Source organism: Ceratotherium simum, chromosome 11, assembly GCF_057802395.1.
Source record: "Ceratotherium simum simum isolate JZ-2026a chromosome 11, ASM5780239v1, whole genome shotgun sequence".
NCBI lineage: Eukaryota > Metazoa > Chordata > Mammalia > Perissodactyla > Rhinocerotidae > Ceratotherium > Ceratotherium simum.
In genome coordinates this window covers 35039763-35183941 of record NC_141910.1, presented here as the reverse complement: position 1 = coordinate 35183941, position 144179 = coordinate 35039763, and the positions used below count along the sequence as shown (strand labels likewise).

The 144179-nt window shown below is 38.1% G+C and overlaps 1 protein-coding gene across 3 annotated transcripts; it reads left to right on the top strand.

Moving 5' to 3' along the window:
• The first annotated feature begins 82278 nt into the window (after window positions 1-82278).
• FOXN2 (forkhead box N2) lies at window positions 82279-138706 on the top strand. Of its 3 annotated transcripts, none has more exons than XM_087436805.1 (6): window positions 82279-82350; window positions 111905-112455; window positions 123192-123295; window positions 126165-126229; window positions 132803-132871; window positions 133904-138706. In XM_087436805.1, the coding sequence occupies exons 2-6, from the start codon at window positions 111919-111921 to the stop codon at window positions 134425-134427; spliced, it is 1299 nt and encodes a 432-aa protein (XP_087292931.1). In that variant the 5' UTR covers window positions 82279-82350; window positions 111905-111918; the 3' UTR covers window positions 134428-138706. The 3 variants fall into 3 exon arrangements, with proteins under 3 accessions (XP_087292931.1, XP_004436724.1, XP_014647787.1); XM_004436667.3 differs by lacking the exon at window positions 82279-82350 and adding an exon at window positions 82532-82684; XM_014792301.2 differs by lacking the exon at window positions 82279-82350 and adding an exon at window positions 82877-82976.
• Window positions 138707-144179: the final 5473 nt, after the last annotated feature.

Sequence of the window (144179 nt, the reverse complement as noted above, 5' to 3'; positions counted from 1 at the left end):
CTGCACTTCCTGCTTCAAGGCCTCTATTCAGAGGGTTAAAGGGCCTCTGCTCTTCACTCAGAATCAAGCCTGATCTTTCCTGGGCACCCTCCTGCAGCTAGGCTCAATTTCCTCTGGCCAGTTCTTGCTCAGTCCGTACTTCTTCCCATCCTGCCTCTGAGGTGAAGGGGCCTAGATGCTTTGTGACCTCTCTGGCCATGCTGTTTGGACAAGGGCGGGATACTTAGTCCAAAAGCAGCCAATTCATGCGCTAGACCATACCTGTAAGGTATCCCAGTGGGGAAACTTTTGACCAAAGGAATTGTCTGAGTCAGTTTGGGTTGCTATAATAGAGTGCCACAGACAGAGTGGCTTGTAACCAACAGAATTTATTTCTCACAGCTCTGGAAGCTGGAAGTCCGAGATCAGGATGCCAGCATGTTCGAATTCTGGTGAGAGCTTGCTTCCTGGTTCGTAGATGGCCTTTTTCTCACTGTGCCCTCACATGGTGGAAGAGGCAAGGGAGCTCTCTAGGGTCTTTCTAGTTTATTGACTTCTTTTTTTTTGCTGAGGAAGATTGGCCCTGAGCTAACACCTGTGTCAATCTTCCTCTACTTTGTATGTAGGATGCCACCACAGTATGGCTTGATGAGTGGTGTATAGGTCCTTGCCCAGGATCAGAACCCACAAACGCCAGGCCACCAAAGTGGAGTGTGCAAACTTAACCACTACACCACTGGCCTGGCCCCTCTAGATTCTTTCTTATAAGGGCACTAATCCTATTCATGAGGGCTCCACCCTCATGACCTGATAACTTTCCAAAGGCCCCACCTCCTAATACTATCATATTGGAGGTTAGGATTTCAACACATAAATTTTGGAAGGAGACAAACAATCAGTCTATAGTGGGGATTATATTGTGCAATCAGATTGACAGGTCATATAGTGGAGACTATCACTTCCAGGAGCCTTCCCTCAGCAGGAGAGCTATAGATGGAGTAGTTTCTCTTAGAAGGGGACTATGGGTGGGGCAAGTATCATGACTGAGCCCTTGAGTACACTGCTCCAATCTCTAGCTGCCTATTACAGCATGTAGCATGAGCATTATCATATTTCCATCAGTTCCCCTTGCTCCCTAGTTCCATGGGAACAATGTGGATTGGCCCAAATGGATATTTGCATAAGCTGTGGGTTGTGTTACAGTGGAGGGACTCAAATCTTTTATAATGGGTAGTAACATGCCTGCTCTTTACTTTGGAGGGAGACATCATCTTTATCATACCGGACAGTAAAAAGTATGTGTCACTTTTTATCTGGGAGGAGGCATTATATCTTCCAGGCTATTTGTTATACAAACATCCTTGAAAAGATATATTGAATGAAGGAGAGTATGTACCTCACCCACAAGATGTGCAGAAATTCGAGATACTCATGGGGAGTTGTCTAGAAAAATGCCCCTGTCCATTCATGTTCTGGCATTGGCATGTTTATTCCTCGGGTGAGAGGAACTTTACTTTTCCAATCCTAATCCCTGTCCCAAGCTCTAATCAAAAATTTTCTGCTCCAATTGAACATTCCCTCCAGACATCTTCAATAGTGGAAGTCAAAATGTCTAAAACTATATCTTCCTTCCCTAACTACCCAGTTTATTACTACCATTTTCTTTACTCACCAGTTCAAACCCTATGAGTCATTTTTTACTTCCATCTTCTTCATCACTCATAACCAATCAATCACAAAGTTGTATCAGTTCTTTCTTTGAAATATCTCATTCTCACCTTCTTTTCTTCCTGGCTATTTACACTTCCATTAGCTTAATTCAGAATTTTATTTCATTCTTAGACTGCTCAAGAAATGTCCTAATTCATTCTCTAGATTCCTACTTCTCCTCCTTGACACCTCTTAATCTTCTTAAGGCAGAGTTTTGATTGTACCACACTCTTATTAAAAAATATTCAGCAGTTTCCCATGGCCTCTTCAATAGAACGGTCTAAACTTCTTTCCCAAACACTCATGGCCCACCCAATCTGGCCATGTCTTATCTCCAACCACTCAGTCCTGGCTGTGTAGGCACTGCTTCTGTTCTCCACCTGCCAAGCCCATACTTGCCTAGTCCACCTCCCTACCATTCCCCACCATGCAGAGTTCTGAATCCTATGCCTTTGCAAACCCATATCATCATTCAGAGCCTGGGAGTTCTTCTTTTACTGGTCCAGTCCACACTAATTTCCCTGGTCCAATTACATTTGTTTTAAAATTTAGCCCTATATTCTCCTATCTGGCTACTTAATTGTTTTATGTCTTACATGCCCATCTGAGTTTTAAGTTCCTGAAGGACAAGAACTATCATATGTATTCCTTTTATACCGCTCAGTGTCTACTTAGCACTGACTTGAGCAAACTGTAGAAACTCGACTCTCCCACTTGCTAGCCATGTGACTGGGCAGGTAACATTTTTACCTCAGTTTCCTCATTTAAAAAATGAGATAGAAATAGTGCCTGGTGGGCCGGCCCCGTGGTTTAGCGGTTAAGTGCGCGCGCACCGCTGCTGGCCGCCCGGGTTCAGATCCCGGGCGCACACCGACGCACCGCTTCTCTGGCCATGCTGAGGCCGAGTCCCACATACAGCAACTAGAAGGCTGTGCAACTATGACATACAACTATCTACTGGGGCTTTGGGGGGAAAAAATAAATTAAAAAAAAAAAAAAAGAAATAGTGCCTGGATCACAGGGCTGTTGGGATAATTAAATTAGATAATATGGGAAAGTATTAGCAAATTATCTGGCATATAGGAAGAGCTCAATCAATATTGACTATTATTATTGATCTTATAGTGATGAATGAATAAATACATAAATGAGCAAACGAATGAATGAATGAATGAATGAATGAAATACATAGTCCTCTTTCTTGGGGCACTCCAGCCTAATGAGGGATGACCAGATAACCTTGAAAAACATTCATGATTCAGACCAGTGACCCACAGGAGAAGTCAGATAAAAGATGGGGAGTAGCACCTTCCAAAGGGCCTAACTTAATCCTTTAAAAGATAGATTCTTCAGACGTAAGAGAGAACCTGATAATAGAGAATAACCAAGAAAGGAAGACGTCAGGAGGTGTTTGCTTGTCTCCTTTCTGCTTCCAAGTTTCTATCCGCCTCTTGGGTAAGCTTAAGGCTCTTGAAACACAGGTAAGGGTGCTAGAGAAGCAACAGTGTAGCAATTGGTCAGAGATGGAGCTTGTTCCCTAGCTGGGGGTTGGCAGTTTCCCAGAGGCAACACAGACTGCCCTTCTGCCAGGGCAGCTCTGCCTGCCTAGATGTCTCTACAGGCAAGCTTGTTATGAGCTAGTTCTATGGAAAGTCGTCACTGGTCATCAGAGCCACAACGCTTCTTGAGGTTTGTTGTAAGAAGCAAACACTCACTAACTGGCTGGGCAAAAAGGCAAAGGCACTCTCTCTTAAAGAGTACAGCATCCTCAATCCTCTTCTATTAGCAAATTACTATGATTGTCATTTTAGCGCCTTTCTATATGTCAAGTACTGTGCTACCTGACAAATAATCTGCAAAATAATCTGGTGAAGTAAGTATTACAATATCCACTTTAAAGAAAAGGAAATTTAGGAGCACCAAGATTAAGTAAGTGTCTTTGTTCATACAGCTAATAAATGATGGAGCCAAGATTCAAACCCAAGCATGCCTGCCTCCAAAAGTCTTTTCCCTTGAGACTAGGATATAATAGACTCCAAACAAGCCGGGCCTTGGATTCCCACTCAAGTGTCCTTTCAGCTACACTCCACTAACTTCCTTTTACCATTTATCAGCTATTAACACAACTGCACAAGTGAGATTATCAAACGCTTTTTGAGAGTGGGTTTTCACAGGCTGGAGGGGGAAAGCGAAGGGGGGACATTGAGCCCCTCAGTAGGGGCGAGGGAAGAAACCAGCTGTGTGCAGCTGAAGGCAAATGAAAACAAATTTACTTGTTAGCTGACGGCTAGCTCTCGGTGTAGCAACAAAAATTTTTTTACGTCTACTGCCAGACAGAACTTCTGTTACAGCTCTTTATGTCACCAGTAGGAAAATACGGGCTCCTCCTAGAGCACTTGATTTTGAATCTGTCACTACACTTTTTAAAAATAACGTTAATAGATATGATAAAATGGAATCCCAGCCACAGTCACTTTGCTGTCTGTAAGAAAATATTGGCTCTGGAAAAGGGATGGCCTGGTAGGAAACCAAAGACATAGAAATCTGTTTTGAAAATCGTGCTCCTGGCCTGAAACAGATGCCACATTGAGGAAGGTTGGCTGAGGCCAAGGTTTCCAAGGGCAGGAAGCGGGGAACGCTGCGTAGTTTGTGTTTGTGCAGCCTCAGTGGAGCAGGGCAGTCAGGGAGGGTGTATTTTGGTTTCTATTACCTCTTCTAAGGGAAAAAGCAGCCCGGGCTAGTGTCTCCTGCGTGGAAGTAGTAGTTTGCGTTAACCAGGGCAGACTGCAGACCCTCCATGAAATTGTGGAGATGTTTCTCGAGGCCCCATTCCAGTTTCCCTTCCTAAAGGCCTCTCTCTCCCCTGAGTGTCCCAAATCCTACTACTCCTGACCACCTGTCACCAGCTTGGTTAACGTAGCTTCTGTGTACAGTAAAGTGGTCTGGCTCCACGGCAGGTCCAATAAATTTGACGACTCAATCGTCTCTTATTTCCTTTGTCTCCATTCCCATTTGACCTAATTAAATAGTTAATTAGGCAACTAATTTTTATTTTTTTATTTTTATTTACTTATTTATTTATTTATTTTTTGTGTGAGGAGATCAGCCCTGTGCTAACATCTGCCAATCCTCCTCTTTTTTTGCTGAGGAAGATTGGCCCTGGGCTAACATCTGTGCCCATCTTCCTCCACTTTATATGGGACGCCGCCACAGAATGGCTTGCCAAGCGGTGCGTTGGTGCGCGCCCGGGATCTGAACCGGCGAACCCCAGGCCACTGCAGCAGAGTGCGCGCACTTAACCGCTTGCGCCACTGGGCCGGCCCCTAGGTAACTGTTTTTAAATTATGTTTTAAAATTAAATTGATCAGTTAAGTGGGTTCTGATTAATACAGATATTATTTCTACCTTACATTTTGATAAAGTGCTGTTGTTTCTCCCAAAATGATATGTCGAAGTCCTAACCCCTGATAACTGCGAATGTGACCTTATTTGGAAACAGGGTCTTTGCAGAGGTAATCAAGTTAAGATGAGATCATTCTAGGTTAGAGTGGACCCCAAAACCAGTGACTGGTGTCCTTAAAAGAAGGCTGTGAAGAGACACAGACACATACAGAGGGAAGGTGGTCGTGTCAAGATGGAGACAGAGACTGGAGTGAGGCCGCTGTAAGCCAAGGAATGCAGGGACCGCGGACAACCATTAGAAGCTAGGAAGAGGCAAGGACGGATTTTACCCTGGAGGCTTCAGAGGAGCATGGTCCTACCAACATCTTGATTTTGGACTTCTAGCCTCCAGAACTGTGAGAGAATAAATTTCTGTTTTTTAAAGCCACCCAGTTTGTGGTACTTTCTTATAGCAGTCTTAGGAACCTGATACGAGTTCTTTCATATGCATTAATCTTTTTTTTTTTTTTTTCTGGTTTTGCTACCTATTGCATCCCCAGCACTTATTAAAGTTCTTGGCAGCATAACGGGAGCTCAATTAACACGTGTTGAACATATGTGTGAACAGATTATGTACGTGTACAATCTGTTTATGTGAAAGTATATTTCAGTAAACATATATATGTATATATATGTATATATATGTTTACTATTGCAAGGGGTCCATGAATCTATAAATCCATGCATGTGGACTGAATAAATGAATAAATAAATGTACTTCTTATATTAAGAGCCATACAAATAAACAAAACTAACAACTGACAAAAATTCCTACTGAAAAAGTCAAAATGAAGTTACTTTTGTTAATAGAAAATATGAAGATTTTCAAAAGGAGTGAGGTCTGTCATCTCTTCTCCATGTTTTCTCTGAAATTGTCAAAACTGATCAGTGATGCTAGTAATGTATTATAGCCACTGCCACCGCCAAATCCTCAACTCTAGATTCTGGTCTATGTAATAGCCAATATTATTGACTTGGAAAGTAGAGCCAAGAAGGATATGACCCATTATCTGTATATATCTTTTGCTGCTGTCAAGATGTAGGAGTTGCCTCATATTTGTGAAACAGGTGAACTCAGCTTGAATTATGAAATATTCATTCTTTCCAAATGCCGTTCTCTGTAGCCTCCCTTTCCTCATTGTTAAAATAAACTCCTAATCCTACTCTGCACAAGGTTGGTCCTGTACTAGCCCCTAAGACAGTGTTTCTCAAAGTGCACTCCATGGATCACCTGCATTAGAACTACCTTACAGAGCTGGTATAATTAAAATAGCGTGGTATTGGTGCATGAAGGGACAGATGTAGTAGTGTCAAAGAAAAGAAAGTTCAGAGTTAAACCCAATCCATATGGAAATGAAGAATGTGATAATAAGAGGTAATTCAAGTAATGGGCAATGATGAAGTAAGGAATAGCTTATTCAATAAATGATATTGGGGATACTGCATAGCCATCTGGAAAAAAAAAGTTGCAACCAAACTCTACATCTTATTCTAGAATAAATTCTACATGGATTGCAGATTTAAATAATTTTTAAAAATCTATAAAGGTACCAGAAGGAACTACGGAATAATTTTTCATAATCTCAGAGTGGGGAAGGCCTTTCTAAGTATAACATAAAACCCAGAAGATGCTAAGTAAAATATTAAATTCAATAACAGTTAAACATTTATAAAAAGCTATCCTGCTGAAGCCACCAAAAGGGAAGTCAAAAGATAAATGACAAACTGGGAAAAAAATTTGCAACTCATATCACAGCCAAAGGCTTAATTTCCCTAGTATGTAAAGAGTTCCTACAAACCAGTAAAATAAAGATCAAAAGATCCAGTAGGAAATGGTCAATGAACAGACTTCACAAAAAGAAAATACAAATGACTCTTAAACTTATTAAAATATGCTTATCCTCCTCTTTCATGGTAAAATAATTGTAAATTTAAACATCAATGAGATACTATTTTCATTTATCATATTGGCAAAGTTAAAAAGTTTGAGGGCTGGCCCTGTAGCTGAGTGGTTAAAGTTCTGTGCCCTTCACTTTGGCAGCCCAGGTTCGTGGGTTTGGATCCCAGGCATGGACCTACTCCACTCGTCAAGCCATGCTGTGGTGGTGACCCACATACAAAGTGGAGGAAGACTGGCATAGATGTTAGCTCAGGCCTAATCTTCCTCAAGTTAAAAAAAAAGAGGAAGATTGGCAAGGGATGTTAGCTCAGGGTGAATATTCCTCAGCAAAAAAAAAAAAAGTTTGAGGGGCCAGCCCAGTGGCGTAGTGGTTAATGGCCTGGTATTTGCAGGTTTGGATCCCAGGTGCTGAGCAATACACCGCTCATCAAGCCATGCTGTGGCGGTGTTCCATATACAAAATAGAGGAAGCCTGGCACAGATGTTAGCTCAGAGACAATATTCCTCAAGCAAAAAGAGGAAAACTGGCAACAGATGTTAGCTCAAGGCCAATCTTCCTCACCAAAAAAAAAAAAAAAGTTTGATAATACACTTTGTTGGCTAAAGTTTGTGAAAAAATGGTACTCATGCTGCACGAATATAAATTGATATAACTTCTGTGAAGGGCAATTTGGCGATATCTACCAAAATCACTTACCATTTGGCCTAGTAATTCCACTTCTAAGAACTTATCCAGATATAATTGCATATGTGTGAAATGACATATGTCCATGGTACTTGTTGCTACGTTGTTTACAGCTGGGAGAGATTAGAAACAACCTGCATGTCCATCAGCAGCACATTGTTAAATGAATTATGGTATATTCCCACAATAGAATACTATGTAGTCATCAAAAAGAATGAGGAAACTTTACACACTGGTATGGCAAAGAAACATTGTTAAGTGAAAAAACAAAACAAAATAAGGTTCAGAACAGTATGTATGGTATGCTACCGTTTGAATGAAAGGGAAAATACATATGTAGTTTTTGCTTAATATGCATAAAATATTTCTGGAAAGATATACAAGAAAAATTGCAGATTGGTGGACTGTTATCCCTACCCCAGACCTACTGAGGCAGAATCCGTGCAGGCATTGGTTCCTTTTTTTTTTTTTTTTTTTTTTAAGATTTTATTTTATTTATTTTTCCCCCCAAAGCCCCAGTAGATAGCTGTGTGTCATAGTTGCACATCCTTCTAGTTGCTGTATGTGGGACGCGGCCTCAGCATGGCCGGAGAAGCAGCGCGTCGGTGCGAGCCCGGGATCCGAACCCGGGTCGCCAGCAGTGGAGCGCGCTCACTTAACCACCAAGCCACGGGGCCGGCCCGTGCAGGCATTGGTTCTGAAGCTTACTAAAGTTTGATCACCACTGACCTTACGGAGCAAAAATTTGAAAAGCACTTTGAGATTTGCTGTCCCAGTTCCAAAACGTAGAATTTTGCCCTGTTTCTCAAATCCAGTCTAATCTTTCCCAGTTCCTTAGCCCTATTAACTAGCTCCCTATCCCTATGGCTTCACCTCTGTCTCAGTAAACTACTTAGTTCCATCATGTCCAACCTCTTCTTCCAGGTTTGTAGGGGTCCTGGACCCCTGACTGCGGTCAGCGTATCTGGAACCAGGATCGACCTATGCACAAAGCTTCCTTACTCTTGCTATGGACACTCTGGGAAGAGAGAAAAACTCAGTGGTCAGTTCAAAGGAGTAAGCAGAGAGCAAACCAGAGCCTAGGTCTGGGCTGATAACAGAGCGCAGAGATGGTAGGGGAACAGGCTGAGAGGAGGAAGGACTACAGATGTCCCCTGAGGTGACAGAACTGCAGAAGCCTTTTAAGAAGAGCCAATAACCAAGCATCTGGTTGGAAAAAGGTAGGGAACAAGTTCAGACCCCTGTTCTTCCAGAACCAAAGCTCTGCCTTCTCTTTCCAAGCACCATTGCCATCACCAACACCCACTCCTGAACTGAATCATGTGGCTGGGCCTCTGCTACCCAATTCCAGACTTCCCTGGGCTGCCTGCCCACCTGCCTAAATTTCTGAATGGCTTCTGTTCCCACCAGTCATGAAGTACGTGCCTGTACCTCCAATCTCTCAGGATACATTTTCAGGACTGAACTTGCTCCTAGAACCTGCAGCTGTGTCTATTCTCCGGTGACTCTTTCCCACATTGCTCTGATCTGGTTCCCAGATCCCTGCTCCCCAGGTCAGCAAAGTTATCACAGAGGGAACCAAGCCCCATGGGACCTCATAACCCACTTGTTGGTTGAAATTCACATCATAAGTTAGATGGGAGCTCTGCCTGGAATGACTTGGTCTGTGAACACAACTGCAACCTGCAACGACATAAAAAAGGAACAATCTTATCAACACAGATTTAATTCAGGGTGATGGACATCAATGGAGCAAAGATTTGGCTAGTATCAGGCTGGTACAAGTACAGGCCCTTAGTTAGATGTCAGAAAAATAGGAGGGCAGGGAGGTTAATGGCTAGCAGGGGTTAGGACCGATCAAGCATATGTCAGGTCAGGCAATCAGTCCTGTGATATATAAATCTGATTCTGAGGCAAGGTCTGCCCCAGACTACTCTTTGCCAAGGCAGGTTTGGTATGGGAGCGTGCTCAAAACTTCTCACTCAGGTAAGCAATCATAGGTGGCCAAGGAGAGGGCAAGAGGTGGCAGAAGGTTCTAGACCTTATAATAGATGTATATGCAGCTTAGTGTGGTAGAGAGAGCACTGGACTAGGTACTGGTAGACCTGAGTATAGCTCCTAAATACTCTCTATGCCCCTTGCTCCAGTGACCTCCACCCTGATCCCAAATCTTGCCCAATGAGGCCTCCTTTCTTTCAATTCAGCATCCCTGATTCCAGGGACTTGTTCTACACCTATTCTCCACCTGACTCTGATGGCCCCTTGATACTTGGCCCCTTTAGGTCTGTTTTATAATGGAGCATTCCCAGCAATAGTGACAAGCCATCACCATTACCAATCTTGGTAACACTTTGATCCCTGAGAGTGATAGCATTGTGTCCTTATCAGCTGAGACCCCTGTATATGAAGCATTTAACTTCCAAAGGAAATCTTAGCACATGTTGGACCTACAGAAACTTCTAGCTAAGAAGAGTGAACCAGTTCTCTATATATGAAATGTCCTGGTCATATTAGTATAAAGAGATATCTTTATCCAAAGTTTTTTGGTTTTGTTTTTGCTTTTTTTTAGTGAAGTAGAAACAAATTTAAAAGAGGAAGAAACATCACACTGCCCTTTGAGGGCTTATTTGTCTCCAGTTTCGAAGGTCCTCTGTCTTCCCACATTCAATCTATGGACTGAGAACTGTGTTCCACTTTTTCCAGGGAAGTGGCCCCTGCCCACAGTTGTCCCCAAAATGTCAACAGTGCAAGTAAATGCTAGCAAAGTTACTGTATTCTGCTTTAGGTAAAATTTTGCCCACTCTTTTCTCTCCTTTCCCCCGGCTACAAGTCAGCAGTTAGCATAAGAAAAAAAGAGTTTAGAATTTCCTAAACATTTGATACAATTAAAAGTCTCCTCAAGACTCATTTCCTGTTGAAATGTTGAGATTTTTCTACCACAATGTGTTAAGTCATCTCCCTACTGACCAGTCAGCCTAAAAAGTAACTTTCATGATTTCACTCCCTGTTTCAAACATCTTTTAAGAGTATCTCATGTTCTGCAAGGTGAAGTCAAGCTCCCCACCCTGGCATTCAAAGCCCTCCATCAGGCCTTAGCTCCTCCCAGTCGTAAAGGAATTCTTCACTTAAGCCAGAAAGATCTGCTCACTGCCCCTATTAACTATGTTACGTATTCCTGATACCTCATCTCCGCTCCTGCCATTTCTCCTTCCTTTCCCCTTATCCGACATTTACAGCATTTTAAATATCTAGCTCAAGTCCTTCCTCCTTCATAATGGAAGATCGCCTAGCCCAGTGAGTTCTCTCTCCTTGTTACACTTAATGGAACCTATTTACTCTCTGTTTCCCTCATTTGGCATGTTGTCTTACAACAGGCCTTGTATTTTTAACTTGTTTTTCTGTTCTACTCAGGTACATATTTGCCTTTTCATGTTTGATGTTTGACTTTGAGGGCAAGGATCATATCTACCATTGGATCAGCACACAATGGACTTGCAATAAATATTTACTAATTTTAACCGATTGACAGTTAAAAGATGAAACACTTTGCTTTCACCTTTTCCCGTAACCTTCCCTACTTGATTTTTATCATGAACCATTCTAGTTCCAAAAGGCCAGCATTTTTACTTCTGGTGGGAACTTCTCTGGAATTTCAGGTTTTAGCATTGGAAGGGAACTCTCCAAGAGACAAGAAAGCTCTTCAGGTAGCAGGATGGCTACCTCCATGACTTGCACCTTTCTTTTGTTGAGGATTCTCCTCCTCATGAGCATGCTGCTGCCTCTTAAGCACCCTGACTCAAGGTGAACAAACAAAAAAGATCTTCTCTTGGGTCACCTTAGCACAAAATGGACAGGCTTTATTAATTACTAAGGGATGCCAAAAGGAAAGCAAACGCAACTAAAAAATATTAAAAAGACTTACACATTATAGATTTTGAAACATTCCAACGTGAGCTCAATCCCAAGGTGCTCAAGACCTGTCCTGCTCCATAGGCACCTACAACGTCTACACTCTATGCACAAATAAAAACAGTAAAACTTTTAGGCATAAGTACTTGCATTCTTGTCTCCTATTCCTCAAATTGTCTCAAGCTGAAGCATGACATTGTACAACCCACCACTCACTTTTTGGCTATGTGTCCCATATTCTCTCTTTGCCCAATGTGCTCATCTGTGAAATGAGGGTGACAATAGTACCTATCTCATAAAGTTGATGTGAGGCTTGAATGAGCTAATCTAGGTAAAGGAATTAGCAAATGGAAAGCACTCAGTAAATACTACTGATTATTATTTCACAGCAAGACTGACAGACGGGGAGAGAGAAAGAGAGAGGGGGCAAGGACTGGGGGGAGAGAGAGAGATTTCAATTTCAACCCCACTACCCAAACCACCCAGCTAGGGCCCCTCCGTCTCCTCTTTCTGGTTTTCTCTTTGAAAGACACGCCTCTCAGGCACAATAACTATCCTGAAGAGCACAGCTTCACTCTTCCCGTCCCCAGGAACAATTACATCTTCATATAGTGCAATAATTGTTAACGCTCAACCTAGTAACAGAAGAGTCCATTCTTTATGGTTCTTTTCTACCAGCCCAATAGTCTCAATATTTTTCTTGATGTGATATAATCATGCTCATTCTCCCCGCCCACAACTATTCCACTCCTCTGTCCTTAACTCAAGATGCAAGATCACAAGCCTCTCTTTGCCTTCTTCCTGAAGTGCCTGCAATAGTCACAAAATTGTTCAAACAGGTTATATATCTGACCTTGATAAAATCCTTTTTCCTCTCTGGGCCTCCATTTCCTCATTTGTAGGTAAGTGAGTCTGACCAGATAATCTCTAAGGTCCCTTCCAATTCTAACTTTCTTTGCTATCAAAATAGGGAGACATTAGGCTGAAAAGATAGACTGGAGACTTACTGTGGAGAGCTTTGAATGCTGGATTATGGGTGCACTTAATCTCATAGACAATAGGCAGCCACAGAAGGAAGGCGAATAGGGAAATTATGTGATTGGAATTTATTAACAATGATATCCAGGAAGTATAGGGAGTACTGGGGAGAATTAATGAAGCTTGAACAGGAGAGATGGGTAAAACCATGGCAAGGCAAGAATTTTCCCGGTTTGGCAATCAATCGGATATAGGGAACAAGGAAGGACCGAGAAGTCAAAGATGCTGGTGATCGAGATTTTACTAACAGATATAGGGAGGTAGAGAGGAGCCTGGTTTTGAGGGTAAGTAACATAATGAATTATGTTTTGGATGTAGTCTACAACTTAACAATTCCACACCTAGGCATAGACCCCAAAGAAACTTTTGGACTTGTATAACAAGATACATGTGGAAGAATATTCACTGAAACATTGTTCACATAACAATAACCCAGAAATAATTCAAATGCCCATGAACAGGAAAGTAGATAAATTGTGGTACATTCACACCACAGAATATTATACAGTAGCCAAAACAGATGAACTATAATGACACATTACAATATGGATGAATAATAGCAATATAATATAAATAAAAAAGTAAGTCCCTTACATACAGCCTGGTATCCTATTTATAAGTTTAAAACAATCAACATAAAGAATATATGTATTCTATTAATATATATATATTACATATATAATCCTTTTAAGGAACACATATTGATAAAATAACACAATATAAAAAGAAATCAAAGGAATGATGAACATAGAATTCAGGACACTGGTTACCTTGGATGTGGGGAGGCACTGGGTTGCAATGAAGGAGCCATATAGTGAGATATAGATTATTGTCAAGGAACTAGTTTTCATGTTAGATTTTCAGGTGTTTATTACATTACTTAAAAATAACTAATCAAATAAACAAATACATAAATAGAAGAACAAGATTTATTAAACATAAATGATTGCTCTAAAAATAGATCTCAAAGAATATTCGGGGGTTTTAAAAAAATACAACAGAAGAAGATGAAAGCAGATTGGTAGAGAAAGAATTAAAAGAGAAAATAAAAACATCTCAGAAATAAATACTACATTAGAAACAGCCAAAAATAGGGGAAAAGTATGATAAAAGCCTGTTAAGACATGAAGGATAGTCTAGAGAGAAAGACAGAATAAAAGAACAAAAATATAAAAATGATATAGAAAAGGTATACAGAGGATATTCAACTCTTGAAAAATAGAGATGTGCTAGAAATAATATTTAAAGATATAATTGAAGAAATGTTTCCTGAAATAAAGACTTTAATATGCAGATCAAAAAGACATACCATATATTTGGAAAAAATGATATAGAAAGATGAACCCAAGACATATCCTGCAGAAACTACTGAGCTTCAAGGATAGAGAACTAATCATCTAAGAATCCAAGCAGAGAAAGCAGGTTATGTACAAGGAGGAAAGAACTAGGTTGACTTCAGATATCTCCAAAGTGATATTCAAATGCTTAGAGATAGTGGCGCATGACTACATGGTTTTGAGAGCATGAAAACATGACCCCAAACTCTATTCCAGGACTGGCAGGCACAGGCTGCTGGTTATTTCTTCATATCCATATTCCTCTTCTTAACACAAAGAACTCAGATTTTGAGCTAGAAAATTGCCATCAGCTAAATGACTGTATATCCCATAGCCATGTAATTAAATTTTGTCTAGTGCAATATAAGTAGAAATGTTGTGTGCCACTTCAGAGAAGTCTCCTTAAAGGTGGGAAGCCTATCCTTCTTGACTCCCTCCTTCATCCTGCTCCCTGAAATATGGATATGATGGCTGCTCTCAAACAGCCTTCACGAACCATGAGGACAAGGACCATTCTCTAAGAAATGGTTGAGCAGTGAGCTGGAAAGACTGCAGGTCCCTGATGAGTTCACGGAGCCACCATGTCAGCTCTGGACTTCTATTATGAGAGAGCAATAAACTCCTAGCTTCTTAAAATCTCTTATGTGTATGTGTGTTGGGGGAAAAAGATTCTATATATTCAGCCCAGCTTAGCTGTAAATGATTATGCCAGGCAGCTGTCCCTCAGATATAAAGAAAAGGAACAGGCCTTCTCAAGCTTGGGAATAAAATTAGATGAAACTCAGCCAACAAAAATCCAATCAAAACAATATAGGAATAGGGAATGTGGAAGCCGTTGTAAAAGGATTAATGAAGAAATTTTAATTCACTTAAATACAAAACTAAGATTAAATAACTGTGGGAATTATGGTTATGGAACAGAACATAAACAATAACACAAAAATCAAGAGTATGAAAGAATAAATGTGCTAATTTTCTCATCTTGCATCACATGGGATCCATCAATATAGTCTAAAATGAAATTTAAAAAACAACTTTTACATAATGATTCGAACCTCTTAGTGTTTTTCATAACTTTTCAAAAAAAAATTTAGGAACAAATAACTTTCATAGTGAAGAAACATTTAACTAAATTTCAGCGATTCTAACAGTTTCACTTCAATTTCCTTTACCTCTGTTAAATGAAAATATAAAGTTATTATTTTTTGTTATTATTTTTGTTTTAAAATAGCATGCAGAGTATGATTCTCATTTTTGTCTACAAATCTCTTTCTCACTCTACCTATACTTGTCTGTCAGTCTATATCTTAGATGCACATAGAACGTCTTGAAAGATCTTCAACAAATGTCATTTATTCTAGGTCTAAATGGTGGAATTTCTTTTTTTTGTTTCTGTATTTTAGCAAAGATCATGTATTAATTAGATAAAATATACCAACTCTGTAAAAACTAAGTTTTTTTTTTTTAAACAAAGGAATTCTCTGACTTTCTTCTGGAAAAATTTTGTAACGGTGCAAAAATGAAAATGACTACCTGCCCCTATGCCCAGGCACTAATAGAACTTATACTTGAAGCTTTTAATTTTATTACAATTATAAACAGAGGAAGTAACTGTACAGTAGCAACTTTGGAATGAAAAGTCAATATCCACACCTTTTGTCATACATCTTCCTGAAGTCAATACTTTACAATTGTACTCTAATTTTATTTTTGTCAAAGGGAATTTTTAAACTCACAAGAAAATGTACTTAGAAATAAAGTAAGTAGGGGATGTTTTATCCTCATTTCATAGATGGGCAAACAGCATCCAAGGTAACAGACCTAAATAGTGGCAGAGCTGGGATTAGAACTAAAATGTTCTAATTTCCAGACCAGATGTTCTCAGAGAAAGACAGTTATTGTAATTTTCCCCTTGGTGAATACAACTGCTTTTCGAGGCAATAAGATAACCAACACATACCCTACAGAGCCATTGGTTCATAGAATTTTCGACTTGCAAGGGACCTCAGAGATGGTCTAACGTGGGGATTCTGCAGTGGGCCTCAGCAACCTCCTCTCTAGGCCCAAACTGCAGCCCAGCTGATGTGCCTCCAGGCTCCCACTTCAGCCCTCTCTGTTTTTTTTTTCCTAATCTGATTTACATATTAATGTTCCACATAAGATTCCATTTGAAAAAGAGGCATGATTTCTACAAATAGGTTTAAAACCACTGAATGCCTAATCTTACAGAAATAGAGAGGTGATTTAATATAATCATTGCAAAGTGAAGAAGTTTCAAGAAGTACCAACCAATTCACAGGAAAATAAGCAATCTTGGGCCAAGCTTATTTTGAGACTGTCTGATATCATTCCACTTAAGAGCAGCTGCTTTTCTGCATTCACACTTCTCCTTTTTTCTAAACCACCAGCTAACTAACCCAAGTACAGACTGTACAAATCTAACGTGGTCAAGAAATTGTAGATTTGATGCACGAACAAGAACTGGAGAAAATTTTCAAAGTCTTGCCTTAGAATGTTTCATGTTCTAACTTGGAAAATTGTCTAACCAGAAGCAGCTGTCTACAGTTAAAAAGGTGGATCCATTTTAGAGGTAGTAGGAACGTTCTTTATTAAATATAAATATCACTATGCTTCTGAGGTTGATGAAGTCAGTTAAATGGAAGATGCAGGTAATTTAATAATTTACATTTATCAAGTGCTTTACAGATTATAATCAGTATAATAGCATTTGGTCCATTAGGAAGGGCACAGGTTTCAGAATAAGACATACCCAGCATCAGACCCATTCCCACTTAGTAGCTGGGAAACCTCAGGCAAGCCTACTTCACCCAAATGGTGCTCGGTTTCATAATCTTTGAAATGGAAGTGTTATGAGGATTAAGTGTAATGACACATATTAAATGCCTTACTCTTCCTCAAAATTTTTTAATTTCTTTTTCTTCTTTTTCCTACAAATTTGAGTATAATTGACATTTTTATTAATTGGACCCTATTTAAAATATATAAGTATGAATTGTAACATATAGTAAATTATGTTTTAATGAATTATTTTGCAATCTGAATCATAACCAGTAGTCAGCATATTGTAATGAAAAGAACATTGGGTCAATAACCAGAAAACTTTGATTCTCATCTCCATTCTGTCACTCTTAGGTTGAACCATATAATAAACAAGCAAATAAGCTTATAAATAATGTAATTTTTCAGGTAATGATAAAATATTCAGTAACTGGGTAATCTCTAAGGTTTGCTTCAGCTTGAAAATTGTAAAATACCACGTCATTTTGTAATAATGTTCTTTTCTTGCTGAATTAGTTTATTTATTTATTTTTTGTGAGGAAGATCAGCCCTGAGCTAACATCCATGTCAATCCTCCCAATTTTCTGCTGAGGAAGATTGGCCCTGGGCTAACATCTGTGCCCATCTTTCCACTTTATACGGGACGCCGCCACAGCACGGCCTGACAAGCAGTGCATCAGTGCGCGCTCAGGATCCGAACCCCTGGCCACTAGCAGCAGAGCACACGCGCTTAACCACTACGCCACGGGGCCGGCCCCGCTGAATTAGTTCAACAGAAGATATGTCTGTAGATAAATGTATACTTTTTAAAAATAGAAAGAAGTGCTATAACCATAGGAAATCTGAACGGGAATCTTTAGAAAATCTCAAATAAAGAGATTTAGGGGATATATTAGGAAATACGTTTGGCTGCATGTAACAGTCAGAAATATGAAATGATAGTGGCTTAAAGGCTAAGGGGTTTGTTTTTCTCATGAATCAAGAAGTCCAAAAGCTAGTATGGCAGTTGCTCCAAAGCTAATATGGCACCCCGATGCTTGCAGGGCAGGCTGCTCTTAGCCATCTTTACCATAGTTTTTCTTCCTTAAGCTTGTTGCTTCATGGTTGCAAGATGGCAGATGGAAATTCCTCCTACAACACTGTACCAGTGTTTCAGGCAGAAAGAAGATAAAGGTTAAGGGTGAAACTTAACTGCCAGCCTAGTTTGCCTCCTTTTAAAGAGTTTTCCCAGAAGTATCACCTAGCAATTCCCACTTACAACTCATTAGCAGGAACTGGACCACCCCTAAATTTTTCAGCTGGGCACATGGCTACCCTAAACAAAATCAGGATTATATTAATAAGGAGGAGAGAGAGGATGAATACCGGCCAGAGAACTAGTGGTATCTACCAGAGGGATGCACCAAACTTCTCTAAGAAATATGATTTTGAACATCTGTGAAACAAACATTTACTGAGGAAAATCATTACTAAAAGAAAACTTTGACATGAATCTTCTTATATAACAAATACTGTTTGGCATACAAATGATCTCCATTTCCCTTCTCCAAGCTATACCTCCCATGGATCTGTTTGGTACTTTTTATTGTTTACTAAAGTAAAGCCTACCTGTGATATGAACTCCAAGGCTTGGTTTGAAAAAACATGCCAGCACTCCATTTATCTTAAATGATTTTCTATTTTCTTCCTTCCACATAAGATTGAAGAAGACTTATAAACAAACAAAACCAAATAATGAAATAAATAGCTAAGGGGGTCATATTAGAAGAGAAGAGCAAGAGAACAAAATCGAAGGGGCTGGTAGCTGTACAGGATGCAGAGGTCCCTAGGATTATGGGAGTGTTCCACAAGTGTAGGTGTCACTTACTATCTGAATTCTAGTGATCTAAATATGTGTATAAAATCTGCTAAAAATGTTTACCAAAATTCACTACCCAAATAAAAAATCAACTATAATGAATACATGGGCATACATCAAGTAAAGCGTTGTAGGTGAATGGCAAGTGGTTCCTTTGGGCATTCCTCGCCCTGGTGTTCAGAGAGGCTCTGGAACAGAAAGTGAGAGCTACTAGTACACAGGCCCAGTGCAAGGTGCCATCAAGGGCACACCTGCATGAAGCTGTGGAAGCCATAGAACTGGTCTCCATGGCAAAGGCTGGAGGAGGATGTGAGGACGTGAAGTGGCCCTTGAGAAGCTATCAATTCACCACCCAGCCCTCTGAACCAGAATTTCTTGGGTTGAAGGCTGGGAATATACATCGTTAACAGATTCCGAAATAATTCTTATAGACACTGAAGTTTCAAAAAGCACAGCTCTAGATTGGTGTTTTTCAATGCTGGTCCACAGACCTGCTACATCACAATCCCCTTGAGAGTTTTAAAAAATAAGGAATGGATAGCAGATAATTCAAAATCATGTTTTCTAGTACAAAACCTAGAACGTAGGTATTTGGCATAGACATTTAGGGACAGGTCCAAATCCTTTAAGAATGAGCCAGGTGGACCTAGGGACTTGCTTCTAACAAATAGAATACAGCAACCATGATGGATGTCACATCTGAGATTAGGTTACAGGAAGACTGTGGCTTCGTCTTGTTTGCCTTCTCTTGCTCTCTCGTTCGCTTGATCTAAGGGAAGCCTGCTGCCACGTCGTGAGCTGCCAATGGAGAGGCCTACAGGGCAAGGAACTAAGGGAGGCCTCAGGCCAACATCTAGGGAGGAATCGAGGCCCTCAGACCAATAACTCACAAGGAACTGAATCCTGCCAACAAACCACGGGTGAGCATGAAAGTGGATGAGTCAATACCCCTGCTGACACCTTGACTGGAACCTTGTAACAGACCTTGAGACAGAGGCACTCAGCTGAGCTGCACCCAGATTCCTGATCTACAGAAACTATAGGATAATAAGCGCCTGTTGTTTTAAGCCTCTAATTTTGGGGGTAATTTGTTATGCGGCAAAGGGTAATTAATACAGGAATACTTCACGCAAAAAATCTTTACCAGTTTTTAACATTTTGGCATATGAAAGAATATGTCTTGGTTGTATGGGATTTTCTTTCATATATATGGAACACCTTATTCCTTGATATTGTCAATAAATAAAAAAACACTGTGCAGGGGCCGGCCCCGCAGCTTAGCGGTTAAGTGCGTGCGCTCAGCTGCTGGCGGCCTGGGTTCAGATCCAGGGCGTGCACCAATGCACCGCTTCTCTGGCCATGCTGAGGCTGTCTCCCACATACAGCAATTAGAAGGATGTGCAGCTATGACATACAACTGTCTACTGGGGCTTTGGGGGGAAAATAAATAAAAAACAAAAAAAACACTGTGCAATAAAAAGTTTGACAAATTAGGGTTCAAGCTAGGTAGACAGCAAACGTAAATCCTCAACACAGAACAGGTGCTTATTAAATAGATGCAGAATGAACCGATAGGCCAGAGTAGATGACTGAGAGCCCTGATGGATAGAAAAAAAGAAAATTCCATTTGATCCAACAGGCCAGTGGTTCTCAACCCTTAGTATGAATCAGCAACACTTGAAGAGCTTGTTAAATGACAGATTGCTGGGGCCCATCTTCAGAGTTTCTGACTCAGTATGCCTGAAGTGAGGACAAAGAATTTGCATTTCTAAGAAGTTCTCAGGTGATGTTGATGCTGCTGGTCCAGGGACCACACTTTGAAAACCACTGCAATCCGTATACTAGTTTCTGTAGTTTCCTGTTGTGGGGACTGACTTGAGAGTAGTGCTCCCAGACAGCTCACAATGCATCCAAAGAACAGCAAGGCTGAAGGGACCAAACTTGGAGCGATTGTGAGGCTCTTGCTGAGATAATTAGGTGGTGGTATTGGGGAGAAGAAGCTTCACAGCCAAGGGAAATTAAAAAGGAAATATTGAAAGGGTTTGCTGACTTCATCAGTTCTCCTCCGAATACTGTAGTTTAAACAGTCACTCTAGCTACAGAGGGAGAAAATCAAATTACTGTCATTCCTAATGAAACAGCCATGCAGCCAGGTTCGCCTGGCATCGGTGAGAGATATAAAGTACCATTCAGCGTGGCTCCTGTGAGTCAGGTGCTCCTAGCTCTATTTACTGCTATAATTAACTCTACTCATTCTATTTACCTGATAGAATTGTCTTTGGGCTTCCAGATGGCCCTGGCTTCCTCCAGGATCATCAGCTGGAGGTCCTGAAAGCCATTCAAACCCTTCAGATTTGTGCCTGGTCTGATTTACACCGTTTCAGAACACTGGGTGCAATTGCCCCTATTGGCATCTGTTGTCTCTATTTCCAAATTGAAAATGATTCAAGCAGTCAAAAGAGTACATGATTGTGTTTATTCATGAGCTGTTTTTGAAATGCATTTATTTCCTCGATGTTCTAGAGACAGTGGTGTTAACAGAGTGCTTTCCAAAACACACAGTGCATGGGGGTGCCAATTTCCAGTTTTGTGGCATCTGTTAGCGGATGTCATAAGAAATGGTGGTGGGGCAGTAAACAAAGAAGGCCTTTTTTTCATCTGCTCCTTGGCATGCTCCCCTGAAGACTTGGTTACCTTGCATTTTCCTTATAGTTCCTTGCAAACAGTTCAAGAGTTCTAGCGTGACTAGGATAATGTCTAAGTGACAATTTCAGATGCTGGCTTATTTTTGCTATTTGGGATATTGGCTACCATCCAGCAATTTGTAATACCAAAACAATGCCTCTGGGACTGGCAGCATCAAAGCACTGTCCACACATATCCATGGTTGATTTACAGGGAAAGGAAAAAGCAAAGAATCTTGAGGGTTGAGAGGATGGAAATTTACCCCCAAGGAGCTTCTTGTTTAACAGGGGTAGAGACATTTGTGAACAACCAAACAAGCCCGCTAGTATAAATAAAATTTCAGAGCCAAAATAAAGCATCCCAAATGAAAAATCACATGGTCTCAATATTTTTAAAATGCAATTAACATAATTAATTTCCAGAGTTATCAATAGTTGTTTCCATAACAGAAATGAGTAGAGACTCCTGGACCTGAAAAGTGAACAAAAACAGAAGGAATTCTTTTCTGCCTCCCCTTTCCCTGATTTATTTATTAAACTTTTTTTTTTTTTGTGAGGAAGATCGGCCCTGAGCTAACATCCGTGCTAATCCTCCTCTTTTTGCTGAGGAAGACTGGCTCTGAGCTAACATCTATTGCCAATCCTCCTCCTTTTTTTTCCCCAAAGCCCCAGTAGATAGTTGTATGTCATAGTTGCACATCCTTCTAGTTGCTGTATGTGGGACGCGGCCTGAGCACGGCCAGAGAAGCGGTGCGTCGGTGCCCGCCCGGGATCCGAACCAGGGCCGCCAGTAGTGGAGTGCGCGCACTTAACCACTAAGCCATGGGGCAGGCCCCTAAACTTATTTCTTGAGTAAACATTTTCTTGAGTAAAGAGCAAGTGCCCTGGTTTCCCTCAGTCTCTTCTCTGTCCTGCCTCCTTGGCACAGGGCTTGGTGCCCGACACCTGTGTGCATGTGTGTTATGATATGAGCAAAGCATCCACCTAGACAGATCCAGCAACTACAGTGGTTTTTGATTTGTTTTGTTTTGACTTCACCTCTTTTAATAAAACCTCTATTTAAAGGTGCTAACAAGTATACTTTCAAGTTGAACTGAAGCAAATACTTTTTTTTTTAATTGCAGTACAAAACTTTTAGACTAACATAGAGTATTTTCTGGCAGAATCTCCATACAGTAAAACAGGGTTCCCATCCCATTAAGCAGCAAGGCTAATGTTAATGTGTCTTCATTCTAATGGCAAGTTGCAGAGTAAACCTGATCCAGATGTCTGTATTCAGTTTTTCTGGGGCCAACCTTCTCTGCAAGGTTTAAAGATTACAAAATGACCAGAAGCTTTCAAAATCATGGATTTCCCTGGTCTTTTAAATTCGTAAACTGTCCATTTTCTCACATTCATCAGATATTCAGCTCCTGGCAACCCAAACCCACAAATACACTCACTCCTATCGGGTTGTTTACATCTACTTGGAAGGTCTTTTCAGTTAACCTTTTTCCTGATCCACCCCACAATTTCCTCTGGTTTGTTATTTGACAGACTATCCAAATACTTTACCTAACTCATTAGTTTCCTTCCTACTGAAGGCTTTTTACTGTTGCCACCAGCCCCTTTCTTCCTGAGCAAGGATCAAGGTTTTCTTCAGCCTGGGCTCTGCTGCACATGGTTTCATTTCATAGCTTTTAGTAAAATCCTACTTTTTGAACTGCTTGTTGGGGGACAGGGGCGGGTATGAATTATAAACTCAGCCACAGAGGTGTAACATAATTAATTGTGAGCGCTTAGAGTAACTACATTTAAAGCTAATAAAACATTTCAAGGGAAGGACCTTCTAGGTCTGTTATAATTAACAAGTAAGCAGCATTCATTAATTAGCATATCAACGGTTCCTGTGACAAGAGTTCATTCTCTAAAACAGTTTCATTATGTCCCTCTGAAAACTTCTCCTCTTAGTCAATTTTTAAATAAATCTTATTCTCATAGACACAAAGGCAAAGCTAAAAGAGCACAAACTCCAAATTAGTGGATTCTGAATTTAAGGGCTGGAAGCCTCCTTTGACTTGCCTAAGGCAGAAGTCGCTGTGTGTTTTAGTTCTCCCAAGGAGTACCACAGGCTTCCCTGCCTCCTTCCCCTAAAGCAAACCTGTAAGTAATCCTTTTACATTTTGCCACTCCTTTCTCTGGGCCATGGAGTCTAGGGCATTACTCAATATTTGCCTATTTCCCCCCTGGAATATCCCCAGTGTTAAGGCAGGTACTTAATACTCAAAATGCACTGGTTTCTCAACTCAACCTTGCTGAAGTTTCCCAATGTGAAAACAGCACCAAGAACCGTTTTTAAATTGCCAGATAATAGGGAGCTGGGAACAGTATCATTGGTTCTTGAGCCAGTTCTCTTAGTGACCAGGTATGAATGTGGAAGATGGTTGGATGGTCTGAGATATAAGGTATGTTGACAGACTAGAGCTCTATGTCCGAAACATCCAAGCTAACCACTACCCACATATCCAGGGCTAGATAATAATAGCACTACGAATTAATAAAGCCACCTTTGAGCCAATAAATAAATGAAAAGTAATAGGATATTTTGGAGTATTTGAGGAAGCCATTTGGTTTAAAACTAATTTGGCCTGACCTTGTATTTCCAAAAGGGCCTGACATGGCCTGTTGAGCATACATTGTACATCTGCATTAAACACTTAAAATGTCCTAAAGACAAGAATGATGTCCTTAAAGATAAGGATATATCTTCCCCCATATTGGCATTCCCTTAAGGATAAGCATCTTTTCCTAAAAACGGAGGATTAATTACTGACCTGCTCTGCTCACCTTGCTATGCCAACAAAGCAATCTCATGACTATTGTAAAAGGGACATTCCTATCACATGGGACGTATGCTCTTTGTTCAAGACAGTATATAACCACTCTGTACACCCCACTTCTTTGGTGCCCTTCCTTCCTTGGGGAAGGAAGGCCTTGGGCTATAGTCCTCAAACCTGGCTTGTAATAAACTCGCTGCAATTTTGATTTAGAGATTGATTATGGATTATTTGTGTCAACAGAGCTCAATGACAATAGGGTCTGAATGTGGGCCAGATGTCAAGAAACATGAATATAACCCTGTCCCCATCACTAATTATAATCTATATTACAGATCAATTCAGTGGAACTGATTTATAAGCTAGTGGAACCTTCTGCTCAAAATCAGGTGGGGGTGGGGCAGATTAATCCCATCATCTGTTTTTCTATCAGTAAAGTTCTACTTTTTTAAGTTTTGAAACCTTTTTGATTTTGATAAATACTCTACTGAAATGCAAATATCTCTTGAAGGGGTTTATACCAATCTTTTATGGGAGGACATATTATAAACAGTTAATATTTTAGCAGAGATTGGTACAAATGCAGTAAAGGCCAGGGAGAGAAGAGAAAACTGAGGCTGAAGAGAGAAGAAGGAGGGTACCAACTAATTTTATTATTACCCTTCCAAAACTGCTTTTTGAGGACTACTTTAATTCTGCTTGCAGTTACCCTTGCTGACCATCTCTGGATTGAGGCTGGTGGTTTTCCTGAACACAGGGCCAGTCTTAACAATCTGGATGATGAACAATGGCAAACTTATCACTTGCTAGCCTTCAATCCAAGGCATGTCCATCTTCCTTCCATGGGTAAATGAATCCATTCTTGCTTACCTTTGTAAAAGTGCTCAGCTGTCAAGCTGTAATTTTCACCTGAGACTTTCACCTACACAGAAAAGTGTAACACACGACCTCTGTTTGCTTTCCTCTTTTCATAGCTATCAATAATATCAAAACTATCCCTGCAATGCCAGAAGCCTAGAGATTAGCATTTGGAAAGTAACAAAGGATAAGGGAGGACTCATTTAAAACTTTCTTGTTGGTAGTCCAAAATGTCTAGCCCTGCAACTCATTGAATTAACAGATGAAATGAACCCCAAATAGCTAAATTGCTGGTATAAAGGAAGGAAATTATAAATGCCAACTGTGGCCTCATGACCAGTTGCAGAAACAAGGGCTATAGAAGCCACTCATTATTTCTTCCTAAAACACTTAATTATAGATAACAACCAGTACCCTGTCTTCCTTACTATTTCATATAAGGTATGTTGGTGGTGGTTAATTTTATAATTTAGTTTTTAGGTTATAGGATATCCAGGAGAGATTATTCCTGAAGTAGAAGAATGAACATTACCCAGAATGGGGTCCAAGGAAGGGGACTTTTTAGAGAGATATCGAGCATGTTTTCATTTGCACAGAGGATCATTGCATTTTGTTAGGTGAAAACATGTTCAGATTGCTATTGTTGTTCAGAAATTAACGTACGGGTAGAGGGTATGTATAGATGTTGTGTGGCCAAAGGGGTGGACTGTGACAGCTTTGGTGAGTCACTTTTAGCATCTATTCCAAACTTCTTATGGGGGACTTTCCTGTACTACAGAAGCTGGAGAGTTAAAAAGCACATTTCTGATTTCCTGACTCCTGAGTTAAGATAGTTGATTGAATACACACATTTAACTGCTTCCTCATGAAACCCTACAAAAAGTACAATCAAGAGATTTAAAAAAAAAAGACAAACTCTCTGGGGCTATAATATTTTGGAAGCTGGATAATGACAGTGAAGAAGCAGAAAAACAAATGAATTTACATTGCAGGATTCTCAAAAGGTTCAAGAACTCATCACACTAGGTTATACTGGAGCTGGGGTGAAGGGGCATCATGCAGAAATAAGGAGGATTGGGTGAAAGCTGTTTGAGAAGCAGTTAAATCCTTAGAATGCCTTCCCCATTCCACACTGCTGGGTCACTGCCCTCTTTTATCCTAGCAGGGCCTGGGGATTTATTCCCAATGGACGTAAAAGAGGGTGTCAGGCCCAGGGAATGCCAGGCCACACTGAGGACTGGGTCCTGTATCAAGAAACGGTCCACCCAGATGTCCCAAAGGTAAACCTCTAGCTAAGTCCCACCCACTTGCTCAGAGCTTCCAGTGTTTTCATTCCTCATTTGTTTTTAGTTTTTTTAAATAGGTTTTTTTGGGGGGAGAGGGGGAGGTATAATTTATATACAGTATTGAAATGCACAGATCTTAAATGTACTTGAGCAGTTTTGGTAACTGGAGCACATCTGTGTAATTCACACCCCTAACACGATATGGAACATTTCCAACACCCTAGAAAATTAGTCCCTCACTTTAAATGATGAACAGACAACTAAGGATTGTCAGACACCTGAAGAAAGACCCTAACATGGAAGATAAAGACCAAAGCAAACAAATACGCAAAAATACTGAGTAAACAAAAAAACAAAAAAAGCAACTTAGAGAAAAGAGCCCTTTTAGGTAAAATAAGACATATTTTTTAAAAACTGTATTAATATCCTTAGGGAGATGAGAAGAGCCCGCATACCAAATGCTATGAAAAAAATTCAAAGAACAAAAAAAGACCTCTTAGAAATTGAGAACATGATAACAGCAATGGAAAAAACTCAATAGAAATTTTGGAAGATAAAGTTGGGAAAATTTCCCAGAAAGTAGAGTAAAAAGACCAAAAGAAGAAAAATAGGAGAGAAATGATAAGAAAAGCGGAGCCCAGTCAGGAGATCCAACATCTAAATAACAGGGGGGAAGAAAGAAGCAACGAATAATTCAAGAGAATACCCAGGGTTTCCAGATTGAAAGGGCCTACTGGATGCCCAAGAGAATGGATGAAAATTAGACTCACACAAAGGCATATCATCATGAAATTTCACTGGGAACAAAGAGAAAATCCTCCTAAAAAAATGGTTGCACAGCAGGAATCAGAAGAGCTTCAGCTTCCTCAACGGCAGCACTTTAAATACAAGTCAACGGAGCAAAGCCTTCAAAACTGAAGGAAAAATATTCCTAATCTAGAATTCTATATCCAAACACTTTGTCAATCAAGCAGAAAGATAGAAAAAAAATTTTCAGACATCTAAGATCTCAAAAAATTTTCCCTTCATATACCCTTTTTCAGAAAACTGCTGGAAAATATGCCCCATCAAATCTAAGGAGTAAAGCAAGCAAGAATATATAGGCCACATGAAACAGGAGATTCAACACAGGAAAGAGGCAAAGGGAATCTGTCAGATTGTGGAGAAGATGGACCCCATGATGACTGCTCTTCACAAAGCACTGAAGGTCTTGTTAGAAAATCTGATGCCAAGGACTGTGGAGGGCCCGTATCCCTAGCTGTCCTCGCCTCCAGAGTAACTACACAGGCATGGTGAAGGCCCATGCGAGGACAGTAAGGATGAAATGATGAGACAATAATGAAGGATGTTTCTAACACAATGGTACACTGAAGCCCGGGGTCTTTCTATGTCTCAGCAAAACTCTCCTGGCCCCCATAGACTATAATGCAGAAAAAATAAAAATCTGCCCAAAGAAGAGACATTCTACATATTAATTTATATGTTCATATGTTGCATATGGATGTAAACGTATATGTTTTTGTCTATACATAGAATATCTCTTGGCACATTATGAAGCAAATTTACTTTCCACTATCTAATTTTGTTCCTTTTTATTTATCTTTTTACCCTCTATAATAAAAAATTACAAACAACATGCTCATTTACTGAGCAATTCTACTTTTAGGAATTTATCCTATGGATACACTTTTACACGTGAAATTATGTAAATACAAGGTTATTCACTGCAGCATTATTTGTGATAGCAAAGGACTAAATGTCCAATGACAGGGGAATGGTAAGATAAATTACATACATCTATACTGTAGAAGAGTTTGCAGTCATAAAAAAAAAGAAGAATGTAAAATCTCACTATGTGTTGATATAGCATAATATCCAAGCTATTCTATTAAATGAAAAAGCCAAGGTATAGAGAAGAGAGTATAATTTGTTGTGAAAATACAGGGAGAAAAATGTTTCTGACCCCTGCAAACTAAGTCAGATCACCCTGTTATATGTTGGCATTATATTCTGTGATTGCCTTTGTGATACTTAGGAAAATAATAATTAATTATTATCTGAGTTTAAAACAAAAATTTCCCACTTCTCATATTCCCTTGCAGCTGGTTCTGGGTGTGAAACAGATTGCACCAATTCAGCACATTATGCAGATTTGGAAAGCAGAAGGGGCAGGCACCACCTTCTCATGTTCTTAGCTGTGCTGCTGACAGTCAGGGTCATGGAATTATTGGGGTTTTCTGCAACAGCTTCCTAGTGTCCGGAGATTAGCTTTACAAATGTCAAAAGGCAGTTGCAGTGGCAGCTTCCTGATCCCTCGATCGCAGTCTCAATGCTGTGTTTTTAAACTCAACACTTCCAGAGAGGGCTCCGGATTCCCTACCATCCTAACTGCAGCACTCCTTTGGCAGGGCAGTTCAATGATGTTCTGGAGTCAGTATAAAAAGCCAAGCTTTCCCGCTCCTATGAGCCTCCCCAACAATTCTCTAAGCACCCGATTCCCTGTATTAAAGGCTCTTCCACTTAAAATAGGCAGTGATTTGTTTTCTGCAAGTGATCTTTAACTGATATAATTGATAATATGGACTTTTAACATAGAGAAACTGCAAACCTTCTTCTAGAATCATTAAAGTAATTTATTTTATTTGTATCTATCTTGTACACGGTATGCTACCAAAGTGAGTGTTAAATGTTTAAACATTGAGAATTATCTATGAGATTCTCTTCTGCATGGTGCTAAGAACTACTGGCATGTCAAAACGTACACAGCAAATCAGGAGCAGCGTGTTTAACTTTGGTTTTAAAGTTTATCCAGAACATAGAAGGGGTGAATGAATAAGTATTAAGGATTATTGTCAAGAAACTAATATTTTAACTTTAAAAAAAAAATCTATGAAAATGAACATGACTGGCAGGTGGGCAGTGACTTACTCTACTCTCTAAGAAATGCCTGGTTATATCAATTAAAAGTATGTCAGAAACAAATGGGTGATTTCCGGTTTCGCTCCCCTTGACTCAGCATCCTGAAATGATTCTCAACAGGCTGAGAAACCCATTAAAACATCTCCTGACCCATAACAATAACAGGTGCATTACCCTCCAATCACGGTAATTCTGTGGGAGATGATGACAATTCTGAGTTTTGTCTCTTTTTGTATTGTTTGCAGTGTGAATTTGACAGTGAGCTAGTAAAAGAGAGTGATACACGAGCCATTAGAGCCTTTGAGTACCACAGAGTACGTACTTGATATGTTTGTTTCTGAGGCAGTATTTTATATTTACATTTAATCTAGTGACATTTTTGTGTGTACTTTTAGAAAAGAAGCATTTGAAGGTGGTGCTGGATAAGAGGGCAAATGCTGAGAAGTCACAGCTCTCTGCAAATGCAGACAAACAAATTTACAATGTTCTGGCAGACAACAAACAGCAATAAACATCTGATTCTGAGTTTTCAGAGATTTACTCAACATCGATCAGCTTACCAGTGAGGGCAGAATAAGACAGAATTGCTTTGACTCTCAGGCCGTTAAAGACTGGTTGGAGCTCTCCACTTCTTGACCATATGTGAATTATCCACTTGGTCGATTACTGTTTCCTTGAAATTCAGCCAGCAGAACCCCAAGTGACCTGTTCTGCCTAAGTTATATTTAGGAAACACTAACTTATTTAAACATAGACTACACAAAACCATATGGGGTGAATGTTCGAGATAAGATATATATATATATAAATATAAAACATTTCTAAAACTAAAAGGAAATGTTTTTTGGATCATCCAAACTTTTGGAATTAAAATTATTTCGAGTTGGCAGGGCCCTTAAGACTTCTTGTCCAATAGTTTCCTTTCATAGCTGAGAAAACAGGCATAGTGAGGTTTACTGACTTGCCCAGAGTAACAGTTAATTGTGAAATTAAAATGTTTAAATCATAGCTTCCCTTCCATTAGCTTTGCACATAAGTTTTTGGAAATATTTTTATAATTGTTTGCAATATGGGGGAAATGATCCACACCGAATTTCCCCAAGAACAGAGCTGGACTCCAGGGGTGATGGGCTGATGGGGTGATTGGGTATGTGGCTGGGGGAAGGGACCAACCAGGTATTCCTTCACTCAGCTTTGTTGCTGGCACTGCAAGAGGTCTTCAAAATCCACTCTCACTTTCTTGTTTTGTAACTCACTCAGATTGCTTATTACCTTTATGTATCTCTTTCCTGCAAGTAAACCTTGTATAGTTCCCCTTCAGTTGCCTTTCGTGAAATATGGAATGTTAGAGGGGAGCTGGACCTATAGCTGGACCTATAGACTCTGGAGAAACTACCCATGGGCTAGCAGAGAGAATGCACTGCAGCTCCAGGAGAAGAGAGGAGAGTAAGGTTTGCAGTGTATATTTAATGCTGGCAAGCAGCTGGGCACTAGGAATCACAAAAATTTACACCACTGAAGGTGCTCAACAGTGGTTGGTGGGGCTCTGCTAGGAGCAACTAGATGGAGCGAGAGGAAGAAGTGTCTATGCAGCCGGTGAACAAATTTCAGAAGCTCACCTCAGCACCACTGGCTGCCTTTCAGGCTAAAGATCCACAATTGGGGGCTTAAATGTATTTGCAGATGTACTTAGATTTTGAAAGGAGTCTGCAGTACCTCACACCCATTAGGATGGCTGCTATCGAAAGGAGGAAGGAAGGGAGGAAAGGAGGGAGGGAGGGAGGGAGGAAAGAAGGAAAAAAATAAGTGTTAGGGAGGATATGGAGAAATTAAAATCCTTGTACACTGCTGTGGGAATGTAAAATGGCACAGCTGCTATTGAAAACAGTATGGCAGTTCCCCCCAACATTTAAAAATAGATTACCGCATGATCCAGCAATTCCACTTCTGGGTATACATCCAAAAGAAGTGAAATCAAGGACTTGAACAGATATTCGTACACCCATGTTCATAGCAACATTGCACAAGAGCTAGAAGGTGCAAAGAACCCAAGTGTCCATCAACAGATGAATGAATAAATAGATGTGGCATATACATACAATAGAATATTATTCAGCCTTAAAAAGGAATTGAATTCAGACACATGCTACAACATGCATGAACCTTGAGGACATTATGCTAAGTGAAATAAGCTAGTCACAAGAAGACAAATACTGTGTAATTCCACTTATATGAGTTACCTTGAGTGTCAAATTCTCAGAGACAGAAAGTAGAATGGTGGTTGTCAAGGGTTAAGGTAGAGGGAAATAGGGAATTAGGTTTAATAGGTACAGAGATTTAGTTTTACAAGATGAAAGGAATTCTCCAGATGGATGGTGGAGATAGTTGCACAAAAATGTGAATGTACCTAATGCCGCTGAACTGCTAAGATGGTAAGTTTTTTATTCTACGTATTTTACCACATTTCTTAAAAAAATCGCAATCTGCAGTATTCCAGAAGTGTGTTAATTGAATTTGTAAAGGATTCTTTTTTTAATTAGAAATGAAAATCATAGCCTATCTTCCATCATTCTTCCCTTTATTCCTTCCTTCTTTCCTTTTTTCCTTGATCCCTCCTGCTTCCTTCCTTCAAACATCTATAGGCTACTTAACGCATGCCAAACACTGTGTGAGGCCCTGGGAGGCTCAGATAATAGATATCATGCCCTGCTCATAGTCCAGCAGTGTGGAAACACCCTAAGTAAACAGAAATTGTCATGTGACCAAGACCTGATAAAGACAGGCTCAGGTTGCCATGGGAACTCAGAGAAGTTGGAGCCTTGGAGATGAAGGGAAAGCTTGTTGGAATTGGAATTCCTAAGTAGAGTCTTGAAGGGTGAATAGAAGTTAGACAGCTAAAGAAGGAAAAATTTGAACTATCATAACAATATTAGTAATAACATTTTATAGTAATAAAGCTACAATTCATGTATTATTTATCCAACTGGTTATTAAATACTAGGTGCCAGGCACAGTTCTATGTGTTGGAAATACGGAGGTGAACAAGATAAAGTCCCTCTGTATGAAGTTCAGGGGAAAGTAGTCAATAAATACATAGACAAGTAAGTACATAATATATCAGATTATGATAAAAGCTCTGGAGAACAATAGAGCAGGGGAAAAAGAAAGGGAGGTTTCGGATACAGGGAAAGGATGTCACTAACTTTTTTTTGTGTGTGAGGAAGATGGGCCCTAAGCTAACATCTGCCAATCCTCCTCTTTTTTTTTTTTTTGCTGAAGAAGACTGGCCCTGGGCTAACATCTATGCCCATCTTCCTCCACCCTACATGGGATGCCGCCACAGCATGGCTTGACAAGCGGTGCATCGGTGCGTGCCCCGGATCTGAATCTGCAAACCCCTGGCTGCCGCAGCTGAGTGCGAGCACCCAACCGCTTGCGCCACCAGACGGGCCCAGGATGTCACTAACTTTTATATGGCAGCTAGGGAAAGCCTCACTAAGAGTGGCATTTGAGCAGAGGACTGAAGGCAGGGAGGAAAGGAGCCCTGAGAGAAGAAGTAGAGGCCAAGGGAATAGCAAGTATGAAGTGCCTGAGGTGGGAACATGCTACGTGTATTAGGAGAACAATGTGGCTGGAGTAGGAGGAGGGATGGAAAGAGCATTGGGAGAGGAAGTGGTGGAGGTTGGGAGGAGGGCAGTGCTCTCATCATGTAGGGTATTTGAGGCCATGGCAAGGATGTTGGCATGTACGTATGTGAGATGGAGGCCACTAGAGGGCTATAAGTAGAAGAAAGACATGATCTGAGTTAGGTTTTAAAGGGATCATTTTGTTTGCTCTGTTGAGAAGACTGGAAGGGGGAAGGGTGGAAATGGTGTCACCAATTAGGAGACGATTGCAATACTCCAGGAGAAATTGATGGTGGCTTGGACTGGATTGGCAGCAGTTGAAGTCATCATAGCCTAGATATTTGTTGAAGGCAGAATCAACAAGATTTGCTGATAGACTGGATACCAGATGTGAAAGAAAGCAATATAGTCATGGATGACTCCCAATTTGTTGGCCTGAGTAACTAGAGGCATCGAGCTGCCATTTACTAAGATAGCAAGCCTGTAGGAAGAGCAGGTTTGGGATGGGAGTAGGCAGGGAATCAGATACTTGTTTTGGGACATATTAAATATATGTGGAGATATCAACTGGCTTTTATATATAAAGGTCCAGAGTTCATGGAAGAAGCGCAGCTAAAGACATAAATTGGAAGTTCCTGGCTTGAATTGATTCAAAGCCATAACACTGGATGACATTCCCAAGGGAGTGAGTGTAGATAGAGAAGATGTCTAATGACTGAGCCACAGGGTACTTGGGGGCATTCCAACAGTCAAAGGTCAGGGAAATAAGGCAGAACCAGCAAAGAAGACTGAGAAAGAACAGGCACAGAGATAAAAGTAGAACCAAGAGGGTCCTTGAAGTCAAGTGAAAAGACATGTTTTGAGGAGGAAGGAGTGAGCAACTGTGTCCAATGCTGAAGACAGGTCAAGATGGATGATGGCTGAGATTAGACCACTGGACTTAGCAGCATCGAGTCAGTAGTGACCTTCTCAAGAGCTGCTTTGGTGGAGCAGTGGGGGTGAGTGCTTGGTTTGAGTGCATCCGAGAGAAAATAGCTTTTAACTACTTGAATTCTCTATGTCTTGGTTTCCTTATCTATAAAAAGGGATGTGTTAGTACTTTCCTCGTAGAGTTGTAAAAATTAGAGGAAATAACATATCCGAAGGACCTAGTAAAGGTCTAGTACATATAAGTCCTTAATAAATACTGGCTATTGCTAGTATTTATATTATTATTTTTAGTTTCAACTCTTCAGGGGAAAAAACTGACATTTACTTATTATCATCCTACTTAAGTTGATCACCTTTTTTAAAAAGCTCAGATAATAACTGCCATGTTTAACTGACCATTTTTCTCTTTTTTCTACTTTTCTTTAAATATAGAGATAAAATGAGGGTATATAAACAAATGCGAAAAGACGGGGAGAAGGAGAGGAATTGGAGAGAGACACAGACAAGACAAAACTCTTTTTAGGAGTTTTGCTGCAAAGGGGAGAAGAAAAATTGAGTGTTGCTGAAAGTTATTTTGTTTTAGTTTTTTTTTTTTTTTAAACATGAAAGAAATAACGAGTATGGTGGAGGAAATGATCCAGTTGAGAGGGAAAAATTAATGATACTAGATGGGGAAGGGATGTCCTTGAGAGGAAAAGAGCAACAGAATCTGGCGCCCAAGTGCAGAGGTTGGCCTTGGGAATGTAAACAATTCATCCACCACCAAAGGACAGGCAGAGCCTGCAAGTACAGATGTAGGTGGGTGGATAGGCGTAGCAGTGGGAGTGCATGGAATTTCTCTTCTCATGGCTTCTTTCTGCTTTCTTAGTAAGATATGAAGCAAGATCCTCAGCTGAGAGTGAGGAGGGGCAGAGGCGTTGGAGGTTGGAGAAGAAACGTGAAAAGTGAGATAGTCATCTAAAAGATGAAGAAAATGAATATATTAAGGAAGGGTAGGAGGATTACTTGGCAGCACTGAGGGCCTAATTGAGGTTGATGGTGAAGAATTTAAAGCGAAATCAGTCAGCACATTTTCCAATTGTGTTTATCTAGGTGGATAGTGGTTCAGAGGCAATGAGAAGTTGACATTATCAGGGCTGGGGGTTTGTCAGGTGAGTACAATAAAAGGAGAGAGGAGTAAGAGACTAGATGGATACACAAAGGGTGATCATAGGGAGGGACCACGTAACGAAAGTGGGAGAGCAGGGTAGTGAGGCCATGAGGAGCTGAGGGATGATGAAATGGTGGTAAAGTTCCGACAGGGTATTAGAGGGAGAGCATGGGAAAGTTGGAAGGTAGGCTCAGAGAGGGGGTTGCTTGAAATTGAGATGATTGAGATGTTGCGGTTATTGGTAATGACAAGACATGGAGGGGATGACTGAGATAGGGTGACGGATGAGACCACTGGAGAAGAAAAGCAGGGGTTAAAGACTTGAAGAGGACAGTGTACAGGAAGGGTCCTTTGCAATGTTACCAAAATTACCCAGAATTATCTTTGGAGAAAGTGACAGTGAGACAGGAGCTAAACTCTTCAGTGAATGAGGGTGAGTGATTCAGGGCCTGCAGATGACTGCAAAAAGAAGGGTTGACAGTTGTTTAATGTAAAGAAATTCAAACTTTGAGAGTGGGAGGGTTTAGGAAGAGGGAGGGACAATGGTCTTAAAGCAGCAATAAGGAGCATGAAGATTACCTATCCCACCTCCAAGCCCAGTGGAAGATGGGATGTGACAGAAAAATCAGCCACCACTTGAGAGAACTGCAAAGGAAGCCGTGCCTGCAGGGGACATCTAGTTTCCAGCTAGGCCAAGAAGGTGAAGAGAATATGGGGAATTTTGTTGATAATGAACACAGTGAAAGGTTTCTTGTGTTGTGGAGAGGAAGCAGATGGAGTCAGATTAGAAAATATACAAAGTAGAGTGGGCATGTAAATCCGGGAGACATGGTTCGGTCTTCTAGCAATCTGGATAAAGGAAAAGACAGGATTTGTGCCAATGGTCTCCCAGGTAGACTGTGGTAGTGAGGCTATGGCTCTGGTGTGGGAAGAAGGGATGATGGTCTTGCTAGGAGCACAAAGGCTCTGGGGCTCTGTCATCTCTCCTGTGAATGGTGGGGAGGAGGCTAGGGCAGGTGTGGTGCTACCAGAAACATTGGGCTATTACAGGAACCCAGACAGTGGATGATCACGGCTTGGGTTGTGGTAGTGGTGGGGGTAGTAAGAAGTAGCTAATAAGGAATGCATTTTTGAGATAGAGTTCAGAGGACTAGCTAAGAGATTAGATTGATGGGGTAAGGGAGGGACAATTGAGAGAAAGAGAAATCAATGATGGTTCCTAGGTTTTGATCTGAGAAAAGGTGGTACCATCTACTAGAATGTGGGAGACTGGGAAGGAGGGATGGCAATGGGTGAATAAAGAAACCACTTTTCAACGTGTTAAGTCTGAGTTGCCTATTCGACATTTGGATGGAGATGGTGAGTAAACTATTGGACATATGTCTGAAGTGAGTAGGGGAGCTTGGTGACCTTGAGCAAGTTATTTAATTTCTCTAAGCCTGTTTCCCAACTGGAAAATAAAGCTATCTATTGTTATTATCCATGTGATGTGAGGGTTAAATATGGTAATACCATAACGTGCTTAAGCTAGAGCTTGGCACATAGTGATGCTCAGGAAATGTTTAATTGTCCCCATCAAGAAAAAATGGAGGTCTATTGAACTTAAAGTGACTTTTCCAAAGCTGCTGAGTAGTGAGCCCTATAGCTGAGACTTGAATACCAGTCCATGGCCTTTCTATTACACCAGCCACTCAATTAGAAGTAATATTCATTATCAAGCCTCTGCAGCCAGGGGGCAGGAGATTTTATTGTAATATCAAAGGGATATAAACCATTCATAGAGTGCTTTCATGTAAGGTGTTCCACTTGTTTCTCCATAGAGTTATGATATAGTGAGGGGGATAGCATATACTGTAGAATCAGACAGACCTGGTTCAATCTCAGATTATAATTCTGCTCTTAGATTATTCAACATAACAGCGGATTTAGAGGTCTTCATTTTTTAAAAAAAAGAATAAAATTATTAAGTGTTTATTCTTCGGCTTTCAGTAGCACCAAATTCCATTTGCATTGGTATAACCTACTCTTTTTTTTTTTTTATGTTCTTAAGTAATTTAAGAATCTACTTTTCCAGTTAAATAATTACTCCCCTGGTAATTACGATTTTCTAATAGTTCTAGACTATTAGGCTTCATATGGCAATTTCAGAGATCCTAGAGTCTTGATAATTTTCTCTACCAAAGAGAAGGAAAACAATCCTCCCAATGAGACTCACCACCACTGTTCAATGTACCATCAGAGAGAATTTGCCTCATTTTCCTGTGAAATAGGCTTAGATCTTAGAAGATGATAGAGTTTACTCAGAACGAGAAATGAGCTCTTAGAGACTTTGAACACTCTTAGAGTGTTCTTTGGGAACACTCATTGCAATAGATTAATAACTTAACAGTTTTCAACAAATATTCATTGAGAGAAATCTTATCAAAATACTATAAACTCTTCCTGTGGGTTAATCATGTCTACAGCATGCTTAATAAATGTGTTCATCTTTAATAACTTCAGGAAAAGGAAGCTTATTTATTCAACCACAATCTGTTGACTGGAGGATGCAAAGATGCAGGGATCTTGCCCTCCAGGTGCACTCTGTCTGGTGATACAGGCAAGAAAACAAAAAGATATACAGTAAAGAGTGATAAATAGCATAACAGATGCTTAAGATATAATAGGGTCAAGGCACAGAAGTGGGACCAGCCTTTGTGGGGATGAGGTTGCCGTCAGGGATCAAGGAAGGCTTTCGGAGAATGGCATACCTGTGTTGTAAAGGAAAGACCTTGAAAAATCTAACCTGACACAACTTGTATTTTTAAACTGTTTTATTTAATAGAAATATCTTTTTATAACTTCTATTCACTTACTCAACATCTACTGGGCACTTGCTCTGTGCCAGGAACCGGCCTATGTCCTGAGAATGTAGCAGTGAACCGGGCAGGTCTTTGCTCACAGTCTGGCCATGAGACTGACACACTACAAAAGTAAGTGTAAGTGTGAAGAACATTGTGATAGAGAAAGAGCCAGGTGTGTAGCAGGGGGAACCTGCCCTAGCCCAGGGGAGAGACATTAACACACAGCTGAGCACTTAGGTGTTTGCCTAATGGTGTGAATTCTGTCTTCCCTTTGAAAGTCGAGTCATTCTCACAGTTATTCTGAATCCCCCCTGGGGCCCAGCCTACGGCCAGGGGATGTAGTTAGCAGCTCAGAACCCACTGCCTGACTGATGGCGTCTTTTCTTTTATGCTTGGGAAGGCACTTCTAGATCTTAACCATTCTGAAAATAATCTATAGTTTTGTAGAAGTGCCAGAGTTCTGATTAAATTCTACCAGTTTTTACTGAGTGTTTATTAAAGTCTTGTCTGGTTAAGAGGGACATGAGACTATAGGTCCTGAGATGACAATTTCACAGTGAGAAAACTTGTGTGCTTGAAACTCTAACTCTAGCCAGCAATCTTACAAATGCCCATCACCGGTCAGGACAGGACAATTATTCACTGTGTAATTTTTAAGGAAGGTGGGTAAGAGGTGCCATCATCCAATGTCAAGGATGGCTCTTACAAAAGCTCTTCACCTTACCAACTTCCACCTTACAAAATCAGACAGATATAACCAAAGCCCGAGTCAGGGCAAAAGCTCTGCCCATCAACAGATGGCATTAGTAGTAACTAATGCACTGTGAGCATTTCAGGGCCTGTTACAGTTGTACACTGAATAAGTGCTTGTGAAATTCACTGAAAACGAAGTCAGCTTTTCAAACCCCAGAAACAAAGATGTAACATCGGAGCTGGAAGGGATCCATGAGGTCATCTAGTGTAGGCTTTGCCAACCAGTAGATTTTAAAGCTTTACCTGGTACCTTTAACCAAGATATTAACCAAGATGAACCTCTCCTACTCTGTCATTGTCTCCGATTTTCCTGGAAGCCCCCTCAAGGAAGGTAGCTGTGTTGACAGCCCCACCCCACATCCTACTCTTACTCCTCCGTACATTCTTGCAATGGCTTCAATGTCGGCACCCAGCCCTGTTGGGACTTTACTATTGCAAAGAAACTAAAAAGTGGCAGAATAATGAGGGAACGTTCTGGGGTGATGATAATGTTCTATATATTGAAAAGAGCACGCGTTACACAGGCATATGCATTTGACAAAACTCTGGAACGGTGCACTACAGATTTATGAATTCCATTGTATGCAGATTTTACCAAAAAAACTGTAAAAAAAAAAAAACCAATTCTAATAAATGATAGACATGCCAAAGTGTTTAGAGATGACATATATTGATGTCTGTCAATGTATCAAAAATATCAGATGGATTGATGGATGGACAGAGGGGTAGATAGCTGGATCATTATATGAGAAGGCAAATATGGTAAAATAATTGTAGAATCTAGACAGTTATATGGATGTTCACGGTATAATTCAATATTTTTGAAAATTTTTCATAGTAATTTTAAATAACATAATTATTTAATAATATATAATAAATACTAGTAAAATAAAAAAATAAAAGTTTAAAACTAGGAACTAGTAAAACATTTGAAATTTTTCATAATAAAACATTGAGTGGCAGAATAGTCCTCCCTAGGCCAACCTGGTCTTGGAAACTAACACTTAGAGTCTGTCTGATCCTATTATTCCATTGTTTCAGATCCCTGAAGGCTCTCCATTCCCTGTACAATAAAATCCGAGCTGCTTGGCTTGGCACACAAGGCACTTCATAACCTGTCCTCTGACGCGCTCTCTGACCACATCTCCAATCCTCCAAGCATAACAGCAAAACCTTAATGACACATATGGGCAACTGAGCCGGCTGATAATTTAGTGCTCTTTTAATGTGATATTTTTAAACTAATTTTTACTTCTCAAAGCAATATATGTACATAATTTAAAAGGTCGAATACTGTCAAAAGGCTTGTAACAAAAAACAGCAGTATTTTCACAGCTCTGTCCTACCCCCACCATCCTATTATCCAGAGACAATCATTTCCAGCTTGTATAGCTGTTTCTATTTGCCTCCAAGTATGTGATTCTCTCTATTCATCAAGTTAGATATTATCTATTGATTTCCTTTTATTGTAGGCAAGGTGATTAGTGCTCTTACTCTTCCCCTGTCCCTTCCCCTATCCTCCCAACATAGTTGTATCATATTTTTTTGTTAAACCTATATTCAGTGCCAATTAATATGACTGTAAGTACGGTTTGCTAATGAATCATGAAGTGTATGGTGACTGCATTTTCTTTCTTATATATCTTTCACTGTCTCATGAAGTTGAGAATTGCCTCTGTTTTTTCATTTCCTTAGATTTCACTGAACCAATTGTAAGTGTTCCCATACCCACCCACAGCTCTGTAAAACACTTCTCACTAAAAATTTTCACATGATCAAACCTATTAGATAATCTGGTAGTTCCATTTTGTTCCCCCTGACAGCAACCTTCCTGGAGCCTTCCATTCTGCTTAATTTACGTGGTTTACTACTGGGTCTACCACAAAGCCTAGTCAATGTTGGTCTTCTAGTACCATCATTGACTTTTGCCATCATCCTGGAGATGACCTTTTCTTCACTCCTGTGTCAGATCTCCTGTTCCCTAGATCCACTGTGTTCTTACTTTATTTCTTTGTTTGGTGGAACATATCATCCAGTAGTTTCTTGAGAAAGGATATGTGAAAGGAACATGTTTTTGAGATTCTGCATATGAAAATGTATATATCATATCCTTACACATAATCAATGGTTTGTTTGGGTGGCTGAGTATAGAATTCCAGGTTGAAAATAATTTTTTTTTTCCATTCCAGACTCTGGAATGGCATTACTACATTAGCTTCTAGCTGTCAATGTTGTTCCTGAGAAGTCCGTTGTTATTCTTTTTCCTAATCCTTTGGAATGATTTTTTTCTCTCCTTGAAAGCTTTTTTTTTCCTTCTGAGTTTCTGTTGTTGTTATTGTTCTTGTTCTGGTTTCTAATTTCCATATTGGAGGTTTTCCTCAGATCTCCAGTGATCTTTGTCTATCCATTTATATGAAGTTGTTTATAGCAGGGTGGGCTTATCTTCTGGTGAACTGTAATATAAGCAGGTGGCCAGCCAACTTTTTCATTTGGTGTCCCTAAATTTTAGTATAGGTATGTCTCGTCTCTGGTGGTGTTCAGTTTCTCCAGAGAAGGATCCTCCATCTCCTGTGGGAGGAGGTGAGGGAAGAAATGCCGTTAGAACCTGGCACCAAAGTCCTCACTTCCCTCTTCAGACTCTAGCACCTCACTACTGGCTATCCTCTGTACCTGATTTCCTGAGACTTTCTAGATCAGCTTCTCCAGAGACCCTACTCTCATCTTTGAAGGTGGGGGAAAGGTAGCCACACTTGTAGAGTGAATGGGAACCAAGAGGTCTAGTGTTCCTTACACACTCTTAGCCCGTTCCCATTTCACTCCCTTGCCTCACCTCTGCCTTCCGGGTACTTGGTGCCACCAACTCCTGAGCCTTTCTACAGTTGGGTGGAGTGAACCAGCACTTTCTGATTAACACGGCCCTGAGCAGGAACTGTAATATGACCTTTTTCCTCCTCGGTTCAGAGTGGCAATTGTCTCCCAGTTTTACTAAAGATTAACTTTATGTTTCTCATTCTTGTTCGTGTTGTTTTAGGGCAATTTTTGAGAGAATAGAGAGGGCAGTACCATCTTTATTCTGTCTTCCTAAAACTGGAAGTCTTTCAAATGAATATTGTATTAAGAAGAAAAACAGTTTTTCCTCTAGTGTTTCTCCTTTACTCTCACACTACTCCCACACCCACAACATTTCTGACACCAGATATGTGGAGGTGTTTTCCCCACACCAAGCAATTCTGCAACACCAGCTGGGTGTCCTATGATTTAACTCAATTCTGACACTGTCCACCTGGAGATAGCATCGGATCCCACAGATTAAGAGCTCAGTTTCACGAGACTGCCCCCTACTTCAGATGCCAATTGCGAGTAGTAGGTCCCCAGGTTACCCACAACTTCTGTCTAACTTGGCTACCCATCGGAGGTTTCCATGACCTCCTCCCCCTTGGATCTGATGATTTGCTACAGTGGCTCACAGAACTCAGGGAAACACTTACTTATGTATACCAGTTTATTAAAGGATATGATAAAGGATACAGATGAACACCAGATGAAGAAATACATAGCACGAGGTCTGGGAGGGTCCCGAGTGCAGGAGCTTCTGTCCTGGTGGAGTTGGGGTGAATCACCCTCCCAGTACATGGATGTGTTCACCAATCTAGAAGCTCTCAGAACCCCATACTTTTGGGGTGTTTATGGAGGCTTCATCATGTAGGCATGATAGATCATTAACTCCATGTCCAGCCCCTTTCCCCTCTCTGGAGAATGAGAAGTAGGACTAAAAATTCCAAGCTTCTAATCATGGCTTGGTCTTTCTGGTGACCAGCCCCCATTCAGGAGCCATCCAGCAGCCCACCCAGAGTCACCTCATTATAACAAAAGACACTACTATCAATCAGGAAATTCCAATGGATTTAGGAACTCTGTGTCAGGAACCAGGGACAAAGACCAAATATTAGAACAAAAGATACTCCTAGTGCTCTTATCACTTAAAAAATTACAAGAGTCTGAGGAGTTCTATGCCAGGAATGGGGAGCAGAGGCTAATATATATTTTTTATTATCTCACAGATATTCTTTATTATTTGTTCGAGAAGTTTTTAGAGGAGAGGCTGTGTGGGGGAAGGATGGAGAAAGAGGACCAACAGTGGTAGAGAAGCTGAGCCCTGCCTCTGTTAGTAAGTCTTACAACTTGAACAAATTTAAGCCAAAGGGGAATATACTTGCTTACATAACCAAACTACTGAAAGGATAGGGATGGCTAGATCTTACTAGAACTAGGCACTTGATCCTCCCAAGACTCTCTTTAAAGATGGCTACATTCTCCAAGTGGTTGGGAATGACTTGTGCTCATACCTTAATATTAATACCATCAGAGAGGAAAGAAGTGCTATCTATCACTCAGCTATTGAGTGAGAATTTCTTTGACTGTCCCAGCTTGCAGCATGGACTTGCCCCACAGTAGCCTGAGAAGCTCTGTTTGGATCGCAAGAGTGAGGGAGAAAAGTGGCAAGTCTCCAAAGGAAGGGGAAGCAACACCAATGTTACCTGGGGCATCATTGGTGTCCTGCACATTCAGGAAACTGTTGACCTACAGCTCACCACTGCCCCTCAAATGGACTTCTCTGACGAAGTGGCTAGAAGACACAAGGTTCATTTATTACTTCACTTCCCAAACATCTGTGAGCACCTACTGAATGCCACTGAGTACTGGGAATAAAAAGATGAATGAGACCCAGTCCCTGACCTCAAGGAGCTCACAATCTAATTGTCAACACAGCCATGTAAACAAACAATTACAGGACAGTGTTGTGAGTACAGCAATCCAGGTGCTTAGAAGACGTAGCGAGAAAGGAGCCTGTAATTTCCCTTGCAAGAGCAGTATTTTGGAGTGGTGATACAAGCTGTGTTTTGAAAGACATAAATATGAGATCACCAGCCAAATAGGAAGAGGGAAGATATTCCAAGCAAGGAAAAAAACAAACAAACAAACAAACAAAAAACATGTGCTAAGGCTCATTTATTCACTTGTTCAAAAAAATATTTATCAAGTACTACTAGATATCGTACACTAGGTAGGCACTGGGGATATGATTCTGAACAACACAAACATAGTCCCTGCTCTTAAAGTACGCAGTATAATGGAGTCAGACAATAAAATTGTCAAAAAAATAAATATCTAATCACAAACTGTGAAGTATATGGAAGGAAAGTACATGGTGCTATGAGAACTTAACAGGGTCATTAAGAGTGGGACGAGGATGTGGGGGGTGGGGTCACAACATGGAGTGCCCAGAGAACCATAACCACTTCCATATGGCCGGAGAAAAACAGAAGGTCCAGCTGTCTCAGACAGGGCAACAAGTCCATTGCTCCCATTTTGCCCTTAGGGCTGTTCCATACTTGTAAATAGTTCTTCAAAAGGCAGGGATGGGGGCTGGCCCGGTGGTATAGTGGTTAAGTTTGCACGCTTGGCTTCTGCAGCCCAGGGTTTGCAGGTTCGGATCCCAGGCGCAGACCTACACACTGCTCACCAAGCCACGGTGTGACGGTGTCCCATTTACAAAGTAGAGGAAGATAGCTCAGGGATAATCTTCTTCAAGCAAAAAGAGGAAGATTGGCAATGGATGTTAGCTCAGGGCCAATCTTCCTCACCAAAAAAACACAAAACAAAAAACCAGTGGACAGAGAATTATGAATTCTAGAGTTCTTTCCTTCTTTCAGCAAATTTAGCTTATCTGAGAATTTCAAGCTTCCTTTTGTAAATTATGGATACTCAAGTCAGACCTAATCTGTCATATTGCTGCCCGCTGCCTCCTTCAACAAGTTTGAGCCCATCTGGAACTTCTCAAAACCCTTCAGTGAGATTTTTTTGTTTTCTTTTTTTTTACTTCTCCAAACAATTGAGTGTCATCAACTGCCTTCTCCAACTTAGAGTTCATCTCTTCTTGTTGAATGCATTAAGCACACCAACAATTGGAGGCATTTTAAAAAGTTGACTTTGGATGCACTCTCTCTTCTGCTATAAAAAATGACTAGTATTTTTCATTCCCAGTTAGCAAACTGTGGCTGCCAACATTTGTTCTTGTGTGTGATATTATCGAGTTGTGGTGAGTCACTGGTCTGTCCTGAAAAGCATTGGCTTCCAAATTATGCCAGGTTGGATTCCTCTGATTCACACCCTTTAACATCTGCAGTGTCCAGATTCACATTTACAGAGAGCAACCTATTAAGTGCGTCACATCGAGATGATGTCTGGGAACACCCAAACCAGCTACCAAGGGCCCACAGCAAATGGCAAAGCAAGTATGGCGTGTCTTTGTTGCCTTCTGAAAGCTTACACCTTTGCCTCTCCCCGTGTCCATTCTCCTCAACCAGTTTTTATGCTCTTAGCTCTAGTGATGAACCTGCGTTGGCACAAGTGAGGGATGGAGAGAGATAAAGAGAACAGTCTTGGAGTGACTCCGACAGTAAATGATTCCTTGGGTCTGTCTGGGAGCACTTGAATGTCTATGTGTCCACACCCAAATTGTACTTACACATCTTGAAAGAGAGGCCCTCAGGGAAGGAGGAAGGGATCTGTGGGAACAAGATAAGGGAGGGAAGAGGTGCAGAAAGGAGGAGCTCTGATGAGAGATCCACCCTCCGGAGCAGAAGAGGAGCCATCTACACTTCTGGGTACCAGATAAGGATAAAGTTGGGCATCATGTAAGGTTTTTGGAGACTTCATAACTTTCCCATGTTGTTATTTTTTTTATCCCCTTCTGTTTCCCCATTGTGCTCCCAAAACAAAGCCCTTAAAAGGGAAAGTGCCTGTGTGCTCATTTTGGTGCACAGTCAGACAAGGGTACATCCCACTGCACATCCACTCTGGGAGAAAAATGAGAACCAAGAATCAGAGTAGGTGCTAACAGCTCAGAAAACAAAAGAAAGCAAGCTGAATTTCTCAGACCTACAGAAAGAGGAAAAGAGTTTCAAGGGGTCTGGTCACTGAGACTCTAACTGGGAAGATAGCCTTAGAGTTTCCCAACAACCCCTGGGACAGTACACCTCTCCTTCCCCAGTGCCTGTCCTCCCCAAGTTGTCCACATTTTCAAATGACCTTTCCTTCCTTATCCTTAATCCAAACTTCCATTTGGGCAAAAGAGGAAGAAGTGCCTGGACCAACATGGCAAAATCGAGGAAGGCTTTGCAGAAGACGAAGACACATATGAGCTTCTTAATTTGGCATCCTCTCTAAAAGAATTCTTGTATGATCACTTCCTTCTGGGTCAGCATCCATGGGATCTCCAGGGCAAACATCATTTTCCAAAAGGAATAGTTACTTTCTATTTAGTTTTTGGAAGAAGGTAGGGCAGAGCCAGTCACAAGAGAAATAACCAGAGTGGAAGAATGTTTTAGAGTTTCCTAGCTGCATTTCAGAGACCATGATTCCTTGCATTTATTCCTGAATGTGATTATATTAGCCAGACACAGATGGCAAATATTTCACATTAATGACTGTAATTTGTGTTCCTTTTACCTTGCCAAGGCAAGTGTCTGTATCTTTTCCTTTCATTCTGTTAATTGTTCAGGATCAACGAAAAGCATCCTGACAATACTTTTTACCAATACTGGATTTCTTATGTCACTTTCAAACATATTAGGAAACAAAGACCCTCAATCAGTCCATTAGAAGCAGGAGATCCCTTTCTTCAACGCTCTCATTCCATCTCTAGCCCTGAGTGTTCTTCTGATCTAACCATACATTTACCTCAGTCTTTTAGGATGCCCTGCCATATACATCCTCAAGCGAATACAGAGTAGCACTCTGGCTGCACCTCATTTCTTGCCCTAGCTCCCCCTCACCCTGTTCCTTGGGTTTAGGCTGATAGCTGGAAGGAACTATGAGCATATAGCCTGCCCTTTTAGGGTAGGGCCCTATAGATTTGTGGTTATGAGGATGGCCTCTGCACTCTGACTGTCTGCATTAGAACCCTTGCCTCCTCCACTAACGGTAGCATTACCTTGAGGAAATATCTGAGTTCTCAAAGCCTATAAAATGGAAATCACAAATCCTTGACATGACCAGGCTGACAGGCACCTGAGTGAGCAGAGACCACTTTTAGCCAGCAGAGTACTTACACTACATTTTTAATTTTATTTATTTATTTATTTATTTTCCTCCAAAGCCCCAGTAGATAGTTGTATGTCATAGCTGCACATCCTTCTAGTTGCTGTATGTGGGACGCGGCCTCAGCGTGGCCGGAGAAGCGGAGCGTCAGTGTGCGCCCGGGATCTGAACCTGGGCTGCCAGCAGTGGAGCGCGCGCACTTAACCGCTAAGCCACGGGGCCGGCCCATACTTACACTACATTTAATTGTTAAGGCCAAATATTGCTAGCCAATCAAAGACACTCCAAGACTTTGTTTTCTTAATATGGAAGTGAGTTACTTTGTGGTTTTCAGCTTTAAAAGATGTGCTAGCCCACACCAAAATGGTCCCCCAATGATCCGTACCTCCAGGTATTCATGCCCTCATGCAGTTCTCTCCTACATTGTATCAGAGATGGTCTATGTGATGGATAGAATATGGCAGAAGTGATGGAATGTCACGTCAGAAACTAGGTTATAAAAGACATTGTGGCTTCTGCCTTGCCCTCTCTTGGTTCAGTCTTTCTGGAGCTCAAAGTAGATTTGTGAAGAGATTGATGAGGCAAGGAACTGAGATCTTCTGCCAATAGCCAGCAAGGAACTAAGGCTGCTTGCTAAAAGCCATGTGTGTCAGCCATCTTGGAAGTTGGTCCTTCAGTCCTGGTCGGGTCTTTAGATGACTATGGCCCTGGCCCACATCTAGACTGCAACTTCATGAGAAACCTGAGCCAGAACCATCTGGCTAAGGCTGCTCCTAGATTCCTGGCCCTCAAAAACTATGAGATAATTGGGGCCGGCCCTGTGGCGTAGTGGTTAAGTGCACACACTCCACTGCTGGTGGCCGGGGTTCGGATCCTGGGCGCGCACCCACACACCGCTTGTTAGGCCATGCTGTGGCGGCCTCCCATATAAAGTGGTGGAAGATGGGCACAGATGTTAGCCCAGGGCCAGTCTTCCTCAGCAAAAAGAGGAGGATCGGCATGGATGTTATCTCAGGGCTGATCTTCCTCACAGAAGGAAAAAAGAAAAAACTATGAGATCATAAATGTTTGTTGCTTTAAGCTGCTGAGTTTGAGGTAACTTTTGGGAGGTACACAGCATTACATAACTAATACAAAACACTTTTTCTCTCTTGAACCTCAGCCACGAGAGCCAAAACTCTGAGCTGTCCTCCTGCCCAGCAGTAAAAGAAACGTCCATTCAGCCTACTCTGTGGTAATAAAGTACCTATCTCGCCAGGTTGGGAGGATTGAGCTGGATAACATATGTAAAGTGCCTGGTGTGAGCCTAGCACAGAGTAAGCACTCCACCAATGCTAGTCACCACTATTACACAGAAACATAGGTGTGTGGGTACTTACTCTAGATGTTAGTGTCTGAGAGGCTTGGGGCATAGCATAATGAATGGAGACTTAGAGTTAAGGAGGCAGAGAAGGAAATCCTAAGGCATCTTCTCCCACTCCTCGTAGTTCATGAGGATCAGGTCTCTAGCTGCTGCAGCCAGGGCTCCCTTCCATGGGAGCAGGAGGGCAGGTCCTTTTCTTGGCCTCTAAAATGACTGAAGCAGTATGACAAAGAAAAAGTTTACTAAGTGGGAAAAGGGAAAGAAAACAGGAGATTAGGGTGGTGGAAGTCATTTTTATCTGCTTCTTAATTTTTCCCTAGACTACCTTGTTTACCTTCAGCTTCCCCTGGGCCGAGTTGAAGCTGTGCTCATAATAAGAAGAAATACTCCTTATTGTGCAAAACCATGTACTCTGCAGCTTAGCACAGGTCTACTGTCTAGTATCTGCTCATGGCCCAGGCCATCTCTGGTATGAGCTGTACAGAAATGTGATAGGCTCTGGGAATTGCAAGCCAGGATGCCTATCACTGGGTCATTTGTTCTCAGGGGAGACACACCAGAAGGGAAAGACAGTTTTTGAAATACTAAGAACAAAGTGAAGAATACAAAGAACAAAGTGAAATCTTGTCAATCATGTACCAAACTAAAGTGATTAGGCAGAAAAGAAACTGAAGAATAATTGAGAGCCAAGAGTGGTCAGAGACAGACTAAAGTAAAATGAGTCAATGGGAGCAATCCTGAAACTAATTTGGAGAATGTGGCTCGTACACTGAATCATTATCCTTAAATACATTAGAGTGTAAGCTTCACAATTTTTATCTGTTTTCATCACTATTATGTTCCCAGTGCCTAGCTCAGAGCCTGGCACATAGTAGGAGCTTGATAAATATTTGTTAAATAAATAGCTCATGGGGTAAATAGAGAGAGACCTAAGTATACATACAAATTTATTTCTTAAGTTATACACTTTGATCCATACTGCTTTTTGGGAAAGATCTCCCATGTAACTCAGTAGTCAATGTGCATTATGTATTCCAACTGGAGACTTGGTCAAGTTTCAAATTCTTCCTGTCCCAAAACTTTGAGCTGTATTCACTTATTAGACAAATTAGAAAGAATATTCTAGCTTTGTGGGTTGTGGAAATAGGCAAGCTGGCTGTTTCAAATATGTCATATGAGGAAATTATAGCTTGAATTTACAGGTCATGAGCAAAATATTAACATAGAACTAATTGTCCTGTACCTACTTCAAGGCTTGTAAGCTATCATATCTTTAAGGGGTAGAAATACTCAACTGGCTCTCTGATAGACGGACCCCCAAATGATCTACTCTTAGAGAAATTGCTTTGATAAGACCAACTGTTTAACTCAGCCTAAGGCTCTACAGGGTTACTACATGACTGTTCCATTTGTATGAATAAAGGGGAAACTTAAGCAATTTTGATATTTTCTCTGTCATTTCTGGTATGGAAAAGAGATATGAACTGTACTTGTTTGACTAGAACCTTTTAGTCCTTTAGGACTTTGAATCATTTCAAAAGTCTCCTGTGAGGTAAACAAATCTCTCTACACAAGGAGATACCACAGCATAAAGTTCAGGTCAGAGTACACATGGGAAAATCTCTTCACAGTTACCCACAAACTTCTCCAATTGTCCATCCACAGCCAACTTGGTTTGAGCTTCCTCCGAGCTCAACTTGGGAACTGTACAGTCATCTGGAGCCATTCTGTGCCTAATGACAGCCATCTGCTTCCCATGTGCCCTTTCTACTTGGACAAATAAAAACAATCACCCCACGTGAAAACCCGTTAATTCACATTCCTTTAAAGACACTCAGCCCCACCTCAGAAGTGTAACACCTCTGACAGCAATTCTTTGGGTATCAAGAATGGATCACCTAGAGCAAACCTTGGAAGTATTTAGAATGTTTGTGCATTTCCACAAGACAAATATTCCTGATTCCTTTTTTGGAAACTTCTATCTTCCCATCTGTCTGTAATCAGATTACTCAGATGATGTACAAAGAGTGGGTGAACAATTATTTACATGAACCCTGGCTTAAAGCACTAAGTTTTGATCATATACCAATACTGGTTTAAAATGATGCATGCTTTGTTATAATTCTATTATTTCTATATGTAACATGTTTCCTTATCTTCATAGATAACCCGCTCTTTAAGTATTAGGGATTTGGGAGTGGTGGATAAAAGAAGTGAATGTAATTCATTCATTCAAGTATTATTGTGCTTATTATATGTTGGTCTGGTAGCAGCACTGGGATGTAGGCGGGATTTATATTTATCGAGACTCTGATTTTTTCACTTTTTTCCTCAATCAGAAGGTACCTGTATCTATGTATCTATTTATTAATTAATTGATTTTAACATTATCTGCAGCATTACACCAATTTGCACTATAATTTATTTTAAGGGCAGAGTTTTATCATTTTTATGCTATATGCATTATAAAGCTTGGGCAGTTCACCTGGGGCAAATGTATTCACCGCTTTAGTCCTCCTTTCTGTCAAAGATTATTTAGTGAAAACAAATAAAACCAAGAAAATACATACTTTGAGAATCAATGTTACTGTTGTCACAGTACTATAAAATTTGCCACCTCAACACTATTGATAAAATAAATAAACAACTGTTAAGAAGCAGCCAACTTCCCAGGCTTCTGGAAGCCTGGGAATTGCTGAGACAAAAAGAGCAGGTGGTGAGAAAGCTCCAACATCAAAAAGAATCACAAAGGCAAAGGTTTACAGCTTTGGTACTGCCCTGCCTTTGAGAAATCTCTCTAGAGGGCAAAGGGCACAAGGGTGACTACTGCTTTAAAAATAAAAGTCTCTCTAGAAACACTATGAAGGGGGGAAAAGAGGCAAACATTATTATATATACAAACACATGTGTACATATGTATATATACATATATATGTATATATGCACATACATATGTGCATACATATATACCTATATATACAAACACATGTATACACAGATGTGTATATGTATATACCTACATACATATACATATATGTGTATATATGTATATATATGTATATGTATATATGTGTATACACACATATATGTATATATTACATAAAATAGTATATGTCTGAGGGAAAGTAATGGGGAGAAGTATGGGCGTCAAAGGGAAACTGTGTGAATCCCCTCCCACCCCAGGATGTTGAAAGGTTCTACTTGGCTTTTTGAAGTACTCACCTCACTGAAGGGGAGATCGATCAGAAAGAAATCACACCTGCTGAACCTGTTTCATTTTTTTCTTTTCTTTTAGTTTGCCTATCATTAAACAGCAGAATGGGCTGGGAATTCTTTTTGGACAAAAGGCAGTTTAGTCCCTGCTACTGCAGGAAAGTTAGTCATTTTAGAATCCATAGTTTGGGGCAGGGGAAGTACCCTGGGGTTTTTCCTTATTCCAGTTATTAAAATGGAAGTTTCACAAGAACACAAATGTGCTCACAGCTATAACTTTGTCATAAATGTCAGCACATAGTTGGTCCTCAATAAATATTGTCGAGTGAATAAAATGGATGAATTAAAGGGTCAATCAAGGAGATCAACGAGTATTGAATGTTTTCTATAGGCAAGGGAGAATACAGGAAAGTATAAGACGTATTCGTGCCATCAGGAAGCTTTGTAACCAAATAGGGACACAAAATTAACAGTCAAAGAGTAGTTGGGGAATAATATGCAATAGTGGCGACAATGACAGCTAGGTTATGAGTGGTTCAGTCTCTAATGCTCTTAAGGGGCTTGGCGAGCAGAGAGATGATGCTGAGCTGGGCCTTAAATAATTGATAGGATTTAAACAACTGCCTGCTTACTAACCCCCCTTCTCCAAGTTGCACTTTGAGGGGTCTGGGGTGCATCTTCATAACCTCTTGGGCTGATTCTAATAACTTAAAAATTTAAGAATGTATTAAACATGTCTGTCTGATCTACCTACAAGTGCAGTACTGTTTTCATTAAGAGTAGAAGAAGGAAGACAAAGCATGATTTTGTAAAATAGGTATGGTGATCATATATTTGGAGCTCCAACCCCATATTTGAAATTGAGACTCTCTAGAAAAATCTGTGCTCAATAAATACTTGCAAATTGTCTGATACAGATCCCCTGGCCCTCTTCTCACTTGTCACAGGGAATGTGTTACTACTCTACACAGTGGACTCCAGTTCTTTGCTTCAATGAATACTTCAGGAAAGTTAGCTTTCAGAAAGATCTTTGCTGATAACTTAAAGATTGATTTGAGGTGCAAACTGATCTCCAGGTAGCCCTTTGCAGCTTCAAGTCAAAAGGTCAATGGATCGAATGGATAAAAGGCATTTTGTTTGCCTAATCTGAATGGAGTGAAGCTGTAAACCTGAACAGACAGTGAGGGATTCTGTAGCTTCTCAGCGAGGTTTTGTGATACCACCATACTAATGCCGCCACACCTATACCTATACTCTCTCAGTTTTGCTTATTATTATTTTTTGCAGGAATATGCTTAGGTAGCAAAACTCTTTTCTTTTCTACTTTGCTGGCCTCTCACTTGCTTTCTTCCTATCCTGTCGGTAAGTCAGGTTGCACACAGAAATCAGTGTTTGTCTATTACCCCAAGAACAGGCTTTTCTGAATTTAATGGGAAAACTGGGTCACATTAGGACCCACTGACAAGTGTCCTGAAATGAAAGAAGTACACAGCACAAGTATCTTCTAAAGCTCTTTATGTTTTGTACTGCTCTTAAAACAAAACAAAACAAAAACAAAAAGAAGACAAACTTTTTTATTGAAAAACAAAACAGGTACAGAGAAACACCCAAAACAAATGTAGAGCTTAGTGAGTTATTATGAGGCAAACACCTTTGTAACCACCATTCAGGCCAAAACATAGAACTCTGCAAACCCCAGTCCCCACTCAGAAGCCCCTCTATATACTTGTTCCAATGATGATAATCTCTCTCCATTATTCTGAGGAATAAAGGAATCCTTGCTTTCTTTACAGTATTATTACCCATGTGTAATAAAACACCCTAGACTGTTGTTTATTCTTGTCTGTTAAGAAGAGTTTTTCTTTTGTCTCTTTTAATCTATACGTTCCTCCTCCAATTCTTTTCTTTACACCCTATCTGTTGAAGAATCAAGACCACTTAACGCATATACTCTCCTACACTCTAAGTGTAGACTACATGACTATACACCCATGGTGCAGTTCAACTAGTTTCTCTGTCTTCATTTCCTGCATATTGGCAGCTGGATCCAGAGGCATGATCTGATTCAAGTTTGATTCCTTTGGGAAGACTAGGTGCTATGGTCTGAATGTTTCTGTCCCCTCTAAATTCATATGTTGAAATCCTCACCCCCAAAGATGATGGTATTAATAGGTGAGGCCTTTGGGAGGTGATTAGGTCATGAGGGAAGAGCCCTCATGAATGGGATTAGTGTCCTTATAAAAGAGATCCCACAGAGCTCCCTTGCCCCTTCCACCATGTGAAGATATAACAATAAGTCTGCGACCCATGGGGCTGGCTCTGTGGCTTAGCAGTTAAGTGCGCACGCTCTGCTACTGGCAGCCTGGGGTTCAGATCCTGGGCGCGCACCGACACACCACTTGTCCAGCCATGCTGAGGCGGCATCCCACATACAGCAACTAGAAGGATGTACAGCTATGACATATAACTACCTATCAGGGCTTTGGGGAGAAAAAGGGGAAAAAAAAAAAAAAGGAGGATGATTGGCAATAGATGTTAGCTCAGGGCCGGTCTTCCTCAGCAAAAAGAGGAGGATTGGCATGGATGTTAGCTCAGGGCTGATCTTCCTCACAAAAAAAAAAAAAAAAAAAGAGCAAAAAAAGTCTGCAACCCAGAAGAGGGCCCTCACTCAACCATGCTGGCACCCTGATCTCGGACTTTTAGCCTCCAGAATTGTGAGCAATAAATTTCTACTGTTTATAAGCCACCCAGTTGGTGGTATTTTGTTATGGCATCCTGAACAGACTAAGACACTAGGTAGTGATGTTATATATATATTTTTAATATATATATAAAATCAACTTTGAAGCTCAAATTGTAATTGTCCTATCTTTTCTTTGGCTAGTGGGAGCCTCTTTAGGTTGGCTCCTGGACCTTTGGACATGACTCTGGTAAATCTTAATAACTTTCTCACTCTCTAGTATAACAAGGTGTGTAAAGTTCGTCCTGTATATGGTCCGGCCCCATGGCTTAGCGGTTAAGTGCACACGCTCTGCTGCTGGCGGCCCGGGTTCGGATCCTGAGCGCGCACTGACCCACCGCTTCTCCAGCATGCTGAGGCCACATCCCACATACAGCAACTAGAAGGATGTGCAACTATGACATACAACTATCTACTGGGGCTTTGGGGGGAAAAAGGAGGAGGATTGGCAATAGATGTTAGCTCAGAGCCAGTCTTCCTCAGCAAAAAGAGGAGGATTAGCGTGGATGTTAGCTCAGGGCTGATCTTCCTCACACACACACAAAAAAAGTTCATCCTGTATATTTACTGTCTGTTATGGGTTGAACTCTATCTCCAAAATTTATATGTTGAAGTCCTAACCCCCTAGTACATCGGAATGTGACTTTATTTGGAGATAGGGTGTTTACAGAGGTAATTAAGTTAAAATGAGGTCATTAGAGTGGGCCCTATTCTAACATGACTGGTGTCCTTATTAAAAAAAAGGGGAAATCTGAACACAGAGATACATATAGAAAGACGACAATGTGAAGAAACATAAGGAAAAGATGGCCATCTACAAGCCAAGAAGAGAGGCCTGGAACAGATCCTTCCCTCACGACTCTCAGAAGGAACCAACCCTGCCAATACCTTGATTTTGGATTTCTAGCCTCCAGAACTGTGAGACAATAAATTTCTGTTGTTTAAGCCACCCAATGCAGTACTTGGTTACAGCAGCCCTAGCAAACAAATACACTGCCCAAGATATAAAATTAGCCATTTCCCCAGGAAACTCAGGTTTCTTTTAGGGAGAAATCGTATTATGGTATTTCAAGACCACAATCTGGCTGCTAGGGATGCTCATGGCTACAGAATTAGTCACTGTTTCTATGCCTTTTCAGTAGACAGAGACATGAAAATTAAAAAAAAAAAAACCCTCCTTAAACAAAACCTTTTTATTGTAAAACAACACACATATAGAGAAAAACATACACTTTAAACATAAAATGCCCTTGAGTTAATACTGGTATTTCCAATTCAACCTCAGGATTATAGATTTTTTATTTAAGCCCTCCTATATTTACTCTTCCACACTGGAAAATCCTGGTTCTCAAGGGCAGAGGGTAAAATAGAATTTGAATATCCCATAATTGCTGTTTACTATATCCCAGATCATATACATCACAGGCTCAGAAAAATACAATTACTGAGAACAGCTAAAATTTTTTCGCCTGTTCTCTCCCCAGTTCTAACAGTTGTACTGTACCTACATTGTCAGAGAGACAGTGCATATCCAACTCTCCCTTTTAGCCATGATGCAATCTTAGTCCTACACGTAATTATTTGTTTAATGCTCAAGAACAAGCCTTATGTCAATGTCTCTAGTCATTTTGGTTGTCTAAAGCTTGTTCTCTACCCAACCCTTCAAAGAGAAAATGAGAGCAATATTCCCTGACTTCTTGCATGTTAAACATTTGTCTGTGCTTTTTATACTGGAAGGTCAGTTTTGCTGAATATGAAATGCTTGGTTCACATTTATTTTCTGTGAGTGCCTTAAATATGTTACTCCATTTTTGTCTGGCATAAAGTGTTGACAAGTCTGACGATAATCTAATTGTGTTTGTTATATAAATCACATATTTCTTTTGCCTAGATGCCTAGAGGATTTTTTCCCCTTTTTCTTTAGAGCCTAATCATTTTACTAAACCATGTCTTGGTGTCGGTTGTTCTGGGTGGGTATTCTTAGATACACAGTGTACTCTTTCAATATGTAATTTAAATTCTTTTTATTTCAGGAAAGTTTTCTTGAATTATGTTTTTTAGTATTTGTTTTGTTCCCTCACTTTGATTTCTTTTTTGAAGACATCCTATTATCTATAGTTTGGATCTTCTTTGCCTTTAGCTTGTCACTTTTTCTTGAATTGTTTCTCTCTCTTTTAACTTTTTTCTCATTTTTAAAATTCTTGTTCCTTTGACCTTCTATTTCTCTTAAGATATTGTTTGTATGTTCTCGTGTGTTCTTTCTAGTTAAGACTTCATTTCTGAAATGATTTTTCTTTTGTTTTTAATTCTCTGAGTTCTATCATCTCATTTCTGAGTTTAAAATAAGATCTGATTTATGGTTTTTCTTCATGTCTTAATATCTTTTAGATTATTTTTCTTAATACCTTTTAGATTATTTTGAAATTAAAGATTATGGTCTTGATGTATTCTGTGGATGCATGTTTCTGATGTGATTTCACTGATGATGTGATGTCATTCTGCTCCTTATTCTCTTATTTTTGTATACTAACTGATTTGTTGCCCATTTTCATGTGAAAAGAGTTTTTCTGAATTTTTAGAAGGAAGCATGGTTCAGGGTAGCTTTGCTAACTTCACAGAGCTCCCTCGTTTGTTTCCATGAAGTGTTAAAAAATTAACTGCTTGCTTTCTGAGACTTCTTGGCTGTGGCTCTTTTCTTTCCTTTGTCTCTATTGTCTTTATCCTGATCAATTTTGATTCTACTCTCAAAAATCTGGGTCAGGCTCTATTCTGGAAGGCAGCCCTGGCTGGCCAGTCTCTTGACTTCATTGGGACCAAATTGTTCTAGTCCCTGCCATCCTCACTGTAGTCCTCTTGCATTCATCTGCCATTGGAGTGGGGGAAACACTTCCCAGTTTCAGCTGGTGTTCTCAAATTGGTCTTTTGCACTTTCCAATAAATATCCGTTGGCTATTTTTTCTACTCTGTTCTCAGGTTCATCAGAGGCCCTATCGCTTTCTTTTGCTTTCTCCCACACAAAGGGCAGTCTTGTGGATTTTGGTGGCTTGTTCTCATTAGCTTGTATTTTAGATTTTCTGGGGATACCTTGTCACATAATTTTATTGTAAATGTTTTTGGTTTTGCTATCTAGTGGCTCTATTTGTTGTTATGTGGGGATGTGGAGAGATTTAAAAGACCATGTCACTGCTGCCATCATCCTAGAATCTTCTCAATCCTAAAATATTTTTTAAATGTATATTTAAAGTACAACAGTATTGTCCAGCACACAGCCCATAAGAAGATGGCCTCCTGAGCCAGCAGGCTGCATCATAGGTCTTAGAGCTAGACAGAGCTTCAGGAAATCATCTGGTCCAGCTCCCTGTGGTCAGGCAAGAAAAGCATTATCCTAAATTCAGAATAGGTAGCAGTAGCACTCCAAAATTAAGTAGGACGTGGAACCCATTGTCTGCTAGTTTTAAATCTTGATGTTTTCTTATAGTGTTCACAAAAAATTTAAACGTATACCACAGACTATTACTCATTCAAATTAAAATAAACTTATACAAACAGTTCAAAAGTACAAACAGCAGGTTTATGTTACATTTGGGTATGGATGAGTGTTAAAATTTCTGTATTAGTTATAGTCATGAACTGGAAATATTAATTTAAAATAGCTACTTTTTAAAACAAATCTGAAAATCAACTAACAGCAACATCCAATTCAATCAGTTTGTGAATAGCTTTTTGAGTGAGCCAGAATATTTTAATGCAAATTCTTGTGAATTAACTAGGGAATAAAATGTCTGGTGATGATAAAATATTGAACTAACAAATGATAGAAGGATTTTTTAAAAAATAAATAAATAAAGACAGCTCTCCATAATAATGAAAGGAAATAACTATAATACAAGATGAAAATAACCTAAAAGCAAACAGAACATGTCATTAATAGAGTCCTTCATTATCTAGCATAGCCTGTAATGGAGAAAACGGCAAGTGTAATTCTGTTATCTTACCGTAGGCAGTATGCACACACTGTAAAATCCATCTCTTCATTTTCTGGTTGAAAAGATCATTGTAGAAAAGGACTGCCAGGGAGTGGAGGTCATGCTGATTTATTGGCAATTAAACCGGCAGGATTTCTGCACTCCCTTCAAAACAAAGTATCTGAGGCTACTTAGCCAGGATGATTACATAGTGGGCTATCTACTAAAACCCAGGAGTCTTTCTGTTAGTGCACAACAGATACAATTGACTTGGCTGTATTTAGAAGATTACTGCTATTTTCTGTGCAGATTCTTGTTGTATCTTCCTCAAATTGCCTCGGCCCAAAGAATTACCTTGTTAGTCAGTTTAATAAGCAGCATCTTACCAAGTGGTATATAATTCTGCTTGGGTGTATAAGAACTTTGGTACAAATACATATATGGACTCATTTAAAGCCTGCAAATGTATTATTAAATCTACATAATCTGTCTGTAGTATCTCGGCCCTAGCTTTCTGAAATGTTTGAGATGATGTTTATGGGGTTTGATACTTATTATGGACTGAATGTTTGTGTCCCCCCAAAATTCATATGTTGAAATCCTAACCCCTAATGTAATGACATTAGGAGGTGGGACCTTTGGGAGGTGATTAGGTCATGAGGGTGGAGCCCTCATGAATGGGATGAGTGCCCTTATAAAAGGGATCCCAGAGAGCTCTCTCGCCCTCTTTTTGCCAAGCAAGGACACGACGAAAAGTTAGCAGTCTGCAACCCAGAAGTGGGCTCTACCAGAACCTAAACATGCTGGCACCCTGATCTCAGATTTCCAGCCTCCAGAACTGTGAGAAATAAATTTCTGTTGTTCATAAGCCACCCAATCTATGGTTTGTTTTAGCAGCCCAAACTAAGACAATAATGGTGCATATTAACTAGCTTTTATCCATTCCATGTCTAGACACAACCCAGGTTACTTAGGCTAGCTATTTAGACCATGGATGCTTTTTGTATGTAGACATTTCCACTTGTCATACAGATGGTGATGGGCAGGCTCAGGTGCTAGGAATGATGGAATCTCAGCAACATGGATAGGTGGGAAAGAGAAGGAAGGTAAGAATAGATTGGTTGAGGGTAGAGAAAAGTGGTTGGGTTAACATTTCTGCCTCTGCCCGACTCCACCTGCCAGAATGAATCTGATTATACCTGATTTTGTTCTACTCCTTAGAAACAGGAATATGGCCACTGTATATTGTACCATATAGGATTATCTGCCTTAGGCACTAGCCTGCCTCCACCATTCCTAGCTTTCTCTTCCTCCCTGCTAGCCTGTATTGCTAAGGTCTCCTTTGTTCATCCATCCATTTTGTTCATTCATTCAGTAAATATTTATTGATAGTTTAATATATCCCAATTACTGTTATGGTCCCTTACAATATAACATGTCTCTGTAATGTACTCTTTTTTTTTTTTTTTTAATTGATTTCTTTTCAGTTTTTCTGGGTTTTTTTGGTCAGGAAGATCTGAGCTAACATCTGTTGCCAATCCTCCTCTTTTTGCTGAGGAAGATTGGCTCTGAGCTAACATCTGTGCCCATCTTCCTCTATTTTGTACGTGGGACACCACCACAGCATGGCTTGATGTGTGGTGTGTCAGTCCGTGCCCGGGGATTTGAACCTGCAAACCCCTGGCTGCCAAAGTGGAGCACAAGAACTTAACCACTATGCCGCTGGGCTGGTCCCTGTACTCTGTCTCTAAAAATTTTTTTTATTTACAAAATTTTAAATAAAAATGATATGTTTATTTTGGGAAATATAGAAGAATATAAAGAAGAAATTTTAATCCATATGTAATCCCAACAAATACTATTAAACATTTCACTGTGTATCTTTTCTGTCTTCTTTTTACCTCTTCTAATGTTTTTAAGTTGAAATATTACAGGCATACAAAATGTTAGAGATCAACAAAATAAGCACCCATGTGCCCATTATACAGACTAAAAAATAAAATCTTACACCAACTGTTGAATGCAGGAACCATCCTGAGGATTTATTGGCATCTTCCAGAATCCAGTGCCACATTCACAATGGGTTCTTGAAGAGGTTGGTGAATTGTTGATGGAGTGAAGGCAGTTTCCTTTCCCTCCCATAGAGAGGTCAGGTCATGTTCTTGGAGTGACTTCCTAGGAACAACTATCCTCCCCCACTTTGATAATATCCACTTAAGATGCATCCACACACCCATTGCCCCAGTAATTTCATTCCTCTGTATATACCCTACAGAAACTCCCTTACAAGTGCTCTCACTTTTTTCCTACATTCCTCCTTTTAGTAAATTCTAAATGATGGCAACAAACACTTGGGCTAATTTTCTTGAAGTCACTACAAGTAATGAAACTATTCTTTGAAAACCATTGCTACATATAGGTCAACATATACAGGCTCACAGTTCACCTTTGTTCAACTTAGAAGAAATCTATTACTGGGAGTCTTTTGTCTGCTCAGTTACCCAAGCACATGCTAGTCTTAGTCCTGGGTCTCTGAGAGGTCCGAGTTCCCCTTCTGTTCTCTATTTGTAGCTATCTTCTAGTCTTCTCCTCCCATGTCCTGAGCAATATAGCATTTTTGCCGTATCTACTCCTAAACTCTGTTGTGTTTCCCTCAACAGGATATCAAACATTCAGATTGATTTTCTTATCAGACTTTACTGAACCTTCTTTCATTTTGACAGCATCGTGGTGTACTGAAAAGAAAGCAGGCTTCGGAGATGGTAGAACTGGTTTTGAATCTCTGCTCTACTTACTGTGTGATGTTAGGGAAGTTACTAAACCTCTACCATTTGTCAGGCGAGAAATTCAGCACCTCTCTCTTACGGTTGCTGAGAGAATTAAACAGGATAATAGAGGTTAAGTGTGTTAATCATAGTGTCCTGCATATAGCAGGTATTTGGTAACTGTTAGTGTCAGTACTCTTTTATTCTCCTTCGTACCTCTGCATTACTGTCAGATATTTCTTAAGTAGAGATGGAATAAGAAGTCACCTGTGTGACTGGAAAGACCTCTACCACAGTCCACCAAAAATAATCTCTCCTTTTGTCAGCATTCCGGAAATCCTACCAATACCCATGAACTCTTTTGGACTCCTAATTGACAGGTATTGTACGTCCCTTCTCCACCGTAAGGGAGTTTACTGGGCACTTTGTCCCAGGATGGAGGAATATGATGTGAACCTGTCGCTAAGGTATATAGTGGGGCACTGAAAGGGACACTTTCATCTAACTAAGACAACCTTACCAGCTGGGCTGAGGGACCTATTGAGTATTTGACATCTCCTAAAAAGAAAGATATGTTTCTCTTGGATAATTATTTATATATATATGTTATATTTTATTATATTATAGTATATTATCCATTATTATATTATATATTTATATATATAATTGTCCAATAAAAACTAGTTACCTGAAAAAGTTATTAGACAGCCTCAGCGACTCTTTCACTTTTCAAAGTAGGTCTATCGTACATCACTGCAGGCCCTAAGTAACTTGAGACTAAGAAAAAAGGAATCATTCATTAGGAAGTGTGAGAAATGTCTTAGGGTTGATTTTGTTTAAATGCCAATGTGAATTGATCATTAGCATTTTCGAGAGCTGTGCAAATAACACCACCTAAGGGGTTAAACCAACATAGGATTGTTTCAGAGCAATTAATTCACTTTCAAGCTTCTTATATTAACACCACCTTATTTCCCTAGTGTAGACAGACAATTTGTTTAAAAAATCAACCAAAAACTGTGATATTCCACCAAGAAAATTAGAGGGGTGAAGAACAACCCCCCAGTCAAATGCAAATTGTAGTCATATTAGTATGCTAAGGAGCTAAGTGATAAACTATGGGTCAGATTTCCCCTTCTTCAGCTTAAATAGTACTTGAAAAGGCTTATTTCTAAATGTTTGGGAAACCTAGGAGCAGCAACAATTAATGTTTATTACATGAACATTATCTGTTCAGCAATATTAAAAATTAATAGAGGGACTAAACTGAGACACAATTCTTCCCACAGATTTACAAGTTATTGAGAAACATGGCTTCAAGGGAACATATTTCATTATTCTAAATTTGGAGTGAAGTCTTTTCGAAATTTCTTATTTTACGATTTAAAAAATTTAGGTTTGTTTTGTCTAGTCGAAGGAAATTTAAGGAGAAGCCAAGGAGGAAAATAGTAGAGAAAAAAAATTGAAAGGAGATACGTTTTCATGAGAAGGAATGTTTAGAGATGTCAATATCTTTTTCTTGACCACTTATTAAAGAAGACTGTCTTGATTGAACCTACTCCCACCACCTGAGTTCACCCTCTCACAAAGCAGCTATGTACCTTCATAGAATTTTTTCTATAAATATTCACTACCTTTCGTAAGGTAGTGAAGGGCCATTTTATAAGGTCCTTAAAATCCAAGGCAAGTCTGATTGTATTTGCAGCATCCAGCTCAGCTCCTTGCATGCAGGCCAGGCTCTGGAAAGCTGGGTGAAGACCCAAGAAGACCAGGAGGTATGGCAGAAAGAGACTGAAAACGGGGTCACACAGACCGCCCGCCTATTCTGTATGCCTGTGTTCACCTCTGCCCTCTCTGCCACTTCCAAAAGCTGTGTAACCATGGGCAAGTTACCGAATCTCTCTGGGCCTAAACTTTGACATCTGTAAAAGGGAGATAACAAAGGTCCAAGGCAATGGTCTCGACCTTGGCTGTGCAATAGAATCACCTGGAGAACTTTAAAAATACTGATAACTGGGTCCCATTCCCAGGTTTCTAAATTCATCACTGTGGTTGTTGCCAGGGCATAGGGAGTTTTAAAATTCCCTAAGTGATTGTAACGTGCAGATGAGGTCAAGAGCCAGTGCTCTCCTGAGTGTTACAAGAATTAAATAAAATAAGGAAAAACAGTACCTGATAAGTAGTAGGTTAAAAATCATTTGTTTTCTTTTTTCTCCAGTTGGTTTTTCTTTTTTGTTGGTAGTTGTGTTTATCCTGACTAGGAGCTAAGGGACAGAGGAAGAATTTCACTCAAAGATTTGTGGGTTTTTTTAGACTTTTTACTTTGAAGTAATTTTAAACTTACGAAAGAATTGTAAGAACAGTACAAAGAATTCCCATATATCCTTCACCCACATTCACCAATTATTAGTTATTAACCACATTTGCTCTATCATTCCTCCACATTCTCTGTATACATATAATTTTTTTTCTGAACTAGTTGAAAGGTAGTTGCAGAAAACATGCCACTTTACCCCTAAATACCATGTATTTATTAAGAACATGCATGTATTTGGAAAATTTAACATTGATAACAATACTATTATCTAATCCACAGTCCATATGTAATTTCTCCAAGTTTCCCAATAATGTCCTTATGGCATACCTCCCATATCCTCCCCTCCACAGTCAGGATCCAATCCAGGATCACACATTATAGTTGGTTGTCATGCCTCTTTAGTTTCTTTTTATTTGACATAATTCCTCTGCCTTTCATGATATTGACATTTTTTTGAAAAGGACAGGCGAGTTGTTTTGTATCCCATGCCATCTTCTTTGTACATGTACAATTTAGTGATTTTCAGTAAATATATAAAGTCGTGCAGCCATCACTATAATCCAGTTTTAGGACATGTCCATCACCCCCCAAAATTCCCCTTTCCCCCCCTCCCACTCCCAGGATAAGTAACCACTAATCTGCTTTCTCTGTCTGTATTTTTGCCTTTTCAGAATGTCAAATAATAGAATCATACATATGTGGTCTTTTATGTCTGACTTCTTTTACTTAGCCTAATGTTTCGAGGTTCATCCATTTGTAGCATATCTCTGTGGTTTGTTCCTTTTTATTGCTGAATAGTACCGTTTATGGATATACCACAGTGGTGGGGAGCTTCTAAGATGGCCCTCAATGATCCCTGTCTCCTGGTATTCATGCCATTGTATAATTCCTTCTTATTGAGTGTGGGCTGGACCTAGTGACTTGCTTCTTTTCTTTTTTTTTAAATTTTATTTATTTATTTTTCCCCAAAGCCCCCATAGATAGTTGTATATCATAGCTGCACATCCTTCTAGTTGCTGTACGTGGGATGAGGCCTCAGCATGGCCGGAGAAGCGGTGCTTTGGTGCGCGCCCGGGATCCGAACCCCGGCCGCCAGCAGCGGAGCGCGAGCACTTAACCGCTAAGCCACGGGGCCGGCCCTAGCGACTTGCTTCTAATGAATAGAATATGGTGGGATGTTACTCCTGAGATTAGGTAATAAAAAGACTATGGCTTCCATCTTGGGGGCTCTCATTCTCTCTCTCTTTCCTGAATCCCTTGCTCTGAGCTGCCATATTGTGAGCAGCACTGTGGAGAGAGCTACATGGCAAGGAACTGATGTTTCTGGTCAATGGCCAATGAGAATTCTGAGGTCTGCTAACACCACGTGAGTGAGCATGGAAGCAGATACACCCTTCTCTGAAGTCCAGTCTTCAGATGAGACTGCAGCCCCAGCTAGCACCTTGACTGAAAACTTAGGAGAGACTAAGCCAGAGTTACTCAACTAAACAGGGTCCAGATTCCTGACTCACAAGAATGGTGAGAAAATAAACATTTGTTGTTTTTAACCACTACATTTTAGGGTGATTTGGTCATAGCAATAGATAACTAATAGACCACGTTTTGTTTATTTGTTCACCAGTTGATGGACATTTGAATTGTTTCTGGGTTTTGGCTTTTATGAATAATGTTACTATGAACATTCACATACATGTCTCAAAGGACTTTTCTTATGGCACCAAGCTCAACTGGCTTGTACTATTCCTGTAGTTCCAAATACAACTTTGGTGTTTTAACAGTTTCCTTGCTTAAAGCACTTTCTTATCTCGTCAAATAAAATTGTGCAACCTATGCTCTTCAGTAATATTTTAAGTCAGAACACAGTATTCTGGAGAAGTAAATTGACTTAATTTTAAACACCGTTAGGGTCCAATCTATACAGAACACTAACTACTTCTTGATAGAATATTAACATTTTAGCATATTAAAATATAATTTGGGGACAGCAGTGACAATTTGCTTAATTTTATACTAGATATGTGTATGGGGTAAAGGGTAGTTTTGGGCCCTGGGAGAATTAGAGACATTTTTTTTTTTTGCCACTTCCTTGCTCTCCAAAGCATACTTCTCTTAGAAAAAACATTTTTAATCAACTACACCTGCACAGTGGTGCCTACATTCCTTTAATTCTTAACTAAAGATACTGTTACCATGACGATGTTGTCAGGATTTTCTTTGCATAACTAAGATGTGGACCATTTTCTAATAGTTAGCACCTAATGAGCCCTTACCATGTGCTAGGCACTATTCTAAACCATTCATATACATTACACTTTATTTAATCCTTATAATGATCTTAATCATCAGAGCTTCATGAGGTAGATACTCATAACAGGACGGCCCCTTTGCACAATCTTAGGGGATGCCGTTCACGTTGTAGTCTATATGGATGGGATCCCTGGAATTGTATAGTGCTAGGCTGCCTGTTTGTATTGTCTATTACACTATCCACTTTACAGATGAAGAGGCACAGAAAGGTTAGTATCTTGCCCAAGCTGGTGCCCAAGTGGGTGCACTTTGTAAGTGGCAGAGCCAGAATTTGCATCTAGGTTATCTGGCTTCATCCAAGGCATGAATGCTTAACCACTATACTTTTCTGAATAATCTTAATTTTTTATTAAAAAAAAAGTCACATTAGATATGGTCAACTTAGGTGATTATTTGTAGGGCATTGTTTCTCAAAGAGTGGTCCTTGGACCAGGAAGATGAGCATCACCTGAGAGCTTATTAGAAATGTGAATTATAATGCCCCAGACTCATCCCACACGTACTGAATCAGAAAGTCTAGGATGGGACCCAGAAATCTGTGCTTTAACAAGCCTCTAGCTGATTCTGATGCATGCTCAAGTTTGAGAACCACTGTTTTAGGAAATAACTTAGTTTTTTTTTAAGGAAAAAAAAATATTTAAAATTTTTTTTCTATTTGTTTTAGGGCAAGTTCTATTCAAGTAACCTACTCAAATTAGTTCAAGTGTTTATTATACTCTTGATCTGCACTATAAGAATTACTGATCTTACAGAATTCAAGGAGAAGGCAAGGGTGGGCACAGGGCAGTCACTCTCTCTGGCTTCCCTCTGAAAGTGACACAGCTACCCACTCCCTAGGTTGCTGTGTCTCCTCTCTCAAATGTTCAAAAATAAAAATTTGATTGGTTTAGCTATGAAATGGAGTGCATCTTCTTGCGCCAGCCAAGTGTCCACCCACGGCTTACTTGCCTGAGTCCAGGGGAGGGGTAGGGTCACAGTACAAATAGGCCAGCAAGGGCTCTGTTGTGATGGAGGCAAGAGGCAGAATCTTTTAGAATAGAGGGTGAGAGGAATCAGTGATGTGTATCTCTAATACACAGTATATGTTTAAAATTATGTGGCAAATAGAAAAGAATGCATTTCATTCCATCACATGTTTGTTATTGAATATGTGGCCTTTGAGCTTCTTAATTGGTTTGGGGAAGGAAGAAGATATGGGCCTGGCCAGAGAGCAGAAGCCCCATGCAGAGCAGCAGTGGGTGAGGTTCAATACATTTCTCCATTAAGTGGCACTACAGACACCCAAGAAAGGCCCAGTAAATAAAAGGAGAAAAGTATTTCATTTGCTAGATTGACTGAATTAAGGTTGGCATTTTTTTTCTCTTAGAGATATGAAGATATTTTTTAAAAGAATGTGAAGTGCAGTATTTGCTGAGGCGAAAACAAAACCATGGGTAGTTCAGGCTTATTCAAAGTGTCATCATCTTTGGCTGAATTATACATTGTATCTAGCTATTACCTGAACTGTGTATAACCTTTGAATAAATCTTGACTGGGACTATTCTGGCTGCCCTGTTTCCACCACTGTGCATTCTCCCCAGCCAGAGTTGATTGGATCAAAGGTAGACATCTGATTAAGGAGAAACAAGCCATTTCAGCCAATGGGATTTTTTATCTCAACACATGGGGCACATCAATAGTGGAGCACTAGAGCAAAAGTGTCTAAAATCTTGATACTGAGAGTCCTGAAATGTATTGATTCCTATGCTTCTCGAGGCTTAGTTGTTCCCTATTTCTTTGTGGACTACAAAATGATTTTTTTATAATGCAACTCCTTTTAAAATAACATATTATTTAATGATACCTATATAGATGATAATATCTATAAAGAATAACAAGAGAATGATTATCTCAAAAAAGCAGTATAACAGTTACCTCTGGAAGGGAGAAAGAGAGATGTTTTCAGAGAGATGCAAACAAGAGGCTTCCAAGGTATGGCAGTATTCTATTTCTTAGTTTGGGTGGTGGTTACTTTATAGTTATTTTTAATAGTCATACATGTGTATTTTATACACTCTTGTTCTACATGACACTATTTCTCAAAAGGAAAAAAGAATTTTTTCTAGAGCAAATTCCGTAGATTTCTGTGCCTTTCACGCGAACATGTTCCAAGACCCACAGTTATTAAAGATAGCTTAATAGTAGTAGTATTCATTCAAGTAAATAAAGTCTGTGTGTGTGTGTTTAAAACATGCTATTCAAATCTCATTCAACTCCAGGGTTGGAAAAAAATTGAGAAATTTTCTGATTAGTTCAAGGTTTTATTTAACAAAAATAAAACTGAGAGCTAGAAAAATTATATAACTTGCCCATTTTCTTCTTCTAACTCAGAATCCTGGATTCTTTCTACCAAGCTATACCACTTCCCTCACACGAGAAGAGACAGCAATCATATCAGCAGGAGATGCATATTTCAAAGATTCAATTATTTTTATTGTTTATTTTATTCTTAGAAGACTTGATCGCCTCAGAGCTGAAAATAAATTCTTCTACGTGATATAATAGCTATACATAAGCAACGTTTTATACCCTGATTGCTGGATATTAAGAACATACAGAAAAGAAATTACTGCAATTTAAAAAGGAATTCTACTGACAAATACTAAATTTTCTTCCGTGCTTATTAATTTTAAATCATATAATAAGGTGAATTTAATGATACAGTGATTCTTATGGGTATGGGAAAAAAATGCTTCCCCTTTGCTAAACCCATCAAAGGTAATTGAAGATTAATAATATTATGTGTTGTAAAAATTGGCTTATTTTCACTAATGGAAGACACAGCACCACTTCTGATGTTATAGTCTGGCACTCAGAAAGGAAAAAGAAGTAGAATGCCTACAGACAGGACTGGCCACATTATTTGCAGGGCCTAGTGAAAAATGAAAATGTGGTGCCTTGTTCAAAAAGCAGAAAAAGTACCAACGTATTGCAGTATTAAAGGTACTAAAATATAAAACATTTTTCTTTCTTCTCTCTCTCTCAACTCATCATGGTGTTTTTTATTTGCTACTTAATGTCTTGCTCCCTCGCATGGTGATACTTTCAGGACAAGTGCAGCTGCTCACAGGTGCATCAGGGCCCCTTCTCCATGACTGTGTGAGCTCCGTCCATCAGCCGCCAGGTTCACCTCTCACCAGCCAGAGGACCTACACGCAGTGCCCTGGCCAGGGTTAGGAAGTCAACCTCCCTTTCCATGGCCCATCACCCTAACCCATGGCAGATAGGCAACCCACCAAAAGATTGTAACCTCCATGCTGGAAGATACTTGGTACCCGGATTCAGGTGGGTGAGAGCTCCCCCTTGCCAAGACACCCACCAAATGCACCGTGGCACTGCCAACCCAGGGAAGGGATGGCCACCATCACGTCCTACCCCAAGATACTGTGGGGTGCATGTGCGGAACCCTAACTCTCCCTAGCTGTACCCAGTCCCTACTGGAGGGTGCTGGCAGAATGCAACCTCCCCCACTCCCTCATGACCCAGTTGCCACCCTGGGCAGGGGCAAAGGGAGGAGGCCAGGTGGGGCTGGGGTGCCAGGACATGGGGGAGCCAGCAGCTGAGAACCCATTCCGAGAGGCAGGCAGATGGCAGGAGGTGGGACCATGTGTGAACTAAAGCTCCAAGCCCCCATCATATGCTCCATTGTCCCATCAAGCTTCACATACAAAACACAAATTCAAAGATAAACTTATTAAGAATTTTAAGAGGAGAGGCCGGCCCAGTGGCACAGTGGTTAAGTTTGCGCACTCCACTTTGGTGGCCTGGGGTTCGCAGGTTCAGATCCCGGGTGTGGACCTACATACTGCTCATCAAGCCATGTTGTGGAGGCATCCCACAAACACAATAGAGGAAGATTGGCACAGATGTTAGCTCAGGGACAATCTTCCTCAAGCAAAAAGAGGAAGACTGGCAACAGATGTTAGCTCAGGGCCAATCTTCCTCACCAAAAAAATAAAAATAAATAAATAAAAAGAATTTTAAGAGGAGACTGCAGACATTATACCCCAAAAGCAGGCCCTTCTGAGCACCATGGGACAGGTGGGGCGGTACAGGCCCTACGGGACTGTACTGGTCACATACCTATGAAGCCAGCCCTGCCTATAGAACTATAGTTACTTCCAGAGCATGCCAAAAATAAAATCATAAATGCCTATGTGTATTTGTGTGTACATGTTTGTGTCTGTGTTGAAATATCTTTTTAAATGAAAAAACTATTGCTGGTAGGATTCACGTCAAGTTATGGTGCTAAGCAGTCAAAATAGTAAAGGTAATTCTTTCAAAAACATTATACAGCTTTGACAAAGAAACAGATGGGAAAACACTGTGTACAAAATGCTTAAAAATTTTTAAAGATTTTCAGCTATAATATGAAACACAAAGAATTATATGTCTAATTTTTGGAGGCTTTCAGGTCTTCAATTACAGGGAACTATCAATTTCTTCTGCTACCTGGAATGTCGTCTCTTTCTTCTCTTCCACGCTCCATTTAGTAATCCTCACCAATCTTCAATGCCCAATCAAATCCTGTCTTTTCCTTAAGGCCTTAAGGCCTTCTCCAACCACCCCAAAGTTATCTGCGGTTTGCTTGTATTTTATTTACCACTGTTGATTGTTCATTACCTTTCAACAATATGTGCTCTGTGTTTTCAAACCAGAACTTTAAGTAGAAAACTAGGGTCTTCTAGTATTTGCTGTGATTATGTCTTTCTCTCTCTACTCATGACTTAATAATCTGCCTTATGTTGTACACAGCTAATCAACAATAAAAAAAAATAGGGCTCCAAATTGTCTCTGTTAAGAACTTGCTTAAATGAGAGGAAATCTTCATCAGAAATAAAAGGACAGTGGGAGATGAGGATATCCGTAATCACAAAACCTTAGGCCAAGAATGATATTAGGCAAAAATGTGATGCAATTGATTAGACATGATCTAACCTCTCACACAAAGGAGCAGCAACTTCAACTATGCCCTTTCCCCATTGCCAGGGCTCACACTGTGGTGCCAATGCCTATTTAATCCTGTTGGCAGTGTACTTTGCCGCCAAACATTTCTGAACCTCCTATTCCACCCTAACTAGAATACTTTCCTTTTGCCTTTTCTCTCAAGGCTTTGCTCATTGTTTATTAAAGAAGCTAACTAACCTCAACAAGTGAGTTAATGAAAGATGGGTTGGACCCTATCAATATCTCCCTTTGTAGGCAACATTCATACATGTAAAGCATGCTTTTGGGAGACAGATTCCTAACCCAAAAGGAGGATTCTAACCATATGAATTTTTGTTACTTTTATGGTATCTCTCTCAACACTTCTTTTGGTTATCTGAATAGGTCCTTTTTAGTTCTGCTAATCCTACACCTAAAATTTTTCTTGTGTAGCCCTACCATGGGAAGCCCTCACTTGTACCTCATGTCAACCTTGAAGTAGGAATCAGAACATATGCAAATCCCTTCAAAAGAAAATCCACCCTTCAAATATTTATAAGCAATGTGGTTTTACTGAAGATTTTGTAAAGGAGCCAAGGGAGGATTTTATAAACGACAGCATATAGCACACAACTATATTAATGCCCCTCCCCCCTTCAATTTATCTTCCTTCTCTTGTCACATGGTGGGAGGGGTAACAAAGATTCAACATTTTCCCATAGCGGAGCCAACTCCCAGATCTTCCTCTTCGTATTGCTACTTCTATTCTCTCCGTTCTTTACTGCAGTAGTCTCAACCTAGAATATTGGTTGGGGATGAGTGCCTCTCAGCCAATATGTAAGACCAGGCAGTCCTAAAAATAATAGATATTTAGACATAAAAGTTGTATTCTGTAAATAGACTGGGTACGGCTGAGGACTAGAAAGGGAGTGGAAATGACAACATGAGGAGCATGGGTTCTTAGGTGAGGAAATGTGCATGTCAGCTTAAAGTAGAGCTGTATTTAGGATATTTGGGGGTTTTATCATAGTATGAAGAAGAAATTGAAAACAAAGAAAAGTAGAAAGAAAATGGAAAACCCCCAACTTATGCAATTATTGGCTTTGTTAAATTATCATCAATTTGGTTCAATCTTTGTCCAAAAAAGACGGTGCAACAAACACATGCAAAACTAGTAACCACAAAACAAATAAATTAATTCAACAAATATTTGTTGAGCGTGTACTATATGCCAAACAGTGTTCCAGATGCTGAGAATACATCAGTGAAGAAAACAAAGACTGCTGCCCCCATGAAGCTTACATTCTAGTGAGGGAGCCAGACTTAACCAAAACATAGTAAATAAGCTATCTAGTGTGTTACAAGATGATGATTGCTATGGGAAAAATCAAGTACAACAGGGAAAGGGGAGTGAGATTCCTGGGATCTGGTTAGGGATCATTGCAGTACTAAATAAGGAGCTCAAGGTAAAGCCTCATTGAGAAAGTAAAATTTAAGCAAAGACTTAAAGGAGGTGAGAGAGTTAGCTAGGCAGCTATCTGGGAGAAGAACATTCCAGGCAGAGAGCAAAGGTCACAGGGCAGGGTGTGCCTGGCATTGTCAAGAAAGAGCAGGGAGGCCCATGGTGGTGGTGGTGGGTTAGGTCACTTAAGACTTTGTGGGCTATTATAAGGACTTTGGCATTATTCTGAGTGAAATGGGGAAGCCATTGAGTAGTTTCTAGCTGAGGAGTAACAGGAACTGATAGATTTTAAGGATCACTCTGGCCCCTGTGGTAAGACAACACTGCTTGGGGGCAGGAGTAGAAGCAGGGAGTTAGGAGGTATTAAAGTCATTCAGGTGAGAGAGGGCTGTGGCTTTGACCAGGGTGGTGGCAGTAGAGGTGGGGAGCAGGGGTCAGATTCTAGACATATTGTGAAGGTATGAGAGAAAGAGAAGTCAAGGATGACTCCGCGGTTTGGGGCTTGCACAATCAAAAAGACAGAATGAAGCAATCGACCATTGTTACTAAAAAGGCCTGCCTCTAAATGCAACACTACCATGAACCAAAAAGTTGCATTTGCTACGAAATAATTTAGAATCTCTTTAATATTCCCTAAATACCTTATTTCTCAAAAATCATTTTCACAACTGCAGTATTTAATTTTGAATAAACTCTATTTACTAGCGAGCCTATTGCTGCAGATATAATTTGTTTTACTCTTCTAGCAGGGGGAAGAAAACAATTTTCTTTAGCTTCTCATGTGCTATCCTTGTAGGCAATTTCTCACCTTGAGGTAGGTTGACTTTTTAGTTGTTCATTTAAAATAATATTAATAGCAGCTCACATTTATTGAGCACTTGTTATTCACCAGCCATGTGCTAAATTGTTTCACATATATTTACCTCACAGAACCCCTCCATTTTAGACATGAAGAGGTTAAGAAAAGGTTGAAATATTTTGCCTAGGCTAGTAAGCAGTAGACCTAGGATTCAAACCCAAGTCTAAGTCTAGGGCTTTTAAAAACTGCTCACACTGTTTCTTCACTTGACTGCTAAGCAGGGAGGGGCCAGGGAAGGGGGTATGCAGTTTGAGCACCCTAAGGATTATTGAAGGTTTAGGTTTGCCTCTGTCTTAGTCCATTCAGGCTGCTATAACAAAATACGATAGACTAGGTGGCTATTTCTATTACAAATATTTCTCACAGTTCTGGTGGCTGGGAAGTCCCACCATTTGGTGCCTGGTGAGAACCCAATTCCTGGTTCATAGACTGCCATCTTCTCACTATAACCTCACATAGTGGAAGGGGAGAGGGAGCTCTGTGCGGTCTCTCTTTTTTTTTTGGTGAGGAAGATCAGCCCTGAGCTAACATCCCTTGCCAATCTTCCTCATTTTTTTTTTCCACTGAGGAAGATTAGCCCTGAGCTAACATCCATGCCCATCTTCCTCTATTTTGTACATGGGATGCTGCTACAGAATGGCTTGATCAGTGAGTAGGTCTGCGCCCGGGATCTGAACCTGTGAACCCCGGGCTGCTGAAGTGGAGCACATGAACTTAACCACTATGCCACCCAGGCAGGCTCCCTGTGGGGTATCTTTTATGAAGGTACTAATCCCATTCCTTAGGGCTCCACTTTCATGACCTAATCACCACACAAATGTCCCACATCCTAATACCATCACATTGGGCATTAGGTTTCAATATATGAGTTTTGGAGGGACACAAACATTCAATCTATATCAGCCTCTGTTGTTAGGGATCAGTATAGTTTTAAATGGGCAGTGTTTTAATGAAATTTCATTGGTCACATTCTGAACCCTGGATTCCCCATCTTTAAGCTGAGAGAAGGGATCTAGGTCAGTGATTCACAAGTCTTTAAAAATTCCAACTCTCTCAAGACAGGACATATCCCGTCATTAACAGGGATTCATTGCAGTAGAATTTCTCAATGAGGTGGTAGTAGAAGGGGGCCTGGGAGTTTGACAGAGCCTGGCCCTGAAGATTCTGATATTACTTCTGTTCATTCTGTTAGATCAGCGGTTTTCAAACTGTGTTCCTGGAGGAACACTGGATGGAAATGCCTGGGCTTTTCCAGCCCTTCTCTGCCTTTGACCACCCACCCATCCTCAACCAGAGTAGGTCCACTTTGATCTGTATTATAGAGTTGGGCTCCATGTAAGATTTCATTCAAATGAAACAAAACCACAACTGTTCTACTTTGAATGGTGTAAAACTACTGTTCTAATTCAGTGTTTCTCATACTTTAATGTGTATATGAATTACCTGTGGGATCTCTAAAAATGAAAATTCTTATTCAATGGGTCTGGGGTAGGGCCTGGGATTCTGCATTCCTAATAAACTCCCTGGTGATGTTAATGCTGCTGAGTGTGCTCAGACTACACTTTGAGTAGCAAGGACTAGAATGATCTCTAAGGTTTTAAAAACTCTAATAGTTTTTCTATTCAACTAAAAAGACTGCTTACGAAAGATTTTCCTGACAATGATCTTAAGGTTACCAAAATGGTAAATTCTAGATTTCATCTCCCCCTACTCACCAAGTCTCAGTTTATCTGCCTCTATCTTTCCATCTGTCTGTCTCATCCTCTCAGAGCCTGTTTTCTCTCCCTCTTTTTTGAAAGTCAAATAATATTTAACCTTCTAGACATGCATTTAAAAATCTTTCTATGTACAGTGAACATTGTGCCTCAGCCGGTTCATCTCAGCAAGAGCTAACTAGGGAGGGTCTGGGAAATTCGCCACAAGTGAGTTATTTAAAGGTAGTTGTGGTGACATGCTCTCCTAAATTTAGCATCGTAATGAACTTCTCCAGATTAAGGAGTAACTGTCTTGCACTCTTCCACCATTTGTGTAAAAAATTTAGCGCATACTTGAGACTGATTATTTTCTTTCCTGTGTTAGAACCTTCAAACAGTTCCTTTCTCAAAATACTTCCTCAGCTGCCTTTTCCCCACATTATCTTTTTTCTGCAAAGAAGGGGGAGGGTTACCCACTGGCAGAGTTTCCATTACCAGAGCTGACTCTGCTTAAGCCTCTACACAGCCCTGTGTCTCCACATCCAACTCTTTAATGCAAACTTTTTCTGTAAAGAGCTAGATAGTAAATATCTTTGGCTTTGCAGTCCATAAGTTCTCTGTTGCAACTACTCAACTCTGTCCTTGTAATGCCAAAGCAGCCATGGACAATATATAAATGAATGTGTGTAGCTGTGTTCTGTTAAAACTTTATTTACAAAAGCAGATTTGTCCTCCCTACCCCCAGGCCATAGTTTGCTGACCCCTGATCTACACGCATGTTGAAACCCGACCAGTCAGATTACAGCTCCTGGGAATTTGGAATTAGGACCCTGAGACTGAGTTAAGCAATAACTGGGTTGCTAAGCAGGAGAGTTGGGCAAACTGGGTGGGGGCCAGAGGTGGAGAGCCAGGGTCACTATTTGGGACAGCCTTGGTAGGCTACATGCAAGCAGACAAGTGAGCAGAGAAGCCAGTCTGCAGAGGGAACGAAGCAGGCATACAAAGAAAAGGCGAGACTAGGGATCAGAAGATGAGAGAGAGAGAGAGGAGGAAGGAGAGTTCTTCTAATATCGGCTGTGCTTCCCACAGTCGGGTCTCACATAATCCCTGCCTATTTTTATATTCACTCCTCCTTTACTTCAGCCAGCTGGCATAAGTTTCTGTTTCTTGCAACCAGAAAACCCCTAACTCAAGCTACCTTTTATACTCCAGACATTTCAAATGACTGGCAGTTCTCTGACTTGAACAGTCATGCTCTCACACAACTAAGCATTGCTGGGTGCGGTTCCACGCCCCACCTCCGCATTGCCACTTCTACTCCACATTCTTTTCTTTCTTCACACTTTGCTCAGACATCATCTCCTCAGGCTGAGTTAGGACTTGGTTCCCATTGCTCCTTATGTAAAGCTCTATCACTGCACTTATAATACGACAATATGTTTTCTAACTTGCTTGTCTATAGTTTTAACTATAGCTTTCATCTCTGTGCTAAGTACAGGGCGTGGCACATAGTAGGAACCTAATACGTTTATGTAATGAATGAGGTAAAAGTACACAATGGTAAATATATCTGTAAAATAGAGATAGGTTCTAACCAGCCTGAAGGCTCAGGATTCTTAGATGTCCCTTCCAGCTTCAGGAGCCAAAACAGAAATAATATGCACTGACGAATTTATTCACATGTAAAGGACTGTAGGAATGTACTCAAAACGCCTTTACACTCAACTTTGCTAATAGTGTTGTTCAAACCTATGTTCTTACTGAATTTTTTGTCTGCCTATTTTATTAGTAACTGAATGTTAACACCTCCCACTAAAATTGTTGATTTTTTACTCCTCATTTGTAGTTCTGTAATTTTTGCTTTATGTACTATGTGGTTATGTTATTAGGAGAATACAAACTTAGAATGTTTATCTTCCTGGCAAATTAAATCTTTATCACTATGAAGAGTCTCTCTTTATCTTTAGTAGTGCTTTTTGTCTTAGAGTATACTTAATCTGATACTAATATAGCTATTCCAGCTTTCTTTGGTAGTGTTGCATGGTTTAGTTTTTTCCTTCTCTTTTCTTTCAACCTTTCTGCATTTTTATGTTCTAAACATATCCCTTGTAAACAGTATGTAGTTAGGTTTTGATTTTTTTGTCCTGTCTGACAATCTGTGCTAGCCGGTTACACAAATTGGTGGCCCCAGGTTTATCACACCTACTAATATTTACACCCTTATGTATTTTTCTCCTCTTGACTCTGGCATGGGCCTGTTGCTTTATCCAACAGAATGTAGCAGAAGTGACAATGTGCTGTTTCAAAGCCTAATCCTTTTGGAAGCCCCAAGCTCGGGTGTAAGAAGTCAGCCTATCCCCCTAGAGAGACTACGTGGAGAGGCCACGTAGAGAGGAAAAAGTCATGGAACTACTTGTTCAAAAACCAAAGAACCCAATCAACAGTGAGAACCAGGCCTCATACATATGATCTCAATCAAGCTGGTCCAACTAACCCCCAGCCATTGGAGCCATCCTAGCTGAGGTGCCAGACATGAAGAGTGAAGAAGCTACCTGGGATGTTTCAGCTCCAGCAGACATCATCCAGAGATGAGATGAGCCATTTCCTTTGTGTCCTATCCAAATTCCTGACCCACAGAAACATGAAAGATAATAAAATGGTACTAGTTTACAGTTACTAAATTTGGGTGTAGTTTGTTACATACCAATAGGTAACCAAAACAATCTTTTTCATTAGATTAGGATCTGTCTTCACTTAATGTAATTAGTGATATATTTGGGTTTAAATCTACCATCTCATTAAGTACTTTCTATTTGTCCTGCCTGTTATACGTCCTCATTTTTCTCCCATCTTGCATTTATATTAATTACTTTTTATTACTCCATTCCCTTTCTCCCCCTTTTAGATTGGAAATTGCAGTGTGATGGTTAATTTTATGTGTCAATTTGGCTGTGCCACAGTGCCCAGATGTTTATTCAAATATTATTCTAGATGTTTCTGTGAAGGTGTTTTGGGATAAGACCAACATTTACATTGGTGGAGTTTGTGTAAAGCAGATTACCCTCCATAATGTTAGTGGGCCTCGTCTAATCAATTGAAAGCCTTAAAAGAACAAAGACTGACCTCCTCTGAGCAAGAAGGAATTCTCCCAGTAGACTGCTTTTGGACTTGAACTGCAACTCTTCCCTGGGTCTCCAGCCTGCCAGCCTGCCCTGCAGATTTTGGATTTACCAAGCCTCCACATCACTTGAGTCAAATCCTTAAAATAAGTCTCTCTCTTTCTACATATATACACATCCTGTTGGTTCTGTTTCTCTGGAGAACCTTGAATAATACACATAGTCTTTTACTATTCTCTTAGTGATTATTCGAGAGATTACAAGACGCATTCTTGACTCATCAGTCTACTATTAGTTGTAATGTTTCCCATTCTCCTAGACAATGCACAGATTTTAGAACATTCCATTTACCCTCTCCTGACTTATATACCATTGTCATGTATTTTTAAATACAAAAGACATTACCATTATTGTATTATATAGTCACTGTCAATATTCATTTAGATTTACCACATATTTATCATTTTAATTGATCTTTATTTCTTCATGTATCTCTGACCTTATCACAACTGTGATCATTTTCCTTCTGCCTAAAGAATGCGTCTGTGCATCTGCTGGTGAGAAATATCCGATTTTGTTTGCTTGAAAATTTCTTAATTTCACCTTCATTCTTAAAATATTTGCTTTCAGTGCTTTAAAGTTATCACACCATCATTTTCTGCCTTCAGATAGTTCTGTTAAAAAGTCAGTTGTAAGGGGTCGGCCCGGTGGCATAGCGGTTAAGTGCACATGCCCGGGCGTGCACTGACTCACCGTTTGTCAAGGCATGCTGTGGCAGAGTCCCACATAAAGTAGAGGAAGATGGGCATGGATGTTAGCCCAGGGCCAATCTTCCTCGGCAAAAAGAGGAGGACTGGCATTGGATGTTAGCTCAGGGCTGATCTTCCTCACCAAAAAAAAAGTCAGTTGTAAGTCTAATTGTTGTTTCTTTAAAGGTCAACTCTTATTTTCTCTGGCTCCTCTTAAGAATTTTCTCTTTGTCTTTGGATTTTAGCAGTTTTTTCTTGATCTGTCTTTGTGTCAATTGTGTGCATTTTAAAAACATTTTATCCTGCTGGGATTCATTTGTTCAAATATTATTTCTTCCTAATACTGTCTTTTCTTTTTTCTTCTGGAATTCCAGTTATGTGCATATTAAACTTTATCACTGTATCTTCTATGTACTTTCCCTGTATTCTGTATTTTCCATCCTTTTTCTTCTTTGTGCTTCATTCTGTGTACTATCTTCTTACTTATCTTCTAGTTCACTAATTCTATCTTTACCTGTGTCTAATATGCTGTTATACCCATCACTGAGCTGTTATTTTCAGTTAGTGAATTTTTGGGGTCTAAAATTTTCATCTGATTCATTTTTCAGATTTTAATTATCTGCCTAAATTTTTAATCTTGTGTTTTATTTATACACAGTAAGCATTGTTATTTTTAAATCTGTGTCTGATAATTTCACTCTCTGAATCCCTTTTGGGTCTGTTTTTGTTCTCTATTGTTTCTGCTGTTTTTCTTGTTTCTTTGTGTGACTGATTATTTCTTACTGTGTACTAGACATTGTATTTGCAAAATTGTTTGTGGAAATGATTTAAGGCCTAGAATATTACTTTACTACAGACAGGATTTTAGTTTGCTTCTGCCAAGGGCTTGGGGGCATTAGCTCAAAGGAATTACCCTAATCCAATCTCAGAGTTGAGATGATTTGAAACTGAGATGTCATCCTTTCACTTCTAGGATGTAGCCATTTGGCTTCCTCTTCCAAAGCAAGGTAGCTTTGACAGAGTTCAACAGAGCAACCCTCACTGAAAGGATAAATGGACTTCCCTGGGCCTCTATCATTGCTCAGATCATGGCCTGGTAATTACTATCGTATTAGCTCTCTGGTGCCTTTGAGCTGATATTTTTTATATTTTGCTAAGTTGTTCTAGTGTACTCAGCAGGAGGATTTGTCCAAATTATTGCCAATACCAGGGAGTATAGAAACATAGATATTATTAATAAAATATAGGTAGTTGTTCTTAAGAAGTGCATTGAAAAAGATCCTTAAAGGAAAAAAAAATTAGACTTTCATTCACAATTTCACCTTTTAACCCAAGTGGCAGACCAATATTTAGGAATTTTGTATCCTAGTCCTGGCATCACATAATTTGAGGAAAGTTACTTCTTTTATTAACAAATATTATTGAACATCACCTCTGTCCCAAAAGCTGTTCTAAGAAATTAGACTATAAAGATGCAAAAGACACGGTTATTGACCTAAGGTGCTTGAAGTCTACATTCCTTATTGGTAAACTGGTTATTTTTGGAATCATTAATTTATGATCAAAAAGTCTTTTGTTAAATATTTGTAACACAATGATAAATACATTTAAAATATAAATATGTATATTTGAGCTCCTATCACCATTCAGCCTAAATATGAGGGCATTTTAAACTATATATATAGTTTAAATATATATATATTTTTAACTGTTTAAACTATATATGTATATAGTCTAAATATATATATATATATATTTTGTGTGTGTGTGTGTGAGGAAGATTAGCCTTGAGCTAACATCCATTGCCAAGCCTCCTCTTTTTGCTAAAGAAGATTGGCCCTGGGCTAACATCCATCTTCCTCTATTTTGTACATGGGATGTTGTCACAGCATGGCTTCACAAGTGGTGCATTGGTCTGCGCCTGGGATCTGAACCTGTGAACCTTGGGCCGCTGAAGCGGAGCACCTGAACTTAACTGCTACACCACTGGGCTGGCGCTTAAATAATATATTTTTAAATGCATTTGTCTTCCAGTAAAGTTTACTATTGAATACGTTCCTTTAAAGTATTTTGGAGAAGGAAGAATACAGGCTTCATAAGAGATGTTAAATACCAGGCTCTTCTTTTTCCTAAAGACTTAAGCTCTGGTTTCCTAGCCTTTTTACTTTTGAAAACTCCTGGGAAAAGATACTCATTCTGAATCATCATTATTTTTAATCAGAACTTTTCCTTGGTAGGTGTTCAAAGTCCTCTAAAATAGCCTCTAAGTATACAAGTGTCCCTGGACTCTAAACTAAGTGTGACAGATTTCCTAGGAGATGTGAGCCTTACCCGCAGAGATTATTTAAACATGCCCAGCCTCTCTGGTAAATCAGTCAATAGAGATGACCAGTAGAGGGAATTTAGGTTGCAGTAGATTCATTATTTGACCTTGGACAAGTTATATATCTTTTCTGGATTTGTTTTTGCATCCATGATAGATTGGGCTCCTAGATGATATACCTCTAAAGTATACATAGCTTCCAGTTCTCAAATTCTGTGATTCTTTTAGAGTTGAGGAGGACTGTTTGCCCAACTGAGTTTAAAAGAGTTTAGAAGGAAAAATAGAAACTAAAGTTCAATATATCAGGTAAGATATGAGTACAATAATCTGCAAGGAGATGAAGACCTGTATTATGTTAGTGGCCACTCTGACAGTGGCCAGAAGAGATAAAACAAGACTGAGGTCTGAGGAAGCTGTGGCTCTCCAGAAGCCATTTTCTCTCACTATTCCCTTCTCTCCTCTGCTCCCTTTCTACTACACTCTTCCTCCAGGAACTTCCTTCAATTTGTCCACATGAGGGGGCAACGGTGATCGCTGTGAAGGGAGAAAATAAAGCAACTCTTACTTCAGTTGAAGCACAGTGTACATTTGCCTTGTGGTCTTTTACTCTGAATGCAGCTGTGAGGCCCTTCAGGACAGTGTAATGAAAAACAAATAGAACTAGTAGATGATGTTGGATAAATCATATAAATGCGTTTTCATCTGTAGAATGTGGGTCGAACACTTCCATTTTTGTTTTTATATATTCTGACGCCTGTAATTCTTGTATATCTCTGTCATCCCCACAGCTTTATTATCGGCAGGCAGCCTGTTTCACTCAGCTCACTTTATACTCAGAGCCTGGCACATAGTGAATATCCAGTTAACATTCATTGTTCAGGAAGGAAATGAACTTCTGTTAGCACCTACAATGCATCAGTCACCGTTCAAGTCTCTTTCATACACATTTTCTCTTAATTCATTCAAGACATTTGTGAGATAGGTATCACCACTCTAGTTTTTAAAGATGTAGATATAGATATTCAGAGACAACTATCAGGATCATAGTGATAGTAAAATGGAGGCTTAGTTCTGCCACTTACCTTATATTTGACAGGTTATTTTTCTAAGCCTCAGTTTCCTTATCTGTAAAGTGGGAATTCTGTAAGTTAGTATAGGGTTGGTAGATTTAGCAAAAAACAAAAAAACAAAACAATAAAACAAAACAAACGAGGAAGTATATCTCAAATGGAGCATTCTTATATTAAACAATTATTCCACGTTTATCTGAAATTCAGATTTAACTGGGCACTCCTGTATTTTACCTGGCAACGCCATCTTAGCATTATGGTTATGAAAATGCATGTAAAGGACTTAGTTCCGTCCCTAGCACTTAGCGAGCGCTCTGTAAATGCTATACTTATTAAATTTTGGATCTGATTCCAAAGTCCTTTTTTATTACCACAAACACGCTGAACTCAGTTTCCAGATAAAATTTCAGTCAAGAGAGGGTAATAATACTTTAAGTTTACATTAGTGCTTCACCGTTCCTAAAGCGCTTGGGGAAGCCCACAAAAGCTAGGGCTTCACTGCGGTCCCAGAACAGGCACCCGGGGCCGACCGCCCCGGGCGACTACTCTCGCCCCGCCCCGCTTCGCCCCGCCCCCTGCCATCTCGGCCATTCAGAGGCCGCGCCGCGCCCCGCCGCACTCCTATAGGTCGTTCCTGGGACAGGCGAGGCCTTTCCATTTTCCCGCCTTCCCCAGCCTGTCAGCCTGAAACCGGCTAGCCTACAACGTCTCCGCCCTGCCTTCCGTGCGAGCCCCGCCCTTCCGAACACCGCATCCCCCTTCCTTCCCCACCCGCCGTTCTGGGCAGCCTGCGGGGTCCCGGGCCCGGCCCTTCGGTAGGAGGTGGGAGGGGAGAGGACAGGGCGGGGCGGGGCGGGCCGAGCCCCCCTCCCGAGGGGTCGCGAGAGGCGGGGACGGGCGGGAGGGGCGGGGCTAATCTCCTTGGCGCCGCGTTGCCACGGCAGCGGGGGAGGGCGGGGAAAGGGGGAGGAAGCGAGCGGGAGGGGGATGTGGTGCTCCGCGGCCGCCACCGCAGCTGCCGCTGCCTGCTCGGTGCCGCGTCTCGCCGGAGGCGGCTGCTGGAAGCCGCCGGAGCAGCTGCGGCGCTCTGCCATATTGTGTCTTCCCCTGCCCGTCCTTCGCCTCCCCGCTGCGGCGGCCGAGCTGACGGTGAGTCGCGGGCGGAGCGGCGCTCTCCGGGGCCCGCGCCGCCCGGCGTTCGCGCTCCCCGCCCCGGCCCGCGGCGCCGCTCCCGGGCGCGGAGGCAGCGCGTGCGGCCGGCGCCGGGCGTGGGGCGCGGAGGCGGCCGTCCCGTGACGCGCCCGGACATTTTTGTCCCGTGAGGAACTGGCGCTGGCGCGGGGGTCTCCCTTGCGCGCGGCTTGGGTCGTGTGTGGGCTCCCGGGGCGTGTCGACTGCGGGGAGGGCGGCCCCGTGAGGAGTTGGGAGTTTTTCCTGAGAGGTAATGACCGCCCAGGAGCGGTGTCGCGCGGCGGAAACCGCGGCGAGGGGTGCAGGTCTCCGGGAAGGCTCGTGACGCTTAGGGCTCGACTCGGGGCGGGTCTGCTGTGAGGGGAAGTGCCCCAAGCCCCTCGGGAGGCTTTGCAGCGCCCCCTCCCCCGCCTGAGTGCGGCGACACTTGCCGGGCGTGGAGTCCTGGTCCGGCCCCAGGCGGACTGGCTGGGCCCGGCCAGGTAGTGCCCGGGGAGGCGCCGAGCGCGGCCGGGACTGAACTTTGAGCAGCGGGGCGGCGGGGCGCAGGGGTGGACAGGGGCGGGTTCCGGATGTGGGGTGGCCGACCCCGGCACCCTGCGGCCCCTCCTCCAGCGGGCGCCCTGGGGCCTCCGAGGGTGGCTGTCTTGCTGGGTTGGGAGTTAGTGTTTCAGCGCTGCAATATGGACACTTCCTGTTCGCCGCCGCTCTCGGGCCCGTGGGTGCCTCTGCCCTTCATTCCTCTCTCCTGGGAGGGTGAGAGGTCGTGAGGGCGTGTGGGAGGTCCGCAGCCTTCTGAGTTCGCCCCACCGCCGCAGCAGGGAGTCTGGAACCCGGGAGGACGGCGGGAGTCAGGGGAAAGCGGCCCATGTGCGTGCTTCTCCAGCCTCCTGTTTTACTCAACTCTACCCCCTTGCAGAATGCCTCTGTTTCCACCGCAGCTCGCGGGAGTTGGGGTATCTTAATTCATTGGGGCACACTCTCGGGATCTTCTTGGACCTGATTTCTGCTTTAAAGTTTCTTTAAAACAGCCGCTGTACTTCGTTTTCTCCTTACAGGAAAAAGTCGTAGCGTACAAAGAAATGACACAGATTTTCTTTCTTCTACCCCAGCTCTGAGGTTGGAGGAGGAAGTCGGTTATTTATTTCCAGGATAGTTTCTGCTGTTTCTCCTGTCTTCCTTGTGATTGTGACAGCCACGTGGCCGGCTGAGTGTAATAGAGTGCCCTAGCGCCGCTAGAGCTGAGGCGTCACTGGTAGCCAGGGGCTTTGTAACCGTGCGGTAGCTTTGCATCCAGATTTATTTTGGTATTTTTTCAGATGGGGAAGTGGAAAAAGCTGAACTGTTCATGTCTATCTCTGTTCCATTCGAATTGTGAGACGTTTCCTTGCAGTCCTTGTAAGGTGTATATTGACATTTTTGCCTTCCTCTGCCGTTTTGATGGTTCATCTTTAAAATCTCAGCAGTGTTAGGTACCACTAAGGAGTGATGGAGACTAGAGTGTTACATTATGGAGTTTCCTAACTCTGGGAAAAAATCTTTTGAATTTCAGAACCATTAATGAGAGGTTCTAATGTAATCAGAAACAGTCACATTCTGGCGAATTTCTTTTTGATAGTTTTATAAAAATCTCAATTTTTTCTTTTTATATAAAAATTGTGACCTGAAAAGATATAAATATATTATCAATGAAAATACTTGTTTAGGGATGAAATAAATACTCGTTCGATTTGTATGTGTGCACTTTCTTCAGCTTTTTTTGGGAAAAGTGTTAATAGTTAACATGTATGTTAACATGAACAGATTGTATTTTAAGGTAATGAAATTTAATTTTTAGAATATATCAAAATAAAAAGTCAAAGGATTAAAGCTAAAAAAATCTAAACTTTTGGGGAGTTTGGAAATTTTTAGAATTTAAGTACATATAATCCTTCGTTACTAAATGCATCGTGTTTCCTTTTGTGAATGCTTTGATGGATTTGAATTATTTCTGTAACATTTTAATTTGAATCAGTTTTACTTGAAGAGTGCTAAATCACAGGAAACATTTAGAATGTGTAAAAGAACTGTGTAGTTATAGCAGCACCATTTATTAGAATTTTAATTACGCCATAACAGTGGTTCCCAGTCAGTGAAATTAATAGATAAAAAGATTGGAGAGGCTTCAATGTGGAAAAGATAATTCAGTTGAGAAATGAGTACGTGTGCTGACCACTGAGAGCCATGCTTAGTTGAGACAGAAAAGTAAATGAGGTGACAAAGTACTTATATAAAGCAGGAAGCACAGAAAACATATGCTGGAACGTAACTACATTATTAGTTATGGGATCCAACTATCAAAGGAAACTAAAAAAGATCATCCCAACGGGACTTAGTCTGATTCTTATGGCAGCTTATTGCTTAGCTACTCATTGTATGTGTGTGTGTTGCTTTTAGATTGTTATTTTAGTAACTGGATTTTGTGTAAATGCAAAGATCCTCCAAAATATAGTTTTGAGGACCCAATGCTTTGCTGATTTTTTAGGGAAGAAAAAGAGGTTTAAGATTTGATCCCTATTTTCAGGTTGAAGAGACAAGATTAATACACGTGAAAAAAAGTTTACAGTGTGCGAGGATATAATTAGGAGTTAAATTGTATGATGCAGGCAGGTGCTATAAGAGTTAAGAAGAGGAGAAGGAAACTAGAGGGTTTGAGTAGACAGGGGAGGCTTTTTGAAGAAAGTAAGGCTCTTGCTTTGTGAAGTCTAGCCTTCATGTTACTCCCATTAGATTAGTCTTTCTAAAGATTATATCACTCTAATGACGGGAACTCCTGGTATCAAGAATGAATACCAAATTTCTTCTCAAGACTTTGCAAACTTTGGTCCCAGTCTTCTCCATCTTATCTTCCACTAACATACGGGAACTGTTCATTATTCACCACTTTTACATGGTATAACAATTTTGCTTCTTTTTACCTTTGCTGATGTAACATTTTTCTGTTGGAAGTGCACCTGCACACATCCTCTTAACTACTGAAGATCTACTCAATCTTGAGACTTGGCTGAAATCTTGGTTGCCCTGTGAACCTTAGAGTCACAGAATTTTAGACCTGCCTTCACCTCTCCAACTGAAAATTCTTTCCTTTCTCTGATAGCATATTTCTTTTGGGCAGTAGCATTCTATACTGCCTTGTTTTCATTTAATAAATATTTTTTGAGCACCTACTGTGTGCTAAGCACTGTTATAGGAACTGAGTGAATAAGACAAATTCCTGTACTCTTTGTTAGTTATGTTTTTAGGTTTTATCGGTCCAAGCAGGTTATAAAGTCTTTGACCCTGCAGAGGAGTCTTATTTTCTCAGATATATGTTATATGCTTAGTGAGTATTTGATTGTTTTCTGAGTAAAGGAAAGGCAAGACTTATGGTATGAGGTGGAGAGATGGATGGAAAGGTCTTTCTTTACAAGTGTAGGGTACAAAAGAATAACCAATTATGGATGGCCTTGAAAAATCACTTCTGAATTTAAATATGGTTTAGTACAAAAAAAATGACATTTGAGGTTGGGAATGATATGATAAAGTCCTTATTTGAGGAAGGTTCATTTGACAGTAGTGTGCAGGACTGATTATTAACTGTGGGAATGAAGAGGAATGGGAAGGAGAGAGATCTATTTGAAGAAAAAATAAGTAACTTTGAGAAGGAGGTTTGGAAGGGGAGCATCATCAAGAAGATGGTGAGTTTAGTTAGTTGAGTGTAGGGTGAGTGGGAGATAAGTAGGTTAATATGACCTTTAGTGACTAGAGATTAGAGGTGTGAGGTAATCCATTCAATATAGATGTGACAGCTAATGTTATGAATTTTTGTCATAGAGTTAATAATTGAAGTGTTGAAGGCTAAGACTGATGCTTTGGGAAACTAGAATTCAAGGTGTATTTGCTTTGGTCATATGTGACTTCATAATTAATACTATAGACTTGTTCAATGTCTATGGTATTGTTTTATTAATAACTTTATTTCCACTGTATGAGAATGCTATCTCTATCTTACCACCAAATATAAAGAGACTAAATCATCATTTGCTTCTAGTGGATTTTCATTTGTGTATTCCTTATTCCTTTACCCTAACTTTTTTCTATTTAAATAAACTTTTGATTTTAGAATAGTTTTACATTTACAGAAAAGTTGCAAGATGGTACACAGAGTATATACCTCACCCAGTGTTCCCTATTGTTAACTTCTTACGTTACTGTGGTACATTTATCACAACTAAGGAAACAAAATTGCTATATTACTATTAAACTATGAACTTTATTCAGATTTCAGTAATTTTCCCCTAGTGTCCTTTTTCTGTTCCAGAATTCCAGTTTCTCAGACTTTTTTTGTTTTTGATGACTGACAGTTTTGACGAGTACTAGTCAAAAATTCTATGGAATGTCCCTCAGTTGAGATTTGTCTGATGTTTTCCTCCTGATTAGACTGAAGTCGGGTTTTAGGGAGGGACAAGAGGTGAAGTGCCATTCTCATCACGTGACATCGAGGGTACACACTAACAATATGATAAAATTGATGATGTTAACCTTGATCACCTGTTTGGGGTCTTTGTTCACTAGGTTTCACCCCCTCACCCTCCTGTACTCTCTTCTTTGGAAACGAGTTGTTAAGCACAGCCCACGCTCAACATCTTAACCTAATTTTGATTCACGTATTTTTTATTTCCCTCACCCTAATTTTCTTTTCCTTAAATAAACATTTAAACTTAGATATTGATCGAGCATCTACTGTATTTAAGCACTAAGAATATTGTGGTGAGCAAGAGACATTATTCCTACTCCTCTGGAGTCTGCCTGATATAAACGTAAAGTAGAATTTATCCCCTCACCTACATAGGTCTTGAGTTCACTGACAGTTATAAACACAGTATTACTATAAGGCCTAAAAGGCTAAATAAAGCTCTTCACTTAAGTAGTCATTTAGAAGATACGTTGTTATCATAAAGGTTAAATATACGTACCATAAAAATAACCTTTTTGCTACCAACACAGATAATGGAAAATTACTTTGATTCTCCCCAAGTAGATATGTATTACTGTTAAATCACCATGATAGTTAATTACCATTAATTATCTTCATATTTTATAAAATTTGCAGGTTGTGTAAGAAAATTCTTGGCTTCTTGATTGTATTTTCAAAGGTATTGGATACTTTTGACACTTAGAAGCTTTTTTTTCTGAGAAGTGGTTTGAAAGGTGTGTTGAGGAAAGCATTGGGAAAAGAACAGAGACCCTGAGCTCTCTCCTTTATGAGAGGCAATGATTATTTATGGAAAGGAAAATGAGGTTGAGGGAAATAAAGAACATTAAAGTTTTGAAAGTGATAAACTTTTGAAGGGAAGTCACTTTATACTTAATAGAAGAGTAGAAAAGTGATGTCATTCTAACATTGGGAATGTTATTGGGAATATTAATAAAACTACATGAATTTTATTGGAGAATAAAGTTTGATAAACTAAAGACTTGAATGAGAATTTCAATTTTTTTCTAGTTAACTGGGTTAACTACAAAGCACTCTTAATTTTGAACACTTTCTAAAATGCGTTAATACATTTACACCTTTCACACTTTTATCGTACAACCCACTGAGCATAATATAACATTTAAATTAGAATTTTAACACAAAGTTAATATAGTACTTTTGAGTTTTATTCGTAACTTTTAAGGTAGAGAATTGAGGAAATTAATAAACTTATATCCTTGTGGTTTGTTTCTTAAAAGAGGAAATACAGAAAAAAAGGGAAGAGATTTCTTGTAAATTAAAATTTTACTGTTCCTTTTGCCTGCCCCATGCCTTCGTCCAACTCCTCCCTCCTTAAAAGTTCAGTCTATTTTTTATTTTATTTATTTATTTTTGATGAAGATTGGCCCTGTGCTAACATCTGTTGCCAATCTTCCTCTTTTTTTTCTTTTTTCTCCCCAAAGCCCCACTACATAGTTGTGTATCATAGTTGTAGAGTTGTATGTGGGATGCCACCTCAGCATGGCTTGATGAGCAGTGCATCAGTCCATACCCAGGATCCAAATCTGCGAACCCCGGCCGCAAAGCAGAGTGTGAGAACTTAACTGCTATGCCGCCAGGCCGGCCCGGCCCGGCCCGGCCCGGCCCAAAAGTTCAGTTTAAATGCTACCTCCTCTATGCTGTTTGAACAACATTTATTGATAATCATAGCAACAGTTACTACCATTTATTGAGTACCTACTGTGTTCTAGCATGGTTTTATACTAGACACATGAGTATATAATTTAATTTCTCATAACAACCCTGCAGGAAGTGTTTTATTCTTATGGATAAAGAAACAGATAATAGAAGTTATGTGCTGTGTATTTGAACGCAAGTCTGTCAGATTTAAAAATTCATATTCCTTGTACTGTGATCTGAAGCCTTTGAAAAATGGATATTTCCCAGGATGAGATGCTTGCATCTTGATCTGTTCCCTGGAAGGAGTAGGGAAGAATACAGGGTAGGCAGAGGAAACTAATATTTATAGAATGCCTATTCTGAGGCAAGAATGCTACTACTTTATTGTTGTAGTGAGTTAAGTAAGTGGTGTTATTCTTTGGGACTCAAGGAGGTTAAGTCATTTGTCAAAGATTGCGTAAGTAAGTTGGTGGCTGATGGATCTGCTTGATTTCAAAGCCTCACACTTTCATTTTTCTAGTACAGAATCCTGCTATATTTATTCATTCATTCAAACATTTGCTTGCTAAATGGTCTGTGGTAAAGCATAAAAATGAATGTATTGAGGGGCTAGCCTGGTGGGTAGTGGTTAAGTTTGCGGGCTCTGCTTCAGCGGCCTGGGGTTTGCAGGTTTGGATCCTGGGCACAGACCTGTGCACCGCGTATCGAGCCATGCTGTGGCAGCATCCCATATAAAGTAGAGGAAGATGGGCATGGATGTGAAGGATGGGCAACAGATGTTAGCTCAGGGCTACTCTTCCTCAAAAAAAAAAAAAGAATGTAGTGAATTTTGCCTACAAAGATCTATATTCTAGTGCAATATTTCTTAAATAGATAATAGACTCAGTGTAGTAAATTGTGACCAGCATTTCTTTAAAAAAAAAATTGAATAGAAAATTTTATTGTATTGTATGTGGTAAGGATAAAAGTGTTATTTTCATTTAGTTTTCATTAAATATGTATATGTATTGTAGATCTCTATAAAAATGTATTTCTTATTGGAGGATAGCATCAAAAATTTGAAAACTAATGATCTAGTGACAGAGATGGAAAGGTAAGCAAATAATTATGAATAATCACGAATAGCAAGTAAGTTCTATAATAGGGTTCTATATAGGATGCTAAGGAAGCATGATGGAAAAAGCAGACAATTCAAGGAAGGCTCCCCGAGAGATGATTTCAAGCAGTTCTAACACATGGGGTAGAGAGCCTTAAATACGTCTAAAAGCGTGAAGGGGTGAAAGAGCATAGTGTATTCAGGAAACTTGGGGTGGTGTGAAATAATGGCAAACAGGAGCCAGATATTTTAGGGAATTTGTAGGCCACTATACCAAAGATTTTGGATTTTATTAGGGCCATAGTTTTTCTGGAGTCTCATAGTGTTCTCTTGCTAAAGAGCAAATGCATTTATATAATTGATTCTATCATACAATCTAGAAACAATTTTAGGAATAGAAAATTTGACCATATGTTGTGCATGTAGTATAAAATGGTAACTATGAGCACAACTGTTGATTAAAATCAATCACAACCAAAAAACAGTTAAGTAGTTTTGAGGTGACTATCAAATGTTCTTTTCTACTTCTTGTTTTTTCATCTGCCTATTTCTAGTAGACTAATGGTAGTAGGTGCTAGATTTTTAAGATAACTTTGTAAGAGAGAAAGTTGTTTGTTTGCTTTTCCTTTAAGTTAGGAAGACAGCCATTATTCAGTTCTGAGGGCACGTAGGGGCCAGCTATTGGAATATTAATAGCAGACCCATTTCTGTAAGTCAGAGTTCACAAACTTTACCTACAGCTGTGTTTTGTTTGGCTTGTAATATTTTTTCATATTTGCCTTATTTGCTAATGTTTAAATATTGGTACATTTCACATGAAATATCTAGAGTTCTGTCATCTCTTGAAAAGTTGAACGTTGTGACAACGTTGGTTTCATGTTCCTACATGGCAATATTGGCTAGAGCTTATAAGTAGCTGCCTTCTTTTTGGCAGTCTCCATCATTCTCTATTGTCTTACACCAGACCAGCCTCACTCATTTGTTGCCTTTCTGGTCCTTGTAAGACATTTGAATTGCCTGCTATGTACTGTACTTTTCTATAAAGTGTTTAAAAAGGGAATTTTGGTGTTTGAAAGATCATTCTGCCAATATTGGGGAGGATAGATTGGAGGAATATGAGAAGGGTCTGGTTAGAATTTTAATGCAGTAAGGCAGATGAGATGCCCTTTTCTTCTTCTGAACCCATAGTACTTTGTACCTTTCTTAAAGCACCTACTGAGCATAGCTTTCCATTACAGTTATATGTGTTACTTATCCCTTCAACTAAATTGTAAATACCTCATACATAATATGTGTTGGATAAATGCTTGTTGAATTTGATTATGTTTATTTTTAAGACTACTATGTTTGTCACAAAGATGAGTTTTCTTGGCAGTTTTAGAGTACTCTTTTTCTTTTTTTTTGGTGTGGAAGATTGATCCTGAGCTAACACCTATTGCCAGTCTTCCTCTTTTTGCTGAGAAAGATTAGCCCTGAGCTAACATCTGTGCCCATCTTCCTCTATTTTGTATGTGAGACCCCACCACACATGGCTTGATGAGCTATGGGCGGTGCATAGGTCCACGCCCAGGATTTGTACCTGCGAACCCCCGGCCAGCGGAGCGCAGAAACTTAACCACTGCGCCACCAGGCTTGCCCCTAGAGTACTCTTAACTGAAAAAAATCTTTTATACATTTTAAGTATTAGTTGCAATTTATTCTAAGAATGAGTAAATGTCAGATACTTCTTTTTTTTTTATGTGGTGAGGAAGATCAGCCCTGAGCTAACATCCATGCTAATCCTCTTTTTGCTGAGGAAGACTGGCTCTGAGCTAACATCTATTGCCAATCCTTCTCCTTTTTTCCCCCCAAAGCCCCAGTAGATAGTTGTATGTCATAGTTGCACATCCTTCCAGTTGCTGTATGTGGGACGCAGCGTGGCCGGAGAAGCGGTGCGTCGGTGCGCGCCTGGGATCCGAACCCCGGGCCGCCAGTAGCGGAGCGCGCGCACCCAACTGCCAAGCCCCGGGGCTGGCCCTCAGATACTTTTAAAGCATGTATTACATATGAGAAACAGAAATTGTCTTTATAATAAGGCAGTAGACTTTTAATTCATTTTCATGTTTGCCAAACATCAGGACAAAACATTGTGTGAAAATTGGTCTCTCGGTTTGCCATGTAATTTTATTAAGTTGGTTTGAACATTATTCCAAAAGCTTTTCATTAGTGTTTTCTACTGATACCTAGAAGTAGTTTTAAATTAATGTCATCTGTAGTTTTTGTTCTTCCTAAATTCCTTTTTTATCCTTTATACTGAAAATAAAATGTAGATGCAGAAAACCACACAAAACAATGTGTGGCTTAGTGAATTATTTATAAGGCCAAGACCCATGTAGCCATCTTCCAGGTTAAGGAATAGAATGTTGCCAGCCACTTTAGAAGCCCTTCCATGTGCTTCTTCCCCAAAATAACTCCCTTCCTTCAAAAAATAACCATTATCCTGACTTTTTTGAAAATTGCTTAATTAAGTTTCTTTTTGATTTTATTACCCAAGTATGTATCCCTAGACACTATAGTTAAGCCTGCTTCTACCCTCCCTCTCTCTCCATTTCTTTTTGATTATGTTTTCTTCCTTTCCACCTTCTGTTTTGCTTAAGGATTTATCTTACATGTGTTTTTTTCCTGTAATCCTTTAACTGAAGTCTTCATTTCTGAAACAATTATTCTTCTTTTACTTCAGATTCTTTCTTGAGCTGTCACTTTATTTCTGAGCTTTTGTAGTTTTGATATTTCTTCCTCTCCTCCTCCCCTCCTCCCCTCTTCCCATCCTCCCTCCTTCCTTCCTCCCCTCCTTCCTTCCTCCCCTCGTCCCTGAGCCCCTCCTCCCCTCCTCCCTTCCTCCCCTCCTCCCTTCCTCCCCTCCTCCCTTCCTCCCCTCCTCCCCTTCCTCCCTCCTCCCTTCCTCCCCTCCTCCCCTTCCTCCCCTCCTCCCCTTCCTCCCCTCCTCCCCTTCCCTCCTCCTCCCCTCCTCCCTTCCTCCTCTTCCTCCTCTCCCTCCTCTCCTCCTCTCCTCCCCTCCTCCTGTTCTCCTCTTCCTCCCCTCCTCCCTTCCTCCCCTGCTCCCCTCCTCCCTTCTTCCTCCCCTCCTGCCTTCCTCCTCTTCCCCCTTTCCCCTCCTCCCCTCCTCCCTTCCTCCCTTCCTCCCATTCCCCCTTCCTCCCCTCCTGCCTTCCTCCTCTTCCCCTTCCCCTCCTCCTCCTCCTCCTCCTCCTTCCTCCTTTCCTCCCATTCCCCTCCTCCTCCCCCTTCCTCCCTTCCCTTCCTTCCCTTCCTTCCCTTCCCTTCCTTCCTTTCCTTTCCTTTTCTTTTTCTTTCTCCTTCCTTCCTCCCTCCCTGCCCTTCTTTCCTTCCCTCCTTCTCTTCCTTTCCTTCCCTTCCCTTCCCTTCCTCCTTCCTTCCTCCCTCCTTCCCTTCCCTTTCTCCTTCCTTCCTTCCTCCCTTCCTCCCTCCCTCCCATTTTTTAAGCTCATTTTGAAATAGAGGCTCATCTTTTTTTTTTTTTTTTTTCCCCCAAAGCCCCAGTAGATAGTTGTGTGTCATAGCTGCACATCTTTCTAGTTGCTGTATTTGGGACACGGCCTCAGCATGGCCGGAGAAGCAGTGTGTCGGTGTGCGCCCGGGATCCGAACCCGGGCCCCCAGTAGCGGAGCACGCGCACTTAACTGCTAAGCCACGGGGCCGGCCCAAAGCTCATCTTTATCTATCCTGTGAGCATCTCTTTCTGGCAGGCTTTCATTGTCTGCAGGATGTTATTTTATTCCCCTTTTTTTCTTTTATTTATTTCTTTAAATATTTTTGTTATTGTGGTAAGAACACTTAACATGAGATCTCCCTCTTAACAAATTAAGTGTATAAAACAGTATCGTTAACTATAGGCACTATGTTGTACAGCAGATCTCTAGAACTTACTCATCTTGCGTAGTGGAAACTTTATACCCATTGAACAACTCCCATTTCCTCCTCTCCCTTGCTTCTGAGTTTGACTATTTTCCTGTTTCTTTTTTCTTATTGTAACTTTGTATGATATTCAACCTCAATACTTTTACTCCTTTCTTAATATGAAACTAGTTTTCTTGAACTTCTAGGAGAAGGCTTGGTTCAGATAGATCTTTTAACTTCATGAGTTCTGTTGTTTTTGTGCATCATTAAAAAAATGGTGGATAGCTTGCTGCGATTTCCTGGCTCTGTTCTACTCTGGCACTTCTATCAGGACCTTCTCTTTCCTTCATCTTGTTTGTTCCTATCCTGCTCAATTTTGTTTCCATTACCAGGACTTTCTCTTAAGTGTAGGATCTGTCTTGGAAGAGAGCCCCAGGTGTGTTTCAAGAGCTCTAAAGAACTAGACTGCTCCAGGCCTGTAGGCATTACTGTGGACCCCTTGCACTTACCCACTTTTGGAGTAGTTTCAGCTTCTCACAAACTGTCTCTCAGTGATTTCCAATGAGTACCTGTTGGCTGTTTTGTGCCTCTGTTCTCAGGTTCTTCAGATACCTCATTGCTTCCCTCTGCTTTCTCTCACTTAGACACTGATAGAAGAGTCTGTTGCTGTTAATGGTTTCTTTCAGTCCTCTGTATTTTGGGGCTTGTGGGGAGACTTTGTCAAATAGTTTTGTTGTAGATGTTACCCAGGGGTTTTTGCATTTGCTCTCTAGTTGCTCTGTTTTTATGTGAAGATTCACGAGGAATAAAAAATTTGCTGCCACCACAGCTTCCATCTTCCCATAATCCTCTTCCTCATAATTGTAATTTTGGGAGTTCTCATATCTTTTTTTCAAAAAGTCTTGGCAAAAAACTTTCGTTTCTTCTGAAATTACTGCCACTTAATGGTGTCCACTGATTTTACATGTCATAGCGCTCTGAACCTGTTGTTTTGCCCTGATTATTTCTTCTTAGTTGAGAGAGCATTTAAAAATCTCTTCAAGATCCTTTGGGAAATTGTGAAAGGGTCATGGGATTATCTTTCTGTTGCAAATACACAAGTGTTAGTGCCTTGACATTTAATGCTTTAGCTTTTTCCAATATTTAAAAACTAACCTGCATTATGTATACCTAGGGCCGTTCTTACATTACGGAAAAGACTTGGGTTTATTAGCTTAATATTGATTGGTTAGGGTTTTGAGAACTTGTTTGTTGGTTTTCCTTTATATAAAGATAATAATTCAGAAATATGAAATAATCAGAAAGCTTAAAGGGAAATTCTCTTGATATTTAGAAGAACAAAAAGATTTAAATAATTTGTACAAGGTGAAGATACTTATTTAACAAATATCAAATGTTTACCATGTGTTAGGAATCAGATGTAAGTAAATAATTACAGTGTGAGGCATACCCTTCTAGAAGTAGATTCAAGAGTACTGTGGGAACACAGAGTAGGAACTACCTTTCCCCAAGGAGTGGGATTGGGCGAGGTGGATTTTATAGTCACAATGGTGTATCAGTACCATTAATAAACTCATTATTTCTATTTGTTTCTGTAAACTTTTCCATTAGTAGTGCTTTATACAAATAGGTTTACTGTAGACTTCCTTTAATTACTACTTCAAAATAGCATATTGTTCAGATGGAATTAAAATAATTAATGTTTAAAAAGTTTTGTTTTGTGATAATGCTATTTTCCAAACACTTCTTAAGTGGAGAACTGAAATTTAGGAAGTGAAAACATCACAAAGCAGAATGGAAAACACAGTGTCTAGCATAGTATTCTGTACTTGAATGTTAATTGCTTAGTAAATTTTTTTTAATGAGTATCATATTTCACCCTTCAACTTTTTGTTCCATATAGTTTGATAAAAATATCTCTTTTGTTTAGTTGAAAAAACTTAACTATATGGTATAATTTGCGTATAATTTTCTCTTTGCGTTTCTAATCTGGTTGGCAACAAATTAAAGCCTGGTTGTACTTGCTTGAAGTACTCTGCTTAGGGGTGTTGTGTCCATTGTCTTTTATTCTCCTTTCCTGGTTTTTTATTTAGTCTGGATTAAGTACTTTATAAGGTATGGAACTTTAGTGTTTATAAAATGATTTCATGTCTATTGTTTCTTTTGAGCTATTGACACAAAAACTACAGTAAAAAGAGGACATATAAATGCAATTGGAACATAGTAGGAGAGAGAAAAAAATCCCTGAAAGAAGTTCAGGTGGGAATTACGTGGGGAAACTGTCATTAAATTAGGCCTTAAATGGGCTGGCCCCGTGGGTTAGTGGTTAAGTGCGCGAGCTCTGCTGCTGGCGGCCGGGGTTCGGATCCTGGGCGCGCACCGATGCACCGCTTCTCCGGCCATGCTGAGGCCGTGTCCCACATACAACAACTAGAAGGATGTGCAACTATGACATACAACTATCTGCTGGGGCTTTGGGGGAAAAAAAAAAATAAATAAAATTATAAAAAAAAAATTAGGCCTTAAATATTAGGGTTTTGGCTAAATGGTGGTAGGGAGAGTAGAGAGTCCAGAGCAAGCATATAAATAGAGAACTATATGGGAAGTATTTGAACAGGATTAGTCTGGTTTGGACTAACTTCAAGTAGAGGAGCATTAGTTTGAGGATGTAGATCTTGAGTCAGGTGTGTTGATGATAGAATGTACTTTCTTTTCAGTCTTTCTTTTGTGTACTTATGAAACAGTCTAGGCAGGATGGCAGCTAGTATAGTAGAGAAGAGTGTGAGCTCTGGAGCATCTCAAACTCAGCAGGTCAAAACAAAAACACAAAAAAACTCACCACAAACATTGATCTACCTCCAAGAAAAAAAATGCCATTTTCTCTTTCAATATTCTCTGTATTACCAAATGGAACTAACATCCACTCAGATGCTGATTGTGTGTACTAGAAGTGACAACTGGACTACTTAGCTGTATATAGCTGCAGTCAGTGTGGCTACTTAGAATTCAGGTTATATTCCATGTAAGTTTATTTAAAAACTTGAATGTTTATTAGGGTGTTACTTTCTAAAATGCTCTGGAGATAGTTTATTTAATAACGTAAATATCTTTAATAATTTTTAGCATAAATATATTTTACTTCAGTAAGTGTACATATAGGGTTTGTTTAGTCTTGTTGAAAGTGGACTTAATTCTGTGTTAAATTAATCATACTTTTTGTGTTGTTTTAGAAGTGCATATAAAATCAGTATATTAAATAAACCAGTATAGAGTCCTAAGTTTTACTCTTGCTTTCTAAATTTCACACTGGGGGCTATTAGTAAGATAAGATAGCATTTTCTGCCTTTATTGAATGTATTTCTGAATATGAATGTACTTTTAAAAGATGTTCATTTTCAGTGCAACATTTTTATTGGCTGTAGGAGATTTACTGCATGGCTGGCTAATTATGGCTTATCTTCAAGGCACTGAAAATCAAATTACACATAAATAAATTTTGAAGACAAAGAATACCGCCGGTTCGTATTCAAATGCCAACAAAATTTACATTTGTACTTTAGGACATTAGATCTGTTGACTTTCAGTTTTCTGTAACTTTGTTCCTTTCAGCATTACTTTTCAAGTGCAGTATAGGCCTGTCAAAGCACCAAAGCGCTGGTTGGCTAACTGGTTACTGTATGGTTGGTAGCACAGGTGATATTACTTCTAATTCTAGATGGTAAGGAAGTTTCCCTCCATTAGTGGTTATATTTGTTTTTTAATTTCTGCGCTGTCAGTTTTTTTCAGCCTTTAACATATTTTTGTTCAGACACCACACAGATTGCAACCCCAAAGGTTGAGAAGATGGATTTTCTAAGTTAGAATTACTCTGAGAGCTAGTAGTGCTTCTTTTTTATCACTGTTTAATAACATTTAAGGTGAATTAGTGCTAGGTTTTAGATACCAATAGAAATTTACAAATTATTTTGCGTTCAATTTTTTTTTAAACACATATATAGAAATAGCCATTTTTAGGGGCAGGCCCCGTGGCTTAGCGTTTAAGTGCGCGCACTCCGCTTCTGGCGGTCCCGGTTCGGATCCCGGGCGTGCACCAACGCATCGCTTGCCAGGCCATGCTGTGGCGGCATCCCATATAAAGTGGAGGAAGATAGGCACGGATGTTAGCTCAGGGCCAGTCTTCCTTAGCAAAAAGAGGAGGATTGGCATGGATGTTAGCTCAGGGCTGACATTCCTCACAAAAAAAAAAAAAAGAAATAGCCATTTTTCTTCTCAGAGAAAACAGTTTTCACTCAATTTATATCTTTTGTGGTACTGCTTTTTGAAATCAGTATTTCTTTGTGTGAAAGGCAGGGTTATGTGCTCGGGATTCCTTGTAAAGGAAAGTATTTGGTCTTTATACAGAAAATATCAGGTTTGTTTACTGGTTAGAAGCAAATGTGTTTTATTTTTTTTACTTATACAGCTATTGCTTCATTTTAACTTCCCCAAGAAACTGAAGAACAACTAAGACATTTTTTTGGAGACAAATGCTGCAACACTGTGTGGGGGAACTCTATATACTGTGTACAAATATCACAAAATTATGTAGATAGAAGTGGCATTTAAACCATGGTTTATACAGTGTATCTGGGCAAGTTAGAGTAGGAGAAAAGTGGATTCAGTGGAAGGTTACCACAACAGAATTTTTCCTGCAGATTTTTGTGTTTTCTGCTTTTAGCATGAGTTGGAGAAAGGTTTTTCCCACTCAATTTTATTTCTTTTTTTACCCCCATTGAAAAACAGTTTTCCTATGAGACAAATCTTTGACCCTTTTGTATTCTGCTCCCCCCCCCCCGCCCCCTTTCTCTACTGGAAAATGCAGCTGCACACATTTTTTGTTTAGAGACAATGGATCACATGCTGTGTCACCTAAATCTATGACCAAGAGGCAATTTTATCCCTAAGAGACCATAATGCTTCAGTTGTCCTGGATACATGACATCATGTAGCATTATAATCAAACATATGTCTTTTTGCAGTACATTTGGAGTTTGAATCTACCCTCTAATCTCAATACTGGATTTTATGGTATGGGCAGTATTTATAACAGAGAATCTTAATCAAAACAAAGAATGTATTGTTAATTCAATAGGAAAGGTTTTGAGTTCCTTCTCTTTATATGTCTTATTTATTTTCTTACCGGAGGGTTACCAAAGTTATTGGATATTTTGAGTCGACAGAATATCTTTAAAGTTATTGTTAGGTGTCTTACACAGTGCCTTGCAAATAGTATGTGCTCAGTAAACTTTATTTTTGCTACCAATGTGGTTAACAAGGAGAAAATTGTTTTCCTTTTTAAAAATGAAGAAGGCTCTAAGATTTAGAAAATAATTAGCATCTGTGAACTGCTAAAATATTTTATGTTGAGCTTATTATAAATCTAGGAAATATAATGCTGTGGCTTCCAGTCTTGAGAACTGGAATCTTATTATAATTAACTAATAGAAATAGTTCATTCCTAAGGAGAATGGAGGTGAGGAAAAGGAAATTGAATGGAAATTTTTTTTATTATGTAATATATCTTAATCAGAGACAATGCTTAATTTACAGTAAAAAACTGAGGTAATTGCCAGGCAGTTCTAATAAAAGTCACAAACATTTTGGATTTCTATGCTGTGCCCTAGCTCTGTAGATTTTTTTTTTTTCATGAGAAACATTGTTTAGTGATTTGAACTAAGTGAATGACTATTTCCCTTTGCAAACTAGGGTTGTCTTAGCCCAAGTCAGATGGTTTTTTATATTGGTTACTTTAAGTAATTGAATGGGAAAGCCACAAATCTGAGATGGGGCCTACTGTCTGGTTGCTCTTTTGGCATTTGTAAGATTGTGTGATTTACTGATGACATGAAGTGTTGGTGGGAGGTAAAATGGCAAGTCAATAAAAATGAAGTTTCCAAATGTCTTAAGTCCACATAAAAAGACAGAATTACAAATTGTAAATGCATTTAATTAAATATAACCAAAAAAATCATATTCATTTGTCACATGCTTCAGAAATTCAGATGTTTAAAGTAGTTATAATGAGACTGATTTTTAACTAAGAAGCTAGAATAGTAGGGTACAAATGATGTGAAACAACTTTCTCTGTAGGTCAGATGCTGCCATATAGTTCATGGTTAATTATCCTTTGCCTTAAGCATAGAACTGACTACAAGTATTCTTCAGAGCCTCTCGGTACAGTTGCTCAAGTGTTGGTTTCAACTTCTTTCCAGTTCTAGTAGAACATAACAGATGGCATGGTTCCTTTTGACTCCAGTTAGTAAAAACTTTTTAGAAACAGCAAAATTGATTTTCCTCATTACCTGAAAAGGGTAATGAGGAAAGAAATATTCAGTGATTGGCTTGGGGTACAAGGAAAAAATAAATAGCAATAAATTTGCTTTGGGATATCGAGAATTGACTATCATATTTTATTTTGATCTGAGCCTTTTTTCAGTGCTATTTTTTTTTTCCTAATAAGAATTCCTAGACAATGGATTAAATATAAATTTTTAACAATTAAAAAATTATCTCACAAACAATAACTTATAGATTTAGGGCTCTAAGAACTATAATATAGGTAAGATTAAAACCTAATTAAAATTGAGAAATGTAGCATGAAGAAATTCAATAATATAATTTGAGAAACATTTTTTAAAAGTATTAATAAAACATCATTACTAGACCTGAGTTAATTGCAATGATTTCTTATTTGCTGTGGATCTATTTTACGTACCGAAGTATACACTAAAAAACTTTTATATTCATGAGAATTGCTGTACTGAGAGCCTGATTTTTTTGGGTCAGTAATTTTATATTGATGAACCCATATTTTTAAAGTACTGTAGATAATATGCTGAAATTCACAATATAAGTAAAATCTTGAAAGTAGAGAAGAAATTATTATTTTGAATATTTTAACTTGATAAGAATTCTGTAACAAGAAAGTAGATTCTGAATTAGTTCGATACAAATGAATGTAACTGTTTATGTAGATATTTATGTTCCTGCCCTGTTTTGATTATAGCATTATATTATAAAAGACACTAATGTGTCTTTTCTTTTTGTTATTGAGAATGTCATTACTGGTGAAAACTCAACATTTTTTATTTCAGAGGTAGTATAGTTATTTTCTTTTTTTTTTTATATAAATTTGTGTGGGTATGTGAGAATGTTAGCATCAGGCAGAGCTGTTAATAAAGGAACTTAGACTTTTGGGGGGCCATTAATAACAAAATACTAAAAAAATTCTGAAAGTTTATATGGTTTAAGTTCTTTCAGATTATTTAAACTAGAAAGATTTGAAGAAGGATCTGTCATGTAGCATGATTGGTAAAAGATTGACGTAACATAATGAAGTTCATGGAAACAAATAGAATAAGGAAGTGAAAGTCGCATCATAAAGAAAATGATGAAACTTATTGCAGCCCTCTTCTGAGAAGTCCTGATTTCAGTTGGCTGCCTTGCCAGTGGGTGTCACTGGTCATAAGGGAGGCCCATCCTTAATAGCAGAATATTTTTTAAAAATTTCGAAACTTCGAAACATAAAGCATTGTTACTGATTTTGTACCCTAATTTTTGTATTTGAAAGATATAACATTTATAAATTTACTACTTTAGTTAGAAAGCTAGCAATAATTTTAGAAATTATATTTATTCTCATTTAATTTGTACTAACAATCTTATACAAGTAGGTACTATTAGAATTCTAAATTGGTAGGTCTTCTGGCCTATTGAGTGGCAGAGCTGGGATTTGAACCCAGATAATGTCTCTTCACAGCTCATGCTCTTAACCCTCTGCTTCATTGCCTTAAAATGTGATTATAGTATCAAGAATAATGATTCAGATTTTAGTTTTATGATTTTTTTATAATATGAAATTGCTTATCCTTCACAATTTTAACTTCTACCCTCTCCTTTTATCTTTTTACTTTATCCTACCCCAATTTTACCTTATACTACCCTCTCAAATTTCTGTTCAGTATCTCCTAGTATTACATATATTAACTCCTTTCTCAAGGAAGAAGCCTTTCATTTTACAGTTGTACACTACTTTACCATAGAATCTAACAACTATGGCAGCAGAGCCATGAGTGGAGTAGGAGTAAGAGGTTTCTTTTTGAAGCTTCTTAGAAAAGGGCCAGGAGAGGCTATTCTGAACAGCATGTTTCTTATACTTCTCTTTCTCTACCTTTTATCCACATTGCTAGATGTAGAGATATTGTAATCATAATCCTAATCATAATCATAAATTTAGAATTTATAATATATGTTTCCTGCTTATTAGCAGGTTACTTATTCTGTATCTTCAACTATTAAACTACAGATAGACAAAAAGGGACTCCTAAGTAGTTGGAAAAAAATTACAAAGTTTATGCATTAAATTCATGCACCTTAAGGGGAGCTCTTTCTCAGGTCTTACTTACTGTGATCTTATATGAAATTCTAATGAAATTTATCTGGCTTTCCCGTGTGTAGCAGATGATGGTTATATAATTCCGTGTCTATGATTTAGAAATCTAAAATGCTCTGAAAACCAGAAGTTTTCTCTTAACCCATTTAGTGGCAAAACATGATCTGAACTAATGTAATGCTACTTATAGTCTTCACTTACCGCCCTCTTAATGTGAATATACATTTTGCTGCAGAAATATTAATGTGCTTATTAAGGGGTGCTGCCTCAGACCTCACTGACACATCATATAACATGTCATACTTGCTTTGTAGTCCCTTCTAAAATCCAAAATATTCTGAGTTCTGAAATATGTCAAGAATTTTAGATAAAGGATCATATACTTGTGTGATCAGGTGCCGTGACTATAGTACAAATGAGGACTAGAAGATAGAACTAAGAAGATTAATCAGTAACTCAAGCGTAGCAACGTTAGGCCTTTTAGTGTGGAGCCGTATTTCTCAACTTGAATGATGTATGGATTCCTTTTAAAGAAAAAAATTATAGACAGAATCCATTTTCATAATCACTGACTTTAGTTTCTGAAGTAGTTATTTTTTTTAAAGTCTTTCATTTTTCTTTTCGAAAATGGTAAAATACATTTTTATACTGTTATTGAAATGAAAGCACAAAATGAAAATTTTTGCAAAACTTATGGCCCCCAGAGTATATCCATGGGACACCCTGATTTGAGAAACACTGATAAAGTGGCAAATAGTCCTATATCCTTGAGAAACCCCTATAAATATTATTCTTTATCAAGTTTTTGTTTATAGTGATGAACCTGAATCATAGTTAAGGGGTTAAAATATCTTTCCTATATTTAAAGAGTATGATTTTTAAAAGGGATGAGAAGAAGCAGCCTCTTTAACAAAAATATGAACAGATTTTTTGATAACCACCTTCCACCTCCAGGGAAATGTCTCTACCTACTGCCGGTTGGGAATCACTGTCATAAAGAACAACTCTTACTGACAGGAGTGAGTGAAATACCTGAAGTGTGCTGAGGCAGAAGAAACTTAAGAACCAATGCTGTGAGATACAGGAAAACACGTACGTTAGAGATATTACCATCAGAAACTAATGTAAACATCTGTTTCCAGCAGCATGGTGAACTAAGTACCTGGACCAGTCTTTCTGCTGAAAACAGCCTAAGATGCTGGATAAAATGCATCAATGCTCTGGCACAAAAGTAAAGAATATTTAGACTGAGCCCTAATTGGAAACCCAGTGAGGTAATCTGAGTACTAAAGCTAGCTATTACCTTGAGGGTATTTACCAAATCAAGAGAACTTGTTTTCATGACCTTGTGGGGCTCAGAGATCAGGAAGCAAAGCCCAGACTTAGCGAAGGTAAAAAAAATCTAGCAGGAAATAGTCTTCTTCATTAATTTGGAGCCCCACAGGGCTATACTGTCTAGGTGTAAGAGTGATCTACAAAGTCTTTCCCTTCTTATCCCCAGGGATGACAAAAAAAAATTATCTTTCTAGAATATTGCTGCTGATGGGAAAAATAAAATCTCTACTGATTTGTTACCACAAACTAGCCCTCACCCTGGTTTACAGCCTGAATTCACACCAAACCTCAAGCTAAGAATTTAAAATTATCTCGGATTGTTACTACTCCCAGGGGCCTGACAGAAGCAACACAAATTATCATCATCAAAGAATTCCTGTTGGTAAAGTACTAATGAAAATGGGTGGCTTATAATAAAAACTTACAAACCATCTGAGGAAATGGCACAATATAAGAGAATCAGCAGAATCAGACCTGGAAATAATTCACATCTTGGAATTATCAGATGTAAAATATAAAATAAGTACATTTAATATGTTCAATGAAATCTTAAAAATGAGGAAAAGAGCAAACATTTTGTAAAAAGAATCAGAAGTTCTAGAAATGAAAATGTACAGTAATTGAAGTTAACATTCAAGGAGTAGATAAAAGTAAATAGACCCCATTGAAGAAAAATTGATATAATGAAAGATAAATCTGAAGAAATCCAGAATGCAACACAGAGAGATAAGAAAATGGAAGATATAAAAGAGGTTAATAAAGGGGAAAATTTTAAGAGAGAACAGAACACTTGCAAAGTAATATAGGGTTCAAAAGCAGTCATGGACATAGAAGACTGTGAAATGATGTACTCAGTGAAAATAAATCTTAACAGCTATGACCTATTCTAGTTCAACATAGAATTCTATAACTAGCAAAAATACCTTTCAAGAACAAGGGTAAAATAAAGACATGCTCAGAGAAAAAAATCTGCAAGTTCACTAGCAAACTACTTCTTAAGTAGAAGGAAAGTGGGTCATAGAAAGTCTGAGATTTCGCGAAGGAATGATGATCAGAGAGAGTAGTAAGTATCTGGGTAAATTAATAAAAATTAACTATATAAACAATAATAATAGCGTCTTGTGAGATTAAAAATAAAGAAAAAGCTAGAACTAAAGTACTAGTTATTTTAGTTATTTACTAAATACCAGGTATGTTATAAACCAGGAGAGGGTGATTGGAGCTAGTATTTAAAAGATCTTTTTATTACTCAGGAGAGGCTAAAGGTAACTTTGGATTTTGATAAGTATGCATGGTAAAACATTTAAGGTAACACTTTAGTAATAGAAATAAATATGTAACTTCCAAACTAGTAGATGTTAAAAAATGGAACCAGAAAAATAAAATCCCAAAGAAGGCAAGAAAAGAGAAAGAAACATAGAAAGTGGAACACCAAATAAGGGGATAGAAGTAAACTCAAGTATATCTATGCCTTATATTTTAAAATGTTCAGCTGTATGGGGTTTAGAACAGAGACTACAAGGAAACAAAAGGAAAAAAATGTTAAAAGTAAAATGATGGAAAAAGATGTACCAGGCAAATATTAATGGAACAAAGGCTGGCATATCATTTGAAATAGACTTTAAGACAAGTAGAATTACTAGAGATAAAAAGAACTGATACATAATGGTAAATGTTTCATTTTGCCAGGAATATATAGAAGTTTTAAATTTGTATGCAACTAATAACCATAACCACAAAACAAAACCTAACAGAACTGCCAGGAGAAATTGATGCATTGCAGTAGTGTAGTGGGGAGGTTTTAATGTATCTTCCTCAGTATTTGATAAATAAAGTAGACCAAAAAAAAATTGGTAGGAATATAGAAAATTTAAACAATGTAATTAAGAAGCTTGATCCAGTGGGCGTATATTTTCATCCAGTCACTGTGGAAACATCAACTGAATCATTGTGAAAATCAACCCCATACTGGACCATCAAACAAGTTGCAGTGAATTTCAAAGGATTAGTATCCTAAAGCCATTTCAAGTTAGAAATCAATAAGAAAAAGAAATTGCGTGGAAATTAAGAAACATTCTTCTAAATAACTCATGAATGAAAGAAGAAATGTTAATGGAGCTTGGACTGCTTTTTGTTTGGAAGGAGATGTGAGGTCACTCCTCAGGTTTGCTTGTGGCAAACACAGCTCTGAGAAATGGGCCACCTAAAGGCCTTTCATTCTCAGCATACCCTGCAAGAATGTGCAGGAATGCTAAAGGCCGATGGTAGATTGGTTCTCCCAACAGGAAGGATGCAATTTTTAATAAATGATGCTGGAACGATTGTGTATTCATATGTAAACAGTGAAATTGCATAAAAAATACATATGTTTTTGGTTAATTGAAGACTTAAATGTGAGAGGTAAAAACTATTTTTAGAAGACACTTTGGAATAAACCTTTATGAATTTGTTGTAGGGAAGGAATTCTTAAATGTACAGTAACCATAAAGGAAAAGGTTAATAAAGTCAACCATATTAAAGTTAAAAACTTTTTCATTAATAGAAACTAAAAAAAGGCTAAAAAGACAAGCCATCTTGCTTGTCTTGCTTAAAAAGACAAGCCTTCCTACTAAGGAAGGATATTTGCATTACATATAAGGATTAGTATCCAAACAATAGAAAAGACTTCAATAGACAATAGAAGAGGAAACCTAAATATATATTTGCCATTTGGTCTTCTTATATATGTGAAAAGATATTCAGCCCCATAACTAATCTGGGAAATGCAAATTAAACGGCAGGGAGATACTATTTCATAGTCATCAGGTTGGCAAGAAAAATTTTTGATGAGTACGTGGAGCAGACAGAATGCACATACATTCCTGGTAGCAATTTATCATTATCAGTTAAAGTTGAACAGAAGAATACTCTGTGACCCAATAATTCTACTCTTTGTCATATATTCTGTTTTAGATGTATACCCCAGAAAAATTCTTGGCAGTTGTGTTCCAGGAGATGTGAACAAGGATGTCCATAACAATACTACTTGTAATAGCCCCAAACATAAACTATTGAATGCCCTTAAGAGTATAATAAATTGTGATATATTTGTAAAGTAGAATACTAGTCATCTGTAAAAATGAATTACTGCTGCAATAATGTTAATGAATTTGATGGGGAAAAAATAAGTTTCAGTACAATTCAATTTTATATGATGTTTAAAAAACATGGAGGGCTAAATATAATGTTTAGGGATCCTATGATATGCTGAAACTATAAAGAAAAATTCTTTTTGTTTGCTTAGTCTTTGATACAATCAATTAAAAATGTAGACAAATTCAGTCAAAAAAATCTGTGCAGTCATAACCGACGTCTTGTGTTTGGGGGTTTCTTAGTTATTTTGGGCAAAAAAAGCTATCGGTGTAATACCTCTAATACTCTGTAATGCATCATCTTATGTTTCAGGTAATACTGAAAATTCTGCACCTTAGTTTCCCTTCTCTTATCCAGTCTCTGTCAAGCATTTCCTCTCAGACCAGTGTTAATACCACCCTAAGCAAAAGTGCTCTCCTCTAACCTTTTGGGAAATGGTCTAAGAATTCCAATATAGAATTTTATTTTTCTTGTCCTAGAGTAGTATATCACTGTAATATTGAACATAATATGCAGATATGTAGATCTCTGTTAAACAGACACCATTGACAGATGCACGAGCTGCACAGCTGTGAAACAATAGTACATCTTAATCCTGAGCCCTCTCCTCAAGATACTGCCATGGCCGTTCCACAGTGAAGCTCTAGACCAGGGGTTCCAGAGTGATTATTGTCCTGAGTGTATTTGAACTGTCCACTTTTAAAATTCTCCTTGTCAGAAGAAATTCTGTTCTTTTCCTGAAATATAGAAGATTCAGAGTCTTAACACAAATGTATACTTTGCTAAATTGTTTTGTACATTTACCTGCTTCTCTTGTAGCAATGTCTTGGTTTTAGAAATTGGTTTATTAGTGAATGCGTCCATTACCTGGGTTATGCTAGTTAGACTCCTAAGAAATTAGAGTACATTTTTCAAATCCCACATCATATTCTCTTGGCCTTAAATGCTGATTTTGAGTGATGTTTATTATGTGTAACAATTGTTTGTGGTTTGTTGAAGTATTGTTCTTAAAAGATAAATAAAAGGAAGTGTTACATCACTAACCTAGATTTCTTTTTATTTCTTTACTCATTTTGCTTTATGAAGCAAACTTCCACGCACATTATTAGTGATCTGCTACTGAGTGATTTCAGTTCATTTTAAGAAGTAGTTTCTTATAAAACCAGAATTTTCCAAATAAATAAAACTAAAAGTTTTCTTGATTTTGGTGTAAAATATACAGACTTTTCTCTTGTAGTATTACATATTATATATTTCTGAAAACACTAAAATATTGCACCCGGCTGATGGGTTGTTACCCAAAACGTATGAAGCTTTGTAACCAGAACACTAACAATAAATCCTGATAAGAATAGAATATTTTAAAAGATATATTAAATTTGTTACAAATAGAGAAATACTACAATCAATTTAGGATTAAAAGAGAGATAAAGGTAGCCTGATGGAAAGGTGTGCAAGGAAGGGTTGCACAGTGTTATGGAGGCAAGGGTAAAATGCATAAAGATTTGGAGAGAAGAGCTCATTAAGCACTTCCAAGAAAATGCATGTGGCCGAGCTGTGCCAACATGGGTTGAATGAGAATTGTGTATAGTGCTGTATTTTCAACACCTTGCTACTTTCCACTGTGTTAGCCTATTTTGGGTTCAGCTGTTATTACTTAGTAATGCAAAACCATAGGCTGGGGAGAATCATATACGAACCGATGTGATTTTCACACTGTACTAAAATGTTTCCCCTGTTTACCAGTGAGCTAATTCGTGTTACAGAAAAGCTTGGTAACAGAATAGGCTGTACTAAGAATATAGGAGGTGGCTTCTGTTTTTGCCTTCAGGCCTTTGGTAAATCCGTGACCTTTTTGTGATTTGATTTTTTGTGAAATGGAAATACTACAACTAAAAATAATCTAGCACAACTTTTTCCCCCTTGAGTATATTGTTTTAATTTTAAACTATAAAAATGATAAACATATTAAAGAAAAACTGGAAAATAGAAGAAAAAATTACCAACTTACTAATATAAACCACTGTTAGCTTTCTGTATATTTTCTGCTTTTCATCAGTTTTTAATAAGCTTTTTTGCTTACTTCACAAACTTCAAGACAGTCATTTTTAATGACTACTGAATATTAGATTGACTAGATATGCTTTGGTTTACTTAACTATCTCTCTAATAAAATATGAAAGTTGTTTATAGTTTTCTATTATCTTTCATAATTCTTGGATGAACATGTGTGTGTGTGGGTAAAAGAGACAAAGAGAGGAGAGAGAGAGAATCTTTTTCCCTATATGGGATTATTTCACTGAAGTGACTCATAAGTGGAATTATTGGGTCAAAGAATATGATATTTTTAATGATTCTTGATGCATATTGCCAGTTAGCTTTCCAAAATGGCCCTAGATCTTTGCCCAAAATTCTGTTATGTATTTTTTTAAACCATTGCTAAACTGGGCAAAAATAGATATTGTTATTTTTATTACTAATATTTGTGCTTACTACATACATACCCAGTACTGTGCTAAGTACATTATCATATTTGATACCACACTTTTTATTTGCTTTGCATTTCTTTGATTGTCAGTGAAGTTGAATATTTTCTAATGTATTTGTTTGCTGTTTATATACTTATTTATGGGAAAGATCATTTGCCTAGTTATTGTGGTGGACTTAGTGTTCTAAATGGATTGTGTTCTAAAGTATTCTAACAGGATAGTTTAGAAACAGCTCTTTTCTCTCCTTGAAAATACAGTGACAGTTCAAACCTTACTAAGAGAATGTCAGCCTTTCATTATTAATACTTGATTTTTTAACTTTGCTTGGCTGTATACTTTGTGTAATCTAGCATATTTGCTAACATAGTATTGCTTTATACCTTAAAGTAATGGGATTTTATTCTAAACTTGTAATTCAGAGGAATAACATATTTGCAACCATCTGAATTAGTTTCTGTCATCAATATATTCTCATATCTGTCAGCAGTATATCTGTTTTAAGTAATATTGCTAAAAATATAAGTTCCTTAAGAGAGTGAGTGTACTCTACTGGACAAAAAACTTGAATTAGGCAAAAAGCACAGCATTTGGTACAGAGTAGATATATATGTTGAATCTGAAAGTTCACTAGCAAACTACTTCTTAAGTAGAAGGAAAGTGGGTCATAGAAAGTCTGAGATTTCGCGAAGGAATGATGATCAGAGAGAGTAGTAAGTATCTGGGTAAATTAATAAAAATTAACTATATAAACAATAATAATAGCGTCTTGTGAGATTAAAAATAAAGAAAAAGCTAGAACTAAAGTACTAGTTATTTTAGTTATTTACTAAATACCAGGTATGTTATAAACCAGGAGAGGGTGATTGGAGCTAGTATTTAAAAGATCTTTTTATTACTCAGGAGAGGCTAAAGGTAACTTTGGATTTTGATAAGTATGCATGGTAAAACATTTAAGGTAACACTTTAGTAATAGAATATTCATCAAAGAATTTTGGTTCTCAAGTCAGTCTGCCTGGGTTTAAATTCTGGTGTTTCCAATTACTAGCCAGGCAACCTCAAACAGGATGCTTAACCTCTCTTGAGTCATTTTCCTCATCTATAAAATTGGGTTAATAATAATGCCTGCTTTATAGGGTTTAGTTGATGGTTAATTGAGACATAGTATGTAGTGTTTTAGCACAATAGCTGGCCTTAAAAATATTAGCTGATGCTATTGATAATTGAGTGCTCTGAGACTGCATCTACTAATAGCTACCAGAATTCAGATCGGCTGTTTTACATCTAAAATTGACCAGTTTTTGTAATTCTTGGAGTAATTTGCCAGCTATGTTCTAAGTAAAATAAAACTTGGGAGGTACTTCTCATATTCAGTTATATAAGCATAAGTAGCTTGAATAGGATAATGGAAGACAGGGAAGGTTTTTCACTGAATTCAGAAACAATGTACCTTTATGAACCATTGAAAATGGGTTAGTTCTATCACTTTTCTCTTTGGTCAGGTATTCTCCCATGCTAAATTTTTTGAATTGAGGTGTGTTTCAAAAGCAAAACAAAAGTCGTTTGAGAAAATAGAAATAAGAAGGGATAGTTTAGAAACAACTTTTTTTCCCTCTCCTTGAAAATACAGTGACATTTCAAACTTTATTAAGAGAAAGTTAGCCTTTCAGTGTCAGTACTTGATGAGATAATATAGAATGCAGAGTTAAAACTGGAATTTACAAAAGAAATAAATATAAATTTTGCTGATAATCAATTTTAGTGAATAAGATATGTTATCTTTTTTTTTTTTTTTTTTTAGTGAGGAAGATCAGCCCTGTGCTAACATCTGCCAATCCTCCTCTTTCTTTTTTTGCTGAGGAAGACTGGCTCTGGGCTAACATCCGTGCCCATCTTCCTCCACTTTATATGGGATGCCGCCACAGCATGGCTTGCCAAGTGGTGCATCGGTGCACGCCCAGGATCCGATCCGGTGAACCCCGGGCCGCCGCAGCGGATCACGCGCACTTAACCACTTGCGCCACCGGGCCGGCCCAGAAATGTTATCTTTTTAGTATGATAATCTATAAAAAATACCAGATGTTCTTTATCCCTTTACAGTAAATATTTCAGATTTGAGGAAAGGGTTTATTTAGAATTATTGTATAAGCAATATTTTAAATTTGGTTATTTTCTGTATTGAGCCATAGGTATGGCTATTATAATAAAGTTATACATCCTTAAGATGCATAGATGATAAAGTCTTGTAATCCAAAGAAATAGTCTGTTCATCTTTAATAATAATAACCATTACTTATTAGGTGGTTACTGTGGGCTAGGGACTTTAATAAGTATTTAAAATACATTATTTAATTTTGTTAATATCACCCATACGTATGATGTTACACTGCTGCATTTTATTTACAGCCATTTCAAATAATATGAAATAAGTTCTGTTCCTTGTATTGTAACCTTTAATGTCTTCATTATACAAATATTGTGGTTAAAAATTATGTGGAATAATTGCAAAATTTCTCTGATTTGGGAATATTTATGTATTTTCTCTATCCGTGAGCTTAAAAATCTTAAGTATTGCATTTATTGATAATTGTTTCCTTTGTTGCAGAACTATAAGAGTAAATGGGTCCAGTAATTGGAATGACTCCAGAAAAAAGAGCTGAAATCCCAGGAGCTGAAAAGGTTGCAGGATTAAGCCAGATTTACAAAATGGGAAGCTTGCCTGAAGCTGTTGATGCTGCCAAGCCAAAGGCCACTCTAGTGGACAGTGAGTCAGCAGATGATGAACTCACAAACTTGAACTGGCTTCATGAAAGTACTAATCTTCTAACAAACTTCAGCTTCGGAAGTGAGGGTCTTCCAATTGTCAGTCCATTGTATGACATAGAGGGAGATGATGTGCCATCCTTAGGACCATCTTGCTGTCAGAACCCAGAAAAAAAATCAGCAACTTCAAAGCCTCCATATTCCTTTAGTCTTCTCATTTATATGGCTATTGAACACTCTCCAAATAAATGTTTGCCTGTCAAAGAAATTTATAACTGGATTCTGGACCGCTTCCCATATTTTGCTACTGCACCAACAGGCTGGAAGAATTCTGTTCGACATAATCTGTCACTGAATAAATGTTTTCAGAAAGTGGAAAGAAGCCATGGCAAGGTCAGTGTTTATGAACATTGCTATGTTTAGGGAGGTGGGGGAAAATTAACATGGAGGCCTTAAAATATGGGGAAATCAAAGGAAGACAAAAAATAGTCAAATAAGATTACTTCAGCTTGAGCTTAATTATGTTCATCATTTGCTTTCATTCGAGATGTTTTTAAATTTCTTAAGTATTGCTATAAATCTAGCAGAGTTATGTTCAGGCTACTATAGGTACATAAATTAGTTTTTTAATGTTCTAATTTTTTATTCTTAGTTTCTGTAGTGTTTCAGTCACTCTATCAATGTATTCTTATTTATTCATTGTGACAGTCTCTGCCTTAGAATTGGAATGTAGACCATTTACATTAATTGATGTGTTTGGGTTTAAATCTATCATCATGCTATTTGTTTTCTGTTTGCTCTATCAGTTTTTTTTTCCTTTTCCCACCTTTTTATGGATTGAGTATTTTTTTATGATTCAGTTTTATCTCTATTATGGGCTTATTAGCAATTTTTCTTTTCTTTTTTTTTTAATGGTTGCTATGCAGTTTTCAGTATATATCTTTAATTTATCAGTCTACCTTCAAATAATATTATGCCATTTTACTTATTATCTGGCCTTTTACAGAAAAAGTGGACTAATCCTGCCCTATCTGAATGAATTCCTTTTTCCTGGAGAAGTTTATTTAACATTTCTTATGGTTCAGGTTTGCTAGCAATGAAAAGTTTTTAACCTTTTTGTGGAGGATAGGTATAGAATTGTAGGTTGACAGCTTTTTTTCTTTAAGTGTTTTACAGATGTTACTCTTGTCTTCTGGCTTGCATACTTTCTTATGAGAAGTCTGCTGCCATTCTTATCTTTGTTCCTCTGTTTGTAATGTTTCTTTTTTTACTGTCTTCAAGATTTTTCTCTTTATCACTACTTTTCAGCAGTTTGACTATGATGCGCCTACGTGTGTTTTGTTTATTTTTATCCTGCTTTGGTTTTTCAGAGGCTTGTGGATCTGTGGTTTGTTGTCATTTATTAAATTTAGAAAATTTTTGCTTATTACCTCTTCAGATATTTCTTGTGGCTCACTTCCTACTCTGGGACTTTAAAAAATATATTAGACCATTTGCTATTGTCTCACTTCTTGATTGCTTTCCCCATCTTCCTACTCTTTTCTCTTTTTGTTGCAGTTTGGATAATTTCTATTGCTGTTTCTACAGGTTCACTCTTTTCTCTATTGTGTTCGTTCTGCTGATAAGCCTGATAAAACTTCTTCATATTTTTCTTTTCTAGCATTTTCATTTGCCTTTTAAGAAATAGTCTCCATCTCTCTGCTAAAATTTCCCACCAGATCCATAAACATATTAATCATAGCTATAGTGTCTGTCTAATTTCAGTATCTGGTCTATCTCTGGGCCTGGTTTTGTTGACTATTTTATCTCCTGTTTTTGTGTGTGTTTCTTAATTTTATATTAAATGTCCAATTGTTTGTGAAAGAATGGTAGAGACTGAGGTAAATAATATTTCTACCCACAAATAGACATGCCTCTACTTCTGTCAGGTTGTTAGTGTGAACAGGTATTGGTCAATCTAGTTAATAATTGAGCTGGGTTTAGAGTTTGTGGTTGTCATAGTTACCTCCAGTGTACCATAGGCTTCAAATTCCTACAGAGATGGACTGCCAATACTTTGTGCTTACTGTGAGGCCTGGAGTGTCAGATGATTTTTTATCAGCATTTCTGCTTCACCTTTATCTTTCAGCTTGTTACACGTTTGGGGATGGGAGGGGGGTTGAATAGTTCTCTCTGTGCTCTTGGCCCTCCCATAGCAATAGATTGGTATAGCTTGTTACTTGGTGCAAGGCTCTTGGTGCAGGCAGGGTGGGTATCTCAGTTCTTCTGCTCCAGTTTTAATCTTAAGCAGGTTCTCTATGCCTGTGGCTCAAGAGTGGGACTTTCCTTGCTTCCTCCAGCAGTGGACAATCCCTCCCATTTACTCAGAGTGGAGTCTAGAGTTACATTCATCAATAGCCAGTTATCTACATATGGCTAGTAGATGGCATGTTGGACAGCAGGGATATAGAATATATCTGTCATTATAGAAAGTCTTATTGGACAGTGCTCTTCCAGAGCTCAGGCCAATTTCCTACTGATTCCCATCATAGTAGTTAAACTCTGCCTAGTATCAAGTGGGAGATCCTGGGTACAAATGAGTGACCATTTCCTTTCCCAGTGGCAGCAGATCTCTGCTTTGTATCATTGGAGGATCTGGGCATGAGCCCTTCTCCTAATGACCCATTGCCTAGTGTCAGTGAAGTGTGAGGATAGGTGGATTTTGTACTTCTCTCCCAGCAGCAGCCATTCTTTGCTTGGGACTGGATATTTTGCCTCTCTCTCAGTGTTAGCTTTTACTTCATATCAGAGCTTTGTCCAGGGTGGTGTAGGCAGGTTTTGTGCCTATCCTATAATGACACCTGATCTCACCTTATGCTCATTTGGGGACTGGAGCATACATAGGCTTTGCCTGAGATCCTTACTCCAGCCTCAAACCTTGGTAGGTTCTGCACATCTGTCTCCGTTTCCAAGGGTGTCTCTCTTAGGTCTCCTGCGCTGCCTGCAATCTTCCTCTGGATACTGGATGGAGCCTGTGGAAAAATGCTGGCTAGTGGATGCAGACTCTTCACCTGTCTGGGAATGCCAGGGATGTTAAATTATCTTGCTGGCTCACACTTGGCTATTTGTTAAAATTTGAGTAGTTTTTTTCTTACCTTCTTTTATAACCCCCACTTCTTCCGTGCTCTGCCAAAGTAAAACAGTTTGTATGTTCCATCTCTCCTCACAGGGACCTGTCACATTTCAGAATTCAGTTCTTTCAGTTGCCTGCAGCCTTAGCTCTTGGATGGGCTCATAAAAAATTATGATTTTATAGATTATATTTTTTTCTTGTGAGGCTGGGAGTGATATTCTCTTATGGCTTTCTATACCCCAAGTGGTAGCAGAACTCTCCTATTCTTATTTGGAATAAAAATTAAAAGAGCAAGTAATTATATTTTTAGATGACTGAAGGATTTTCTAGGACAGTGGTGTTCAAACTTGAATGTACATGTTGATCATCTGGGGATCTTGTTAAAATGAAGATTCTGATTCAGCAAATCTAGGGTGGAGACTGAGGCTTTCATTTCTAACAGGCTCCCAGGTGATACTGATGCCGCTAGTCCACGGACACACTCTGAGTAGCAAGACTTTAGGGCACATCATCTTATAGCTACCTTAAAGGAGGTTGTATTAGTTATCTATTGCTATGTAACAAATTGCTAGTAAACACATTCTCTACTGCACATGGAATATATATGAAGACCAATTATGTGCTAGGCCATTAAAAAAGCCTCAGTAATTTCAAGGGATCAGTCTCTGTCATAACTAGCCTCCAAGATGCCTCCCAAATGAGCCCCACCTTCCAGTATTCATGCTCTTGTAGTGTCGGGTCCCCTCCAATATTGAGTAGGGCTGACTTTTGTAACCAAGAGAATATTGTGGAAATGATGGAGCATGCCTTTTGGGGCTAAGTCATAAAAGACATTATGTCTTCCGTCTTGGGCTCTTGGATAACTAGCTCTTTGGGAAGCCAGCTACCATATCATAAGGACACTTAAGCAGGCTTGTGGAGAGGCCCATATGGCAAGGAAATACAGCCTCCTGCTAATAGCCATGTGAGTGAGCCATTTTGGAAGTAGATTCCACCAGCCCCAGTCAAACTTTTCTTTAGATAACTGAAAGTATTGGAAATTCTGAATGTATCTTTTCCAGCATGCATCATCAGATTTCATTTTTGAATTGTACCACTTAATTCTTTTCTAGTTTTAGACCTATTCTGTTTACACTTGTGGTGGGACATAAAAGGGAAACTGTTAGTTATTTAGGAATATGGTACAGGAAGAGTGGTGATGTTGTAGGATTAAAACTCTAAGTTTGGAAGTCATCAGCATTGATTTTCAGTAGAAAATTCTAAGAAAAGTATGGTGTAATGGAAGCTAAGGGAGGGTAGGTTTACATGTGAATGAGCAACAGTGTCAAATGTTGCAGAAAACTTGAAAATGATTGGCTAGGAAGAAGTGATTGAGACAAGTAACAGCCAAAAGATTGGGATTCAAAATGTATAAGCAGTGATGTGCTAGTAAATATTTAACAGTTGGGTGGGGGTCGGGATGAGGATGTAGCTTTTGCAGATTTCCGTGGTATAAATATTTCCATCACGGCCAATTCAAGCTACCACTATTGTGTCATTAAATGTGAAGTTGATAGATGTTTATAATTAGCACACTACTGTATGTAAGGAACTCATATAATTCAGTAAGAGAAAGAAAACCTAAGAAAAATGGACAAGAATATGAATAGGCAATTCACAGACAAGGAAATACATATGGCCAATAAACATATGCAAAGATGTTCATCCTCACTAGTAATCAGGGCCATACAAACTAAAAGAACAAAAAACCAGTTTTTACCCGTTAGAATGCAAAAATTTTAAATGTTTGATAATATCAAATTAGATGAGGACATGGGAAAATAAATATCAGTAGTTTCACACCATTGATAGGAGTGTAAATTAGTCTGACCATTCTTGAGGGCAAGTTGGCAATAGTTATTAGAATTAGAAATGTGCATGTCCTTTGATCTAGTGAATCAGATTCTGATTTCTCCCCTGGAGTAACAGTCATACTTACATGCAAAGAGATGTGTATTAGAATATTCACAGCGGTATTGTTCGTAATAAAACTTTTAGAAGAGTGTGTCCAGTGTGGTACAATTTGTGGTAGTGATCAAAAGGACTTGTTCTTGTCCATAATTTTTAAATGTGTGCATTATTTATATAATTAACCTGAAGCATTTTTGAATGCTTAGAGAAAGAAAAGAATTGAGGAAAAATATTCCTTATGAACAGGAGAGCATACAGTCCAGAGTACAAGGAGAGTGTGATAAAGAGAAAGAAATCGTCTTAAGAGATAATAAAGAACACAAAGGTAAATACAGAGATTGTAATATATTGGGACGAAACTAGCAAGGTATTGCTACAGGTCAGAGTGGGAGGGAAGGAACTGGTAGGTGATGGTCCTCACAAAAATCACTAGACCACTTTGCTTAAAAGTCTGAAATTTGGACAGAAAGTGATACATTCAAGCAGGAATGGGAACACCTGTGGATTTTTTTTTTTTAATTTATGAAATACTTCTTGAATCAGTGCCTCAAAATGACAGTATTTCTCTTCCAGTCTGCAGAAGGTGAGTAAGTTACACTTACTTCCATGAGATGTTGGAATTGAATTTGGCAACCTTGACAGCACTTTTCTGATGAATAGCTGTTATCTAGAGATGATAATCTCAAAAAGAAAGCAAGATGGCAAGATTCAGGTCAAACTACAAAGTGGTAATGATACCCAGCCAGCTGGTATAGCTGCTGATTAGATTTTTCCTCCTATCATCCATAGCATAGTTAGTACTCTCAGAAGACAGATCTAAAAATCTTGGCTTAGTATTTATCTGCCTCAGGATTTTAAAATTACAAAAGTTAGACATGGTGTTATTTTGTTTGTTTTGGTTTTATTTTTATGTTTTAAATATTAACATCCAAGTCTTACATTTACTTTTCTAACTTTTTATAAAGCCAAACTAAGACATTATAACTGTGAGATTTTACCTGGGAAACATGAAATTAAAAGTTTTTCCTGGTTTAATACGGTTTTAGTCTGTACATTTGCATAGTGATGACTTGCTTCAATAGCTGAATCCCAGGAAAAGAAGTGATACTAACCACTATAAAGTTCATGCTATAAGCAAGAGTTATGAATTCCCTTTTTAACTAGTTAATACCTTTTAATTCAGTGGTTTTTAAAACCACTGAAAAGGTAGTCAAGGGGAAACTCTATTAAAATGTACAGGGCAACTACATAAAAACATTTGAGGAATAGAGAACATTGCTTCTTCTCCCAATCTGTTCTTTACAACTTCCATTAAGGTAAATCTTTTTAAAGTTTATTTCTTAGTACAGTCCTCATTTCTTCAAAACCTTCAGTGATTCTCTATTAAATAAGTCCAGAAACCTTAGAGTTCCAAAATGCAAAATAGTAAATGAGACAATGCACATTTCCTGTTTCCATTGCACAAAAGATTTATCTTGTTATGGGCAAATTTAGTTTAAAACAATTCTTAACTTCTAAAACTCTTTATTACTTGTGTTCTGTCATCTAAGCACAATAAAAAAGAGCCAAAGTTTTTAAGTGAGAGTTAGTTAGAAATAAATTCCTTTTTGCTGTAGACTCTAAAACCTAGATTAACAAATACATAACTTTATCTCTTGTCACTGATAGTTGGTGAACAGACCCAGTGAAAGGAAGTGCTGCCATGGTAACCTAAACCAGACTGTTATTTGGAGACCTTGCTCAAGATACTTAACTGCCCTGAACTGCAAGTTTTCAGTACCAGTTCTTCCAATTTGCTATTTCAAGGAAATAGCAGTTCTATGATCAAAACAATTTGCAATTATCTCACAATAGAATTTGAAAAGTAGACTTGAACTAAACAGTTTCTAGGAGTGTAATCTCAGGAATACCAAGATAGAATGTGGCTAGAATTATTAAAATAATTGTCTTAGTCAATATGTAAAAAATAATTCATGCATATCTGTTCTGTATGAAACTGAAGTGGTTTTGGGGCAAAGGATGTGTGGGTGCTAACATTTAAAGTTTTATTTCCCTGTCATTGAAACACATTTATCATTTGGGCCAAGTGACTGAAAATATATCTAATTTAAGAAGTTTCATCACTTAATCCAAAAATAGATTTGTGAAACTTGACTTCCTTTGAAAAAAAATCAAAATTTCAAATACTTGTTTAATATAGTTGATGTGATATCTTGCTGCTGAAGGCAAGAAAAAAGTTTCACCTGATAGTATGGTATGTTTCTTTCTATATTACAGTGTGATATGACACCCATGGTTTTTCTTTTCTTATATATTTGAGTTGCTAGCATGTTAAAAACTGCCTTACACTCAATTACCATACTTTTCCTCAGACAAGAGCTTTTTTCCCTTCTAAATTTACTGTATCCCTTGTTCTTTACTACCTAACTTTTGTCTTTTATTCAGAATTAATTGATTTTTGTTCTTATTGTTGATTTTTTAAAAATTCCCTCATCTCTTAGAAGTAAAGGAGTAGGAATATACTGTTATTAAACCATATAAACTCTTACTATATACCAATTTCAGAATAATCATTTAGTATTCACATATTTTGCAGCCCTATGTCACTTACATTTAAATTACCTTATTTGAATCTCATCACAACTCAGTGAAGTGGCCTGGTTTTTTGTTTCATGGATGAAATGTGAATGAAAGGGCTGACTCTTAGAGATTAAATGATTTGTCCAATATCACATAGCTAATCAATAAGCAATGATTAGGACATCAGTTTTTAAACATGTGGAACAGTGTTCTTACAGTATGCCATTCTTCTATAATAATTATGACATGATATTCAGAGATAAAAGAGCCTCAATAATAGACTAATACTACTTTGAAAAAGTGTTTGGGAAATGGAAGCACTCCAAAATGCATCACATTAAATCTTGCAGCAATCATAATAGCTTACATCATATAGAATTTTATACAAGCAAAAAGGGTCAGGGAAACAGAACACATGTAGATTTTGTTGTCTAAGTAACTGTTAATGTAGTTGCAAAGTGTAATTCAAATTTTAAGAAAGAGTTTTTGAAATAGAAAAGGTATAATATAAAAACCAAAATTAATAACAGTTTGAATCTCCCCAATCTTCTGAATTAGTTCTGAGGTTTTGAGGAAGTTTTGTACATCACATGGTGGGAGAGGGGGCAGGTTATTCCTTATTTAACTTTCAACATTTATAGAGAAAATATATCTTAAAAATATTGATTAAAATTTAATGCCAATAATTCATAGAAGCAAAAAATTAGGCTGGAGGAAACAGGAACAATTTTTACTACAAAGAAAATGAACATAAAACATATCAATAATAGTAGTAGCCAGTGTTTATCGAGTGCTTATGTGTCTGGCAGTGTTCTAAGGACTTTACAGAAATTAACTTTTATAATACAGTAATTCTTGAAGTAGGTGCAGTTTTATATATAGATATATTTTGAGCATGCTAATACACAGAGAACATAGACATTTTTCTAGAGGTTACACAGCTGTTAAGTGACAGGTCCTGAATTCCAGAGTAGGCAGTCTGGCTCCAAGGCTTGGACTCTTAACCACTGTACAAGTAGCTCTGGGGAAATGGGATGAGATTGCAGGTGGACCTTGTGCTTGCATGGCTGTGGGTGTGAATGTGGTATGTTTGTAGGGATATGCTTGTAGGCGGGCTTCTGTTCAGGATATGCAGGTAGGGATGTAGGTAGCTGAGGAAGTAGGAAAGATTTATCCTGAAGGAAGAGGTAGCAGGTGATATCACAGCTCCTGAAGTCCTTCAGTTATTTCATTTGACTAGCTCAACTAGTGTGTATAGCATATTGTTGGTTTTTTAGAATACTCTCTTAAATTTATCAATTCCATTCTTTTTGTAATTTCTAGTTTATCAATTTATCAATTGTATTTTTATATAATTTTATGTAATATGTTTACGTTATATACTATTATATAATTTTTTTTCTTTTTTCCCCCCTAGATGTGGTAAAAACTTATTTCAGATATTTCAGTCCTTGTTTAAGAATGAAAGTGTTTGAGGATATAAATTTGCCTTTAAATAGAGCTTTGGCTACAAGGCTTAGTTTTGATATGACTGTGTTTCTTATACGCTTTATTTACTAGATAATCTGTAATTGTAGTTTGGATATCTTTTTAATCCAAGAGTGTTTATAAATTTTCAAAGTGCAGAGAATTTTATTGTTGTTGAGATTGTTAAATTTTCTTTCTTTTTGCACTGGAGTATAAAACTGTGATCTTTAAAAGGGAATTTATTTTTCTTCATAGCTTAATCAGTGTTTGTAGTTTTTCCATTAATATGTATTTGGAAAGTATATTCTACAAGAATTTATTAGTTACATCAGTCTTTCTCATAAGTGTTTCACAGAACAGTAGCTTCCTCAAATGTTACCTGGGACAAAGAGGTTCTGTATCAAATAACTTTGGGAAACCACATAAAACAGGTTTAATTATAGAACTTTTTAGATCCCTTAACCTGCTAATATGTAGTGTGACCTTCTAAGAAGGTGGGAGGTGAAATAAAATAGATTTTTTTTTTTTTTTTGCTGAGAAAGATTCGCCCTGAGCTAACATCCATTGCCAATCTTCCTCTTTTTGCTTGAGTAAGATTTGCCCTGAGCTAACATCTGTGCCAGTCTTTCTCTATTTTATATGTGGGTCACTGCCACAGCATAGCCACCAACAGATGGTGTAGGTCCATGCCTGGGAACCAAACCCAGGCTGCTGAAGCGGGGCACACCAAACTTAACCACTAGGCCACAGGGCCGGCCCCCTAAAATAGCATTTTTCAAACCCATTTCAAGGAATTCTCCCATAGCCTGGCCTTTTCCCTGCTAGATAGATAATATTAGTGAAGTTCTTCAGGTGTCTTGTCCACTTACCTTCCTGGTAAGCTATTCCCTCACATTAGGGAAACTGCATCAGGCAAGCTCTTCTTTCAGGCACCTCTCATTTGCAAGTTAGCAGGTACTTTTATGGTTTCTCTTCCAGTAATCATACACATTCCATTATTTTTAGATTCTATTGATTATTTTCAAAGAATCTGGGCTTATGTGCTTATTGCCATATTATCTAGAAGTCCCTCAAATGTTGCAACCTAACCGTTTTGAGGGAAGGGATGGTGATGCTTCCTCTTTTTTATCTTTTACAGGAGTCTTTTCCAACCTCAGTTGTTGACTTACTATTCTTAGAGACTTTTGCCATGATTTTCATTAAATTGCTTACTTTTTAGTATAATGATGTACACCTGAAATTTATACAATGTTATAAACCAATGTTACTGCAAGAAAAAAATAAATAAATAAAATAAATAAAAATTATTTGCTTTTTAAATTTAAACTTATTTCAAATGGGAACTTAAACATTACTGTTAATGCCATTAAAAAATAAAAATTATTTTTTGATATGTCACTTAATGTCATATTCATGTTGCATATCACTTCTGGGGAAGTGATGCTGCGTAGAAAGTTTAATTTTTATTTTTCTTTTTGCCTTTTCTATAACAACAATAATAATGATAATGGCTAACATTTGTTGACATCTTAGCATGTGGAGGGTCACCTTGGACAGCCCTCCATGCTGTTGACTGTACAGCTTGGGGTTGTACCATTCTCACAGACTGTGGTGTGAGTGGCATGTCCTGGAGTTGTGCAGTCCTATGCCCCTATATGCCAGGTACTGTGCAGAGTACTTTATGCATAATTTAATCCACATAACAACCCTATGAGGTAGATACTGTTATTATCCCTACTTTACAAATGAGGGAATAATGGCCCAGGGAGATAGAAGTTAGTTAACTTTTCTAAGGTCACATAGCAGGTGAATGACAGAGCTGGAGATAAGAACCCAGGCAGTCTGCCTCCAGGGCTTTTAATCACACAGTGCATTCATAGCAAGCTTACTTCAACTTTTGCATTGTACTCAAAGGTACCACAGGGGGCTTTTTTCCCCACACATTTATTAAAAACATTCCGACACTGATTGTGTGTGTCGTAAAGTTCCAGGTTATTAATACTTGTGTGTTTTATTCTAGGTTAATGGAAAAGGTTCCTTATGGTGTGTTGATCCGGAATACAAACCCAACCTTATGCAGGCTCTGAAGAAGCAACCTTTTGCTTCTCCTGCATCTCCACAAAGGTACAGGATCTTCCATATAAGTGTCGGTGGTGATTTATAAGATTTCATTGTATGAGAGGGAGAAACTTAACAAAGTTGTAGGGGTTTTTTGGTTTTTCTATTGTATAGAGAATTATTTTTGATAAGACATTAGCTTAAGGCATTTTTACTTATAATCTAACTTGTGTTATTAGGAAACAAAATATTGCATAGGTGTGAACTTAAGTTCTGGAAAATGTAGTCAAGACTGAATACGTTATAACTAAACTTGAAAGAAAGTTATAATATGATTTCAGGTACAAAAAGGTTAAATCATTTTAATTGTCTGCAATACTAATGCTGACCTAAAGATGTGGGAAATTTAAAGTATATTTAAAAATTTTTAAGTTTAAAAATTTTTTAAATAAGATGATTAACAGTTTGTCGTTGCAACATTTTTATATGCACATTTATACTTCTTTTTCAATTTAAATTTTTTTCTCTTAGCACATTCAATATTTGAAAATTATGTTCAAGTAAAAATTGAACATAAGTCAAAATTTGAGGTGGTCTCAAATTTTAAAATGTTTGACAAATAAAATAATGTTTTGGGGTTTTTTTATTTGTTTTGTTTCTGCTGGTAAATATAATTGTAGTATATTTCCTTGGCTTTTGTTTTCAAACTCAGTGACTCCCATTGATCTTATAACTTTCCCATTTTAAGTCAAATCTGAATATGATACAACCTCCTTAAATCTGATTTTATTTCCCTTTCCTGAAGAAGGCTTCAGAATCTTTTTTTGGATTCTCTTATGTACAGTCATTTGAGTTAAAAACTCCAGATTTTGTCAAGATACTTTAAGATACTTTTAAGTGTAGTCTATAATGGTTAATTTGTTTTCTGAAAAATTTTAAAGCTCTTTAATAAAATAATAAATGGAAAATTTTAAACATATGCAAAAGTAGGGAGAATGTTATAATGAACTCCCAGCTGTGACAATTATCAATATAGTATTTAATTTCTTAAAGTATTGTTGGATACCTTTTAGAGGAGCGGCTGTAGCTGAAATACGGTAAAAAAAATCAGTAAGGTTAAAGTTGAAATGTCAGTAATATATATATACTCATTGATATTTTAAGCTTGTTCATTACCATATTAGTAGATTAGAAGGATCATTGTAATAAGAACTACTGAGTGGTTTATCCTTATGAAATGAAACCTAGAAAAGAAGTTATCAGAGTTTATATCCTAATTGTTTGGGAGTTGATATCTTCTTTATTAATTAATGTTGGTGCATATGAGGTGTCTTAGTTAAAAAAATAATAATTTAGAAACTAATGGTAAATTCTGCTGATGATCACTTGTGTGTTTTATTTAGCTGTGCTCTTTTTATTAAAGATTAAATGGGAGAATTGGCACTCGTTTGTATACCATCAGAAATACAGTTTACTGGGCCGGCCCCGTGGCTTAGCGGTTAAGTGCTCGCGCTCTGCTGCTGGTGGCCCGGGTTCGGATCCCGGGTGCGCACCGACGCACCGTTTCTCTGGCCATGCTGAGGCCGTGTCCCACATACAGCAACTAGAAGGATGTGCAACTACGACATACAACTGTCTACTGGGGCTTTGGGGGAAAATAAACAAATAAATAAAAAAAATTATTAAAAAAAAAAAAAAGAAATACAGTTTACTGTGCCGTTGATATGTTGCATTTTCATGTTTATATTTTTTAGCTTTATCTTATGTTTAGATATTAAACAAAAAGATGATTTTGTGGTTTAAAAATAGGTAGATAAGGGGCTGGCCCCGTGGCGTAGTGGTTAACTGCGTGCGCTCCGCTGCTGGCAGCCCGGGTTCAGATCCCGGGTGCTCACTGATGCACCGCTTGTCAGGCCATGCTGTGGCGGTGTCCCGTATAAAATGGAGGAAGACAGGCACAGATATTAGCCCAGGGCCAGTCTTCCTCAGCAAAAAGAGGAGGATTGGCATGGATGTTAGCTCAGGGCTGATCTTCCTCACAAAAAAAAAAACAAAAACAAACAAACAAACAAACAGGTAGCTAAAACGGCGACAGCATAAAGGTTATAATCTTTGACTTTAAAACGTTACCTTAATATTTTTAGAAACATTTTCTCTTTTTCATTGTTTGGCAAAATGACAGTTCCATCTGACGTGCCTTTGTGTAGCCCTTTCATGTCATAGTTGGTAAGTCTGAGGAAGAGAATGAGATGTAGTGTATGTAAAACTGTGACTAGGAAATAGACTTTTAATTTAGTTAGCAAAACAGATATTTTTATACTATCACAAATTCCAAAGAACAGAAGAAGTTTGTTCCAAAAGTGTTTTAATTTTTGAAATTAAAAAAAAAAAACTGCTGGTCTTTTTCATGAGTATAGAAAGATTAATTTGATATTGATATTTATTAATAAAATCAGGAACTTATCTGTTTTGCATCATTACCCTGCAGTCCTCTTTAAACATTTGTTTTGATAAACCCTTTCATTTATGTGATAATACCTGTATTAATAGCATATCAAACTTAAGTATCCACTAAAAAACCAAATAGTAACTATTATGTATTGTCTATTGTTCCAGGCATTTTAAATGCTTTATTCTTATTTAATCATCACAGCAACCCTATGTGGGAGGTTTAATTATTCCTATTTTACAGATGAAGAAACTAAGAGATTAATTATTTTGCCTAAGAACGTCCAAATAGTTGTGATTTAATCTTGGATCTTATGCTCTTTCTGCTTTGGCAGACTCTTCCTAAACTGAATAGTATTAGCAAAGAAAACAAGGTAAAAATAGTTTGTGTTTTTTATTGTACAAATTAGTTGTATTTGTAACTAAGTTCTGTAAAAATCGAAATAAAGATTTTTATAAGCACATTTGTCTTATCTCTATTTTTCAGTGGCTCTTTATCACCTCATTACTTAAGCTCTGTACTCAAGCAAGACCAGGTGCGAACCCTTAAAGGTATGTGTAAGATCAGTATTTTAAATCATAAAAACTCAGGTCAAATATCAGGAATTTTTTTTATTTTTTTCTAATTTGAAAAGTATTATACGTTCATTATAGAAGATTTGGAAAATAAAAACATTTATAAAAGAGAAACTAAAACCTACCCTTTATACTACTGTTAACATTTTGATATAATTGCTTTGGTCCTTTTTAAGCCTTGTACATGAATAGCTATGTTTGCATGCATACACAAACACACACACACACAGACACACACACTTTTCCTCCAAATACTGGGCTCATACCATGTATACTGTTGTATATCCCTTTTTTCATTTCCTTTTGTGTGTATTTTTCCTTGAAAATAGGAATAATTCTTAGTACTGCCATCAGTAGAGAGTTACCTTTTCAGGTCTGTCTTAGACTAGAACAGAGCTTGGCAAACTATGGCCCATATCTGGCCTGCCACCTGTTTTTGTATGCCTATGAGTTAGAGATGGTTTTACATTTGTAAATGGTTGAAAAAAATAAAAATAATATTTCGAGGCATGTGAAAATTTGCTACAACAGCAGAGTTAAGTAGTGGCAACAGAGACCTCTGTATTGTGTCCTTGGTTTTGCCTCTTGGCCCGCAAAGCCTAAAATATTTACTTACTGACCCTTATAGAAGAAGTTTGCCAACTCCTGGATTAGAATATAATTCAGAATTTTTTTAATAGGTTAAGTGTAAAGAACTTTAATTTAAGAAGGCATAAGTTAACTTCTAGAATTTTGTAGACTTCTTTTTTAAAGTATATTAAAATTCTGAGTTAGTGGGTTTTTTCTTTACTCATAGTTAATATTACAGATTAGTGATGGATTAACATAAAATTTTCTAGCATTGTTGCTTTGGAGCCTAGAGACATTTTTATGGCCTTTAAAAATAGAAATCCGCAGACTAAAAGCCTTTCTGTATATCAGAATTATTTTGACTCTTTGGAACTACATTAAGTCGAGCCTAGGAAGCAGTATGATGATGTCTATAAAAATAAGGGAGAGAAAGAGTATGAAAAAGCTTAACAACTCTGCAAAGAAGTTAAGCAGATTGGGAGTCTGCTTCTGGTAATGTTCTAGCTTAACATAAGGCAAGTATCCATTTTCCTGTTACCTGTGTGGGTAAATGTGGTTTCTCTTTACATTTAGATGCTGCTGAAACTTCCTTTATTTTTTTATTACCTCAGTAAGTTCTGACCCTTATTCTTTCAAGCTCAGTTCATATACACATTTTGAGAACATTTTCTTTGTGAATTTTGGGGTTTATTTAGAATCTTTTCTTGCTCTTATTCCATTCCATCCAAATTCTGCCTCTTCCTTTGGGGAGCAGACACTTCACAATTTTCTCCTGCTAGTTTCAACCACAGTTTTTCATAACTAGAGCATAGGTACTTCTCCTCCATCTAATGACTTATACATATTATGCATCATCTCTCCAGTGCTGCTAACACCTTACTTCCCGCCACCTCTATATTTGTGAGTCTTAGACCTGTTCTCCTAGTAATAATTAACTTGGTGGGGAGGATGGGTGGTATTCTAAGTTAAAACAAATGCAAGTCTGTCCTGGAATAGAATACAAAATGCTCATGAATTTTAAAAGAAAAATATAACAGCACACAAAAACTTCAGAAAATTTATATTTAAATCAGGTTGCTTTAGGGTGTATTCATAGACTTCTGAGGAAATTTGCTTTTTCTTCTCTCTTGATATTATTTCTAGGGAAAAGTTTGAAAAACACAACACTAAATGGATTAAACATCCAGCTGTTTATTCTACAAGTAATTGTTGAGTTCCTACATAGTGCCAAACACTTTAGTGGATGCCTTAGGATATTCACAGATGAAAGAGACCCAGGTCCTGCTCTCAGAAAATATACAATTAATTGAAGAAAGTTGACTAGAATTATGCCAAGTACACTGGGGGAAAAGGAAGTGAGTAGCGAATTAAGCTTAGAGGTAGGTCAGGAAAGGCTCTTAGAGAAGAAAGTGTGATGCTTGAGGTGGGGCTCAAAATTGGGAGGATACTTGACCTTGGGTAGAGGTTTGGTGGAGGGCAGTTGCTGGAAACTGCAGGTTGATGAGTATGGCTGAAGCCTAGGAGTATAGAAGAGGACCAAGGAGCCTTGGTCCACTAGCTATAAACGTGATCATTTAGCATGGGCAAGGCAAATGAAGAAGTTGTTTAAGCAGGCATTAACCAAATCAAGGAGAGCTTATTTAGCGTAATGAGTTTGAACTTCTTCCTATAACATAGCACTAGTTAGCATTGAGTTCTTTACTATGGTGCTTTCCATGCATTATCTCATTTAATCTTTACAACAACTCTTTGAGGTATCGTTACCTTCTTTCACAAATTAGGAAACTGAAGTTTGGAGAGATTAAGTAACTTTCTCAAGGTCACACAACTAGTAAATGGTGTGGAGGAAACTGAGGAACTCTGATTTCAGAGTCTCCACTCCTACCAGATATGAGGCATTGGGGGAGCTGCTGAAGGGCTTTAAAGAATGAGACAACACTGTTGGTTTTGTATTTTGCTAAGATCACTTAGGTGTCATTGTTGGCCTCCAGTATTAGAATCCAATATTAGATTCATCTTTATTAATCGTTATATTAGAGTTACCTTGAGACACATAAGAGTAACAGGAGAAGTTAAGCTTAGGAACGCCAGAACCACTATCAGCCAGAACAGGTGCAGCAGTTTCTGTAGTTGTCTCTCTTGCTCACCTTACAATGACTAATTTTATGTGCCAATATCTACATTACAGTATTGTGTAACAGGTAGCAGGAGGCACAGGAATCTCATATTGAGATAGCAAAACAGAACCTTTTTTTTTGTCAATATTTTGATTTGATGTGGATTTGGTGTAAATTCATCTGTTTGAAAATATTTATTGAGCACACTTGTGTGCTAGGCACTGTTCAGGGCACCAAGGATAACATCAGTGAACAAAGAAGACAAAAATGGAACTCACATTCTATTTAGTAAATTTTAGTGTTTATACTTACATACTGTATTATTAAGTATTTATACTTAAGCACTAGTATACTACAAGCATATATCAAATTTAGAGAGTTATTGATGTTAGGGGCTAAGTGCAAATCTAAGTTCAAATTCAAGGTTGCAAAATTAGCATAATCTGTATCTTAATTGAGATGAAAGTAACCTGGTGGTCCAGGCGCCTTAAAGTACTGGTAATTTATTGAAATTGCTCTCCTACTTCTTTAAAGAATCGCAAGAGACGACTTCTCTGTTTGGATGCTCTGTAAATGTGTATGTTTTGACAGAGGTAATAAATCTTCTTATAGTTATTACCGAGCTTATAACCATTTAAATTCTGCCTCTACAATTCTCATATTATTCCTCAAGCAAATGGACTGAGAACCAGATAACAGAAACTTTCTTTAAGATTGGCCCTGCGCTAACATCTGTTGCCAATCTTGCTCTTTTTCTTTTTTCTCCCCAAAGCCCCAGTACATAGTTGTGTATCATAGTTGTAGAGTTGTAGCTCTTCTATGTGGGATGCCACCTCAGCATGGCTTGATGGCGGTGACTAGGTCTGCACCCAGGATCCGAACTGGCCGCTGAAGCAGAGTGCGCGAACTTAACCACTACACCACCAGTCCAGCCCCCAGAAACTTGTTAGTTTGTCTTATAACCGTCACTTTCACAAGGCTAAAACTGGTATCTTTTAATTTTTTTCTCAATTATTGTTGATAATTTCTCAGCATCAGGGCTAAGGAAGTATAAACCAGGAGGTACAAATTTAACACTTTTGACAGAAATTTATTTGAACAAGTTATTAAATCAGTACCTTATTTTGAACTCTAGTCAGAACTATGAAGGATAAACAGAAAAATTATATGACTTTGAACTGTTTTTTTTTTAATTACTATTTGGATAGCTCTCATGGCTCTTTGACAGTGACTTTCAGCTGGAAGTGAGTTATTTGCCTAATCTAAATTCTGTCAGAGAAAATACATACAAAAGACCTTACAGAAAGAACCAAATTTTCATTCTTTGTGAACTAGGTATGTTAGATAATATAGCTAATAGTATGTTTTTTAAAAACAAAGAGCCACCTTTAAAATAGCGTAAAGTACTTAGCAATGAAAAGATAACATTATGAAGTGTTTTCAGTTGTGAGAATAAATAAATAAGTCTTCAGTTTAATTTTAATACCAAAACAGATTGGATACTATAAATAAAAGTTGTAAAGTCTACAACAGAGAGTGTTTGTTGTTCTTGTTCCAAGAAGTGCAAGATTGTACCTTGGAGAAATCATTGATAATCAGGTGTTCTTGATTACCAAGTGTTTTGGGTCATCTCTCTAATGCATATTTTAATGTTGAAGTTAAACTTTTTTTCAGAGTTAATTGGCAAGGCATTGTGGGAAGCATACTTGCAAATGTTCTAAACCAAACAAATCAGATGTAGATAAAATCCTTTTGCAAAGAAGTTTTTGGTTTCGTAAAGTTAATTTCATGCGGGAGAGTTCGAATTAATTTGGCTATAATAAATTCTCTATAAGAAATAAATGTATTCAGAGAACACTTTTCCTATCATTCTACTGTTATAGAAACAGTACCTAATTTTGTTATCATTTTCAATATTCAGAAACTAAGAAAAGAAATGGTGTTCATGCAGCTTTCTTATGTTATCAGGATAAAATATGACTCCTTGAATTTTTTAATAAGAAGGTTTTGTAGGTGCTTCATTTATAAGATTATAAATTTCCTGAAAATTTTTCCTTATTATAATGCGTTTCAGTGTTAGATTCTCTCTCTCACCACTACCTCACTTTTTTAAATAAAATTGAAAACATTTTAGACCTTTTTCTATTGAAAGAAAAATTATTTCATGAAGCAGGAATCTCTCTGTTAGGGCTTTTGCATAATGCCGTGCAAGTTGTGCCCACAGCCTGAAATGATGTGAGGCTCATAACAGAAAACTCAATTTACTGAATGAATAACAGAATAGAGAATTTCCAGTATATTCTGTAATTTTCTGCAAAATTTCCTACTCTAATCATGGATGCTTAGTAAGTATTAAGGGATGATGATAGAGTACAAATTGAAGGCGTGGGTTCTGGAGGTAGACTACTGAGGTTCAAATCCCATGTCTATCATTCCTAGAGATCCCTCTGTGTCTATTTTTTCATCTTTAAGATGGAAATACTGATAATACCCACATCATAAAGGTGTGAGGATTAGATGAGTTAATAATACTTAGAACTTGCCAAGCCAATTGAAAGTACTCAATGTTAGTAATTTGGTCATAATCAGCTTAGTCTAAGGAAAGGAGGAGGACAGAGATGTAATATACTTATTCTTTACACATTTATCAAGGACCTACTATTGTTCCAGGCATTATGGAACATAGAGGATAAGACATGGTTCCTACTGTAAAGAAGCTGACAGTCTAATTGGGAAGACATTCATGTAGACTCTGTTTCATGAAGTCACATTTTATTTAAGGGAAAAGAGCTTTAATATTATGTGCTCCCTCATAGCAACCATCTTCTGATTTACTTAAGCCTGTTTATTAAAGTCAATAACAGTAAGATTTCCTGCTTTCACAGAGTTTGTGGTCAAGCTGGGGAGAAAACAAGTCAATATCTTCATGGCTTTATTATCTAAAATAACTTCATAATTAGATACTACAAGTAAAATGGAAAACTTTAGGGGAATAAAAATTTTCCAGCTTTGCGATAGGAATGAGAGTTTTCATATCTGAGTCTTATTTTAAACTTATCCTTTGTAATCTAAAATTTATAAGCATTTTCTAACTTTTCCTACACATTTTAGATTATAACATTTCACTTTTATTCTATTATAGTCATTCAGACTAATAGATCACCAAGATGGAGAGGAACTTGGAGTAAAAAACTAGATAGAAGAGCGTAATGACCTTATCTGGAGTAGAACCTGCTGATTTTACCAGCCTTTTAAAAGCTATTTTTCTTATGGAATACCCATAATTATGTTTGAGTTCTGTAGTACTTGTAGGCTTGTATATAATTATAACCAAAGACATTACTAATATTTTTGTCCCAGCAATAATTATTAATTTAGCATTTACTGTATATAGTCACATGATCTGGACTTATACTAATTACATATATTTTTATCCCCTGTAACTAGCATGTAATTAATGCAGTACTTCATAACTGCAGATATGCATGCATAGGTAAGGATATTTTTAAAACGCTAAAAAGTAATAATGCCTTAGTGTACATTCTTAGCTAATTTAGGGGCAAACCGTATTGAAATGCAGTTCAGGTTTATATTTTCATTGTGAATAATCAAAGAAGAGAACTTTTATTATCTCTAGTACCTCTCAATTCTCCTTTATACAAAACGGTTCATAATTTTAAGTGAACAAAAGCAAATTGCAAAATCATGTCTCATTTTGTTTAATATATATATATAAATATTTTTTAAATAGACGAATATATGCCAAAATCTTAACATTGGTTACCTTTAGGTGCATGCAGATACTTATAATAGCCTCTGTGTTATAAAGAACATTAATATTGTCACACTGTTCCTTTTTCAGAATCTGATATTGATGCTGCCACTGCAATGATGCTTTTAAATACTTCTATAGAACAAGGAATTTTAGAATGTAAGCAATCATGCTTTTCTTTTTAAAATACATTTTTGTGAGTACCTTTTCAAATGTAATTTAAAATGCAAAATATTTAAATGTTACAGGCAAAGTTTCTCCTTTCCAGCTAAATTTTGTTTTCATCTGAATTACTTAGTTTTTGTTTTATTATATTTCCATTAGTTTGTGTGAGCAGTTGAGAGAGTGAGGTTAATGCCGTGATAGACCTTTTTACATTGACCAAGAAATGAAGAAATAAAGAGCATATTTAGAAATTAAGCTTGAAGATTTAAAAGTAAAAATGAAAGCTAAAATCAAAGTATGGGAAAGTATAACCATGGAATAGGAAAAGCCTTCTTTAAGATACAACGTGTAAAATCCATAAAAGAAAAGATGGGTAAATTTGAACTTCAAAATTTTAGAGTTCTGACAACAAAAGATATGTTTAAGAAAAGTAACACAAGCAAAACACTAGGAGAACGTATTTTTTTTACTATATATAACAAAGGATTAATGTTAATACATATACTCATGTATATAAAAGGATCCTACAAGTAAGAAATAAGAAAACAGTTCAACAGAAGAGCCAGCAAAATATGTGAATAGGTGAGTCTCAGAGGAGGAAATATATATGGATAACACACACTTGAAAAGATATGCAGCTTCTCTAGAAATCAGGGAAATGCAAAATGAAACAATATTGAGATACTATTTTTTTGTCCATGAGATTATGAAAAATTAAAATAATTGATAATATGAGGTGTTATGTATGGGAACTGGGTATTGTCATACACTGTAGGATATAAATAAAAAATTTATGTAAAATAAAAATTATGTTTTCCATGGAAAGGTCAAGACATGTCATTAAATTTAAAAATGTTAAAAATGTTTCAGATTAATACCTATAGGATGATATGGTCTGCATGAAAAAAAAAACCTACAACATTACTAATCTACAGCACTTAGTCAGAAGTGATATAGTAGTTTTCAATGGCCTGTTTTTGCAATCACATGCATTTGACCTATTGATGGAAGTTGTGTTTTCCACAGGTGAGAAGCCTCTTCCTCTTAAAACAGCAATGCAAAAAAAGAGGAGTTACGGCAATGCATTTAATCATCCCGGTGCTGTGCGGTTACAAGAAAGTGATTCTTTAGCCACTAGCATTGATCCAAAAGAAGACCACAATTACAGTGCAAGTAGCATGGCAGCACAGCGTTGTGCATCCAGGTCTAGTGTGTCTTCCCTGTCTTCTGTGGATGAGGTGTATGAATTTATCCCAAAGAGTAGCCATGTGGGAAGTGATGGCAGTGAAGGATTTCACAGTGAAGAAGATACAGATGTTGATTATGAAGATGATCCTCTTGGAGACAGTGGCTATGCATCACAGGCTTGTGCAGATACCTCTGAAAAAAGGCAGCCAGGCAAAAAGATGCGAAAACAGTCATGTCAGGAAATTGATGAGGAGCTCAAAGAGGCAGCTGGATCTCTGCTCCACCTTGCTGGAATTCGTACATGTCTGGGTTCCCTAATAAGTACTGCAAAAACACAAAATCAAAAGCAGCGGAAAAAATAGAAATACCTGTTAGTGTGAAATTATTTTAAAATGTGGCAATATTCTTCTACTTAATTCTTTACAAGGGATATCAAAGCCATAATGGACTTGTTTTGTTTTTAGGGTGGGGGAGGGGTGCTAATTGTTTATTTCAAAACATTTTTGTTTGTTTAATTTTTATTAAATAATTGATGTTAGGATCATGCCCAACCATAAATTTGTGAAGTCCTAAAAGCATAATTTTTGTGATAAGTGTCTCCAAGATTTGAAAATTTTGTATAAGAAAAATCCCCAGCCTCTGTGTTAAACTTGTAGGAAAAATCTTTTACATTAAAAAATGTAAGAATTGGCAACTCCATAACTTTTTTTCATTTTCTTTTCCAATCTGTAATTAACTATAGTTGCTGATCCAGCTAAAAATTCCGCTGATGTCTTTCTCGCATCCTTCTCTCCTGACACATGCAGTCCAGTAGGAAGAGATTTGGATTTTTTATCTTGTCATAATTTTTGTTTTTAATTATTTTTTGTTGAAGCATGACCAAAGTTGAATATAAATTGAAAAAGATCCTAGATGTCTAGAAAGTTCCTTTTGGTTACAGAGGCAGAGAGTACAGTCATGTGTTGCTTAATGACGGGGATATATTCTGAAAAATGCATCATTAGCCCGTTTCATTGTTGTGCAAACATAGAGTCTACTTACACAAACCTGGATGGTATAGCCTGCTACACACCTAGGCTATATGGTACTAATCTTATGGGACCACTTGTATATGTATGTAGTCCATCATTGACTGAAATGTTATGTGGCACGTGACTGTGCAGCAAAGAATTCTGATTTAGAAAAGGCATTTTGTGGTGTAATTTCATCTAAGAACACTCCAATTCTTATTACAATATTATATTTGAACTTTTTTTACTTCCCAGATGTTGCATAGCATTTATTGGGGCCTTTAGTTCTTTCTCTTAGTGCTTTGCAACTATGTTTAAATTTTAGCCACTAGCTGTCTTTGTTGAGTAGAAACTATCAAATGAGAGGATATAGCCATAGAATGTGTGATGGAGTTAACACCCATTTTGACACACCTTTGCAATAAGAGAATCTTGCATTTGCTTGTTAAATGTACTGTGTTCTGAGAATCTTGTAGTAGGAATGGAGTATAATCTAATGTAAACATTTTGAGTACTTATTACTTATGTCATCATAAATAAAGGTAGATCATTTTAGGGAAAGCCTTCTGTCTAAGCTTTGTATGAATTAAATTTTATGTATACTTAATTAAATTTAAAAGTATTTAACAAGAGTATAGAGACAAAGTACCTTCATGGATTTCAAAATTTTTATAAAATTAAATCTTATACAATACACCCTTTTGAGGAGGCACTGTACTACATGTTATGTGCCATTAATCCATGCTAAAAAATTTATATTACTGTTCCAAACGTGCGTTGATTAAGGTGTTTTAAGTATTTGAACAGATCTGCTTATATGAGACATTTTTTCCTAGTATTTGTATAGTTTGTATTATTCAGAAAGAACAAGGGATACTAATAAAACTAGACTTATTCATTCCATTTATTTTTTTTACAATGGTGGAAGCAACTTTCCAAAAGTTCAGTCTTAGCTCATGCTACATACTGTTTCATGGACAATGACCTTATTTTCATTTTTCTGATAATTTCATATATACATATTTACATGCATAGACACACAGGCTCATGATTTTGGTTTGTTACTTTCAGCTGTTTCTATAACTATAAAGCATTTTCTTGGATTTTTTTTTTTTTTTGCTGAGGAAGATTCACCCTGAGCCAACATCTGTGCCAGTCGTCCTCTGTTTTATATGTGGGTCGCTGCCATAGCATGGCCACTGACAAGGGGTGTAGGTCTGCCCCCGGGAACCAAACCTGGGCTGCCAAAGTGGAGCATGCCAAACTTAACCACTAGGCCACGGACCGGCCCAGGATATTTTTTTCTGAGAGAAAAAAGAAACTTTTGAATTTTAACTTCTGAATTTTATTTGGGCAAAACTATCAGATGAGAAGCATAACGAAAACATCTTTTTCAGTTGGCAAAATGTTAAGCCAGGGATAGCAACATCTGTCCTGTTTCCATGTTAATTGTAATTGAACCTGGATAGCCACATTAATAGAATTGGTGCTGTTGAAATATAGTAATTTTTAAATTTGTTGATAATGAAAATAGTCCGTAAGTATGCAGGATGTGGTATTTGGACTTTTTGTTCATATGTGTCACATCTGCTACAGAAAATGGCTAACCCAAGTGAACAGTTTTTACTGTAGACAGTGACTATAACACAAAATATTGCTTTTACCACAGTATAAATAGTACACAGATTATAAAAAGCATTTTAATAACAATATTTTTAAGCTATTTACCATGGCCCTCTTGATAGACCTTAGTAACATTGTTTCAATGATATGGTTCTAGTTTATTTTGTTCTACTGAAATTTTCTACCACAGATGTTCTCTCTGGTTTCTGTCCATTAGATAATTACTCTTTGTAAGTAAAGGAAAATGATCTAAGATAAGGAGGGGGAGACTTGTTCTCAGTTCTAATAGAGATCTTAAAAATTATTTTGTCTTGATATAAATAACAATAACTCTTTAAACTTGATTTTTCTCTCCTTCATATACTCTTACCACAAATTTAAAAGTTTACTTTATATTCATCACTAGCAAGGACAATAAACACTTTTGCACTAAAAGCCAACAGGAAGAAGTTACATGGTATTTTACACTTAATTCTTGTTCAGAATTCAGTGCATCACTTTCTATTTGCTGATTTACCAAGGCAGTTATTTTCAAGGGGAGGAACCTTTTTAATTATGGTCTCCCATTACTTCCATAGACATTATGATCCCATTCCTCAGGTGTGTTGAGATAAAAACATGGCTAATAACCACCCCAATTAAGGAAAGTCATTTCAAGTCCTATGGACTGGAAATTGTATTTCCAATAATATATTGATAACAAATTTTACTATAATAAAAACAATTTGGCAATCCTGGAGAGGTTATGTATTTTCCAACATACTTTGAAACTGTGATTTAAACTAAGCACTAGATTGCCTTACATCAATATAAATTGTTAGAACCAATTCCAGTTTATAAGAGATCCCTAGTAAAAGTTTTGACTCAGCACAGTTAATCTTCATCTTTCACATCCCAGATAGAATCAGTGTTTCTTGAATATATATTTTTGAAACTTATTTGTGCAATATATTACTAAATTAGTTAATATTTTACTTTTCAAATTCAGAGAAAGAAAACATCACTTGTATTCAAGGAAAAACTCATTGTTGGTGGATCACCTATTTTCCACCTTTGAGCCTTTCCTGTCCTCCTTATAGCCAGCATGACTTCTCTTAACTTAGATTTCTTTGTATATAGTGAAGTTTAGAATATATATATTTTTTCTTTTACTACTTTCTGAGGCATTATGTAAAGGGTTCATACTAGATGGTCAGTTAAATATGTTAGCATGAATTGAAAGCTAGACCAAGTGTTAAGGAGGGAATGTGTGTGTCTTGGTAGACCATGAGGCCTTTCCCAGCAATTTAAGCAACAAATGTGAATACTTCACAAAGCTGTAAAGACTACTGTCTTAAGTACTACAGTAATAACAACCTTTTGTGAAGACCATAGCGTTTAAAAGAAACTTTGAGGCTTTCTGGTTTACATATATTTTATAATTTTTTGTTAGTTTGCAATGTGTAAGCTTTGATTTAAACAAAGTTTACTTCAATATGTTAATGATGTAGTCAAAATATTTATTGAGAGACAAAAGTATTTTAATGTTATACCTGCCATTTTTTCTTAAAGCACATTTGCATCTAACTGCCAGTGCCATTGTCAAAATTTGTTTTTAAAATTGTACATTTCTTATTAAACTAAGTGCTTAATTTTAAAGTATTATGTTGCCATCATATAGTGTATAAAAATGTATAATTGCCAATTCACTGTAACTATTATTTATTTTTAAATGAAAGTGTAAGAATGCTTTCTGATTCAAGAAATTTGAGTTTAGTAAACTGTTTCTTTTATCCTCTTTTCTAATGTAGCATAAAAATTGCCCTGAGTTTGAGTTAAAACTGCCAGTAGATGACCAGCCACAAGTGAACCACTTCTCAGTTGCCAGTCTTTGCTCATATTAAAAACAAGAGATGTTTAGTTTTTGTATCTAATCTCTGATTATTAAAATGTTTATAAAGTTTATTTTTACCAAAGAGATGCAATTCATTATGATAAAGTATTGCTGAATAAACCTTGTTTTATAACATTTTTGTCCTTTCTCTCTTCTTTTGGGGTGGGTAATGTAGATGTAGGTGGCTCATACTCCTACGCATATGGGCACTTTCCATTTTAGTGTTACAAAGTTGAAGTCAAGCAGATGAAAAAGTTTCAATTTCAGAATTTTTTGAAGTCTGTTTTTTCAAAAGTATTGTTTTTCCTGGTTTTTACATCATCTTAATCATTGAAAGCTAAAATAGTTAATTAATTCTGTTCCTAAAGTTGAACTTTTCTTATTCATATACATATATATGAGATATTTTGAAATATAACTAAGAAAAAATTGAGTAAACTATGAAATTATTAAGATTATTTCTAAATACAATAGTGTCAATTCAACTGTTTAAAAATTGGGGCATCCATTGTAAAATGGAATAATCTACAACCAACATCTTGATTTTAATTCCCCCCTTCACTTCCCTTTAAAGTTCTGTGCTGGTAATTTAAATGGTATTATCTACATAGAGTTGTTTATTTAAAATGAGTCAAATGAGACAGACGTATTGATTTTACACTACCACCACTCTCTGTAAGCCTTCACTCTTTCCAAGGCATCCCTTTGAAATACAGAGACATATAAAAATCATAGCCATTTGGGAATCGTGTATTTGTTCCTTAAGAGAGACAGTTTTATTCTCACTATTGCATTCAACATTTTCTAGCTCATACTAGTTCCGAAGGGGAAAGAAATATTTATACATTTTTAGAAAAATGACTTATTAAAATATGGATTAAAAACATTTAGTCATTTCCTCAAGAATTTCAGAACACTAATTTGAAAGATAATTTTTTAAATTGGAAATAAAGCTAGCAAAAAGCTTAGATGTAAAAGTGTTAAAAATCTTTTAAGAATGAGAACAATTATTAATCTTAAAAATAACAGTGTTCTTATCTCCATGAAATGTTAAATAGAGAAATGTTTAGAAGCTGACAACTGAAAATTAAAATAGCCATGTGCGTCACAGAATATAACTCATATTTAAGGATAGTTTGTGTTCTAAAAGTTTGTTTATAAATATGTTGAAACTAGGAGCTTTTTCCAGTGAACTTCAAGGCAGGTTGTAAAGCCTTATTTAGCTCATAATGTTGTGGATAAACAACAATCTCTCCTTAATCAAAAGTGATTCTTACACAAAATTTTTGTGTAAGTGGATTTACTTCCATTATAGATTTTCCTCAACCTTGAGATTTTTGGTTCAAGTAAATATTTATAAGTCAATCTCATTGGGAAAATTTAGGAAAAGAGGAAACTAGGAATTAGAAAAGAGATTGTAGAAAATATTAACTTGGGAGATTTAAGAACCTGAAGCAAAATTGCTGTCTACTGGTTGAGAATTCTAAGTAGAGACTGCAGCAGGATCCAAGTATTTTGCAACGTAACTAAATTCATATGATAATCTTGTATATAGGCAGAGGAATTGAGAAAAAGTTCCACATCCTTAGTGAACTGAGCATCTTTTCACTCAAGTACTTTAGTGCCTAATCCCAAGGATTGAGTTTTAAGTGTTGGACATAAAATATGCACTAAGGAGCAAAAATAGACAATTTCTCTCTTAAAAATATAAATGCAATTGTGAATTGTGATGATTATATGAAATAAAAAATAGGGAGCTATGAAAACATGTAACATTTAATTTGGGGTTTTAGGGGAGACTACCCTGAGGAATGTGATTTAAGCTGAGATCTGAAAAAAACATATTAACGAGAATGAAAGCATGGTGAATTGTTCTGCACAGGGGTAACAGCATTCACTAAGATCCCTGTGATAGGAGAAAACACCCGATTTTCAATGAACTAAAAGGCTAATGTGGCTACAAAGCAAAAGAGCTGGCACTAGGCCTTGCAAAGCCGTGTGAGTCAAAGATTTGGGCTTTTAAGAACCTAGGGAAGCCGTTGAAGGTGTGTGCAGTTTAAGAGATCACCCTGACACTTTGACTTGAAGCCATAATGGAGTGACAGGACCAGACTTAAGCTCCTCTTTATGCAACTAGAAAACTGGATAAAATGTATAAAACAACATTTTTTGACAAGATCAGTAAGAGCGATATACCTCTATCCAGATTAATGAGAAAAAAAGACACAAATTAGCAAAATCAGAAATGAAGTGAGACATAAGGACAATCCTACAGATATTAAAAGGATAATAAAAGAATATTGTTATGAACTTTATGCCAATAAATTCAACGACTTAGATGAAATGAACAAATTTATTAAAGGATGTAAATTACTAAACCTAAATTAAGAAGACATAGAATTCTGAATAATCTTGTACCTATTTTTAATTGAATTAATAATTATTAGCAATTAAAAACCTTCCAACAAAATGCAACACCAAAAGCACAACCCATGAGAGAAAAAATTGGTAAGTTGGACTTGATTAAAGCAAAAAACTTGTGCTCTGTGAAAATTACTGTTAAAAGAATGAGAAGACAAGCCACAATCTGGGAGAAAATATTTGTAAAACACATATCTAATAAAGGACTGGTATCAAAAATACACAAAAATCTCTCAAAACTCAACAATAAGAAAACAACACAATTGAAAAATGGGTAGAAATATCTGAACAGACACCTGACCAAAGAAGATAAACAGATGGCAAATATGCATATGCAAAGATGCTCAACATCATATGTCATTAGGGAAATGCAAATTAAAACAACTGAGTTACCACTACACACCTATTAAAATGGCTAAAATCCAAGACACTGACAACATCAAATGCTGACAAGGATGTAGAGCTCTCATTCATTGCTGGTAGGGATGGAAAACAGTACAGCCACTTGGGAAGACAACTTGGTGGTTTCTTACAAAACTAAACATACTTTTACTGTATGATCCAGCAATCATGCTCCTTGGTATTTACCCAAATGAGTTGAAAACTTATGTCCACACAAAGACCTGTGCCCAATTGTTATAGAAGCTTTATTCATAATTGCCAAACCTTGGAAGCAACCAAGAGGTCCTTCAGTATGTGAATGGATAAACAAACTGTAGTACATCCATACAATGGAATACTATTCAGCCATAAAAAGAAATGAGCTATCAACATTTCTCCAGGGAAGATATACAAATGGACAAGCACATGAAAAGATGCTAAACACTAATTATTAGGGAAATGCAAGTCAAAACCACAAGGAGATACCACCACACACCCATTAGGATGGTGACTATTAAAAAAAAAAAACAAAGTAACAAGTGTTGGCAAAGATATGGAAAAATTGGAACACTTGTGCACTGTTGGTGGAAATGTAAAATGGTGCAGCTGCTCTGGAAAGTATATGGAAGTTCCTAAAGAAATTAAAATTACCATGTGATCCAGCAATTATTCTTCTGGGTATATACCCAAAAGAATTGAAAGCAGGGTCTCAAAGAGATATTTGTACACCCATGTTCATCATAGCATTATTCACAATAGCAAAAAAGGAAGCAACTCAAGTGTCTGTTGACAGATGAATGGATAAACCAAATGTGGTACATACATACAATGAAATGCTATTCAGCCTTAAAAAGGAAGGAAATTTTGACACATGCTATAATACAGATGAACCTTGAGGATATTATGCTAAGTAAGATAAGCTAGTCTCAAAAAGATAAATACTGTATGATTCTGCTTAGATGAGTTGCCTAGAGTAGTCTAACTGATAGAGACAGAAAGTGGCAGGGTGGTTGCCAGAGACTGTGGGAAGAGGGAAATGGGGAGTTGTTGTTTAATGAGCATGGAGTTTGAGTTTTGCAAGATGAAAAGATTGGTTGCACAACAATGTGAATATACTTAACACTACTAAACTGTACAGTTAAAAATGGTTAAAATGGTAAATTTTATGTTATGTATATTTTACCAGAATTAAAAAAAAAAAAGAAAGAAATGAGCTATCAAGCCATGAAAAGACATAGGGGAACCTTATATGTCATTGCACGTTTGTCAAAACCCATAGAAGGTGCAAGACAAAGAGTGATCCCTAATGTAAACTAAGGATTTTAGTTAATAATAATGTATTAATATTGGCTCATCAATTGTAATGAATACATCACACTAATGTAAGATGTCCATATAGGGGAAACTTGGGGTGGAGGGAAATAGGGCTGGAAGCAGGTATATGGGAACTCTCTCTACTTTCCACTCGGTTTTTCTGTAACCTAAAACTGCTCTAAAAAACCTAATTAACAACAAAACAAAAACAAAAAAACTCCCAACTGCCAACTGAAAACACTCCCAATGGCCAAAGCTGGAACAATCTGAGCAACAAAATAAACAAAATAGTATTGGACTATAACTCAAAATATAAAAGAGTCCACACTGATATAAATGATTGAATAATAAATAATAATAAATTAATAAATAATAAGAAGAGACAAGTCTCCTGTGCAGAAGAATTCCAGATAAATTATATAGCTACTCCACCCTAAAGGAGAGGAAGCATAACTTCCCACTTCTTAAGTGGGCCGCGCTGAACGATTTCCTTCCAGAGTACCGTATGGAAGTGAGGGAGGTGAGTAACTTTACAGTGGAGAAGACTGACAAACACTACTTCAGCCCAGTGACCTCAGTCAACATCAACAGTCATAAATCTATCCATGAATTTGCCTGTTCTGTGTACCTTATATAAGTGGAAGCATACAATAATTATCCTGTTGTGTCAGGCTCATTTCACTCAGAGTAATGTTTTCAAGTTTCACCCATGTGGTAGCATGTATCAGAATTTCATTCCTTTTTAAGTTTGAATAATATGTATTGTATATGTACATATATATATACACACACACACAATGTACATACATACCCTATTTTGTTTACCCATTCATCTGTTGATGAACATCTGGGTTGTTTCCACATTTTGGCTCTTGTGAATAATGCTGTTATGAACATTGGTGTACAAGTGTCTGAGTTCCTGCTTTCAGTTCTTTGGGGTATATACCCAGCAGTGGAATTGTTGGATCATATGGTAATTGTATGTTTAATTTTTTTGAGAAGCCGCCATACTGTTTTCCACAGTAGCTGCACCCTTTTCCATTCCCATCAGCAAGGCATAAATGTTCCAATTTCTCCATATCCTCTCCAACACTTGTTCTTTTCTTTCTTTTTCTTTTTTATAATAGGCATCCTAATGGGGATGAAGTAGAGTTTTTTGCATGTCTTGCAAATAGAGGCACTGACAATCTTTTCCTCCAGACTATATTTTCAAGGATGCTTGTATAGTGAACAGCTGTGGAAAATAGAGATAGTGTCTCCCTCTAGAGTAGAGGATAGGTTTGTTTGTTGTCCAGTATAATGAAGATAACGGCTCCCTCTGAGTCAAAGGTCAGACGTATTTGCTTGCACCCTTTATAAAATTTTTGGGTTTCCTAAGCAGCGTCTACCTGGGCTGCTCTGCACGGCCCCATGGGAGTAATGAGAACCAATGTGACCATGAAGTTCATGTTGCTTGCTGTGCTGTAATTAATAAATTCCTTTGTCTCCAACC

Excerpts from the sequence above, each read along its gene's own strand:
- FOXN2 (XM_087436805.1), top strand. The coding sequence starts at position 111,919 with ATGGGTCCAGTAATTGGAATGACTCCAGAAAAAAGAGCTGAAATCCCA. Across the intron at positions 123,296-126,164 it reads TCTCCTGCATCTCCACAAAG|TGGCTCTTTATCACCTCATT; the intron begins GTACAGGATCTT and ends TCTATTTTTCAG. Across the intron at positions 132,872-133,903 it reads AGAACAAGGAATTTTAGAAT|GTGAGAAGCCTCTTCCTCTT; the intron begins GTAAGCAATCAT and ends TGTTTTCCACAG.